This window comes from Bos javanicus, chromosome 17 (assembly GCF_032452875.1).
Source record: "Bos javanicus breed banteng chromosome 17, ARS-OSU_banteng_1.0, whole genome shotgun sequence".
In the NCBI taxonomy this organism is placed as follows: Eukaryota; Metazoa; Chordata; class Mammalia; order Artiodactyla; family Bovidae; genus Bos; species Bos javanicus.
In genome coordinates, this window is record NC_083884.1 from 45,777,578 (window position 1) to 45,921,756 (window position 144,179).

Here is a 144,179-nt window from a genome sequence, read left to right on the forward strand (position 1 = left end):
TTAAACACGCCTTAAAGGAATAAGGTAGGGACCGCCCTGGTGGTCCTGCGGTTAAGCCTCTGCCCTTCCACTGCAGGGGGTGCGGGTTTGATCCCTGGATGGGAAACTAAGATCCTGCGTGGCACAGCCAGGAAAAAAAATTTTTTTTTTTTTTTAAAAGGAACAACATAAATAAAGCAGGCTGGTGAGGCGTTGGAGGCACTGTCAGGTCTGTGCTCTGTCTGCTGGGCTTTGTCCTTTTTGGGCGAGGGGAAGGGGGAGGAAGCCTGCGCCTTCTGAAATAGTCCATGGAGGAGCCTAGCTCTCTTGGAATGCAGCTGAGAAGGGGAGGGTCTGATGCTTCCACTGCTCTTGACTCAGCCCTGCGTTCCTCAGAGCTAAAGCCTGCTCTTCCACAGTGTTTGGGGTTTCCTTCCAAGACTATGCATTGGGGTGAATGGTGTTTCCCCAGATCCATATCCACCCAGAACCTGGTGGATTGGGAATGGCAAGCCACTGCAGTAATCTTGCCTGAAGAATCCCATGGACAGAGGAGTCTGGTGGGCTACAGTCCATGGGCTCTCAGAGAGTCGGACACAACTGAGTAACTAAACAACACCAACAACAGCAAAATGGTGGTTTGGGCAGCTGCCCAGGACCCTGACACAGCTGCTAACTGTCCTCTGTGCCTACCCTGCCTTCCTGCTGTTCCCTAAGCTGGAGCCAGGGCCACCTTCCCTGCCCGGGAAGGGTTGGTGCTGCCTGTCTCACCGTCAGGGGCTTCCTTGTGGTCACCCTGGCCTGCCGGTCCTGTTCCCTCCGCCCTGCCCAGTCCCCCCTCCCCTCACACTCTCCTAATTCAGCCGGACCCATCTCCTGTCCCTCTAGGCACATTTCTGCCACGGGACCTTTGCCCCTGCTCTTCGCACCCCCAGCCCCCGTGTCCCTCCCGAACCTCACTACTTTCCGTAGGTCTCTGTCCTGTGTCACCTCCTTAGAGGCGGCTCCGTGCGGCAGCCTCTGCGAAGCAGCCCTTGCCCTTGCCCCTGCTCCCCGTTTGGTTTTTCCTCCATGCAGTTTTTACCACCTGCCCTCTGGTCCATTCTCATATGTTTACTCTGGGCTCCCCCCAAGGCCAGGCACTGCCGTCCTGCCCTCACGGTCTCCCAGCAGCACCACGATGGTCTCAGAAAGGGTCCTCTGCTTGGAGGGGGGGCTGCCCTAGCCCACCGTCAGGAGGCTGAGGGGACCAACCACTGTCGGGGTTCCAGATGTCCAGCGTCTCCTGGTCTCCCGGTCCCTCAGTGTGGGGTCCCCACTGACTGATCCTGGGTCCCTCTCTCCTGTTCAGCTGACCCTGGAGACTTCCGTGACCAGCCACACCCTGTGGGCACAAGGGTATGGCCTGTTTGACTCCTGTGGCTCCTGTTTGACAGCCTCCTCCTTGGACATTCCTGTGGGTGAGCCACGGCAGGCACCCCCACATGTCCCCAAACTCGGTGCCTCACCTCCCCCCACCCTGCACCCCTGACTCTGTGGAGGGTGCAGCCATGAACCTGGGCATGGTTGTTATTTCTGTAGAGTAGCTTACTCTTTATTTATTCACTTTGGCTGCGCTGGGTCTTTGTTGCTGCTCAGGCTTTCTCTAGTTGCAGTGAGCAGAGGTTCTCTGTCAAGGATCATGGGCTCTAGGTGTTTGGGCTTCAGGACTTGCAGCTCACTGGCTCAGTAGTTGCAACATGAAGGCTCAGTATTTGTGGCTTGTGGGCTTCATTGCTCTGTGGCATGTGGAATCTTCCCAGAGCAGGGATTAAACCCATGTCCTCTGTATTGGCAGGTGGATTCTTTTCCACTGTACCACCAGGGAAGTCTTTACTCTGTCTTTAACCAAAAGTGCCCATTCTGAGGGCTTCCCCAGTGGGTCAGCAGTAAAGAATCTGTTTGCAATGCAGGAGCTACAGGAGACATGGGTTTGATCCCTGGGTCGGGAAGATCCCCTGGAGGAGGGCATGGCAACCCACTCCAGTATTCTTGCCTGGAGAATCCCATGGACAGAGGAGCCTGGTGGGCTACAGTCCATAGGGTTGCAGAATCAGACACGACTGAATTGACTTAGCACATGCACGCATGCTCCTTCTGAACAAGCCTGTGACAGATAATGAGAACAGGCAATGTGTCTCTAAGCCTTGACTTTATTGAAGTCAACAGATATTCCTTTGTTAGTGTTCAGTCCCCTGGTTCCAGTGCTCTGTGGTGGAGGGAATACTCTCCTATCGGTTTACACAACGTCGTGGAAGATTAGCTCTGGAGCCCAGTCGTGGGGCACCTGTGTTTGGTGGCAGCCTCGGCAGTGGGAGATGGTGCCCCCCAGGCATTCTGCAGGCAGTGCCGCCCATGACTGAGGCCACTCCTCCTGTCTTCTCCCTGCTGGACTTCAGGCCCAGGGTTCCCAGTGAGCCCCTGTCAGTAGGTTCAATAGCTCATGTGCACTCATCCTTCAAGCTGCCACGCTTTCAAAACCAGGCATTCCTAGTCCCAGCTTTAGAAGGCAGAGTTTTTGTGTTTGAGTTTCTCTTTTCTTCTTGTCTTTTAAATAAACCTTGGGAATTCCCTGGTGGTCCAGTGGTTAGGATTCTGTGCTTCATTGCAGAGGGCATGGGTTCGATCCCTGGTTGGGGAACTAAGATGTTTCATGCTCAAAACAAACAAACAAACAAACAAAACACCCAAATAAATAAAACTTTAAAATTTGGAACAGTTTACATGTATAGAAAAACTGTGAAGACCATACAGAAGTGCGGATGACCCTGTACCTACTTTCCTCTGTTGTAAACACCGCATGTGCTGTGGTGCCTTGTCACCATCAGTGAACCGATAAAGACAGACAGGGCTAAGTTGTGTCCGACTCTGCGCCCCCATGGACTGGAGCCCACCAGGCTCCTCTGTCCATAGGATTCTCCAGGCAAGAATATTGGAGTGGGTAGCCATTTCCTTCTCCAGGGGATCTTCCCGACCCAGGGATCCAACCCGGGTCTCCCGCATTGCAGGCGGATTCTTTATAGCTGAGCCACCAGGGAAGCCCAAGGAGACCACAACTTCCTATTTCCCTGTAGTTGTAAAGAGCAACTTGGAAGGAGGCACCAGGATCATTCACATTTAACCATACGAATGATCACTTAATTCAACACAAATGAAACCGCAAACTCTGCTGAAAACCACCTGCTGGATTGAGATGTTTGGCTGTGGGGTTGAGTTTCCACGTCTTCTCGGCAGCAGTCCGGCCTCCCTGCCCCACCCGCCCACGCTTCCCCTTGGCCCCTTCCCACCCGCCCACCACTGCCTCCATGCTCTCTGCCACGGCAGTCTTGTCCTGGATGAAGCGCCTTCCCCAGCAGCCTTGTTTCTTTCTGGGAATGTGGCGAGAGTGGCTGGGCCCTGAGCTCTCACTGGCTCAGGGGAGTGGAATGGTCTGGCTGGGGGTGGGGGGTGGAGGGCAGGGCCTTCGGACCTGAGCCACACCCACCTCTGGGCTGTAGGGATGTTGAGACAAAGCATTACTGACAACAGGTGGGAGTGTGTTTTGAGCAATGTTACTGCATGTTAAGAGTCTTAGAGATGATCCGGATCCATACTGCACATGCATGATGAGGAGAGAAAGGTTTTTTTGGCTTGATATCCTGACATTTTCAGTTGTAGGATGCGAGAGAGTGCTGTTCATCGAGGGGATGGGGCCGGGGGCTGCCGCGGCTGCCTGGTCTTCCGACCGGGGGCAGCTGAGCCGGTGAGGGAGACCACAGCGGGGTTCCCGCCCAGACCCGTGCTGGACCGGGGCCTCTCCTCCCGTTCCCGCTGCGGTGATGGTGGTTGCCAGTCTCGTGGACCCCAGACAGAGAGTCCATGACAGGTGTCGTCTGGGGGACATCTGTGTAAAGACCGTATTTCCTCACCATACCACGATGCTCCCCTGACAGCTCGATGTCACCTGCCATGTTCCCGGAGCCTCTAGACGAGGCTGCGTGCCATTACCCGGAGCACTTGGTTGCAAACAGAAATGTCCAACGTGTTAGACGGGGCCTGACAGACGCCTGGACGAAGGCCCCAGCCCCAGCCCCGACATCGTCTGCCAGCGCTTTCCTGCGGCTGCCCTCACGGATGACTCTGGACATCAGAGGATGCGGGCCCACGACGGACACCCCACCCCACAGTGCTCAGTCAGTGGGTGTCCTGCTGGCGTTGGTCCAAGTCATCCTTTTCTTGCCAAGAATCTTTGTCTGGCTCATGCTCCCAGTTCCTTCACAGTGGAACAGCTAAACAGTGGCCCTGAACCCAGCAACAGAGGCGTACAAATAGCAGACAGAATGGAAGTCACGGTCGGTGCCCACAGGTCTAAGGACACAGAACCCAGATATTGTGAAGAAAATGAAGGACCATGTAAAAACAAAACAATTTTTGCAGGTTCAAAAAAACCTATAAAAGAGAGGTGACAAATTGGGAGAAAATTACTTACAAAGTAAATAATACAGAAAGGGGTGCTTATTGTGCAATAAGCAACTCAATAGCAATAAAGAGCCAAAGCACAGGGCTGGTTTGCAGAGGAGAAATACAAAGGGATTTATAAATACAGAAGTTGCTCAATCTTGCTCATAATTAAAGAAACGAGATGAAAATGTGAGAACTTTTCATCTCTCTGATTCAGCCAAGGTGACGTGTGAGTCACACTGCTTTGATGCGGATGCTGAAAAGACACTCATGTTTGACTGCAAAGAGCCCTTTCTGGAGGACAATTATTTGCATCAAAATCAAAAGGGTATGTACCCTGAGACTTCCACTGCAGACTCCGTGGTACCTGTGTGCTTAGGTGATGTCTGTTCCAGGATGTCCAGTGTGGCTGTCATGCGGGGACTGTTCAGACAGCAGGAAAAAAAGAGGACGCCCCGACGTGCAAGCCCCGGGTCTGTGCACCAGGCTTGTGTCTGCTGGATGGTGGTGGCCAAGGTGGGGCCTTAAATGCTGACAGGGCACCGTCACAAGGCAAGCCCGTAGGACAAAGTATAGAACTCCACAAAGCACAGCACGCCACTGCCATGCACAGGGACAGGTGTGTGAGACACGGGCGTGCATGCGTGTCCAACGGGCAGCAGGACCACAGCCGCAGCGGGAAGTGGCTCCGCGCCCTCAGTTCTGCGCGCACCCGGGCTCGGCGCCCCGGCCGCGTCCTCCTCCAACCTGGCCTTGGACAGTCGTTTCCCAGGGGTGTGTCGTTTTCTTCCTGACCATCCTCAGCAAGACCCCTGGAAAGGTGTCTGCTTTCTGAGAAGGAACATCTCAAGGATCCATTTTCTGGTTCTGGAAAGTTGGTAGAACCAGGATGAATTCCGATTTTGGCACAGGGGGGTGTGTGAGTGAACGGTGTGGAACCTTCTTACTGGGAGGATGAAGGTCAAACCATGGACAAGAGACAGCAGGCCCTCGCTGCTGGCACTTTAAATAAGGCACAGGCATCTGCGCACACCCGGGGCCGTGGGTACTCTGCAGAGAAAGGCCCACGTGACACAAGCAAGGTGGCCTCTCATGGCTGTGGCCAAAGCCTACAGTGGGGTGAAAATACGAGGTATGGGGGCCAAGCGAGCAGGGTTCAGTGAAAGGATAGCTGTGTTCGGCACCATCCATCTGAGCGAACGTGGAGGACACAGGTGCTAAAGATAGGAACCCACCCATACAGCGATGCCCTGCCTGGCAGAGGCAGGCTGCTTGCCTCTCCTGCTCTGCGGGGAGCGGAGACGGCGGTGGCCCTGCGCCCTGGTGCAGGGAGTGCTGAGCTCTGACCACAGTCGGGGGTGCAGGAGCCAGGGGTCGGGGGTAGTGGTGGTTGTATGCCTGGTAGGGGTGTTGTCAGACTGGCAAAACCAACAGCCATCCCCACGTCCCCTGATGCCCACGTAACAAGTGTTAGAGGCCAATGATAGACGACAAACAGTAAAAAAACTCACAAGCCAGACAAGGAAGAAACTGCCCACAGTTACTAGCTAAAAAAGGTGTTTTCCTCCCATTTTATTTGATAATACATTTTCACAGAAACATGATATTATTTACAAATATACAGGTAAGAGACTGCTGGTCAAAAATCTTAAACTGAAAATGTCATCAAAAAGTAATTTACAAAACCCGCCAACTGTCCAGGAGCCCCGGGGGGGATGGTCTGTGCAGGTCGGGGCTCTCTGCTCTGCCGGCTTTGGGAGCCCAGTCGCCCAGTTGCCCGAGGCCTGTGTCTCAGGAGGCGCTGGTCTGCATGTTTTTGGAAGCTGCTAGCATCGCTCTTACTTTGGCCATGAGGTCCTGTGTGAGAAGAGACAAGGTGAGGTGAAGACAGAGGAGACTGGGAGCAACGTGCTGGGGGCCGTGGATGTGCTCAGGGCAGGGCTCCGTCCCAGCCCCGCTGCTGGGACCCGAGGTAGGATCACAGGCTCAGGGCCCAGGAGTCGACCACACAGGTCACCCGGGAAGGAGGATGCAGGGCTGCCCGGAGAGGGAAGCTCAGGGCTCAGCCACCCTGGGACCTCCAGGCAAGCAGCCCAGGACCCCCATCAGCACCCACGAGAGGAGAAGGAAGTGAAGGCTAGCCCCTTCATAAAAAGAAGGGAGGGAAGAGAGACCCATTCCCACCTTACCTGAGTGATTTTGCTCTGCACTGAAGAAACGATGGCTGAGGAGATCTGACCGTCCTTTTCCTGAGAAACTCCCCTAATGCAAAGAGAAAGAGAAATCGGGGGCTTAAAAATACTTCAAGCCATTTTGTTTCCAGTATCTTTAAAAAATAAAGCAACCTTATAAATGTATGTATTTTACTTGTCTATTTTATGTAACAGAAATTTGAAATATTTCATAAAATGTAATCTAACTCAAAAGATATTTTCATATAAACATCATGTAAGACACATTTACAAAATGATGAAGAAAAGGAGGGCAGCACAGAGAGCTGGCGTGCATTCAGAACCTGACCCTAACCTGAGTGGGCACCTCCGGCCCATTTTTTGGACTTTTGGGGGCATGGATGTGACACACAAGTGATGATGGAGCCTGTACTCAGTTTCACCTTTGAAGAAGCCACAGCTTAGTTTTTGATTCACCCCAAGTGAGCTATGGAGAAGGCAATGGCAACCCACTCCAGTACTCTTGCCTGGAAAATCCCATGGATGGAGGAGCCTGGTAGGCTGCAGTCCATGAGGTTGCTAAGAGTCGGACACGACTGAAGCGACTTAGCAGTAGCAGCAGCAACTGAGCTATTGTCTCTGCCACTCACCCGCCAGTTTTGGGGGAGATGGGCCAAAATTCACATTCATGAAAACAGTGGGTCTACAAGCAGGAGGGGACATGATCCCAGCGCCCCTCTGGGTGGATGGGTGGGGGCGGCTTTATGAAGTGGTATTGTCTGGCAGATACCTCCCAACAGCCAGGGCAGCCAGTCCTTGGGGAGCCACCTCGTGGGCATGGGGAGACTGTGATGGTCAGTGTGGACTCCCACGGCCCTGAAGCCTGTGTGCTCAGCAAGTTTCACCCGTCTGCTCCGGCTCAGAATGAGCAGTGGGTTGACAGGGGTTCTGGGGCTCAGTCACCGTGCACTCCTGTGCCTGCTCCCTTCCCGTGGTCACAGAGGCTCTGCAGCAGGGGCGACTCCCACCTCACATGGCCCATGTGAGGACAGAGGTGCCATCATCAGGGAACGGCTGCTGCCACATTACATCTGATGCAGGCGCTTCCCCAGGACTCGCACCCAGGTCTGGGAGGGGAGGCCCCCCACCTGCTCACGGGGAGTGGGGGGTGGGGGCAGCCCAGGGTGCGGGGTGCAGGAGGCAGCCTAGGTTCTCTGACCTCTGTGTCCGCCTTAGGCTCATTTTGAGCCTGAGTGACACAGAGAGGAGGGCGTGGGAGCAGGGGTCTGGGGCTTTGCCAGCGAGCCTGCCCCGTCTCAGCTGCCCTGCGCGGCCCAGAGGTCGGGGCGGGTCACGGCGGGGCTACCTGGAGCGCTCCTGGCTGGAGCCCCGGCTCTCCACAGGAGAGATGCTGGCCGAGTGGCGGCGCGCGGGCTGCTTGCTCGGGGAGGCTGGCTGAGATCCGGCCTTGGACTTGGTCCGTGACCGTGAGCGTCTCTTCTTCTTCTTCTCGTGGGGGCTCCTGGAAGGAAAGCAGTGTTAGACAAAGGCACCGCGCTGGCTCTGAAGGAGTGCTGGGTGTATTCCAGGAGAATTCGGCAACTTCCCCCTTCTATACACATTAACTCTTTTTAAGAACTATGTACATTTAACTTGAAACCTGGATGGGTGTAACAATATAAAAGCCATGCAAGAAGTGAAATGTAGACCACCTTTGAGACAGAAGTCCTCAAGTCAGATGCCTGTGGGTTTATAACACACTCAGCGCTTTATCTGCATTTAAACACTCAAGATAAGCAACTGAGTGCTGTTTATGCTTCCTGTTCATTTATGCTGACTTAACGGGAATTTCCAGCCAGAAATGGAAAATGATTAAAACCAAGCTCTGCGAACACAAAAGCTCAGTGTGTCCTGGCCTGAGGTGGACAGTGCTCCAGGGCTGCCTGTGCTCCCGCTGGTCCCCACGGCCACGTCTCGCTGACTAGCCCACACGCTCCGAGTCACTAAGGCCTGCAATCCCACGTCAGAAATGTGCCCCCAGCTCCATCTCCCCTTTCCAGACCCTCCCCCGCCCAGAGAAGACATCCTTGAGCTTCCCGAAGGTCTCGTGCTACATTCTGCCCTGTGACCCTCCTTCTCGTGCCCCTAAAACGCCTGAAGAAAGAGGGAACGTGTGTAGATGGTGAAAGCGTGGAAGTGCACACGGGCACTGAGCCCCTCCTCTGGGCTTCCTCTCAAAGACCACCTGTTGCCAGTCCTTGAGAAGCCCACCCCGGCACACAGCACAGGGGCCTCCGCAGCCTGCCCTCTTGCTGTGACCAAGCATTTCTGGGAGACTCTTTGCAGACACAGGTCACTGTGAATTTCATGAGCCTGATGCCCAAACTGTGCAGGGTGCCAGCTGGAGGGTGGATGACAGGCTCCCAGTACTATAGTGACCCCTGAAAATATTTATTGCTCTAAACACGGACACCCCAGGTCACCGCCTGTACAGCTCAGACTCCTCCCGGCTCCTCAGGACTCAGGTAGCTTGCAGGCCCTCCCCAACCTGCAGACACCCCAGGGTCTGTCCTCACGTCCTCTCACCATTTCACCTGCCACCCGACCTGTCACTCACCAGGGTATTTCCCTGGTGCCCCTATCCGCCTTGGTAGCAGAGTGTGGGGTACAGGCAGGGCCACCCCAGGCACCTGAGGAGGCTCGTGCTTGAGTCCAGGCCCCGGTTCAGCTCCCATGGGCCCCTGGCGTAGCAGACTGCTGAGCCAGAGAAGCAAGCCGATCCTCCTGTCTGGCAGGGCACAGCTTTCTGGCTCTGCCTCAACCACAGCACCAGGGTCTGGCCCTGGGTGGTGACAGCCTGACGACTTCAGCTGTGGGAAGTGTCCCCCAGTGAGCTGGGCTGTGGGGAGGTGGCCTCTGTGCAGGCCTGGATGAAGAGAAGTGGTCGAGAAAGAAGAGGCTGTTCCTGGGGCTGGACACAGAGGTGGAAAGTGCATAATACCACAGGCCTACTTCTTATACTGCAGAGGTTTTTGCGAATTTTTGTTTATAAACAAATGTCTAGGATTTCAAAGGAAGCAGGGTTAAAAAAAAAAAAAAAAGTGACCTCAACCCCAAATCTAGTTAAGCTCCTGGGGCTGCTGATATGAAATAAAGGTAGGTTAGCAATCCTGACCTGTAAATCACTACAACTTGATCTTCATAACAAAACTTTCCAAGTGTTTGCTTAAGGAATTAAGTAATCTAATTATTAATAGTATTATTTTAAATTGAGGTGTGCTTTACATCCAGCAAAATGCAAATGTCTGAAGTGCTATTTGTTGATTCTGGCCAAGTTGCAGACATGGTGAAACCCAGAAACCTCTCACAATCAGGGACATTCCACCATCCAGAAGGTTCTTCCACTGATGCTCTGCCATCTGCACCCCCTTCCCCTCCCTCACAGGACCCACTGCTCTGATTTCTAGCATGTATTAGGTTGGTGCAAAAGTAATTGCAGTTTTGCACTGCTGAACTTTGCTGTTTGACACTGGAATACATTCTTAAAAAAATGCAGTTTTGTTATATACATCATTTTAACATACATTTCTTGCTTTATGTTTTTTTTTGCTAATGACTTATTACTTGCTATTTATATTTATTTTAGAAATGATGTGAGATAAAGAGCAAATTTGAGCGATTTTCTTATTAGAGTTCAAAATGGGTCATAAAGCGTCGGAGACAACTCACAACATCAACAATGCATTTAGCCCAGGAACTGCTAACCAAAGCACAGTGCAGTGGTAATTCAAGAAGTTTTGCAAAGGAGAGGAGAGCCTTGAAGATGAGGAGTGCAGTAGGCGGCCGTTGGAAGCTGGCAACGACCAACTGAGAGGATCACTGAAGCTGATCCTCTTACAACTACCCGAGAAGCTGCCAAAGAACTCAGTGTTGACCATTCTACAGTCTTCTGGCATTTGAAGCAAATTGGAAAGGTGATAAAGCTTGTTAAATGGGTGTCTCATGAGCTGACTGCAAGTCAAAAAAAATTGTCCTTTTGAAGTGTCATCTTCCCTTATTGTACACAACAACAACGAACCATTTCTTAATTGGACTGTGACATGCCACAAAAAGTGGATTTTATACAACAAGTGGCGACAACCAGCTCAGTGGCTGGACCAAGAAGAAGCTCCAAAGCACTTCTCAAAGCCAAACTTGCACCAAAAAAAAAGTCATAGTCACTGTTTGGTGGTCTGCTGCTAGTCTGATCCACTACAGCTTTTTGAATCCTGGTGAAAACCATGACATCTGAGAAGTATGCTCAGCAAATGGATGGGATGCACTGAAAACTGCAACACCTGCAGCCGGCACTGGTCAACAGAACGGGCCCAGTTCACCTGCACTACACCCGGCCGCACGCTGTGAACTAGCGCTTCAGAAGTTGAACGAACTGGGCTACGAAGTTCTGCCTCATCCGCCATATTCACCTGACCTCTTGCCAAGTGATTACTGCTTCTTCAAGCATCTCAACAACTTTTTGCAGGGAACATGCTTCTGCAACCAGCAGGACGCAGAAAATGCTTTCCAAGAGTTGGTTGAATCCCGAAGCACAGATTTTTATGCTATAAGAAGAGACAAACTTATTTCTCATTGGCAAAAGAATGTGTTGATTATAATGGTTCCTACTTTGATTATATACTGTATGAATCTGCCTTCATACAGTTTAGGCTTTCTCCTGTTAACCTATACCTGAGTTGTTGCCAATTTTGGCAATTACGAATCAAGTGGGCATTTGCGGGCAAATGTTTATGGGGAGTGGACACCTGGGACCAGCAGAGTCGGGCCCTGGAGCAGTACATGCGGAACTCTGTAAGAAACCGCCGAACTGTTTCCCAAGTGCTGTACCACCCTGCCCCCGCCTTGCAGCTACGTCTCAGGATTACGGCTGCTCACACGCTTGTCGACACTTACTACGTAATACCGGGCTTGCTTATTTCCGGCTATTCCTGTCAGTGTAAACAGCACTGCATTGTGGTTTTAATCTGCATTTCACTAACAGATGACTAATGAAGCTAAGCATCTTTTCATACCCTATCTTCACTGGCTATTTAAATATATTCTTTTTCTCATGCACAGTATTTATTAGTTGTTTATTTATCAAGAGAAACTATTCCGTAGCCCAGATATTCATGGTTCATACTTTAGGAACACAGATCAAGTGACTAACTACCACGGAACTCAACCCAAAGAAATCCTTTACATTCCCAAATCACTCTGCACTCTGAAAGACACCAGCCTTCCTCATCTCCTCCAGATCTTTTATGGAATCACAATTTGTGTAGGAAACCGTGTATGCCTTCTTTCCTGATTCACCCACAGCAAACTTAAGAGAAAAACTCAACTCCCAGGCACACAGTAAATGCTACAGCAATATCAAGTCGCAGATGCTTGACCAGAAGGCTGTGCAACCAAGCGCCCATCAGAGAACTGGAAGCCATGGTAGTTTTTCTCCCTGACAGCTCAACAACAACGTCCTTCCAGACTGATGGAGACGAGGCCCTTAAATATATTCTGTCATGAAACATCTTTCAGGCAGTCTGCCCCTTTTCTATGGGGTTGTCTTTTCAGGATTGACACAGGCCTTTGTCAAAGATACACACTGCAAATATTTCTCCCCATCTGGGGCCTGTCAATGCAGTTTAACTGTGCCTTTTGAATGAAATTTTTAATTTCAATGAAGTCAAATTTATAATCTTTTCTTCTTATGGTGGAATTGTCTATATCCTCAAGATTCTCTGGCACTTCATTAAATGTATTCTCCTTATTTTCTTAAAAAAAAAACAAACACACACACACACACACAGAATGGTTTCAGTTTTCACATTTAGGTCTGTGATACATCTTAAGTTAAACTTGGTATATGGGGTACAGGTCACTGTTCTTCCACTTTGGTATCCAGTTATTCAAGCAAATTTTGTTGAAAAGACTTTCCTCACTGCGCTATTTTGGCTCTTTACCTCTTAAAGGTGTACAGCACATACTGTCTGATTGATGAAGCTTTCTAGTAAGTCTTGAATTAGTAGTAAAAGTCCTCCAATTTAGTTTCAAAGTTTTTTTCTTTTCTTTCTTTTCTAATTTCCTTTTGTTTTTGGCTGCGCCGGGTCTTTGTTGCTACACGCGGGCCTTTCTCCACTTGGGCGAGCAGGGGCTGCTCTCTCGCTGAGGAGCAGGCTTGCGGCTTCTCTTGTGGAGCGTGGGCTCTAGAGCGTGAGCTTCAGCAGTTGTGGCTCGTGGGGTTAGTGGCTCTGTGGCATGTGGGATTTTCCTGGACCAGGGGTTGAACCCGTGACTCTGGCAATGGCAGTAGGACTCTCAACCACTGGACTACCAGGGAAGTCCTCAAGGTTGTTCTGACTGCTAGTCAGTTTGCCAATACCTACAAGAAGCCCATGAGAGCTTTGATTGGGACTGTATTGGATCTACAGATCAATTTGTGGAGAAGAGCATCTGACTAATACCAAGCCTTCCAATCCATGAATACGGAGTTTCTCTCCATTTCTTTAAGTTTCCTAAACATTTTCTCTGAAATGTTTTATGGTTTTTCATTGTAGAAAGATCTTACATGTTTCCTTACACTAATCCATATGTAGTTTGCTTTTCTGATACTGTTATGGATGGTATTGCTTTTAACTTCATTTTTTAATTGTTTTATGCTGCCGCTGCTAAGTTGCTTCAGTCACATCCGACCCTGTGCAACCCCATAGGTGGCATCCCAGGGACGGCAGCCCACCAGGCTCCCCCGTCCCTGGGATTCTTCAGGCAAGAACACTGGAGTGGGTTGCCATTTCTTTCTCCGATGCATGAAAGTGAAGTCGCTCAGTTGTGTCCGACTCTTAGCGACCCTATGGATTGCACGCCAACAGGCTCCTCCGTTCATGGGATTTTCCAGACAAGAGTACTGAAGTGGGGTGCCATTGCCTTCTCCGTGTTTTATGCTAGTATACAGAAATAAGAGGTTCCTTAAGATTTACCTAATTATGTAGAAGATAGTTTTACATTTTCCTTTGCAATCTTTATGCCTTCTATTTCTTTTTCTTGCCTTACTGTCATGGCTATGAATTCTATTACACAGCAGACACCCTGGCCTTGTCTCTCATCTCAGAGGAAGGCACTAGGAAGTGTGATGTTAGTTGCAGATTTTTCAAAGATGCCCTTCAGGAATTCCCTGGTGGTCCAGCGGTTAGGACACCACCTTTTCACTGCCGAGGGCCAGGGTTCAATCCTTGGTTAGGGAACTAAGTTCCCAAAAGCTGCTGGGTGCAGCAAAAAATAAAATTGGATGGAAAAGATTTCCTTCTATTCCTGCTTTTGCCAAAAATATCCCCCCCCTCCATTTTTCTTTTTAATGAATGGGTGATCAACTGTGTCAAATACTTTTTTCTGCATCCATTGAGATGTCATATGATTCTCTTCAATTTTTTTGTCAACACTGTGAATTACAACGACTGGTTTTTGAATGTTAAAGAACTCTGCACTTCTGAGACAAATCCCATTTGGTCCCGATGTATTGGTTATTATCCTTTTAGTAAACTGCTACACTCAAATCAGCTAACATTTTGTTAAGAATGTTTGCACTTCTTTTCCTGAGAATATTAGTTCATGACTACATCTACACCCCCTGACAAAACACACTCCACACCACACAGATGTGCACACACGTGGCCATCTGCTTCAGGGTGGGCTCATGAAGTGTTCTCTCTTCTGTTTCCTTCGAAGTGTCTATAAATATACTGGTGTTCTCCTTTTTCTTGAATGTTTGTTAGACTCTACTGATAGAAGTCATCTGGGCCTGAGTTTTTTGGAAGTTTTAAATTATAAATGAAATCCCTTTAGCAGGTATGGAACTATTTAGACTTTCCATTTCTTCTGTTGTCCGTTTGTAGTTTGTTTCTTTCAAGGAGATTTGTCCATTTCACCTAAATTGTTAAGTTTATTGGCATGGTATTTATTTCCTTATTATTCTTTTAATATCTATTGGGTCTTTCATTCTTGATTAATCTAAAAACAGATTAATCAATTAAAAAAATCATTTTCAAAGAACCATCATTTGGTTTTACTATTTTCCTCTGTGAGTCTGTTTTCTGTTTTGTTGATTTCTGATCTTACTTTTATTACTTCCTTGCTTCTACTTACTTTTGGTTTAATTTGTTCTTCTTTTTTCTAGCTTAAGACAGAAGATTAGATCACAGTTTTTAGACTTTGCTCTTTTTTTAATATAAACATTTAAAGCTAGTAACTTCTTTCTGAGCACAACTGCACCCCACAGACTTGAGTGTCACATTTTCATTATTATTCATTTCAAACTATCTTCTACTTTCTCTTGTGATTTCTTCTTTGACCTATGGGTAATTTTCAAATATGTTAATTTTCAAATATTTGGGATCTTTCCAGATATCCTTTTACAGATTTTTATACTTAAAGTCGGCCTTCCTAGGTGGTGCTAGTCGTAAAGAACCCGCCTGCCAATGCAGGGACATAAGAGACTCAGGTTCAATCCCTGGGTTGGGAAGATCCCCTGAAGGAGAACATGGAAACCCAATCCAGTATTCTTGGCTGGAGAATCCCATGGACAGAGGAGCCTGGCGGGTTGCAGTCCATGGGGTTGCACAGAGTCGGACACGACTGAGCAACTTAGCACGAACACACACTTAGTCATGTGGTCGGAAGACACACTCTGTGTTATGTGAACGTACTGGCACTAATTCAGTGGTACAGAGAATGGTCTAGCTTGGTGACTGGCCCGAGCACGCCACGACGCACACGCCATGAGAGTGCGTGCCTCACTGCAGGGCGTAGTGTTCAGGTGGTTGATGCTCTGCTCACGTTTGCTGCATCTGTACTGCTATACTGCCTGCCTTTTCCCCTTTAATTCTTTCAGTTTCTGTTTCAAGTATTTTAAAGCTTTTATTCAACACTCACATTTAAAACATTATGTGCTCATGAAGAACTGATCCCTTCATCATTATGAAAAGGCCTTCTTGATTTCTAGCACCACTGCTTCAAGTCTATGTGGTCTTCTATTAAAACAGCCATATTGCCTTTCTTCTTATTAGCCCTGTATGGTGTATCTTTTTTCAGTCTTTTAGATTTCAAAGTCTTTGTGTATTTCAGGTGTCCCTTAAGCAGCTTAGTATTAGGTTTTGCACTTTAATGTAGTCTAAATTTCTGCCTTTTAACTAGAGCTTTTAGTCTACTTACATTTAATGTAATTATTTGTACAGATGGTGTTAACAATCTCTTTTGCCTTCCAGTTGTCTATTTGTTCTTTTCCCTTCCCCTCCCCACTTTTCTGCTTTCTTTTGCATTAATAAAGCATTTTAATGTTCTTTTTAACAGTCTCTATTAGATTTTTAGCCTTTCTTAACTGGTTGCTCTACAACCTTTAACAGTCATAGTCTACAATGAATTAATAACATCTCATGTATGATGTAACCCACTCCAGTCTTCTTGCCTGGAGAATCCCAGGGACAGCGGGGCCTGGTGGGCTGCCGTCTATGGGGTTGCACAGAGTCGGACATGACTGAAGTGACTTAGCAGCAGCAGCATGTATGATGTAAGAACTGTAGAACAGCAGTATATTCCCACTTACTTGATAAACATTTACTGATGTGTTCAGAGCAGTGATGAGCTGGAGGAATTCAATGCTAACCACCCCCTCCCCAATCAGTCACTAACTATTTACTGTTATAAAGTAACGGGGACTTCCTGTTGGAGTATATGGTAATATGATTTGGCTAAACATTTTCATGAATTTTACTTTAAAAAATATTCACTCTACCCAAATTTAGATTTCTAAACACTCACTAAAAGGAACCATGATTCCTAGGAGAAATGACTGACCCCAGGTCCGAGGTAGGGGAAGCAACAGCTAAACCTAGAGTATCTTGGGTCAAAAGTGACAAAGTGCTCAAGGAACAACGGGGTCAAATGTGAGACGATGTCACCATCAAATGGAATATAATGGCAATGGATTATTATGCAACCAATATAAAACAAATTCCCCAAACCCCAAATCCACAATGATACTAAACAAAGGGTGGGGTGTCTTTAGAGAAAAAATGAGGAGAAAGTCGATGGCAGCAGACATTCACACTGTGCAGCGCCGCCCACAGACTACCTGCCAGTTCAAAGAGGAAAAGGCAAAAGCAAGTGCAACCTTAACCAAGCCATCAAACTCAGAGTCACTAGTAACGGGGCCAAGGGACACGCGTGCATCTGTGTGATACCATGGGAAGCCACACGGCAACATTTATACAGTATACAGTACTCTTGCCGCAGATACTTAACAGCAACACAGCCAAGAGGACGAAGTAAGACAAACCCAGAGTGTGGGGTCTTCAATGACCTGGACTGGCCTGGACTCGTGTAAGTCATGAAATACATACATAGAAAGGTGGGAGGGAGGGAGAGAGAGAGAGAGGAAAGCAAATGTGGGAAAAACATTAACAGTGAATTGAGCTACAAGCTTCACGCAGATGGCTGTTCACTGTACTATTTCTAAGTAAATTAAAAACTTTCTAGTAAGTTAAAATTAAAAAAAAAAAGTCAGCGAAAGAAGCATTGCATTCAATGATCAGCTTGTAGGAATAATCCTTCAAATCTGGGAGGAGGCACTTTCCCCTCAGTTGGGGGACCTGATGGGATTAGTCGCCCTGACTTGGTGCATAATTAGCTACCTGCTGCTGTACTGAAGCAGAGACCCCCTTCTCCGCCCCAGCAGCTACTCTGAGTAGAAGGACAGAGGGAACAGCCTGACTGTTGGGTTTATATAACTTGCCCTCTAAAAAAACATATTCTGGACCTAGAGACAACTCTAGGTTTGTCATAGCTTTTCTTCTAAGGAGCAAGCGTCTTTTAATTTCATGGCTGCAGTCACTATCTGCAGTGATTCTGGAGCCCAGGAAAAGAAAGTCTGTCACTGTTTCCATTGTTTCCCCATCTATTTGCCATGAGGTGATGACAAACCTAGATAGATTAAAAAGCAGAGACATTACTTTGCTGACAAAGATCTGTCTAGTCACAGCTATGGTTTTTCCAGTAGTCATGTATGGATGTGAGAGTTGGACGATAAAGAAAGCTGAGTGCCAAAGAATTGATGCTTTTGAACTGTGGTGTTGGAGAAGACTCTTCAGAGTCCCTTGGACTGCAAGGAGATCAAACCAGTCCATCCTAAAGCAAATCAGTCCTGAATATTCATTGGAAGGACTGATGCTGAAGCTTCAATACTTTGGCCACCTGATGAGAAGAACTGACTCATTAGAAAAGACCCTGATGCTGGGAAAGATTGAAGGCAGGAGGAGAAGGGGATGACAGAGAATGAGATGGTTGGATAGCATCACCAACTTGATGGACGTGAGTTTTAGCAAGGTCCAGGAGTCGGTGATGGACAGGGAAGCCTGGTGTGCTACAGTTCATGGGGTTGCAAAGAGTCAGACGTGACTGAGTGACTGAACTGAACTGGGAGACAACTCAGTTTATAATCACCACCATGAAATTGACCAGTAATCATGCACATGTTCAACTCTTCTGGGTTCCCCCTGAATCCACCACTGCCCACAGCCCCTCAGAGTCAGGTCACAGGATTAATCCCATCCACCAGGGCAGGGCAGCTGGGCCCTGTAGTGGGATGAATCTTGACTTCTCTTGTCTGACTTAAAGTTCCGATGATAACACAAGCTCTGATGAATCCTAACATAATTACCATAGTCTCAAGTGATAGCTCTTTTAATGCAATGGCTAATTTTGAGGGTAAAGCAAGAACTCTTCTGTTAGGAGAGATTTTCGGCTACAAGGAATTAATTTTAGACCATGCCCTTTACATATACCAAGGGTGATGATAAATTTCAAATGTCAATTACTTGAATAAGGAATAAAATTTAAAATGGACTTCACTTTTCATCATGTTATCCTGGAACAGTCACGTACGCTTAGTGAGGGATTTCTAAGGCACAAAATGAAATTTATAAACAGACGGAATGAGTCTGTACATGAAGCCTTTGCTGAAATATATTAGCTTCACAGCTCCTTTCTGATTTTTCTGTTTTTACTGTTTTAAGAAAATGAGATGACATTTTATCATTTAATGGAACGATCACATAACTAGCCAGACTGCAGGAACATTATTTGGCTAGCAATGCCTTTTAGAACTCTTCCTGTTAAGGGCAGTGCTGATGGAGGCGGGTCTCTGAGGCAGGTTTGGGTGATGGTTGGGTTCATTTGCCCAAGAATGGCAGACACCTGAAATTCAGATCTGTCCTCTGGAAGGCTCCAGAAGGTTCTGGAACTCTGGATGTCCTGACACACACAAACACTAAGCAGCATAGTCTCATGCAATCTGAGACTACGATGGGCAACAATGGCATCCTGCCTGTTTCTGGATGCCTCAGTCGCTGGGACAGCAATACTCCTGTCCACCTACAACAGCTGGGGCCTGCTTAATTCCAGAGCCAGGGCACAAAAAACAACAAGCCTCATTTCTGGGGCAAATGGAAATACAGAAGCCAAGTGACTTAAAGTATTCAGGTGGCACCTCCCACAATGGACGGGATGGTCTCCAGATGGCAATGCTTAGCTGAGAGGGAAACGCCCACTGGTCCACCAGCCACCAGCCCTGCTCCTGGCTTGGATTCTGTGTCTTCTCAAGTCAGTGGTGGTACTGGGGCCTCTGGTGGCAGAGGTCAGCCCTAGAGCTCTCTCCCAGGGAGCGAGAGCGGGGGCCCTGGCTTGCTGAGTGTCAGAGGCCCAGACCAGGGGCGGCGGTGATGTGGGAACCTGGCTCTCTCACCCTCCTCGACAGGTCTCTTCCAGTGGTCAAGGGGTCAGAGGACGGACCCTGTCCCTGCTCTCAGGCCCACTCCTGGGAGCCGAAGCTGGGGCCTGGTCCTGAGCAGCAGGGACCTACTTGAGACTTGAACTTCTGATTTTCCTTGACACTCATCCCTACTGTCCTTTCCCCTCTCGACAGGTAGAGGATAAGGTGCTGTGTGTGGGGGGTCCAGAGGAGCACCTAGACTTGGGGAAAATGGAGACCCCATGACCCACTGCAAAGACAGATGGTCCCTGGCTCTAGCATGGCAAGTTCCCCTCTGCCTGTGAGAGTTCCAGAGCAGTGGAAACGCTGCCAGGATGACTCAGGATCAGTCAAAGTAACTGCTTCCCTGGTTCCCGACAGCTCTGTGCTGTGGATGTGGAAGCCCCACCTTCCCAGTACAGGTCCCACGTCTGCGAAAGCTTGGTTGCCTACCTGGACCGGGTCCGCTTCCTGCTGACTCCAGGGCTGTTACTCATCCGGTAGGCGGTGGGGACACTCCTGTCCTCCCGTCGTCTCTCGGGGGAGTGCGCTCGTCTCCGAGGGGACCGGGACCGGGACCTGGGCAGAGGAAGGCGGGCCTTTCAGTTCTCTGTGTGTGGGGGCAGGGGAGCACCTCCACCACTGAGGTGGCGGCCAGCCCTGGCCTGTCCTCTGAGGCCCGCCCCCAACCTCCCTACTCTTGCCGACCCAGAATGGGATCCAGGCTCAGGGGCAGAGTGCTTGTCACGCCAGTGCTAAACTTCTAACCGGGGCACAACTAATGCTGAGGCTGGAGCCATGTGCTCTTGGCCGGCAGCGGCCAGCTCCCCGACTGGGCGTCTCCCTGCAGGTCTTGGTGGACGCGGGCCTGCTGCTGCTCTTCCTCCCTCTTGCCTTTGCCCTAAAAAGTTCAGCTCACTGATATTTCTATCAAAATTAGGGATGGAAAGGCATTGAGACTCTAGTGAGTTTTTCTACTTGTTCTGAATACTGGCAAGAGGAAGAAACTAAAAAGAATAAAGTTAGAAGGTGACTTGAAATTTCTCCTGTGTGCACTCATCTTATGGGCTCTTAGCATGAAGAACAGGCTGCAGGCCCACTGGCAGGAAGCCTAAACCTTCAATCCAATTCAGACCATGCCATTCCCGCGAAAATTTTGGCTAAATCATTTGTTTCTGAGATTTCTCATGTTTTACTCTCCCCTTTCCTGTGCCTGGAAAAGGACTATTCTATTCATGCAGTGTCCCACAGACACCAGCACATAGAGCTCCAACTCCAGACCCTCACCTGTGGGGTCAGGTCCTTAAGAAGAGACCTTTAATAATAGGGTTAGGACTCTTATTTAAGTTTTTTGTCCATTCAGTGAAAATACTATTTGGGGGAAATCTGAAATAAGCAGATATCTGAGCAAAAAAACAAACAAACAAAAAAACCCCCCAAAACCAAAACAATTTATTTCTGTTCTGTTTCTATGACAACACACTCAAAACCAATGTAAAGAAGAGATGTTTTGATTTTTGTCATCTAAAAATATTCTACACTGAATCATTCCAGTTACAACCAAACCTCCCAAACAACACACATGGTTGTTGCAAAGATCAGCCTGTAATCACATTCCACCCTCTGTGTCATGGAGAAAACCCTGAGTCATTCCTGAAAAAACACCACAACCACAGAATGAACCTGCTCCGGGATCAACTCCCCTCGACTCTGGGGCTCCTCCCACACAACTGCTTCTCAGCTTATACAGCGGTTTTGATTTTCCAGACCTTTCCTAAGATTTAAGTAACAGATTACAAAGGTGAGGTCAGTCAGACACCTTGACATTTTACCAGGTTTCCCCTCAAAAGAGCTCCAGGAGGCAAATCTGCTCGTGGTCGAAGCTGCCTGATAACTGTCCCGCTCTGCTGCTGCTGCCACTGCCGAGCTGCTCTGACAAGGCTCCGTGCTCAGCGTCCCTGGGGAGGCTGTGGGTCTGTGATATGGAGGTACACACTTCACATTCAGAATAAAATGTGCTGAGCTGGGCAGCACTAGAACCCTGAAAAAGGGCTCTGCTTAATCAAAACTATCGCACCTATGGAACGCTCAGACGCAGAATTCTACAATAAACTCAATAATCAGGAAAATGGATTAGTTTTTAATGTTTGCAAATTCGTAACTTTGAAATACAATACCATTTAGCGGTGGCTATGAGTATTAGATTTCTTTAAAGTGAAGAGGCTGTTACCAGTAGATTATCAAGTTATCTGGGAAAAAAGCCCATCTCAGAATTATGGGCCATGAGCTATGCCAGATAACACTTGGGTTTTATTTTGATTAAAGAAGCTCTAATGTTTTTATTCTATTAAGTAGGCTCTTAATATTGCTACCACGACACAGTTCAAGAAACAGGAATTCCATTCTTTCCTTAAATCATCTGTATAACGTGACCAGAGGCCTTCTTATAGAGATGCAATAGTCTGAATTCAAAAAACTTCAAGCATAATGCAACTTGGATATTTTTTTCTTAAATAATAATAACAGTTTGTTGTCAAATAAAAGCATAAGGAAACCTTTTGTCTGAATGATGAGACATTTATAAATAGCTGCTTCTACCAGTGTTTAACCACATCTGCGACCCACTTCTCCATTCCTGTTACTTCACTGCTCACAGGTCCTCATGGAACCCAACGAGTGTCACTGGTGCCCTGGCAGCAAGGATCCGGCACCAACTGGCTTGAATAACCAAGAGGATCCCAGGTTTTACTTCTTTTAACTTTTGAACTGTGGACCCAACTTCACTCACAAATCCTTCCTCCTCTCTTGAGGGGCTAGTGTCTCCACAGCTTTTCTCCCCAACACTATTATCAATGGCTGTGGCTCTGTCTGGGGTTACGACTCACTTCCTGGAAACCAGCATGTGAACTGTCTCCTCGTGGGAACATCAGTGTCCCACGTTCCTTCAAAGATCAGGATCAGGAGATAAACCACTCACTCACTGACTAGATATGCAGTTTATCAGTGGAAGAAGTGAGGAATTACAAATTTCAAACTAAAATATGACCCCAATTTGGCCCACCTGAGTTCTTTTTGAACATTAAATGTAACTGTTACAAAAGCCACGTTAACCTCCAGCCTCTCCTTGAGTGAAAGCCCTGAGGGAACTTTACTTCAGGAAGTGACACAAGGGCCCATTATCCTCCACAGAGAACACCCCAAAATGTGGGGGTGCAGAGTTCTACCTAGAAACCTCCCCTTAGACACAAACTAACCAATGAAATGACACCACAGGTGATCTTATTAAAAGCTTTACAAATAAATTGAATTTCAAGCTTTAGTCTCATTGAGTTTAGTTTTAAAATACCTAAACTATTAAAACTGGATTTTAATTTTAGGCAGTAAATTGCATGAATACATCTTTATCCCATTAAGATATAAAACCTAATGTGATATAAAAGCAGAAAACAACAGAGAAAGAAGTCTTATACTTTAATCAATGTTGATTTAAAAGACACTAAATACTGCCTTGCGGTAATCACTGTGCTTTCTGAGAAGCAACAGACTGATTTCCAAAACTAAAGATTCTTCTATGACTAATTCACCTTTGGAGAGCCCGAGTCATCAGTAATTTAGACATACTTGATAAATGGGACTTCAACCACACAAGCATTAATATATTAACATAAAAATTACTTATGATAGTAAAGCTTTTTAATCTTAACTTTCTACATTTTACATAGGACTTTAGTAATTTAATATACAAAAGAAAATATATTTCAACTGTAGCATCCTACCCCAAGCAGAAATATTAACAAAAGTCATTTTACTTGAAGCTGGCAGTAGTCTTTTTAAAACAATCGATTAAATTGTGTCAGGCCCAAGAAACAGTCTGATATATCCTATGTAGACATTATGTCTGTAATGGGTTATTCTATCTGAAAAGACAGTTAAAGAAATAATTATGATAGTTATCATTAGCAACCTCAATATTTTGGTTAAAATTTAATTTTTTTCTTTTACATTTCAAACAGTTCATATTACCAAGAACACCAACCTCCCTCATTTCATAACTGCTGCATTCGAAATTCAGTTGGGTCCCTAGAAATTATTAATGTGAGCTTGGATTAAGAAAGCAGGTCTATAACCAGCTTAGAAAAATATATAGTTTTATCAGATAAAACTCACTCTTCTCAGAAATAAGAGCTGAGGCAGGATCCTACTTGGTGAAGGTAACTTATGTCGCTGGGACCCAGAGACCAACCACAGGACAGGTGGGCTCCTCCATACATCCAACCAGATCTGAAACCCACTTCAGCGCCCTGAGTTCAGAGGTGGTCTGATTTCAAGCAGCATCACTGTCACATACAAGCTTTCAAGGCAAAACTTCCTGGACAAATACTTTGAAGGTTTTGTTTTCTAATAGTATTTTTAAAAAACAATTTATAATAAAGTTGCACTTTGCCTTGATACTTTATTTAAGCTGTAAAATCAAACACCAAAGATCTGCTGATTTAACTAAAGTCAGCTGATTTAACTAAAATTAACTGAAAGTATCACATAGATATTACTCTGTGTGTGTGTCTTAGTCGCTTAGTTATGTCCGACTCTTTGGAACCCCATGGACTGTAGCCTGCCAGGCTCTTTTGTCAATGGAATTCTCCAGGCAAGAATACTGGAGTGGGTCGCCATTTCTTTCCTCATAGATACTACTAAGATTTTTTTAAAAGTTTGAGAATTATGAGAATACTCAGCTCTCTACACATAAAATACTTTGTTGGTAAAATTAAGGTAAAATTGTCGGCCTGCCATCACAGAACTCATATTAACAATTTTTTAATCTTTTTCTTTAACTGAAAATTATACACTAAGGATTAGGATTTTGTTTCTTGCACTTATCAGCACTGAATATATGAAAACAATATTAAATACACTTGCATATAAAATATGTAAGTCTAAACAATATAAAATACACTTGCATATAAAATATGTAAGCCTATTCTAAAATAAAAGCTATTTTAAAAATACTAACATAATATACACAATGACTTACTCTACTATAGATAGTCAATAAAAACCATGGAAATCCTAGAGAGTTGAAATTCCAAGTGTTTCATGAACACTTCTAGTTCTGAACAGACCAACCTGGGGAAAAGTCTGTGGCCATCAGGTCTGACCAGATGGGTTCACCTAAGAACCAGGCACCTGCACCTACTGTTTGTCTCAGCATGCACCACGAAAACCAACTCATTTCTTACATAAGAAGCGACCTAAGGAGCCCTGAGCATTATCAGGCCCCTAGAAGGGGATTTAGGAGTAGATTATAATTTCTTCTCTTTGAGCCCTGAAATAAATGAAATCTACAAAGGATTTTACTGGGTATGGTTATTATTCATAGGGCTTGTACAGGTCTATTTACTTCCACTATATTATAAGAAATTTTTTCAAATAAGAAACCCTAGTTTTGATATATACATACAAGTTCCTGGGGACTTTCAAAAATTGGAAATATGTCAGCAAAGTTGTTCATTTAATTAAACAACAAGGTGTGTGTGTGTGAGAGAGAGAGAGAGAGAGGGAGGGAGGAGAGAGGGAGAGCAAGGGATAGAACATATAAAGAACTAGCAAAAATGCAGAGCCAAAGATCAAATTTATTTATCGTGGAGGTAAGCCTAATTTCATTGTAGACAAGGGTAAATACTTGTCAAGCCTTGAAGGTCTGGTCTAGGTAAAAACTGGGAAGCATGTTGTTTTAGGGTATATTCAAGAAAGGCTAATGTGTATACAGTACAGTTTTTTTAAACATAAAAAATAAAAAGTATAGGGCCATCTGCATTTTTCACATGGAAAGGAAAGAAAACATCAATTGTAGAAGAAGTAGATTAGTACAAGTGCTGTGCTAGAGAAACTAAGTCCAATTGACATTCAGTAAGAAATCAGAAGGCGTGAGGTAAGTTTTAAAACTAGAAACTTGCTTTTCTAAACCTCCTGTAAGTCAGATGCTTTAAAAATCAGAAAAGCACCTGCTTCACTAAGCACTCAATTCTGTGATCCTTACAGGTTTTCGTGTTTATTATTTCTGTTGCATAAAACCTTAAGCTGCTTCCTCAAAAGCTGGCTTTTGGTGGAACAGTGACTGTTAGTGGGAGGCTGGAGAAGCAGATTGATTGAGAAAGCAGATCTGTGCCCGTGTTTCCTCCTTTACGGGCACTTGCAGGTGTTGTGCCAGTGAAGCTGAACACAGCCACAGGGCACGTGTCTCTCGTGTTGGCAGATACACATTCAAAAGGAATTAGCTTGGGAAAGTCGACTCAGTCACCAAACAAAACGCCCCCGACCCTGTGAATTTTCCACACATTTTCAGCAAATACGCTAGGCTTGCTCCCAAGACCTGTTAAAAATTTAAATACCTCTCTTCTAAGAAAAACCTGGCAATAGTTGATGAATTTTGGAAAGTCAGGTTAAAAAATATTTTGAAAAGAGACTGCAGGACGCATCTCTGCGTAAAGACACGCAGGTGTGTGGGTCTGTGCTTGCGGCAAGCCGGGGGAGGGGAGCCCCGCGCCCCCTGCTGGCGAGCAGGAGCAGCGGGATCCGCCCCGCACCCGACGCCCGGCCGCGGCAGCGCCCTGCACACTCACCTCGAGCGCCGCGCTGTCCGATAGGCACTGGGAAGACAATGCTTTGCTTTTGAGTGAGACCTAGACCTGGACTTGGACGACGAATGATACTTGGGAGACCGCGATCTTGTTCGAGACCGTTTTTTGTGCTTTTTCTTTTTCCTCTCTCTTTCTTCTTCTCTCGGCGGGTCTTTGCTTCGGCTCGAGCGCCCTTCTGGAGGCTTCACGTCTAAAGTTGGCAGAGGTCTGCCTCCAGCCAGTAGAGGACAGGGCACGGTACCAGCCTCCTGGAAACAGAAGCACACGTCCGGATCTCAGCAAGGAAGATAGGCTGTTTCAAAATGTGTGTATAAGATTCCGACTTTGGCGCTCTCTCATCTGTTAGAGCAGCCCATGCCTCCGTCTGTGGCTCTAAATATACCCCCGGCATCTCTGGGAGAATGATGGCTCCTCAGAGGCCAAGAGCACGAATGCCTACCTCTCACGGCCGAGCCTTCCCGTGCAGGGTCCCGTCCCCAGCCTGCCAGGCTCTGGAGGCTGGATCTGAGAAAAGAAACGCGGCACATGGAGGGCTGTGTTAGGAAACGAGCCCCACCTGCTCTTTCCTAAATAATTGTGACTTTCCACTAAAAAGGAGATTCTTCAAATTGCTAGCACTAGGTTTTTATGCATCTCTGCTCTGCCTGAACCAAAAGAGGTTCCTTTTTGATTTAAAAAAAAAAATTATTTGTTACTAGAACACTTTCTTTCTTTGTATGAGGTAGTGGATATTAACTTACTGTGTCGATTACTGCGTATTTTATGTAAGTCAGATCATGCCATGCACCTTGAACACACAGTGCTACATGTCAACGGCTAACTGGAAAATGGTCCCTCACCATCTGGTGCTACAAGGATGAAGTCACCGGTCACTGGAGTTGCTGACCTTTGACACCCTGAAAGAAGTTCAGGGCAGAGATCAGGAAAGAGGCCCTCTGTGCTCTGGGAAAAACTGGCAGAACGTGCCTTCAGATAGTTAGACCTTTACAGGAGAAGATTCTAAGAGCGATTCTTGTACCTCCTCATGCCTGGAAAAGCACTAACATTACTAACAGAGACATCTGCTCCTCCTGATAAGCAGCCATCTTCCGCCAAAACGTGTTTCACTGCACATTCCGCTTCACCAAACTCACGTATACACGGACCCTGCCCCCCACCTCTCAAGAGCAGTTCCTCAGAGGTCTGACAGGCTGTCTCCCCAGGCTATCATCCTCATTTTTGTCCCAAATAAAACTTGATGTGCACCTTTTCTCAGGTGACACAATTATACCTCAGTAAAACTGAAAGTAAAAAAATAAAGCCACTAACAGGAACCACAGACAAGACAATCCCATCAACGCAACCCAGCCTTACTCCCCATGTATCAACTCAGCAAGGAATTTCACTTAATGGGTTATCAGTCTTCAGACCTCTGTATCCAAGTATGACAGACACATAGAGTGCACAGATCTTAGGGCTGCTGCCTACTGAACTTTCACGTCAAGACACCAGCGCATACATCCAGGAGCCACCACTCTCAGCAGTGTGCATCCAGAGCAGTCCCATTTCCAGAACTTGTTCACTACGGTCCAACCAGGAAGGCAATTACTACTCAACTTTAAAAATGATGTGGTAGTCCTATTTTATTGACATTAACATTGTCCATGTCACAATGTAAGATAAAAAAAAAAAAGAATTTACAAAAAACAAAAACAAAAAAGCCACACATAAGAAAACCACAAAAAACACCCCCAAACCGCATTTCATATTTGCAATTGCAGCCACCCCCTTCAGCCCCTTTCCCTCATCCTGAGCAAGGTCGTTTCCTTGATTCAGTTTACGTGAGTTTTAACTACAGCCAGTAAACACCATACACAGAGAGACACCGAAGAATCTGGAATTTATCATTTTGTGCCTCAGAACTTTCAAGCTGTTAAGGTTCATGAAAAAAAAAAAAAAAAAAAAAATCCCAGGCAGGGGCTGCAGCCCCGAGTGGGTGCAGCTGCTGGCAGGTGGTGGGCTCTAGCAGGCCTGGCTTCCCTTCTCCTTGGGTCCATTTGGATAAGGCCAACTGGATGAGGCAAAACAACACTTTGTGCAAATTATTCTTCTGAAGCTATGCTTCTTCCCCTGACTTGAGAGGAACCATGATGGTGGTCTTGTGGGACAGCCACCAAAGATATCGCCCCTCCAATACGGGCATGCCCAGAGAACAGGGCTGCCTTCCTGCCAGCCTCCTGTCGTTTACACTCACAACACACTGTCTTCACATCTTTCATTCACTGTGAGCTGAGAGGCAGTGGGGCTGAGAATCGCTCAAGAACAATATGCCCTGCTCCCAAAGCAGTTTATTCCCATGAAAATACTCTTAGTAACCAGGCCCCCTGTGGAAGGGCACATAGCCGCCTGGTGTTCCTGTCCGGCCTTCACTCTTCTCCATCGTGGCAATGCGGCCCAGGGCATTTTTAAGGTTTTGCTTAAACTGTCTCCAGGGAAACCATTTCATCATGAGACAGTTCTTCTTATCAAAAATGTCTTTCTTACTTCAAATTATTTTAGTGCAGTAATCTGTTTCTTCCTTTTTTTTTTTTTTTTTGGTGTCACTTGGCATGGCTTGAAGGATCTTAGTTCCTCAACTGGGGATCGAACCTGTGCCCCCTGCAGTGGAATCGAGGATTCTTAACCACTGGACCGCCAGGGAAGTCCTGCAATAATATTTTTTCAGGTTAAATTTTAAAATAATTGGTTGTTGTTAAACAATTCTAACATGTAGATACAAAACTTTATATATAAGAACACCTAATTCCCACTCTGGCACTTCTAAACACACATACAAAGTGATACAATAAATTTAGACTAATAAAATGTAGTGAGTTTTCTAACTTTAGAGGTTGGAGGAAGGGAAATGCTGCCCCCTTCACCCCCACATCCATCGGCTTGTAGAGAACTCTGCTGTTGCCAGGCTGGAAAACCAGCTTTTAGTGCATTAAAAAACCCCAATAACCATGGACTCTAAATTAGGAATATATGTAGGTCTTCTCAGGTGGCACTAGAGATAAAGAATTCACCTGCCAATGCAGCAGATGCAAGGGATGTAGGTTGGATCCCTGGGTCGGGAAGATACCATGGAGGAGGAAATGGCAACCTACTCCAGTATTCTTGCCTGGAGAATCCCATGGGCAGAGGAGCCTGGTGGGCTAGTCGATGGGACCGCAGAGAGTCAGACACGACTGAGCACACACACACACACACACCCCCCGCATGAAAAAGTGAGATGGAACTGGGGGTAATAAGTCACCACTAAGAATTTCCAGGCCAGCACACGTGAGGCCTCTAGGAATGCTGAAGGTAATGCTGAAGGTCCAGGGCCTCTAGGAATGCAGGGCAGTCGGGGCTGCTGTGGGGAATTTCCCTGGGAACCAGAGAGCCCGTTTTAGGAGAACTGAGACTCCATCTTTTATCTAAGTGATGGCTGAATGAAGAGAAACACAGGATGGCTTTCTCCTTCTCCAGCACAGGGGACAGAAGAATGGCACTGACGAGTGATAATGAGCGCTGCACTAGGAGGGGGAGAAGGGGAAAATATGTCCCCCTAAGGACGTCTGCAAAGAACAGGAACCAGGGGGACGGGGCGCTGCAGGCAGCCACACCAGGCCAGGAGGGGGAGAGGCAACTCATTAGATGAATCCCTATTTATACATTACTGCCAGCCTGATGATTTGTATCTCTGAGCTTCATTACTGCTTCTGCTGCCTTTGTCCTAATGCCCATCGTTAGTAACACTTATTTTACCACTGTGGTTATTGTTTATTTCATTTTGAGGCGAGGGAATAAGTAAATCAATATATTAAAAATATAACTTGCAATTAAGTCATAGATCCATTTATTCTAATAAAATGATCTATTACCCTTCACCATTAAAGTAAAAATCAGCAACTTGGGGGTGGGGGTGGGGGTGGCGCTTGGCTGGGCAGAATTAAGATGACGCATTCTGATGACCTCACTGTTTTTTCAGCTTAAAAATACAAAGAGGACATTAAAAACCAAGCAGTTAGACTTGAGAATAACAACAGAACGGGATAACCAATCCTACATGCCAAGTGGTAGCCCCCACAGTGGTGGCTCCAGGGGCAGGCTGTGTGCGCCAGCATGTCTCAGCAGTCTGGAGATGTACGTTCTCCGCAACATGCCAGTGCTTCTGAAACCCAGAAACTTCAAGATGCATCCTACAGCCCAGGGCAGTGGCTCTCGTGACCACACCTGAAGAAACAGACTCAGGTCATGCCTCACATGCAGGGTCACCAGCAGTCAAGGGAGAAGCCCAGTGTAGCCCACAGGGGTACCTATGCCCAGAATGCAAGTAAAAATGCAGAGTTTAAGAGACTTGCAGAGATGCAGGTGCTCTACCCAAACATAAGCAGGAGGACCTGGTCTCCCAGGGCCCCCATGACTGCTCCGGAGGTGGGCTTCTTGGCCTCCAGTGTTGGGGAGCATCCCAGCACGTGGCACACGACAGGGCAGGGGTGCATCCTGGCCTCTCCGACTACACCAAAGGCGTTCCTGTGTGCACAGGTGGCGGTGGGGTACACACTCCAGCAACACAGAGGAAGTAGTTCATGGATATTTATGACACAAGCCATGGAACTACTGGGTTGACCAAAAAGCTCCTTTGGTTTTTAAGTAAAAACAAAAGATACATTTTTCATTTTCCCCAAGAACTGCATTGAACAACATACTCATCATTCTGTTCTACTACCTTCTACTGTTTTCCAGGCAGTTTTGTAATCCCAGGGATTCCCTGGTGGCTCAGAGGGTAAAGAGTCTGCCTGCAATGTGGGAGGCCTGAGTTCGATCCCTGGGTCAGGACGATCCCCTGGAGAAAAAAATGGCAACCCACTCCAGTATTCTTGCCTGGAAAATCCCATGGATGGAGGGGGAGCCTGGTGGGCTACAGTCCATAGTGCTGCCAAGAGTCAGACATGACTAAGCGACTTCTCTCACTTTTGTAATTCCATCTTTCCAACACTTTTTATCTTTTTGAGCCAGGTGCCTTTTATAGTCTTTCAGGAAACTGAAATTTTTTCCACTAAGAGAACTTTGTAAAGACCGAAATACATGGACATCTGAAGGTGCAATATCTGGTGAATACAGCAGATGGATCAGAACTTCTCAGCCAAGGAAACAGCTGCCTCCTCAGCCAGGTGGTTTTTGCCTGATCATTAAGAAATGCGTGATCTTGTGTTACCCCAATGGAGGATTATTTGTTTTCTGTCGACTATTTCCAGATGCTTTTTGTTGAGTGCTGCTTTAAGTTTGTCTATTTGAAGCAGTACTTGTTGGAATTAATCCATCTGGTTTTCCGGAAGTAGCTCATAATAGAGGACTCACCTCCAATACTACTATATACACAATATCACTTTCTTTGAATGAAGACTGGCCTTTGGTGCATTTGGCCTGCCTCATGATCTCTTCTGTTCCACATTATTGTATCTACTTTCATCACCTGTCACAATTTGTTTTAAAAATGGACTGTTTCATTACATTTCAGTAAAGAATTGCATGGGGAAGTATGGTCAAGAAGGTTTTCTTGCTTAACTTACATGGAGTCCAGACATCAAAGTGATTAACCCAACCAAGCTGGTACAAATGATCCTCAGTGCCTGATTTGAATATTTTGAGTATGTCAGTTATCTCCCAGGTGGTATAACACTGATTGTTCTTAATTAATGTCTCAATTTGAAAGCTATCAACTGGTCTACCCAACTATGGAGCCTTGTCTAGTGAGAAATCTCCAGCACTAAACTTCAAAAACCACTTCTAACACATCTGATCTTCTGCAGCACCTTCTCTATACACTGCACACATTTTCTTTTTTGGCATTTCAGTTGTATTTTTTATCTTTCTTGAAATAATAAAGAATAATATGCCAAAAATGTTTTTCTTCCATCTTCAGTATTAAAATGGCTACACAGAAATTTATCAATTTTTATTTATTTATTTTTAATGCACACTGATTTTATGACAGCTGTCACAATACAGAGCTGGAGAGTGTGGCCAGCCAGGGGAGGCTGGGCCTGTGGATGCATCCTTGAGATGCCTTGTGACGTCCTGTGAGCTAGGCTACCCTCACAACTCAGAAAGCAAACCCAACTAGTTAGTGGTTTTGCTTAAGTCGTTTGGGGGCAGTAGGGTAGGTTTCTAGCATGTATAATATAGAGCCCTGACTGACGCAGCAATATGGATTTTTAAACTACTGGCAAAAAAGAATGAAAACCCAGCTAGCTCTGTAATGTAGACCGTGCTGTGGTGGTGGAAATGTTCTGTTTCTGCACCATCTGCTGCATTTAGCTACCAGCCACGTGTGGCTATGGAGCACCTGAAATATGGCTAGTGTGGTCAAGGACCTGAAGCCCAAATTTTAATTAAGTTTAACTGAAATTGTCAGGGAGTCCCCTGGTGGTCCAGTGGTTAAGACTCTGCCTTCCAATGCAGGGGGTGCAGGCTTGATCCCTGGTCTCTCCCACATGCCTCCTGGCCAAAAAAATCAAATCATTAAACAGAAGCAATACTGTAATAAATTCAATAAAGACTTTAAAAATGGTCTACATTAAAAAAAAAAAAAAAACTTTAACAGAAACAAAACTGAGATTGCCACATGTGGTTAGCAGCTACTATACTGTATAGTGTATATCCTGAAGGAGGCAAATGACCCGTTAATTTATACTATAAATTATATGAATAACCTGAGAGACTAAGCCACTGCTGAGTCAAGACCTTCCTTGCAGCCCCACATGTCCTGTGTCTGGTTTCTGAAGGTGTCTGGCTAAGGCCCTGCTCACAGTGACCTGTGAGAAGCTGCCCGTGATGCCCACAGGAGACACAGCAACAGAACCACATGGCAACCAGTGCCAAACAAGCAAAGCGGCCTCTCAGGGACGGAATGTTAATATTACAGCAAGGATGACTAAGGCACAAATCATCATGGGCAGTGGGGAGAGCATAGGCTGGTTTGAGTTGTGAGCGGGCAAAATCAAAAGGAACTTTAGAAAGATCAGATACTCATAGGCGTATTTAAAAACTGACATCCCTTTTGTTGGTAACACTGAAAAATATTAATCTGTCTTTGATCACAATGAAGTATTTGTCAACAAGTTAACACACAAACTAGCAACTACTATTTCCTGCTGTGGGAAAACAAATTGCTCAAAAGCAGACTAACACACATTTTAAAATAAAATCTTATTTCTGAAGTAACACTACATTAACTAGGAAATGGGATAATCATGCAAAAGACTCAAGGTAACGTTTGAAATCAGACTTTGAAATGCATCCTCTAGAACTGTATTTGCAAATTTCTACCCGTGCTGGGCATGCCCTGCAACCCTCCCAGCAGGGCAATGGCCCAGGTCTGACTGCTGAGGCCTCTGTCCAGATGACCCTGCATTTTCCACTCTGTTGGCACCCTCTCCTCCCCTCTCATCAGCTGTGTTTGCTTGGGCGTGCTGCTGCCAGCCTTGCCAATGCTACTCCATACATACCCTTCCCGTGGAAACACTGCTTTAGCTCGTCAGTGTCCCACTTGTACTGCAGCCAGTGGTCCAGCCTCTCCCAGACCTGCCTGTGTCACTGACTTGTTCTGCGCCTCCTCCACAGACCCTTCGATGCAGGGTTGCAGGCATTATCACTGCCTGCACAGGCTTCACCGGCCTCCCCCACAGGTGAGCCTCTGGGCCTCCTCGCTACTGTCACCTCTCCAAATGATCCAGGTTCCTCACAGTCCCGGTGCCCCCTCTGCTGTCCTGGGGGCCCGGGGCCCTCACCCACACACTCAGAGCTGCTCTGCACCTTACAGGGCCGGTGTGGTAGAAATGTTCACGTGTAGATGCCAACCACTCAAAAGTGACTGGTTATGAGAAACAGGTTTCTAATTCATACCCCAAAGCTCCCGGAATTATCACAGAGGCTCAGCAAACATGGGTTATTTTTGTTCCCCTTTTCTTTTCAAACTCTTGCTGGACCTTAAACCTGGCAGGATCATTAACCTGAAAAAAGTTACTGCATCTAAACAAAGTACTGAAGTCTGTTGTTACCACGGAAATGATGCCATGATTCAACAGAGACTTGATTCAAAACTTCTGATTTCTCTTCATTTTGAATTAACAGTGCACGTGTGCACAGACACACATACACAAAATGGGACGGTATATACACAGATTTCCAAGTGCTACTCATGAACAGGTTTGTATGTATTTTATACACCGCTTAAACATTTAACGTAACTAGTATCTGTCCATGTCAATAAATACACTTCAAGACATCCTTAAAAGTTATACCTAAACATAAAATCACCTCTCCTAACAAAGAGACCAATGGAACTAACAGACAAGAATGTAAAAATAGACCAAACACAAGCGGGAATTTAGTATACAATAAAGGGAGCCCTTTACACTAGTGGGAAAAGATGTGATTTAGTGGTTTGTATTGTGCCTAGCTATATGCTCCTCAAAGTGAAGTAAATTCCCAGTGGGGCAGATTAAAAGACAAAAAAGAAACTGTTGGTAATGCTGATGACACAGAGCTAACACAAAAACAGCAGAGACAGACAGTCAGCCAGGAGAAAAGCAAAGGCCATAGAGAGTGTTCTCAGCAGGAGAACAGAAAGGCCGTGAAACCTGTGAAAAGTTACTCAATGTCCCCTATAATTAGAATATGCAGTTAAACCAAAGAGATAACATATTTTCCCACCTGTCAGACTGAGAATTAAGGTGGATGATAACCAGCGCTGGCAGGGAGGCAACAAAGCTATGTTCATACACAAGGGAGACAAAAAAACAAAAACGTCCCACCCCAGTCCGGGACCGCAATAATCACTGTAGGGCCTAATTTAATGGTGAATTAAATTTAAAAATCGGAAATGTAATAACAATTCCACGGTCAGGGATTTACTCTGTGGGTACACTCACCTCAGTGAGTGCACAAGTCACAGGAGCCGTCATACAGTAAAACCCTGAGTAGGGCCCGTGCTTCCGAGAGCAGGGAGGAGTGAACAGCGCACAGCACATGCAGATTAGCTTGATATAAGGGCTGATGTGTGAAAGGACTGATGGTCATGCATCCAATGAACAGTTACCAAGTGTTTATTACATACCAAGCATCACTCCAGATGTGCAAGCTGGTTTTAGAAAAGGCAGAGGAACCAGAGATCAAATTGCCAACATCCACTGGATCATGGAAAAAGGAAGAGAGTTCCAGAAAAACATCTATTTCTGCTTTACTGACTATGCCAAAGCCTTTGACTGTGTGGATCACAATCAACTGTGGAAAATTCTGAAAGAGATGGGAATACCAGACCACCTGATCTGCCTCTTAAGAAATCTCTATGCAGGTCAGGAAGCAACAGTTAGAACTGGACATGGAACAACAGACTGGTTCCAAATAGGAAAAGGAGTCCGTCAAGGCCGTATATTGTCACCCTGCTTATTTAACTTATATGCATAGTACATCATGAGAAACGCTGGGCTGGAAGAAGCACAAGCTGGAACCAAAATTGACGCCACTGAACTCCAAGTCCCCTGGACACTGAAATAATACACCTGAGCAGTGGGGTCGGACATGTCAGCCTGGGAGTTAAGTGCACAGGAAATGGTCAACAGAGTCAGGGTCACCTGTCTCCAGAAGCTGCTTTAGACTGAAAATATTTTCAAGTGTGAATCTCATTTATGATAGCTGCCAATTCACGTATTTTGTTTCAAAGTCATTAAAGATATCACCACCTGCAAGTACTGTTAACATTTTTGTTGAAATAGTTTAGTAGCTATAATCTTTCCCACTAGATGTCCAGGAAGATCGACCCAATGATTTAAACATGAAGCATAAGCACTCATTTCTAAGGTACTACAGATTTAAAATACATGCTTGAAAAGAACACAGTGGGAGATGCCACAAAAAAGACAAACAGGGTACGAACCTAAGTCTCAGGCTATCTTGTGTTTATAGAGAAGCGATTCTGGTACCTGTGACAATACTGGCAGTACAGCAGACAGAAAAACTGGATTAAGGATGAATGACTCTGGTTGTGATTGAGTTTGCATTTAGACAATTTTATTAGAAAATATAGATGCACCCATGTAGAATAACTGGTTAAAGTATCTATGTATGTGGAAAACTTTTAATTACGTCCTTTATTCACTGCCCAAGTGACATCCAAACAATAAGGAAAATGAATATAGCCACTCACACCCCTCCCGTGGAGGCAGTTCCCTGTCTTCCTAAGTTCCCTGCCCTGGTGCTATATGCATAATTTTTACAGCTGCAACCATAAAAGTGGAGCTGCTCCATATCCTGCCTCTTCTTCCTTTTACATCTAACGCAGTCTTAGTGGCTGCCAGTTTCACCCCTGCACTGGTCCAGAGGTCCTCCCAAAGCTGGGCGATGACCGAGGGTGCCTTCCTGTTTTTGGCCCGGCTGGTGGCAGCGAGGCCCTCCCCAAGGGGGGACGGACGCATCTGAAGGTGCCATGTAAGCCAGCGCTCGCTGCTCCCCAGTCTGATCCAGCTATTATTTTTGAGGCCTCCTGCCAGATTTGAATTTCTGACTGACTCCTGAGGTGAGAAAGCCGATTTGACCTTCAACACAATGCTGAAAAATGCTGCTTTCCATGGAGAAACAAATAAACCTGTGGCTACATGTAGCAAAAATCAGTTGTGAATAATGGCTCTAAACTCTTAGAAATGTCAACGTAATTAAAGTAAAAGACGCACAGGGCCCGTTCTACATTACAGGGGAAAGAGCTGCAAAAGACATTTCGGGGACACTTGGTGAAGTGGCGTGAGCCCTGCTCTGAGTGGTCCAAGCCCCCCTCCACAGCCTTCTGAAGGGAGGAAATGGGCCAGGGGGCTAAGTTCTGGTCCTACAGCTTACGAAAGAGTTGTGAGGCTCTGACCTCACAACTTGTCTTAAGAGAAGATGACAGTGACCATATCTTATCTAACTTTTCTTTTAATTGAAGTGCTGATAGTAACCTAGATCCCTGAGTAAGACCATAAGCCTAAGTGTGAGCTCAGGGTTGCTGTGACGGCAGGAACATGAGTGCTCTGGTGGGTCTGTCCAGGCCTGAGGTGGGTGCGAGGTGAAGTTCCGTTGCTCCTGTGAGGTCACCACAAAGCACAGGCTCCCAACCTGGGCCCAGAGGCCTGGACTCTGACCCTGCACCCAGAATGTGGTGTGTGTATGTGAGTTATGAGAATTTTCATCAGACTCTTGCTGACGCCAGCTATACAGTACAGGCAGACCTCATTTTCACAGATACTATGGTTTGTTTTTTCCCAAATTGTTGGAATTCACAGATACTGTTTTTTTTTTTTTTTTTTTTTACAAATTGCAGGTTTGTGGCACCTCTGTGCCAAGTGAATCTATTAAGGCCATCCTCCCAACGACATATGCTTACTTCACATCTGTGTCACAGTCTGGTTAATTCTTGCATTATTTCAAACCTTTTTCATTATTTGATCTGTGATCAGCGAAGTTACTACTGCAAAAAGGTTACGACTTGCTAAAGGCTCAGATGATGGCCGGCATTTTTGGGCATCAAAGGATTTTTAAATTAAAGTATATATTTATCTTTCAGGCATATGTGCTTGCACACTTCAGAGACTACGGTATAGTGTAATAACTGTTACACACATGGGGAAACCAAGAAATGTGCGTGCCTCACTTTGCTGCCAGGTCTGGAACTGAACTCCATGGTCCCTCCACGGTCTGCCTGGACAGGCGCTCCATCCCACCGGGGAGAAGCGCAGGGGCTGCTCATAGCCTTCACGCAGCTCGAGAGCTGAGAGGCTGCAGGATTCACACGCAGGTACTTCTACCAATGGTGCTTAGTTCAGAGCACTGATGTGGACCCTTTTAAAACTCACCTCTATGCTGAAAGGACTCTCTTCAACTTTTCCGACTTCTGCTTCTGGCAGAGGATTTTTTAAGGTCTGTAAAAATAAAGCGGCTTTTCTTTTACGTTCTGCTTGGAGCTGTTTCTCCTTTGATTCCTTAGACGCTTGGGCCAGCTTTTCCCTGGCAGCAGCTGCCAGTCGATCCTCCAACTTTTGCTTTGCTTAAGGAATAAACAAAGAAAAAAGATGTTTAGAGCAAGCAGTATTGTATAAATACCTTGCTGTCTTAATTTTCACGGGCAGTAGCATGGCCATGAGATACAATGCAGTTACTTTAAAAACATGAACATGATACTGATTTCAGGAAAGGTCAACAAATCAGGCAAACAGATTTCTGAGAGAATTAGTTTATAATGCTTATTATTAGTACTTTTCATAAATTTACTTTCAAACTCAAAGTCAGAAAGCTGATGGGGTTCCATAGCAGTGAAACCTGGAATGATGAGACTCTTGGAATGGTTCTCATATACAAGTGCCCAAACAGCCATACCAGGCAATGAACACTCTGTGACAAGTGTTTTATGCCAAATGAACCGACACACAGTTGAGTTCACACGCAGTAAATGTAGATTTAGCAACACAGGCATGAACACATGTGTGCTGGGGAGAGGAACTACAGCATATCGCAAGTTCTAGGACCTCCTGTGGTTAAAGAGTTATCTTTTATCAATGCTATGTGATCTGTCTGTGTATACATAGAAAAAGCAATTCACAAAACCAGAAGAACAGTGCTTATTTTGAAAGAAGGGTAGAACACTGCTGGTCATGCATCAGAGGCGAGCGGCGGCCACACTGTGACCCATAAAGACGAGCCGCAGTCTGAAAACCAGCAGGGGCCCCGGCTCCTTCAAGGGTCCGATGGTTCTGTAGGGAGAGGCCTCACAGAAGGGCACCTGCTGGCTCAAAACATTAACCCGAGCTGGGAACATGGGCTGAGCATTTGCCCCAGGGCTGCTATTAAAGCACTCTTGGCCACTTTCAGCTCCTCCTCGGAAAACAAATCGCCGAGGGCACTGCATCTGAGCTTAATGAACAGCAGTGCTCCTCACTTGACTGAGCGCTTCTCAGCTGAACAAAAACATCACACAGCTCCCCAGTGGTCGGCTTCCAAAGGCTGGAGACTCTAGTCGGCAGTCCCGCACTTTTGGCTTAGTAGGTTAATCTTGTATGTACATACTTTTCTTTTAAGAAGTTTAAAACATTTGACAAACCTTGCTTTGCTTCTAGCTCCTCCTGGGTAAGTTGAGGCCGCTTCTCCTCAACAACTACACAGGGTGGGGCAACTGCCGGGTTAGTGTTTGTAGCACTACTAGAACTTTCTTGGCCTTCTTTGCTTTCTTCATCATCATCACTGTCATCATCTAGCTTAACACGATTTTTTTCCAGGGGAAGTAGATCATTTTCTTTGGCCTTGATTGCAAAGCTTATTGGAGCAAATGAAGCTATTGAGAAAAGGTGAAAATGGTAATACATTTTTAAGTAACTGGAAGCACAGAGCAAAAATCTCGGCCCCACCATTCACATGAGCATCAGTTGGTGGGAGCAACATCTGGAGTGGAGCCACATCTTACGCAGAGGGAGGGTCTAGGGGCCGTAGGTAGTGCCCAAGATGTCAGAGAGCCTTTAGAAGGATGTCACACACCCCAGGCCAGATGCAGGGCACTGCAAAGCACTGGCTCCAACTCGGGCCACGTCAGGACGCACACACCGAGTGCCAGCTGGGGTCACTTCAGGGCCAAATGGTCAATTTTTGTTGATATTTTCCTTCTTTTTCTGGGCTCAGCACATAGCTGAATTTCTGTAAGTAAGCATATGATGCGACTCCACTATTAAAAGTTACTTCTAAAAAAAAAAAATCCCAACTATATAAAATAAACTTTTTTTTTTTTTTTAAACAAAAGCAAGATAATCTCTTCCTTTATTCAGCAAACATTTGACTGGGTGCCTACTTTGTGCCAGGCATTATGTCAAACTATTCTCTGAACCTGTAAGACAATTTTAAACCAAAGGTAACAAAAATTTAGGTGGTTCAAATTTTTTCTCTCCTAGAATATTTGGAATTTTTAATTTAAGAGAAATACAAAGGCCCAAAAGGAAACAATCTTCTTCCCCTTCCCCCCATCCACTCATCACTCACTCACTGGGTCCCTTCTTCCTCAGACACTAGGTAAATGGCTCCTAAGGACACCTAATTGGTTGTAATAAGATACTTTGTTTTAAAAACCATGTGTTATTACTGATGAAGCTATTCAAGTAAACCTCAATGAAGGGTGATTTTAAGTGCAGCACAAATGGGCTGACTCTGAGAAGGAAGTGGATATGGGTTAATGAAGGCAGGTTCTGAAGTGGCTGGGTTGTGAGGGTGAGCTGACTCAGCTGACCCCCGAGGCATCCCCACTTTCAGCATTTTATGGTTCCAAATCCATGTGTGACTTGAAGCTGGCAAATAACCCATTCAGCAACATATAATCATCTCTTGTCAATAATCACCTCAAGCTACAAAGCACACTCTAAGATGTTCAATGTTGGTAAAGTGGGCTTCCCTGATGGCTCCGATGGTAAAGAATGTGCCTGCAATGCAGGACACCCGGGTTTGATCCCTGGGTCAGGAAGATCCCGTGGAGAAGGGAACGGCTACCCATTCCAGTATTCTTGCCTGGAGAATTCCATGGACAGAGGAGTCTAGCGGGCTACAGTCCATGGGGTGGCTAAGAGACACGACTGAGCGACTAAGGCACACACAAAGTGCTTTTTTATAGTCAGAATCAAAGGGGCAAAATCAGTCTCTGTGTGGAGTATGCAAAGCTATGCACTTGGACTGTGCAGGGTGGTGCACGTTCCTAATAAACCCCAGACAAAGAACACAGAAGGAAAAATACACTTTGTTGGGAGAGTCAATATTAATTGCTGTGGTTAAGAACAGCCCTTATCTTTTGGAGATACATGCACTCACACTGATGGATAAAACGCCAAGATGTTGGAATCTGCTTCAGAATATCCTAGGGGGGGGCTGGACTGAGTGTATAGATAAAATCAGTCCGTGCTGGCCACGGGAGCTGGATGCTCAGTGCTGCACGTGTGTGTGGTGACTATTCTGCCAGACTCTGTTTTTGCACTTGTTTGAAATTTTTCATAAGAAAAAAGTATCATAACATTAACCCTGTATTGCCTCTAGGTCTCTTTAATAAATCAAAGTCAAAGAAACATGTCACTATAAAAGAAAACTTCAGTTAACTGTTAATCAGAATTACTCAAGTTAACTTGGGGCTAAAGTACTATATCATAAAACAATTTTAAAACAATTACTCCCCATCTTCAGGCCTCCAAACTAAAATAAATTCAACCAACAAATACATTAAAAGGAAAACATCTGGAACACAGCTTAATGCACGCCAACACCATGCATATACTTTAAAGTGACTTAAAATAAGAGAACTGACTAATATGCAGTCTACACGCCTCACCTCACTTCACATTTGCGACCCCAGGAAGAGACAGAAATGAGCAGGCCTCCCCATTACAGATAAGGAAGCAGGTTAAAAAGGTGAAGTAACTTTCCCAATGTAGCTCAGCCAGAAAGCAGGCGATTAGGAATTACTTCCTTTGTAGAATTATTCAATTTACAACTATTGCTTCTACATGGAAGCTTATTTGCAAGTCACATCATAACATGTGAAGAGCACTTCTTACAGCCTTCAGTGTCCTGTTGTGTTAGGAGGCAGCCCAGGCTCCTGGCCACCTCTCCCACTGTGTTCCAGGCCAGCCCTGTCCTCCAACTGGAGCTGTCGCCCGCTTTTCCTCGCCTAGCTTTCTTCCTCGGCTCTCCTCAAATGAAACCTCTCCTCGGCAGGGCCTGCTGGCCTCTCCTCCTTCAGGCCACTCTTCACAGTTTGTACTGAGTGTGTGGTCTGCTCACCTGGAGCCTGGAACAGGCTAGGACTGCAGCACTAATGTGGCCCAGGTCTGCACCGACTCTCAGGAAACACTTGTGCGTGAACCCACAGTGTCTGGCCCTCCGCCTTCCACATCAGATATGCTTCCTTTCTTAAGGTCATTAATAACTTTTAACTTCTATGGTAAAATATGTTCTTGGTGGGAAATTGTGAAAACACAGGTGAACAAAATGAAAGACCAACTGCAATTTGGATATGGGAAAAAAACGATCTGAATATTATCAGTGGATGGTTCCGAGGCACAAACATGCGCATGTGCACTAATACAGGACAATGGGACCATGCTTTACAGGTTTTAGCCCGCTTATTATTTCCACTTAACAAGTGTAGACATCTTTCCATGTCAACATACATCATTTTAATAAATGGCAGTCGTATCCTTAGTGTGGACCTGCCAGTTTATTTCAATCTCCCACAGCTGTTCCCAATTTTTTATTTTTGAAAGCTCATGAGCCTTGTGATGAACACCTGGCCGAGACAGCCTGGGGAACCAGCCATTTCCAGGAGCGGGAGGGCGTCTGTGTTTAAGGTGGGTCTCCACCATCAGGCTTCCTCCTCTAGAGAGGTCTTATCAACAACACTCCACGGACGGTGTGTGAGGGCCCAGCCGCCCACACCCTCTCTTTTACTTTAACTTACCAAAGTGGAGGCAAAGAACAGTATCTTGTCAGTGAAGATATATTTTAAAAATCTGTTCACGTACCACCTATTTTTCTTTTGTGAACTATCTTTTCGTGCCCTTTGTTTTTCTACTGCAGTGACTTTTCTTATTGATTCACAAGAGCTCTTCATATAGCAAGGATTTTGACCTTTTATCTTCTGTTATTATTAGCAATCACTGCTGTCCTGACATTTGTCTTTCAACTCTATATGGGCCCAGCTCCCGTCAGACCTATTAATCTTTCTTTATCATTTATGGCTTAAATTCTTAGGCAGTCCTTTCCAACTCTAAAGACTAGGAAAGAACTATCTAATTTTCTTCTCCTTTCATGGTTTTAGTTTCTGCATTTAAACACTTTGTCTGGAATCATTATTTATTGTCAAGTGGGGTGTAATAGTCTAATTTTTTTCAAATGGAGAGCCTGTTTTTTCAACATCAGTTATTGTCATACTAGGGAAGCTGTCTCATAAGCATCTCGGGAACTGTGGGTGCTGTTCCGGCACCTGTCTGGTGCTAAGACTGGCTGTACTGGGAGATTTTGTGGCACGGTGCCACACTGGGACTTCTGCAAGGAACCCCACCTGCCCACACTTGCTCTTACTGCCCTTCCGAACCTGCTTCCATCTAAGAAGCTAACACCTGGGCTTCCCAGGGCTCCTGGCCTGCACATTGCTAGGCTTTGTGAGGCTAAGGTACTGGGGCTCATGAACTTTTAAACTTTCGATCTTTGGGCTCTGGAGGAGCTTAAATCACAATTACCCTGACCTTGACTTTGTCCTGGCCTGCCTGATTTTAGAGGTATTTCATTGACCAATGTTTTCTAAATTCTTTTAGGCCTATAGATCTATTTTACTGCCTCTCTGGAGATCATTTTAGCAATTCATACTTTCTTAGACAATTTTATCATTTATTTTCAAAATTTTCAAATTTAGTTATATACATTGTTTCTGTGTACTTAAAAATAAGTTTTTTTCTTCCTTTTTTTCCCATTATGTGTGCATTTGCTTTCTTTTCTACACTGTATTAAACTTGCACAATGATGAAAAGTTTTACTGGTCTTTTAGTATTTCCTCACTGATTTCTGCTTTTTTTAGTGATTTTCTTTTCTGCTTTCCTTACATGCATTGTATAGTTTCTTCCTAGGTTCTTGAGTTGAATGCTTGGTTTGTTTTCATTTTTTCTTTACCAACACAAGCATAAGAAGTTATAGGTTTTTCTTTTAAGTTTTCACTACATTTGATAATTTTTTGATAATAGTCGTTTTCACTTTCTTTGACTATTTTAGGGCATGCCACATCTGTAAACTCTGCTCCAGCGTTTAGAATACTTTGCATTCAGAATCTGATATACCTTAATTCCCTGGCATTTAATGCCACAGATACATGTCTAATGTGCCAGCCTGCTTTTTTCCCCCTGTGGAGAACAACCTATTTTTCTTTCTAGATGGCTTTTCTTCCATCTTTATCCTTTTCCTTGGAAATCTGAGGAAAATTCTGAACTTGTTTTCTCATCCAATCTGATTTTGAGTGCTTTATTATATTTTAAAAATTGGCAATCTTTTTCTAAATCTTTTCCAGATGTTGGATTATCAGTTACACTAATTTTACAGTACCTTTTAATTCTGTGAGAATAGAAATCAGAGAGTAAAAGAATTTTTCTATAACTTAGGAACTGCTTCCAAGGGCTCAGATGCATGTCCTTCTGAACTCTTGCTTCTCTGCAGGTGCAGTGACCTGTCTCGGGCAGGGTGGGTTCTGTTAGACACCTGCAGCTCTCAGGCGTCTCAGGCTCAGAGAGTGCAAGGAGGCGAGCATGGTTTCATGTGCTGAATTACCGGGCACTCACAGGAGAGTGGAGGGTGCCTCATGGAGGGCAGTAACCTTGGCTGAGGGGCTGACCCACTGCGTTGGATCACACTGACAGGGCCCAGCTGCCCTCAGATGCTCCTGGCTGTTCTGGTCTTTGGCCTGCTCCCTTCTTTGGTTGACAGTGGGTTCTCCTGGGGGTCACTGCCACTGACTCCCCAAAAGTCCAGATGGGCCGGCTTGTCTTTCTTAAGCATGTTCCCCCAGCTTTTGGAGCAGTAACCAACCCCACCCTCCTTTTATAATTTTTAATTGAAGAATAATTGCTTTACTAGTAACGGTTTTTACTCTCTACTTACTACATTCCTTTGGTTATTCCAAGGAGAGTCTGAAGACAGCTGGGAGGGGTGAGAGATGAAACACGCATGCTCAGGGAACCTCCTATGCTGAGAGGCTTACAGATGCTTTCCTACTCTCCTAAATCACTGGTTCCCTAGTTATTCGTTTGGGTCATTCTGGTCACTCTTGAGAACCTTGTCTTTGGTTGCTGGGAAAGGCCCTCCTGTGGTCCTGGCCCATCCTGCACCTCCTGCCTCTCCTCTCACCCCAGCACTAGCTCCAGTGCCCCTCCTCCACCTGAGGCCATCAGCTTCACTGCAAACCTCCCACGTGGTTTCTGCTTCACACACTCCCCACACGGGGCAAAGAGACTCCTCTGATCTAAGCTGTAAGGTGTTTTGCCCCTGTCGGGAGCCTCAGGACCCACCGGGAGGGCAGAGCCCCACAAGCTGGCTGAGGCTACCTTGGTGGGGATGCCCCACTTGACACCTGAGTCGCTCGGACCGCTTCCCATCTCTGAACCAGCCACGCGTTTCAGATGGCACCGCCCATGCCTGGGTGTGAGCCTGTTTCTGGGAGTCCCTTTCCCTCTGCACGCCCTTTCTTGTTCCCACTTGGTGGAATTCACTGCTTCTTCGCATGTTCTACCCACACAGGGTTCTCTGCTAATGTGCCTGTGTCAGCTTTTTTCTTTCTATATGTCTGTCCTGGTAGACGAAAAACTCCTCCCAAGAACATAAAGGGAAACTGGAATGGAGTGAATGGAATACTGCCTGGTGAAAGTGAAGTCGCTCAGTCGTGTCCGACTCTTTGCAACCCGGTGGACTGTAGCCTACAAGGCTCCTCTGTCCATGGGATTCTCCAGGCAAGAATACTGGAGTGGGTTGCCATTTCCTTCTCCAGGGGGTCTTCCTGACCCAGGAATCGAACCCAGGTCTCCCACATTGGGAATACCTGAATGGAATACTGCCTGGTAAAGACCCTCAAGGGAACTGCCTTAACAAATAAAGAAAACTAATTCCATCGGCACAATAGTCTGAATGTAGTTTCAGAAGTCCAAGGGGGTACAAAATATTATTTGAAAAATTCTAAACGCTTCCATTAGCCCTAACACAAGTACAGACTGTTAAAAACAAATGTATACCTAAGATGAGTTTGTATCCAAATGACCCCAAATTCAAAATCAAGAAAGTATTGGGTTGGCCAAAAAGCTTGTTCAGGTTTTTCCATAAGACAGTACAGAAAAACTTGAACAAACTTGTTGGCTAACCCATATGCTATGAAGTAAGCAAGTTTCATTACAGCAACTTAAAAGGGGCAGCCATTCCCTCCTGTCCTGTGGTTGAAGGCAGCTGACCGTGAGTGGTCTAGCACTCTTCCTTGTTAATTTAAAGTGACACCTACGAGGTACAAGATCAAGAATGGAACTCTCGGTAGTGAGGGCAGCGTACCTTTCACAAGCTTCCCGTCTGGGACAGCTCTGCTGGATGACGCCTCCTTCTTCCCCGAGGAGACACCTCTTCCCCCTGCGTCGGCTGCGTCTTCAGACACACTATCTTCCCCAGCGTCACTCGGCTTTTCAGGAGCAGGCTCTGCAGGAGTCTCTTCTGGCGCTGACACAGCCTGCAGAGGTTACAACATGACTCTGAACTGCTCACCGGAAATGACGCAGGATTTGTCAGGAAACAGACACAGTGTGTGTATATTTCATGGGACAATAGCACTGCTATGTTACTGCCTAAGTAACACTAAGGAGCATACTTTCTAACTCAGATTTACTATTTTCTGATAGAACAGACCGAAAAGAGGCGTTTAAGGAGGTATTTCCCCTCTAACACCATTTTGGGAACAAATGCCCACAACTTCTGTGGAAATGGATCACTGAGAACACATTTAGAACACCAAATTATGCCTGGAACCTGCAGATAAGTCGGTTTTCTTCAGTTTGAGGAGTCAGAGATAAAAACCTGAGGAAATCCACTGATATGTTTTCTACCAAAACAGGTTTTGAAAAACATCAGGGTGTCCATGTAAATAAGGAGAGGTGAGGAGAGGCAGAAGAAGGATTATAAGGACAGGAAGAAATGCTTCCAACAGGTACCTAAGAATCAAACGTGGGGCCGTTTGCAGGGAGGGAAGTTGTGAAGGGAGCTGCTAGCAGGCGGCCCTCAAGGACAATGGTGGGCAGCACCCTTGACTGGACAAATGATCATCAACGAACTGTGAATGTGGTCAAAGGTTTTAACAGGTATAAAACAGAGAGAGGGGAGAAAGTAAGTCAGTAAAAGCAAGACATCCATTACACCTAAAAGCAAGTGTAAAATGTATTAGCCCTATTAATACACATCTTGAGAATCAGACCATTCTTCCCACACATACCTGTGCGTTCTCACCCCCTTCTTTCTGGAGGAAGAACTGCTTCTTAAACTCATAATAGGCATTATACTGGTGCCAAGGCTGCAGGAACTCAAACCTAGCAACAGAGAAGGGTTGAGCCATTCAATAAGACACGCTCACTGCAACACCTCAGATCTGACCAACCACACCTGCTCCAACTTCACAGTGACTGACTCCTAGGATCTCAACAACCCCTTGTGGCAGCCACAACACCCCCCACTCAGTTTACAGACCCGGGAGACAGGGGCAGAGAGCTCATCCACGGTACAAAGATCATGCTGCAACCACAGCCTCCTGTTTTTACGTTAACAATCTGAGCATGGAACATTATTTGATTAAAAACACAAGGTGAAGTTGGGTCTAAACTTCAACAGCAGATTCTTGAAAAGCATGAATTACTGACTTTTATTTTAGGCAGGTCCAATATTTTTAAAAAATGAAGCAAAACAAACTGAATGAATAAAAAATTGTAACAATAAAGAAGACCACCACCCCAACTCAAAGTAATTGAACAAGATGTATTTATCTAAACATAGGATTAAATATATATGTATATATATAAAGAATTATGTAGCTAGGTTAAAAAAAGAAGCTAAACTAAACCTCAAATACCATCTACCTATCCCATATAAACTCTTTCACTCACCGTTGATCATTCTTGGCCCGCACGCTGGTCTCAAACTTAAGGCCGTTCCTGGCCACGTACTCTGCCAACTTGTCAATCACAGGCTGGATGTCGGGGGGTGGGGGGATGATGGTGGCCACAGGAGCAAGTGCACTGCAAAGATGAACAGAGTCACACCCACAGCACTAGGCCCTCCCCCAGATCACTGGTCGGGGCAGCCAGCACAGCGGCTGGAGGAGGACTTGCACTGTCTCAGTTCCCACCAATAGGTAAGTTACACAGAGACAGGGATGCGCTTATCTGAGATGACTGGGACTCCAGAAAACGAATCAAAGCCAACCCACTTGAAACAGGGACTGAAATATCATTGCTGATTGTGAAAATAGGGGTTTTACTCAAAGTGACACTTAAGGTCATGAAAATAGGATCATCTCCTCCCGTTTCCCTCCAATTGCTAATTCTCAGAAGTAACCAAGAATAAACCAAGTGTGGATTTTTTTATCTTAAAAATGCTGGCTAGCATAATTCATCACCCATAGTTTCATCTTTGACTTTCTAGCACATTCAGAAAGTGGGTCATTTCTACAAAAATACCCAAGTGTTCTGTCAAGTTTCCTGAGCATATTTTCAGCACGTTCCAGTGCCTCTTACAAAGTGCCTGGTCAACTGAGACACTCAGAGTCCCCTCCACACCACCCCTGACAAGGGCTGGGGGTTTAGTCCCTGCCGTGCTAGCTCTGTGAGTCAATGGTTTGCTGGGCTGACGGCCAGGTTCCCGTTTCCCACTTGCATCAACTTTACGAAATCCGGGTTTTTGGCAAATAACTGGACTCCATACTGACTATGCCCTATACTGTCTACCTGAGATGGTGACACAAAGAACAGATGCTGGGGCTCAGGGGAGGGGTGTGGGATGCTAACAGTGAGGGAATTTTCTCAGTTGGTTAAAGCTCACTGCTCTAAGTGCCTCATGATCAACCCTGTAACGTGGGGACTTAGATAATAAATACTCAGATAACAGAGACCCTCTGTGTGACCCACATTATAAAGAAGCCCAATCCAAGAACACACATGCTCCAGGTGGTCAGCAGGAGAGCATACCTTGTGGTGATGGTGGTGGAGGTCACCCCACTGCTCGTCTCCGCCGTGGTTGGTGGGGGAGGTGGCGTGGTCCCTGGAGGGGGTGGGGCAGTGGCAGTCACTCCAGTGGAGCTGGACACGGCCACCCCGGCAGGCAGGGTGCTGTAGTAAGTGGCAACGTCAACCCCTGGAGGGGGAGGTGCCAGGCAGTAGGTGCCGTCTGGCAGCATGTAGTAGCTGTAGTACATGGCTGCCACCGTTGCTGTGAAGAGACACATTTTGAGGGCATGAGAGTGGCAAATGATGGGCCAGTTGGCTAGAATACACAATGCAGGGAGAAAGGGACACTTGCTCAAATGCAGTGTCCCTTCTGTCCAATGTCAATCATGTATTTTCTTTATTTTTCTGATATAAGAAAGGATGCCCAGGGGGCAACACAATTTGGAAGAACTGGACAATGTCCAGACACACACCCAGGAACAATGGAATCTGAACATGCATGGGGACATTCAGAGAAGCTCACTGCCTACACAGACTGCAGAATGGCAGATTAGGACAAACTTCCCCGTCCAGTACACCAGCTCTCCTCCTTGTGTGTCTTGTGAGACGACCATCTGAGGACTAAACCCCTCCACTGGCTTCCCTGTTTGACAACAACTCTCCACTCTTTACACTTGTTACTTTCCTCTTTTAAAAATTTGTCTTGGCATAAATCCTTTTCTTAGGTCTCCCAAGGCAACAGACACAAAAGCAAAAACAAACAAATGTGACCCAATAAAACTTAATAAGCTTTTACACAGCAAAGGAAACTATAAATGAAATGAAAAGACAACTCACAGAACGGGAGAAAGTATGATGATGTGACCAACAAGGGCTTAATTTCCAAAATATACAAAAACTTCATATACCTCAATAACAAGAAAACAAACAACCCAATCAAAAAATGGGTAGAAGACCCAAATACATTTCTCCATGGAAAACACACAATGGCCAATAAGCATACAAAAAAGATGGTCAACACTGCTAATTATTAGGGCAATGCATTAAAAATACAAGGTATCACCTCTCACTAGTCAGAATGGCCATCATGAAAAAGTCTAAATAGTAAATGATGAAGAGGGTATGAGAACAGGGAATCCTCCTACACTGCTGGTGGGAATGTAAACTGATGCTGCCACTATGGAGAACAGTATGGAGATTCCTTATTCCTTAAAAAACTAGAGCCACCCTATGATCCAGCAATTTCGCTCCTGGGCCTACATCCAGAGAAAACCCTAATTCTAAAAGACATGCACCCCAATGTTCAAAGCAGCACTATTTACAATAGCCAAGATATGGAAGCAGCCTAAATGTCCATCAATAGATGAATGGATAAAAAAGATGTGATATATATGTACAATGGAATACTATTGTTGTTAAGTCGTGCCTGACTCTTTTTGTGATCCCATGGACTGTAGCCTGCCAAGACTCCTCTGTCCATGAGATTTCCTAGGCAAGAATACTGGAGCGGTTGCCATTTCCTGCTCCAGGGGATCTTTCTGACTCAGGGATCAAACCTGTGTCTCCTGCATTGTGGGTGGATTCTTAAAACCCAACAGAATATTACTCATCCACAAAAAAGAATGAAATAATGCCATCTGTAGCAACATGAACGGACCTGAAATTATTACTTAGTGAACTAAGTCAGAAAGAGAGACAAATATATTTGATATCATTTACATGCAGAATGTAAATGGGCTTCCCTCATAGCTCAGTTGGTAAAGAATCTGCCTGCAATGCAGGAGACCCCAGTTTGATTCCTGGGTCAGGACGATCCGCTGGAGAAGGGATAGGCTACCCACTCCAGTATTCCTGGGCTTCCCTTGTGGCTCAGCTGGTAAAGAATCCGCCTGCAATGAGGGAGACCTGGGTTCGATCCCTGGGTTGAGATCCCCTGGAGAAGGGAAAGGCTACCCACTCTAGTATTCTGGCCTGAAGAATTCCATGGATACAGTCCATGGGGTCGCAAAGTGTTGGACATGACTGAGTGACTTTCACACACAGAATCCAAAATATGATACAAATGAACTTATTTACAATAGAGAAACAGTCTCACAGTCATAGAAAAGAATATCAAAGAGGGAAGGAGGAGACATAAATTAGGTGTTTGGGATTATCAGATACATACTGCTATATATAAAATAGATAAAACAACAAGGTCCTACTGTATAGCACAGAGAACTATCCAGTATCTTTTAATAAACTATAATAGAACTGAATCTGAAAAAGAACATCTATTATATATAATAGATATAATAAACAAATCTGATACATATCTCATATACATACATGTATATACACGTATGTGTGTGTTTAGTCGTTCAGTTGTGTACGACTCTGCAATCCCATAGACTGTAGCCCACACGCTCCTCTGTCCATGGGGATTCTCCAGGTAAGAATACTGGAGTGGGTTGCCATGCCCTTCTCCAGATCTTCCCAACCCAGGGATCAAACCTAAGTCTCCCACACTACAGGCAGATTCTTTACTATCTGAGCCACCAGGGAAGCCCATATACATCTGTGTGTGTGTATGTGTGTGTGTGTGTGTGTGTGCGTGTGTAGATATAAAAAACTGAATCACTTTGATGTACAGCAGGAACTAACACAACACTGTAAATTAACTACACTTCAAAAATAAACAAACATACATTCGTCTTGGAAGTACGTCATCTCGTCTACAAAGCCGTGCTGCTCTGTAACGACTGCACGTCCCCACCTCAGCGCAGAGATGCACTGCAATTTACTTAAGAAGTCCTAATGGACACTGAGATCACTTTGGGGCTTTATTATTACAAACAATGACGTACAATAACTTCTTACATATTTAGCCCACACAGGCTAGTATCTGTAAGACAGAGCCTATTTAAAAACAAACAGCAAAAACAAAACAAAACAAACAAACAAAAAAACCCAATACAAATTCCTGTATGTTTATTCTTTTTTTTTTTTGGTGAGGGAAAAAAATTCAAAACCAGCAAACCACAGAAGACCCAATGATACAATTAAGCATTTAAATTTCTAATCCTGTTGTAGATAAGCAACTGGTTCTGACTACAGAGATTTAATTTCCTGTTCATTAGAGGATGGTGAAAGATTTTTCTAAGTAAGGAATTATATTTTGATTTTCAATTAACTTACTTTAAGACAAAAACACAAATAGCAAGACCTATTCACTGCCCGTGGTGTCCAACACTGGAGGCCATGCAGGGAAGATGCGGGAGGTGCAGCAGCTCCCTACATTTCCTAACAGCTGGATCAGAGCCCTGCCGCCCTCGGCGGGAACGACTGCATAGTTCACATGCGCTGCGGGTGTATCCGCAGATGCTAATGACCTACTCTCTGTTAATTATACACGTCTCAATTCCTAGGTTGTGACTCTGGCTTGATGCTGTGCACCAACCACCGTTCACGTTGACAACAATATTCCACATTTTCAGAGCAGTGTGTGTGGCCTCAACATCCTCTCTACGTGATCTTCAGCATGGAGACATTCAGACCACACCTCTGAAGGCAGGCGCAGGCAGAGATGAGACCACAAAGGGCTGGGCATTGAGGGAGGAAAGGGAGGTTAGCTCTCTAAGCCCAGCACTCAGCACACAGAGTTTGATGGGTGGACAAGCTGATAGGACGTTCACATACAAGCTTTTCCTAACCAAAGGAGGTATCTGAATATGAAGAGAAACCTCTGTGAGATAAACCATAACCTTGAAAAAATGGAATTATGTTTCCCTTCATCCCCTTCAGATAATCAAGCTACCAGGGTCTTTCTTCTCACCCCTTGGGCAGAGCCACCATCAGAGGAGGAATGAGGTAGCATCAGCAAGATCAGAGTATGCCCTGCCCCCTACCCCCCGACAGAGCACGCCCCTGTGTATACTAGGGAGAGGGGACAGCAAGTGCTGTCCAAAATGTCACACCTCAAGGAAAGGACACTCCACGTCCTGTTCCAGACAGTTAGCCTCTTGCCTGAAAACAAGTCAAAATACATTTAAAAAATGTAGCCATAACCAATGAAACAAATATGAAATAAAAAAAGTCTGTAATTAAGTTCTGATTATATATTATGCAATTATAATTTAATGCATCCTTTATGTAATAGAAGTGAATAAATTATTTTAAAAACTGAGTAACATCCTTTTGAAAGTTTGATATGAATATGCAGATTAACCATCAGTCTATACCTGAGCTACCCATCATATTAAATTAAAACAAAGACTAAAAATAGGCCTGCCAGAGAAATGGCAGATGAACTCAAGAACTCATCCATTACAAACGTCTAAAAACGTGTGCTAAAATAAAGGAGAAATTTAAAATGCATAGCTGAGCTCAGAAAGAAGAAAAGAATCCATCTCCAGGTGTGAAAATCAAACAAAGCTTCCAAACCCGAAGGCATCTCTTAAGCCTTGGGCTTACTCAGGATGTGGGGATTCCCAGGCTGCAAACGGGGCTCAGGCTGCAAACCCTAGGGCCACCCCAGGACCCACTCTGGGGAGTCCTGCAGAGGACAGACTGGAATCAGAAACCCAGGGACAACATGTCCAGGATGCCCTCTCACTTCTTACACAAGAACTCTGTGAGTCCCTTCCAATAAATTCTAATTATACCTTGCAAAGGTGAACAGGAATTTGAAAATCCCTGTACATCCAAAAATAACCCTGATGGCAATGAAACATCGGAGGCGTGGTGAACTGAGAATGCAGACTTGCTTGCTGCGAGGTGCCTGCTGGGGCAATGCCACAGCTGAGGACTCAACACTGTGGCCAATTATGAGGCCGTTTCTCCAAGATTCTCTGTGCATGGAATGTCACAGATGAAAAGATTTTAGGGAGAAAGTTGTTTCTCTTCTTTTCACCACAGACACTGAGGTCTGGGTGGATGTGACAGGGCCAATCTCAGCAAAGACCCATGCCTGTCCTGTCTTGCCCCCCAGTTTATGGTGAACAGCACTGCCCCTCGTTTCTGACCCTGGCACCTCTAAACTGTGTCTTCTGCCTGCTATGAAGTCCTTCCTAGTTTTTTTTTTACATCCAACAAATAATAAACCCTGATGAGGATGTATAGAAAAGGGACCCCTTATACACTGTTGGTAGGAATGTAAATTAGTGTAGCCACTGTAGCAAACAGCATGGAGGTTTCTCAAAAAACTAAAAATCAAATAAACATATATTGGAAAAATAAGAAAATACTAACCTGAAAAGATACATGCACCCTAATTTTCACAGCATTGTTTACAATAGCCAAGATATGGAAGGAACCTAAGTGTCCATCAGCAGATGAATAATAAGGAAAATGTAGTATATATACACAGTGGACTACAACTCAGTCATAAAAAAGAATGGAATCCTGCCACCCGCAGCAACATGGGTGGAACTGGAGGGCATTATGTTATAAGTGAAATAAGTTAGACAGAGAAAGACCAATACCATATGACATCACTTACATGTGGAATTTTAAAAACTACAACAGATTAGTGAATATAAAAAAGAAGTAGACTCACAGAGAGAACAGACTAGTGGTTACCAGTGGGGAGAGGGAAGGGGGGAGGGGCAAGACAAGGATAGGAGATTAATAAGAGGTACAAACTATAATGTGTAAAACAAATAAGTGCGACTTCCCTGGTGGTCCTGTGCTTAAGAATCCACCTGCCAATGCTGGGGATGCGGGTTCGATCCCTGGTCTGGGAAGATCCCACAAACCGTGGGGCAACTAAGACCACGTGCCAGAGAGCCTGTGCTCTCTAACAAGAGAAGCCACTACAATGAGAAGCCTGAGCACCACAACTAGAGTAGTCTCTGCTCACTGCAACTTGAGAACGTCCATGTGCAGCAACAAAGACCCAGTGCAGCCAAAAATAAATAAAAATTTAAAAAATTATTTAAAAAATTTACTAAAAAAATAAGCTACAAGGACATACTGCACAGCACAGGGAACTCAGCTAATATTTTATAATAACTATTAATGGAATATAACCTTTAAAAATTGTGAATCACTATGTTGAACACCTGCAACTTACACCTCTGCCCCAGGAGGCTCTGCTCTGCCTTCCTGAACACACATTGCTGGGGTTGTTCTCTGCAATCTGGGCTATTGGCACAGAGGGCCGTGCCAGACCACCTGCACAGCTCCCAGGACAGAGCAAGCACCAGAGACATGTTTAGAGTGAAGCCTGCTGACTGCAGGGCGCATGCGCCTCCTAAAGACCCTTGGGCTGAGACATTCTGCAAGAGCGAGAAGCTGGGCACCCGACACCACCCCACAACACTCGCTCAAGACGTGCACTTGCCCTGTGGGGCTTCACAGCTCTTTAAGTCCTTGAAACCCTTTAAAATGACCACCAACTAGAGCACAAATGTTTTTGTGTATAGCTCCCAAGTCAGAAGTTCTTCTAAGTTTTGACAATGCCTGGACCAGATAGAGCAAAGAACAGACAGAGGTCTGGTTCCTGGGAACTTACCACCGTGTCCCAGACTAAACTGGGGCGGGCGGCAGGGGCAGAGGGAAGGTGCAGGGTTCCAAAGGGCCCCTGCAGTTCCGTTTCCCCCTGAGCTTCCATGACAGACTCCTCCTTACTAGGTCTGCTGTTGATCTCAGGATTTTCTGTGAATTTTCCAAGAGGGGATTGGATTTCACCCCAAGTTAAATATTGATGTGATTTTAATAAAAATCACTGAGTACCACAAACACCTACTCCAAATAAACCCAAGAGAGATATTTCAGTGAGGGTCTACACTTTCCAAAGGCAGGTATAGTTGTATGGAAAAAATCAAGTGGCTTAAAAGCACCAGGCACATCCTTAAGCACTTCCTCCTCGATACTGTGTGTGCTTAGACAGCTGTGGAACCCAGGGTCACAGAGACCTGCCTAATTACTTCAAAGCCCTTCTATTCAGTTAGCTTCTTGCAAAAATCAGAGCTAATTTACTGATATCTGTATGCAACCTTAAATCTCATATAAATAAATCTAACTCTCAGAAGAGAACGTCAGCACTGGAAGGGTTCTTGGAGATTAGAGACCTGGTGAGCAATACTTGCTGTCAATTCTGGAAGATAAACATGTGTTTGTATTAAAAATAAAAATAGCTTTCCCGAGTTCTGTGGAGAAATGAGTATATTCTTAAAAAATCGATCTACTCTATTCACATGAGAATGTGAAGCAGCAGCACTGTGTTACCAGCTGAGTGGGCCTGGGCAGCAGCAGCTGCGCCCCCTCAAGGTCAGTGCCTGGCCCCTAGCCTGCATCCCAGGACTTTTCTAATAAGTTCAATGACTTTAAATCCTGTTTATACTTGCTGATTCCAGAACTGCCATCTCCAGCCCTGAGCTGAACTAGTACATTAAGTGCCTACTCAACACTTGCACTGGGACGTCTCATAAACCTCACAGGTGGACTGTGTCCAGAACAGGGTTGTCCCCACACATGGACATCTCCTGCTTCCTGCAGCTGCGTCAAGCCTCCTCCCACTGGGTCATCCTGGCTTCCGTGGTCTCTCAGACCCATATCCGACTCCCCAGGATCAGATCTCTTTTGACTGCTGCCCCGGAAGCTCCAGGGTCCCCTCCCTCAACTAGACAGAGCCCTCCCTGCCCACCCAGCCAGATTACTCCTCTGCTGGAAACCCTCCCCAACAGGTCCCCAGCCATGCTCCCCTTCTGTGAGGCACCTGCCTTCAGGCCTCGGGTCCCTGAAAGCCTTGGCTCAAGGGCTTCCCTGGCTCCATCCGCCAGCATTGTGCACTCACTCCCCCAGGGCTCTTGTTGATTCTGTGATGCTCCGCGATGGAGGAAACGCTGTTACGGCTATCCCCAGCATCGGTTGCCTACGATGCCAGCTTGTTCAATGACCGTATAAATCACAAGAGGAAGAGCAGAAACTGGAATGACACAGAGCAAAGACTTCTAGGAGACAGAACTCTGGAACCTTCTGAACTCTGAGGGGCAATATTCAACCCACAATTCTGGGTCCATCCAAATGACCTATCATGTTTGAGAGCAGTATCCAGACATTTTCAGACATTCAAGGATTAAAAAAATAAAAAAATCGGTCTTCTTGTGTACCCTTTCTTTCTTGGCAAACTACCGGAGGATGTACTCTAGTAAAATACAGGAGTAAACAAACCAACCAGGAGAAAACAGCCCTAACACAGGAAAGCAATGCCTGGAAGTCACCAGAACATCCTGGGCTGCAGGCTGGGAACAGGGCCTGTCTAGACTGGTACCCAAGGCATACAGCTCAGAAACACAGTTGTCAGTCACCACAATGCGGACCGTGAATGCAACCACCAATATCACAGAGAAGTTGCCGCAGAAGCAAACACGAAGCATCCAGCATCAAGACTCGCTTAAAAAGATGGCACCATTAGCAAGTGCCCACATCACTCACTGTCTCTGCAAACTGGAGGCGAGGAAGTCAAAGCAGTGACCTGGCTGACTGTCCTGGCACCTGATAGCTGGGGCTCCTCTGACAGAGATCAGGACAGAGAGACAGGTCCAAAACTTTGTAGAGGAATCGAATTGGTGCACAGGATTCATGAATAAACTATTTCTGAATTGCTCCCTTTTGAATTTTGATTAGGAAACAGAGGTTGAAATATATTAAAGTTACAAAGTAGCCAAAACCAAAACTAAACGAGTAATATGAGCAAAATTTAGGGTATTAGAGCAGACTTCATAGGGGCACAAGTGAGCCGAATCATCATTTGTCATAGCAAGAGAGATGTCAGAGAAAATCTAGAGCTGATAAATCCAGAGACGGTGCTATAAATGCATTATTCAGAGATATGGAGGAATCCTCAAAAACTTGCAACAGTTAAAGCATTTATTATTTGACTTGAAAATATGTTTTACTTTGGGACACTTTTAAAAATTATTTTAATCAAAGAGATAAGTAATTTATCCTATTTACCATAGTCTGAGCTCAGGCCAAAGAGTTCAGAGTTCAACATTATTCACTCTCCTCTTCAATGTATTACTTCATGGTTAGTCTTTCCTTTCTTCGGTCCATCCAGCCAATATTTGCGTCAGAGAGGCACCTGAAGCTGGGGATCCAGCAGTACCCACGACAGACAAACCCCACCCTCTGGGAACTTCTGTATGGCAAGTCAGAGTATGAAAGTAAACCAGGGAATAAACAAAGTAAGCTCCAGTTCTGACAAGGGTTATGGAAACATAGAACAGGGTATGTGAGAAGAGGATGAACTAGAGGAAAGGACACTGTGCAAGGCCAGGGAGACCTGACCTGAGCAGCGACAGGTCTGAGCAGCAGCATTGCAGGCTGATGAGGAGCCAGTGCAGGAGCCCTGTGGTCAGAACCCACCGCACAGGAAGCACAGTGTGACGGTGCAGGGCAAGGCGAGAGTGGAGGCAAGTTTCCGGGATTTAAATGGCATGGGAAATCAAGAGAACGGTTTGCGTAGGGAGGTGACAGGGCAGCTTCCACTGACCACCACAGGAAGCACAGGCTACGGGAAGGCTCCCCAAGACTGACAGGGGCTGCAACAGATGACAAGGCCAGAGAGACAGTAGTGTTATGTGGTGAGGAGTATCAGATTCGAGAGAGGCCCTGAACGTGATCCCCAAGGATGTGCAGCAAGATGTGGGAATCGGGAAGAGAAAACTGAGGTGACGCCTGATGCTCTAGCCTGAATGACAAAGTGAAGGTTGGTGCTGTGCCCTCAAACAGGGGCATGGGGGGGCCAAGACGAGAGTCCTGCTCTGGATGCACTCAAGTTAGGGGGTGATGGTGAGAAGGCAGATGCGGCGGGGGCTGGAAACACACAGACACTTCCTACCACAACAATACACTATAAATGCTGGAGTCTTAACGAAACAGGTCTTTGCTATAATGTTAAAGTTTGTAGGGCTACCATACTAATAAAAAAGGAGTAAATAAAATAAGAATACTCATATTCAGGTAAAGTCTCTTAAGTAATTTTGGGATAGACCAAAGGTTGGTAAATTTTCCCTATAGAAACTCAGGTAGTAATTATGTTAGGGTCATGGATCAAGCAGCAATACCGAGGATATCATACAAGCACTTAATAGTGAGTAAAAACAAAATTCCCACATATTTTTAAATTGCTGAAATTCAAAATACAGTAAAAATAATTGAGTGCAAGTTTTTTTGGGGGGGAGGGGCAGAGGTCCATTAGTGGGAAGAATACAATTCCTTTTACACAGTAAAACTTTCACTGAATTGGGGTTCATAGTGTCCCCATCACCAAGATGACTGTAAAGCTGTCTTAGTTCATGGTCACACACACAGGTGGTGGGCTGGATTCTGTCTGCGGGTTGTGGTATGTCACCTGGGAGAGTGTCACACACCTAGCATTTTCTATTTACTCTGAAGCTAAAACGCTTTCCCCTCCACAAGTGGAATTTTTGTTTTAAAAAAGTCAACTGCAGATCTTACTTCCCTGACCAGGGATGGAACCCTCAGCCCCTGCAGTGGAAGCATGGAGTCTTAACCACTGGACTGCCAGGAAACTTCCCAGCCCAGTGTTCAAGGGAAAAAAAAAATCCCGAACAAAAGGAGACCTGTTCTGCTGTCATCAAACTGGAAGAGGAAAATCTGAAGACTTCTGTAGTGACGCTGAGAATATCTCACTTGTAAAGCCGAGAAACCACTCAAGGGGATCAGTTTTAGACATGTGAACATGTGACTCTGGAACTTTAAGGCCAGTGTTAAAAAGTAATCGCTCTATTTTTTGCAAATACAAGTTATTTCTCAGGATGCCCTGTCTCCAACCATTACTTAAAGTCTTCATCAGTGACCCTCAAGCAAAATGATCTGAATATTTTATACTGTGTTTCGGTTCTGGAGACAAGTTACATAAGAATGGATTCTGGAGAGTCTGGGTGGAGAAGGCAGGAGGCTCAAGTGTGTGACCAGGAGCCCAGGTGAGGCGAGGCTGCGGGGGTATGGGGGGCGACCTGGGGAAGGACATCTGCTCCAGGGCATTGTTAGGATCCCAGGAGAGAGGAGAATGGAGTCTCCAGAGGAGCTGCACTTGTGAGGGCAGACAAAGCATCTCAGAGCAGGTGTGAATGGTGTAGAGGAGGGGCGCCCGGTTCTGGGACTAGAGGTCTGGACAGAGCTGCCAAAGTAAGCAGGGTGAGGGGTGAAGGGGAAGGTGAAAAGGAAGAGGGCCCGCAAAAGGAATCCAGCAAGGAACATGACAGGTAGACAGCAAGGAACTGAGTCTGGAAGGAAACAGAACCCAAGCAACCTTTTGAGTTTTTGGGCCACAGAAGAATCTGGAGAGACAGGAATTCAATCGAGCACAAAGAAAGGAAGTAAAGCAAGCAATGAGATGGAAGGGATCATGCTGAGCAGGGTCAGGAACCAGCCCTGTGTGTCTGCTTCAGCACAGCCTGGGAGAGCTCGGGATGGCTTCACAGTTTCAAATGGTTCAAAAACAACCCAATAAAACAACATTTCACGATGCAAATATTCTACGAAATTCAAATTTCAGTGTCCATAAATCAAGCTCTATCAGGCACCGTTACATGCCTCTGTTCCCAACAGTCAGTGCAGCTTTCACACTCCACCAGCAGCGGTCACAGAGTGCACTCAGTCACCACACTAGAAACACTTATGCCTGGACCTTTACAGGAAAGGTTTGCAAACCTTGCTGAAGAGCTTAGAAAATAAACCGAGGACCCAAACACCACTGCTATCAAGCTGGTACATTTTAAACTGTAAGGAACAGAACAGTCACAGCTGAAAAAAATCAAAGTAAGGAGAAGATGGGACAGGAGGTGGACGTGATCATGCTGAATGCCAAAGAGAAACTGAGATTAAAACAAAAAAGAGAAAATTACAGACATGGAAGAAAAAGATGATCCAAAATAAGGAAGGTGGCATCTTTTAAAAGACATTCAGAGGTACAAAATAATTTCCCTGAAATGAGAACAGAATCTTCAACTGAAAAGGGTATGCAATAAATTCCAGGAAAACTGAGGACTTCATTGAAAGTTATTAAAATTTAAGAACAAAGAAAGAATTCTTAAGGTATTCAGTCAGAAAAAGCAGTCTCTTAAGGGGGGAGATGGAGCTGGCCACTCTCTCCCTTTTCACAGCAACACTCAGCAATTCTCCCAAGTTCCAAGCAAGTGTGAGTAAGTGAACTATTCTCAGCCAAGTTGCTATTTATGTCAAAGGGCAACACAGACAACACGAATATGCGATCTCAGAGAACAGCAACCAGGAGCAACTAATGAAAACCAAACAACTTACCTACACAACTAGTCAGTGGCAAAAGTCAGCCAACCTAGGTTTCACTGAGAGGAAGAACCATGTGAAATTCCAGTTTACAAAGATCTCAAAGAAAGAATACGCAACCCAAGAATTTTATACCCAGACAATTTTTCCTTTCTACACCAGGGTCAAAGGCAGGTATTTTTAAAGTATGTATGAAATAGAAACCTTGCAAAAAAACTACTTATTTATGAAATTCTAATGACCAAGAAATGAATCAGATAAAGAACTCAAACAGAGATGCTCTGACAAAAAATCTAACCCAAAGAACTCAGAATAATCAACCAGGGAATTATGGTTACAAAACTGAACATAAACCCTACTTTTAACTCTCACAATCTAAGAATATTTCTTTAAAAAGACAAAAACAAAAAATGAGTTAGTGAAGGGGTGAAGGGAAGGTATTTTAATGAGGACTTAATTTTCTCTACTTAGTTGATTAATAATGTCTAAGATAAAAAATAAAAAGCTTAAGAAAAAAAACCCACACCCTACAATTCCAACCACTCTAATGTTCTCTTAAGCTTTAGAACTGAATTCTTGGAAGAAACTTTTATCTGACATTCAGGAATTACTTCACTTTGATTTTGATTATAGGTTCTTCAGTCAAATTCAAGTAAAATTATAAAGCTTATGTCCACTTTAACACAAATATTTCTATCTACACATAAGTTTTTAAAAACAACTTTTCATAAAAATTATCTTTGTATCCTAAAGATGTGAGCTTTCTTTTTTCCCCCTTTGTCCCCATGATTACCTCAGTCTTTTCCACTGTCAATGATGTTCACCTAGTGTTAAAAACGGCTATTTCTGGATGGTGGCATCTTTTACTTTTCCCCTTTTCCCCTTCTACTTCTCTTGAATTATAATAAAGCTATTTCTAAATGAGAGTTTGGAAGGTAAGTAAAGCATTTCAAGGTCATGACTTTGCAGGGAAAAAAATGCTAAAAGAAACAGCAAAATCACATTTTAAAAACTGGGAAGAAGCAAGAAAATATCTACTGCAGCCACGTGATGTGGTTTAATTTCACTTAAGCTATTTATAGAACATTAAAAAAACTGAGTTGGCATTTTAGTTTAAAAAAACCACATGCTATAATAGTGGGTAGTATTTCAGCATTACTGCTTCCTGCATAATTAATTTTATTTATTATGCTCTTTGGTAAGGATTTATAGCTAAACAGCATAGGACAGCCAAATAAGAACAGCTAACAACATGAATGACAGCTCACTGTCAGACTAATAAGTGAAAGAGATTGAGTTTCATGTATCTATATTTAAGGAACTTCGAGAAAAAATTCTTTTAAAATAAAAACAGATGCTTTTCTTCCTAGACTGCCAAATCTAGGGAAATCTCTGATCAGCAGAAAGTAAATAACAAAGGACAACTGAGTACATTCTAAGGTTATTAAACACCAAGTCATGTAAAAAGACAGAAAAACTTAGAGACTCCAGCTACCTAGACAGGCCCCAGCAGGTGGGCACCACAGCATTTGTTTTCTGGGATAAAAGCTGCCACCGGGACTGCTTCAGCCTCAACAGAATACAGGGAGAGCTGACAAAACAGTCCTGTCATTAAATCACAGAACTGCAAAGAATTAACTCAGGATACCAGTGTTTCAAAATAAGCCTCACCCAAATCTGTATTTTTTCTGAGAAGGTTTAAAGCAGTACAAACGGCCAAGGAAGGAGTCACTCTCCTTGCCCTGCACTTTATTCTTCCAGGTCCTCTTCTGAGGGCACCGTGAGTACCAGTTTCTAACCTGTCTTTCCACTTCTGAACTGAATGCTGATGGTCTCACACCAAAACCTAGTCCTGGGCCTTCTGCCCTCACCCACGCCAAGTGCCCCAGGCAGGGCCTCCGGCTCCTCTCTAACTCCAGCAGCCCGCCACACACATGCATGTCCTGATGCTTATTCCATTAGTCTTCCCTGAAGGACACAGAGGGCAGCTCAGCCTTGTGCTACTAATAAAAATCTTTTTTACAATGAACATTCTTTTTTTTTCTTTTAAACTATTTATTTGGTTGCTCTGGGTCTTAGCTGCAGCATGTGGGATCTAGCTCCCTGACCAGGGATCAAACCCAGGCCCCCTGCTTTGGGAGCACAGAGTCCTAGCCACTGGGCCACCAGGTGCTGGTGACGGTTTAGCCACTCAGTCGTGTCCGACTCTTGTGACCCCATGGACTGCAGCTTGCCAGGTGCCTCTGTCCATGGGATGCTCCAGGCAAGAGCACTGGAGTGGGTTGCCATTTCCTTCTCCAGGGGATCTTCCTGACCCAGGAATCAAACCCAGATCTCCTGAATTGCAGGCAGACTCTTTACCAACTGAGCTATAAGGGAAGTCCCACAGTGAACATTCTTGTAGCTCAATCTTTACACATATATTTGTAGAAATATAGGAGAAATAAAGGAGAAATTCTGGGTCAAAGGCAGGTGCATTTTAGTTCTGGTCTACACTGTCCACTTGCCCCCCACTCTGCTGGATATAAGCCTACACTCTCACCAGCAACAAGTGAGTGCTGTCAGCCTTGTCCTTTGCTTATGTGACAGCTGAAAACCGGCATGTCACTGCAGGGTCATTTGCATCTCTTTTAATTAATCTGTGATTACTAAGCAATTAAAAAAGGTATACTCAAAAGAACATTTTCCATAGCCCAGAAACTTCTATTTTATCTTAAGATATATAATTTCAAAGTATTCTCATGTGCTTGAAAATGGATATTTTTTTATCATAATGAAGTCTCAGATTCTTCATATATTTGCTGCAGCCTGATTTAAAAGAAATGTTGGATTTTATTTACTGTGGAGGTTAGTTAGGTTCTAAAGTCAGCAGATACAATGCCATTTGCGTGAGCAGCAAGGGTAAACCTTTAAAAAATCAAATTGTATGGTCATTTTAACCTTTGTGAATTATTCATACTACAGTTCATTTTTTCTACTGGACTGTTTTTTTTCCTACTTGACTGTAAAAGCTGTTTGTGTATTATTAGTTTTCTCTGCTTTCTTGATGGCTTTATTTTTTCCTATTAGTTAAATATCATGTCTGTTGGTTTAAATAGATGATTCTTTATCTGTTAAAGTATACTTACTTTCCTGAGACTCTCACATCTGGCACTTAAACCTGGAAGCGATTCTATTAGATAAAAGGCGAGGTTTTAATGGGATCTTTTCTGAATAGCTTTTTCCTGACACCATGCTTTTCATAAGCCAGCCCTTCCTCATTTGAACCTGTCTCTGGGGGGCTCATTCATCCTCTCCCTCTGAAGAGTGTCCTAGGATTTGTGCTGGGGAGGCCCCAGGAGGCACTAACACACCAGGCCAGGACATTCCTCCTTAGAAGGCTGAGCCTTTCTGCTTTTACCAGCAGAGTTTTTAACTTTTAAACATTTTCCAGTTAAATGTACTGGAATGTAGGTATTTAATTAAAATGTATGCAAACAGATGAAATCTGGGTGGGAAAAGAGAATGGCTGTTTCTGTGAAAATGAAACTGAATCCTTTAAAAGATGGGTTAAAACACCAATTGCTTAAAATACAACAACAAAAAACTGCTGTGGAACCTAAGGAGGGAGAAAGAACTGTGAAAGTGCAGAAGGAAGATACCGCAAGCCTGCGGTTCTGCTCTTGACGTGCACCTCACCTCACCTCAACTCACAGAACCCAGGCTGGCTGTGGTGAGTACGCCCGTGAGAGGCAAGGGTGTGGCCCATACCAAAAGTCAGTCAACAGGGGCACACGTTCAGGTAGGCATGCACGGAGCATTTTTAGACCTGTTTTAATCACACGCTTTCCTTAAATCACCAATTAATTCAGACTTATATTATAACATGTCACTTGATTATCTTATCAGATCAGATCAGTCACTTAGTCGTGTCCAACTCTTTGCGACCCCATGAATCGCAGCACGCCAGGCCTCCCTGTCCATCACCAACTCCCGGAGTTCACTCAGACTCACGCCCATCGAGTCAGTGATGCCATCCAGCCATCTCATCCTCTCTTGTCCCCTTCTCCTCCCGCCCCCAATCCCTCCCAGCATCAGAGTCTTTTCCAATGAGTCAACTCTTCGCATGAGGTGGCCAAAGTACTGGAGTTTTAGCTTCAGCATCATTCCTTCCAAAGAAATCCCAGGGCTGATCTCCTTCAGAATGGACTGGTTGGATCTCCTTGCAGTCCAAGGGACTCTCAAGAGTCTTCTCCAACACTACAGTTCAAAAGCATCAATTCTTCGGCACACAGTCCAACTCTCACATCCATACATGACCACAGGAAAAACCACAGCCTTGACTAGACGAACCTTTGTGGGCAAAGTAATGTCTCTGCTTTTGAATATGCTATCTAGGTTGGTCATAGCTTTCCTTCCAAGGAGGAAGCGTCTTTTAATTTCATGGCTGCAGTCACCATCTGTAGTGATTTTGGAGCCCAGAAAAATAAAAGTCTGACACTGTTTCCACTGTTTCCCCATCTATTTCCCATGAAGTGGTGGGACCGGATGCCATGATCTTCGTTTTCTGAATGTTGAGCTTTAAGCCAACTTTTTCACTCTCCACTTTTACTTTCATCAAGAGGCTTCTGAGTTCCTCTTCACTTTCTGCCATAAGGGTGGTGTCATCTGCATATCTGAGGTGATTGATATTTCTCCCGGCAATCTTATGGGCCACATCAGATGTGGCCCTTTGTTGTGCCTCTAATTTTTCATATTCTTGCTCGCTAATTTTTAAGAATCTAACCACAAATAAAAACAAACTTGAGAACCCAAGTACAGCTATCTGTATTTACTTCTTCTAAGCATTTTTCTGATCCAGAGCCAAATTCCAGCCCAGGGCTCTTCCTGGGAATACCCAGGCCACCTCTCCCACCCTAAGACTCTTGGATGCTAGATGGGCTGTTGTCATGGGAAACCAAGGGTCTGATCCTGGAGGGAGGGCTCTCAGGGCATGTTTCCTTCACTACCTGCTGTCCCCGCATGGCAAGTTCCAAGAAGGGGCCAAGGGGTCGTGCACACCACCCATTCACTTCCTACCAGGAAGGAATCTGGTTTTTGTCCTCCTCATTTCAATAAAACTGGTCTCGCTCCTCGAACATTACATTTAAATCTGTGTGAAATCTAAAGGATGTTCAGAGCCTGCTCCCCAGCCTCTAGGCAGAGCTGACTACTGCTGAGCAGTCTCCACAGAGGAGCTCTGTGACCTCCCTCTGACCCACAGCTTATGATCCCTCCTGCACCCACAGCAGAGGTTTGATACAGGCACCTGTGAGTAGCATCTGGCTTGCTGCATGTTTTGCTGGCCTGCCTTATATTTTTACAAGGTATGAATTCACTGCCAACATCTGTGAGTTGAGATGTTTTACCCAAACATGCTAGATTCCTTGCTTCTCTGGAATACCTAGAAGTTGGTCCCTGCCCTTGCCATGTCTAATCACCCACACGTTCTGTCAGCACCAACTCCTTCATCTCTGCGGGCCTGGGCAGATGTGAGGCTGCCCTTGATGCAGGGTGTGCCCAGGCAAGACCCCCCAAAGGCCCTCTCCTACTCATGTCTGTCACTCTTGCACATGTGTAGGAGATGAAGTGAAGTGAAAGTCGCTTAGTCGTGTCTGACTCTTTGTGACCCAATGGACTATACAGTCCATAGCCTCTCCCTTCTCCAAGCGATCTTCCCAACCCAGAGGTTGAACCCAGGTCTCCTGCATTGCAGGTGGATTCTTTGCCAGCTGGGCCACCAGAGAATGATGACCATCAAAACAACTATTTCGTTGAGGGGAAGAGCCAGTTACTAATGGTGCCCCCTGACTGGAGTATCTCCATCTGGGGTCATGTGTCAGGCAGGGAACCAAGACTTCTCACCTATGAACTGGTTCACAGAAGTTGCAGAGAGCAAGGGTGAGATTATACTGGGGGAAGAGGCTGCCATGAGTCACCCTGGCCTCTGGGGCCCCTGGTGGGTGGCAGAAGGGACTGAAGTCATGGGCTCCCTGGGACCTGCCCACACCTTTCACCTGCCATTACTTGGCCCAGACCACGGGACCTTGCAGTGAAATCCTGAGTCACTGAGCAGCTTCTCTCGCTCAGCTACTCCCCTGCCCAGTCCTACAGGGTCTCTAGACACACTGAGCCATTACCGATATCACAGTTAACTGCATGTACACTAGTGATAAGCAGTGAGAATAACCAGGTAACTGCCACTCAATCCCGAATTTCTATTCCTTCCCAATTTAAAGAAGTCTGATAGTTCTAGGAATCTAGTGGAGGTGCAGGGACAGCACACTGAACTTAAGGAAATTCAAGGACGGGTCTGAAAAGAGACAGCAAGGAAGAAGGAAACTGGAGACGTCCGCTCAGCGGGCTTGCACCTTGGGCTGAGGCAGCAGTAGATTCGCCTGTGCGGGCTGTCTACACAGAAAGCCCCTGGGGAGTGATTTACAAAGTGCTGCAGGCATTTCTGCTTATTAGGACAGGTCCACCACACCCCAAGCCCAAACCCTAACCAGCAGGTGAGATGAAACAGGGCCAGATCTGCTCTTTGATTTGAACATTTAAAGAAATTTCATTTGACTTGATTTAAGCATTAAAGATGTTACCTGAGTTCTCTAAGAGTTTTTTTTTAATAAGGACATATGCATTAAGTTCACTAAAGCAACTGATTTCTGAAGTCTAAAAATGTTAATTTAGCACATCAAAATTACACATTATTGCATGCCAGTGCCAGACAGGAAGTGCATAAGGACACAGTTATCATTTTTAACAAAAGCTTCATTCCCCCAAAACAAGCACTTTATACATTATAAAATGGAATTAACCTCAGGCTGACCCTCTAATCGCTGAGAGTGACAAGCTTTATAGATGGATTCATTGTATCAGATACCAGATGTAGGCTGAACAGAATTCCTGTGGCTTTGCTAAAGGTTCTTCTCTCATTCAATATTTAACCTCTGAATAAAATAATTTTAAAAAGACCTGGTAGTAAGACCAAGGTTAAATACTTTCAAATAATTTCCTGAATAAAACTTGAAGATTTGCATTCTATTAGTAATCTTAAGATTAAGAAGAGTAGCAATCAGAGAGAATAAGTAGGAACCGAAAACAATTCCAAGGTGTACATTAGACACTGTTTTAAGCCCCGTTTTAAGCCCTTTTTCAGCAAAGTGACCATGGCAGACAACACTACACGTCCACCAATGTCTGTTCTCCCTGCTCTTCTTAACAGGACTGATTTTATTTAGGTCAGCAATGTGTCCAAATGAAAGTCCATTCCCCAGCCTATGCTGTAGGATAAGACCATATGACACTGCTTTCTGCTCTTGCCCTTCCTCTTCATCTGTCCTGGAATGCAGGGCTGATGCTGGGAATAGGGCAGCCATCTTGCCAAAATGAAGCAACCAGCAAGAGGATAAGGCCACACGCTAAGGATGCTCAACATAAAGGTTCCTCATGGCACCTCTACCAGACCTGCCCGCCAGCTTTCAGATTTGTTTGACACCCTGCTGGGAAGCGCACAACAAAATACTCACAGTCAGTGGTGTACTCCACCTGGGAGGGCTGCACGGCTGCACCATCCGCCGTGGGTGGGGTGGGGGCAGGGCTGTCGGCCTGGGCCTTACGGACCAGTGCTGCAAGGGGGTGATCAGGGTCTACCACCTTCAAAGGCTGCAGAGAGAGAAGATGCCAGGTCACACCATTTCCTGCATTCTGAATCACGCAGAACCCGTCTGTGGCAAGGTTCATCTCAACTTTAGAACAGTATCTACGCTTCAGAAAAACCTCAGCACATGCATGTAAACATGCGTGCACACAAGGAGGTCCTGACTAATTTTGGCTGAGAGCTCTAGCCGGTCGTGAGATCCAGAGGAACTGAATAAATGAATCACTTCACTCTTCCTAATGACATGAGGGAAAGTAAGGACGGGAGATAGGACTAGACTGCTGCTGAGAAAAGTGTCAGCCTCCAAATTCACTCAAAATCTCAAACTGTGTCCCTCCTCAAAGCAATTTCTCATTTTTAATCACCAACAGCTTTTAAGGTCCAATCGATCAGCCGCACTGCGTGACTGCTGAAAAGATAAGCTTAGGTCTGAGAGACCTGTTTTCTCACATCACAAATGGCAGCATGAGGGCTGTGGATTAACTCCTAATGATAAGGATGAAAAAATAAATTTAGGTTTTTAGGTAACACATTATGTTTCCTGTGACAGATGGTTTCAAGCAGCACATACTCTGTGCACCTATGAAATCCTCTCATAATAAAATCTGTATGAAAAACCCATTTTCTAAGTCTTAACCAACATTTTACTCATTCTAAATATCCCAAATAGTAAAAATAATCCCAAATATAATAAAATGAAAATAATCTGCTTGTGATTATATAAAACAGGACATGTAAGAAATAAAGGGACCAAATCCTTTACTGCCAAGTCAAACAAAACGGTGAAATATACCTCAATGATCATAAAATGAAATAGAGCTATTACACAAAAACATGCTTAACAACTTCCCAAGGTTAAATTAGCAGTTTTGTTCTGTAAGGAGACCAGCACCTTCATGAGCTCCTCCAGGCGGTTGCACTTCTTCGAGGCGAAGAGGGACGGGTGCAGGTAACTGCCGTCCTCCTCATCGTCATCATCTTCATTGTCAGAGCTGACGCCCGACTCTGAAAGCAAAGCACATTTCAAGACTTTAAGGCACAAGTATATTGTGTGGGAATGTAGGAACAGACAGAGGCAGAACTATGTGCTGCCATTCCTTGGTTATCTGTCCAAATAATCCCTCTGGGAAATACTCCCCATCTCACTGCCCCCCAAGTCACTCAACAGCAAGGCAAGTGGTGAGAAAGGTGTGGCCCAGTGGCAACTCCCCTCTGGCATTTACCAGTCGGGGGCCACTGAATATTCACATTTTTTACAAAAGAGGCAAAAATCTTACTGATTTATGAAGATAAAATAACAGCAACAGGTATTTTAGAAACCTGCAGGAGACCAATATGGAGAAGGTAAGGTCTGTAGTAAGACTGACACAGCTGATTTTGAAAACCATGTTTCAGCTGAAAGAAAAATTCAATGGCAGACAGATATACTGCTGTCTCAGGATGCTATTCGAAATACTTAATTAGCCTTTGCAGTAAGAACTCCACCTTTAGACACTCAACCCTATGCCCTAACCGGGCGTGTACCCTAGAACCATCCACAAAGCATGAGCCTGCTGCTTTCTCTGTGACACGTTCAACAGCCCAAAGGAAGGAATTATTTCCAACCTACATGGATATGCTCTGATGGCATCAATATTTAATTCTACATCACCAATCTATAAAAATATTAATTAAGAATCTAACATATTTTCAGACTTATCAGGAAGAGTGTCACACTAGACTACGGAGCACCAGCAGGTTTAATCCTCGGGCCTTGGCAGCAGGACTTCATAAACGTTCTGGAGGTTCTGCAGTGCAGACTTCAAGCTTGTATCTGTGAGGATGACTCTCCCTACACTTCTCCAGGGTCCCCCCTTACCCCTGCCCCACTCCACCCCAACCAACGCAGGACAGAAACGGTCTCACATACTCTTCTTCTCTTCACTTTTGTTTTCTGCCAGTACCGTATACCGTCCTTCTTTCATCGCTTTCTGGATGAATTTGTAGTAAGGGTTGAGGTAGTGATCGAAGCGTAGAAAGTCAAATTGAGAGTTTCGGGCCTGCTTGGCTTTCAGCATTATCTCGAACTGTGCACCTTGTTTGCACACGAAGTTGGCCGTGCGCTCAATGATGGCGTGCATTTTGGCTGTTGGTGGCTATGAGAAAACACACACATTCATGTCATTTTGTTCTCTTGTTCACTGACTACATGACTCAAAACATAGAAATGACCCTGGTTTTTATTGCCAGCTATAAGAAATTATACACATTTCAATGGTAAGAGCCCAGTTTGAACAGAGTGACACTGGCCCCTGTCACAAGACACCCAGTTTCTGAATTTTGTGAGGAGAAAACTCCCATGCTGAGGCAGGACATTCTAGCTTTGTACTGAATTGACAGGGGGAAGATTTCTGTAAAAAAAATCAACAGGTTTCCGTATATTGGGCAGCCTTAAACACGGTTCCAAGACAGGCTTCAGAGGGTTATGAATCTTCTGGGAAGTTGTACGTAAACTCGGCACATACACATGCATATTTCTAGGAGAGGGTGAATGTTTCAACAAGCTTTTCAAGGACCTAAGAATCACTTCTCTTTGGGCTCTAGAATCACTGCAGATGGTGACTGCAGCCATCAAATTATAAGACACCTGCTCCTTGGAAGAAAAGCTATGACAAACCTAGACAGCGTATTAAAAAGCAGAGACATCACTTTGCCAAGAAAGGTTCATATGGTCAAAATCAGTTTTTTCCAGCAGTCATGTACAGATGTGAGAGCTGGACCATCAAGAAGGCTGAGCACCGAAGAATTGATGCCTTTGAACTGTGGTACTAGAGAAGATTCCTGAGAGTCCCTTGGACAGCAAGGAGATCTAACTAATCAATCCTAAAGGAAATCAACCCTGAATATTCACTGGAAGGACTAATGCTGAAGCTGAAGCTCTAATACTTTGGTCATGTAACAGAAAGAGTGAACTCACTGGAAAAGACCCTGATGCTGGGAAAGATTGAAGGCAGGAGGAGAAGAGGGTGACAGAGGATGAGACAGTTGGATGGTATCACTGACTCAATGGACATGGGTTTGAGCAAACTCAGGGAGATAGTGAAGACATGGAAGCCTGGCGTGCTGCAGTTCATGGGGTTGCAAAGAACTGGACATGACTTAGCAGCTGAACAGCAAGGTATGGTCTGGCCAGAACAGGGAGGGTTTCACCCACATTTACTGGGTGAATCATCTTGTTGCCTCAGAGTGAGTTTACTACTAGGAATCAGACCCCGCCTCTCTCCTGCACCTGCTGCTAAGTTACCTCTACTACATCCCGAGCTGAGCAATTCCTACCCACACAGACAGCCCCTCAGACCAGAAGCTGGAAGCCACACATCTGAAATACTTTTATTAATATCAATGAAAAGATTAACACTAGAAAATTACATGCAAATAAAGTGGGAAATGACCTCTCATTAATGACACACAGTCAAGATGCTTATTGTCACTTGAGGCCTGAATCCTTCACAAAGTACCAATGCCTTAATTCTCAAATGTGACTCCTGAACTAATGACGTCCTTCACTCTTGAACAGCATAAATGTCTACAATTAAAGCTATTTACTGATCCTAAAATAAACCAGAGGCCATGTTAAAGGCCCACTGGGCACTTAAGTCTGGATGCTGATGCATGTTTTCAGTGGCTTTGCCTCAACAGGAAGATTAATTTTTGAGTCAGTGCATATATAATCATTTATGATTACTTCAGAATAACGACTCTTATAGGAAAATATAACCCCATCTGCCCCCACATGTAGAGATATTCTCTCATGACCCACCCATGTGTTGGGCAGTATTATGGCTACAGTGGTTACAGAGAAACAGGTACTTTCACAAAGCGATGATGAGTATAGAGAAACAAAGTACTTTATGAACGTCCTTTCAAGATCTGCTACTGAAGCAAGTATATATAAGACAAATGCTTGGTCTGGAGAAAGACATTCTTTGCTCTATCATGTAAGTTTTAGAAAAAGCCTTTTCCATTTAAGAATATAATCATTCCCACTAAAAGATGAGATTTTAAGGATATGCTCAATGTTTAATACGCATGTTACAAAGACTGATACGGGGGAAAATGATTTTCTAATTTAAGAAAGTGACTGAGCCCAAGAGGGGGGCTAACACCTCCCAGATCCCCCAAAATTAATGTGGTTCTAAGAACTCCAGAGTAGAAATTGAAAATGGGACAACAGTATGTGAGTTCAGAAAACCTGCACCAGTATGAGATTTCCGAAAAGCTCTGAAGACTGGAGCTCAGATCCAGGAGCCAGGGGAGAATGAGGGGTAAGACTGGGTGGCACATGGGGTGAATAAGTGAGGAACCCCAGGGGTAGCTGGGCTGGCCCTTTCCTCCTCTGTGATCATGAAAGTGAAAGTCACTCAGTTGTGTCCAACTGTTTGCGACCCTGTGGACTATACAGTCCATCAAATTCTCCAGGCAGGAATACTGGAGTAGGTAGCCATTTCCTTCTCCAGGGGATCTTCCCAACCCAGGGATCGAACCCAGGTCTCCTGCATTGTAGGAGAATTCTTTACCAGCTGAGCCAAAAGGGAAGCCCAAGAATACTGGAGTGGGTAGCCTATCCCTTCTCTAGCAGACCTTCCTGACCCAGGAATCGAACTGGGGTCTCCTGCATTTGCAGGTGGATTCTTTACCAACTGAACTATTAGGGAAGTCCTCTGTGATCACAGCCCCAAATAAATATCAGATTGAGTCATGAACTGCACTGTAAAAACAAAACTATGGATGTAACAGCAGGGAATATAGGGCTGTCAGGGGGGAAAGGTCTACTGAAACCAGATTCAAAATCCTGAAGCCAGAAAGGAACATGGTGACATATGTGTTTTTGCAAATACATTTAAGTTCTGCATGGAAAGAGGGACAAACAGTTAAGAGACAAAGCACAGAAGAACAAATATGCACAACATGTGCTGGACCACGGGTTAGTCAGCGCTTATATACGGACAGTCCTCACAATCTCCTGAGAAAACACATGAACTCCACACGGACATGGGTAAATGAAATTTTCCCCCACCTCCATCCCATGGCAACACACCAGCTGAACATGGTGAGAATTAACGCTCTAATCAGAACAACCTTCAGCAAAGCGTAACCATGTGGCCCCAAGTTCTGCAATGGCTCTGGGCTGCAAGTGCAGGCCTGACCCACAAGATGACCTGGGGCGGCTGCTCTTGACAGCTCTAGCCTGTGTCCCCATCACAGATACACTGGTGTCAGGGGGACTGAGCAGCCGAGCTGCACAGTGCCTGGCTCACAGCACCTGCTTAATGAACACTCCTTAGCTGCTGTTGCTATTAACCTACTGGACGGAAACCCAGCCCATGATGGGAACTGTGCACTGAATCCTTCCCCCTTTCCCTTCTGTCCATAAAGTAAGTTAAACAAGCACATTTCATTGGAAGGACTGATACTGAAGCTGAAGCTCCAATACTTTGGCCACCTGATGCAAAGAGCTGATTCATTGGAAAAGACCCTGATGCTGGGAAAGATTGAAGGCAAGAGGAGAAGGGGATGACAGAAGATGAGATGGTTGGATGGCATCACGATTCAATGGACATGAGTCTGAGCAAACTCTGGGAGATTGTGAAGGACAAGGAAGCCTGGCATGCTGCAGTCCACGGGGTCGCAAAGAGTCAGACATGACTGGGCGACTGAACAACAAAGCGCATTTCCCATGTGAACACACTCAAATGGGTGTGCTGAGCAGCAGCACTTCTGGTCCCATGGCTTGAAGGAAACGCAAGAAAGTACAGAACAGACAGGCCCAGAAGGTCCATGGCATCTCAGGTGGGTGAGAGAGCAGGTTGAGACACGCCCTCTACCTTCCCTGCAGTGCAAGACAACACAACCACAAACGGGCCTGGGCGTGTGCAGAACTTGGGAGGTGACAAAGCCTGGGAAAGGAATAGGTAACTGAAAACACCATTAAGCATTGGGCTACACATTCTGGCAAAAACTAGGTCCTTAATTCCCAAGAAACATACAAGTAGCCCCACAGAGGCAGTATAAAAAGCTAAAATAGAGCTGTGAGGCCACCTGAGGGCTTGAGTCTAGTCTAGGGGCTGGACCGGAAACAAGTGGCCAGCCTTGAGCCTGCAGCAGCATGCGTCCCCAGGGTGCCGTGACCTCTTAACTGCTCCCAACCCTTCACACGAAACCCCAGAGCCCCTGCAGCCATTGGGTTCTAAACCAAAAGCTTAATTTAGAAACCAAGCACCTGCTCTCTTTACCATCCCCAGCCCCGCATGGCCAGGAGCTAGAGAAGCCCCTGCCCACCCAGGCAGCATGCGTCCATATAAACACATGCCAGCAGTTTCAACATTTAGTAACCGAGATGGAATATATGACACAGACATCTGTCTACTAGAGCTCCTCCACTAACGTGGACACGACAGTGTATAATGCACACAGCGGATCACTGTTCCAATTCACAGTGATTATGAAAAATCCACTACTGACATCACCATAAAGGAAAAGCAAGCTGTCCACTGGAGACCCAGTGAGCACTCACAACTGGTTTCTACACAGAGCAATTTCCTGCTCAAGAGACCATTATATAATAACATCAGAAGAGAGCAGACTTCCAGTTCAAGACGGTGGAGCAGAAGGACATGTGTTCATCTCCTGCGAGAGCACCAAAATCACAACTAGCTGTTAAACAACCATTGACAGGACACTGGAACCCCCCCAAAAGATACCTCATATCTAAAGACAAAGAAGAAGCTGCAGCAAGACTGCAGGAGAGGCACAATCACGATAAAATCAAATCCTATACCCACTGAGTGGGTGACCCGCAAACTGGAGAATAATAATACCAAAGAAGTTCTCCCACTGTTGTGAAGGTTCTTAACCCCACGTCAGGCTTTCCAGGCTGGGGATCTGACAAAAGGACTGGGCATCCCCAGGGAATCTGACCTTGAAGGCCAGTGGGATTTGATTATAGGATTTCCACAGGACTAGGGGAAACAGAGACTTTGGTCTTAGAGGGCACAAAATCTTGTGAACACCAAGACCCAGAGGAAAGGAGCAGTGACCCCAGAGGAGACTGAACCAAAACTACCTGCTGGTGCTGGGGGGCCTCCTGTGGAGGCGTGGGTTGGCAGGGGCTCACTGTGGGGCCCAGGGCACTGGCAGCATCAGGTTGGGAGGGTACCAGTTGGCGTAAGCCCTCTTGGAAGTCACCATTAACCCTACCATAGAGCTAGCAGATCCCAGAGCTGAGTTGCCTCAGGCCAAAAAACTAGCAGGGAGGGAGTGCAACCGCACCCATCAGCAGATAATTGGATTAAAGCTTTACTAAGCAAGGCCCTTTCACTTTTCACTTTCATGCACTGGAGAAGGAACTGGCAACCCACTTGGGTTTTCTTGCCTGGAGAATCCCAGGGACGGGGGAGCCTGGTGGGCTGCCATCTATGGGGTCACACAGAGTCGGACCCGACTGACATGACTTAGCAGCAGCAGCAGCAGCAGCAGCAGCAAGCCAGGCCAAGGCCACCAGACCAAGATCCAGTTTTTCCCATGCCAGTCCCTCCCATCAGGAAGCTTACACAAGCCTCTTAGCCTCCTCCATCAGAGGACAGACAGAATAAGCAAGAGGCACAGTCCCAAAGCGGCTAAAACAAAAACCATATTACAGAAAGTTAATCAAAATGAAAAAGCAGAGTTATATCCCAGATGAAGGGACATCATAAAACCTTAGAAAACCGACTAAATGAAGTGGAGAAGGAACCTGCCAGAAAAAGAATTCAGAATAATGATAGTGAAGATGATCCAGGATCTTGGGAAAACAATGGAGAAGATGCAAGAAATGTTTACCAAACACCTATGAGAACAAACTAACAGATGAATAATACACTAGAAGGAATCAATAGCAGAATAACTGAGGTAACTGAGGCAGAAGAACAGATAAATGACCTGGAGGACAGAATGGTGGAAATCACTGCCTCAGAACAGAATACACAAAAAAGAATGGAAAAAAAAAAAAAAAAGAAGACAGCCTAAGAGATCTCTGGGACACTATTAAACGTACCAACATTCACATTATAGGGGTCCCAGAAGGAGAAGAGAGAGAAAAAACCTGAGAAAATATCTGAAGAGAAAATAGCTGAAAACTTCCCTAACAAGGGAAAAGAAACAATCAACCAAGTTCAGGAAGCAGAGAGTCCCAGACAGGATATACCCAAGGAGGAACACACTGAGACACACAGTAATCAAACTGACAAAAATTAAAGAGAAAGATAAAAATATAAAAAGCAGAAAGGGAAAAACAACAAATAACATACAAGGAAACTCCCATCAGGTTTATCAGCTGATTTCTCAACAGAAACTCCACAAGCCAGAAGGGAGTGGCAAGATATATTTAAAGCAATGAAAGGGAAGAACCTACAACCAAGATTTCCCTACCCAGCAAGACTCTCATACAGATTTGATGCAAAAATCAAAAGCTTTCCAGGCAAGCAAAAGTTAAAAGAATTCAGCAACACCAAACCAGCTTTACAACAAATACTAAAGGAACTTCTTTAGGCAGGAAACACAAGAGATGCAAAAGACCTACAGAAGATAAACCAAAAATAATTAAGACTATGGTAATCGGATCATATGTATCTATAACTACCCTAAACGTAAATGGATTAAACGCACCAACCAAAAGACAGAGACTGACTGGGCAGCTGAAAACATGTGCACGTATGCACTTCCACTGACCACATCACTCTGCTTGACACCCCCAAACTGTATGTAATTTTTTTATACTGTGAAGTTAATCATGTTCCCATTATGGCTTGTGACTGTAATCATCTTTTAGTTTTTGTCTGATCATTGATTGATAAACATCTTTTTCTATTGTGATTATGTAACAATTATTCAATACCATTGTATCATGACTGGTCAACAGAAAAATAGTAAAACTCTGTATTACCAAAACTGAAGAGGAAGAATCATCAAACCTATGCTGCACTAAATATGGGAGGTGTCATGCACACGTGAGCAGAATGCAAAAGACTAGAATTTTCAGTGTCCACTGTTTATTCAGTGATGGTACAGAGGGACACACAGAAGTTCCTGGAATACCCACATCCATGGTAGGAAGATGCCAAAGAAAAATCTTTACAGTGAGCACAAATAGCCCTTTTCTGGGTATGTACATGCAACAAAAATGTTTTAAACATCCCTAATAAACATGTAGGGATGCTACAAAGCATAGCAATTTATGACGGCCCGACAGTTAAAAGACTGTGAGTTAGAGTTCCTGCCTGCTGTGTGTGACCCAACTTCTTCACTTCTCTTTATCTGTGAAAGAGAGACAAAACAGGAAGCTACTTCATAGGACCACCAGCATTAAATGAGGTAATAGGTGGAAAACCCTTGATGAGGCCTGTTACAATGTAACCTTAACCAAATGTAGCTGAAATAGCCAGGTGAGCTGAGATTAATCCAACTCTGCCAGTAACCAGCTGCAGGGCACTAAGGTGGACAGGATGCCACCCAGATGTTCCTCCTGAGTGCAGGGGCTGCCTGGAGATACCACAGGGTCTTGACATACTAGAGAGGAAAACCAGGTGGAAGTGTGCCAAGGGAATGTCAAGGTGAAGACACTTATCTTGCCGCTGCTGCCGCTCAGTTGTGTTCGACTCTGTGCGACCCCAAAGATGGCAGCCCACCAGGCTCCGCCGTCCCTGGGATTCTCCAGGCAAGAGCACTGGAGTGGGTTGCCATCGCCTTCTCTGGACACTTATCTTAAGTGCCCACAAAAACTACAGTAGAGAAAGATAGGGCAAAGCAACTTTACTGAAGCCAAGCTGCTTAGAGTAAGAGGGTTTTTACACCTAAACGTGGCTAACAGTCCCCTCACCAGGAATTCTGACTAGTTTTCCACACTGGTAAAACCTGGGGATTCAACCACATGGTCTCTGAGAGTGAGCCAGCTCCCCCAGCCCCCGATGCTCTGGTCTAGTGACTCTACTGTAATGTTTCTTTTTTTCTTTAGAGAAAAGTAGGTGGTGTTTGATGATTTTTCCTCCATTAACTCAAAATAAGTGTAAAGCATCACACAAACTGTAAGGCGGCTGTGACTGTGGTGAGGCTCTCACACGAGTACTTCCCGGTAAGTGCTAACAGCGGTGAATAGCATTGTGAAGGACAAAGAGACCTACCAGCTCCACATCAGGCGGCACGTTCAGTCCTAATGGGGCAATGAAAGGCTCCTCGTTTTCCTCCAAATTTTCAGCCTCATTTTTTTCTGCATAAAAAGAAAATGTAAAACGTCAGAATCACAACCTGAAAAGAGGGCGCCACCATCAGTAAGCAACAGTGGAGGGGACAGCAGCAGGAGCATCACCTGGCCCCTCGTGGTCTTGTTGTACATCAGCTCCCAGAAACACTTCCACTCTATTCTGTGTTCACTGTACCACCTGTGGGCAAAAGCACCTCACCAGATCCCAGAGGGGCTGGGGTGGCTCATGCTTCCCTTGTTCTTGTTTGTTTCCTCCTAGTACAGACATGGTGGCAGCGTGGACTCCAGGGCCATGGCGCGGGTGCAGGGAGACAACGCATGAGACTGTTTCCACCCCAAGGCTCTGCACGTAGCAGGCGTGTGACACACTTTCAGCTCTCCTCCTTCCCAGCCCCTCTGATCTGCTAAGCCCACCCCCCAAACTATCTGGGTGGGTTCCCCAGAGGGCCAGGCACAGCACAGGGTGCTCTATTGCAAGACGACCGTTTTCATCACTGAACCATAAAATCCCTGCGTGTAACTGCCAAGACCTCTCCACCCAAGCAAACCACCTCTCTCTTCACAAATAATCAGATGTATGTCTACTTTCATTTCTTGTTTAACGGTTCACTTAACAAACATCTGTCTACTAGAAGTCAGACAAGACACTACACACTGCAACTTTCTGAATTCTAAGGTACCTATATACATCTCAATTTAATGAACAATTTAAGAGGATATAGTGAAATGTATGAAAACATACTAGAAAACCAAGCTAACATTTTTAAGAATTTCACATCTACTTATTTCTTCAAAAAAGATGATGTGAAATAAACAGTAAGTCTTCATCAAAACAAGTATCTCCATTGTACATAATGGATTCTATTGAAGAGACAACAATTTCAAACTTAATTCTGCGAAGCCAAGAAGGAATTTTATATAGGCTTCACAGTACACAAAGACCTGCTGACTGCAGTCTGACGAGACACAGAGTGATCTGCAGGAGTAGTCACCGCTGTCCCACAAGCTCACATACCCTTCCTCTCTGCCAAGAACTGAAGACGTGCTATGGCCTGAAAGCTCCCTGTAATCAGCAACCCCTCTATTCAGCTCCAATAACCAAATGACACAGCAGAACTGGTTAGTATTAGAAACACTGGTTTGCAACATGCCAAGTAACAGCTTAAAACCCCCAAATTTCTTTGGGAATGAGGCCAAAGGTGTGAATATATAAAAGTATAACTTTACCATATCTCCCTAAAATGACAAAGTGGTATAAACTTTGTTCAAATAGCCTTTCCTTAGTGCTAAGCTGTTCTCAAAAATAAAGGAGCTTGGAGCAAAAGAGCTATTTGGAACAGGTAGGTTACAGATTTGCTCTGTTCTTACACATACTTTTCTTCACAGAAAAATGGTTTTAGTAGCACAAAATAAAAACCAACTTTTGTAATGCTCATTCAGATTCAAATAAATTTAAATATTTTGTTAAAAAAAGGGATAGATGATGATGAAAACCTGTGAAAATAAAGGATGGAACTGGGCTGGCAACAGTAAGCTGCAGAAAGGGAAGAGAAAAGTTACACAGAACTAAAGGCACCGTCAAAGGCTTCTGGTTAATATCACAAGGGTTTACAGCAGTCGAACACCAGGACAGTGCAGTCGCCCCTCAGTGTCTGCAGGGGCACCAAAATCCGGGGATGCTCAAGTCCCAGAGCTGGTCCTCTGTATCTGTGGCTCCACTTCTGTGGATTTGACCAACAGCACAGTACTGCTTTTTATCGAAAGAAGAAAAAAAATCTGAAAATAAGCAGACCTCTCCAGTTCACACCTGTGTTGCTCAATGGTCAACTGTATGGCATTTTTGGAAATCAAGGAATATTGAGACATGTTGGTGATTCAGAAAAAGAAACCAAAATTAAAATTTTAGACTGTAAGATAATGCAGCAGTAAAGTACAATCTGGTTGGCAGTGGTACAGGGTACCAAACTATTCTACTTAAAAAGTGTGTGTATGCATAGGTACACATACAAGTATGTGTGTATGTGTGCATGTGCGTGCGTACACGTTATTTGTATATGTGGCATTTTATTTATACTAGTGTAAAGTAAAAGCTGAGCTGTAAGTTTTACAGGGCCCCAACTTCCATTAAAAAAATTAATCAGCACACAAAGCAAAGTTCTGAGAATGTGGTTACAGAAACAAGATTTTAAATATGGAGAATTTACATTAAAGAGAAAACACAGTAAAACTTGGAAGAGAAACTAAGCCACATTGAAGTTCTTAAAATCCAGAGTTGTTATTTAGTTGTTAAGCTGTGTCCAAATCTTTTGCAACCCCATGGACTGTAGCCCACCAGGCTCCTCTGCCCATGGGATTTCCCAGGCAAGAATACTGAAGTGTTTTCAATAATCTAACCATATTTGCCATCAGGTAGCCAAACAATTACACTGAGACAGGTGCCCAACACCTAGAACAGGCGTTTGCGACATCTTTCTGCAAAAAGCCTGACAGTAAATATTCCTGGCTCTTTGGCCAGGTGGCATCTGTCTCAACTACTCCACTTTGTCAATGAAGTGCAAAGCCACATAGACAAAACAGGGACAAATGAGCATGGCTCTTCCAATATAACTTCACAGAAATGCGCCAACTGGGTCTTCAGTCATAGTTTGCTGATCCCCAATCTAAAATGTTAAGAAAATATTACTGTAGATTTTCCCAAAATAGTCGATTGACCTTGCAAAAGACATCTGGGTTCTATGAATCTCAGTTCTTCCATTGTGAAATGGAGATAGTGTGCATTCCTTCCTTCTGATCAAACACTGCATATTTAAAGCACACGGAATGTACAAGGCTCAGAGACAACAAAATTGGAACTGTCCGGAATCCTAAAATGGACGACTTATTCTAGATTAAGGAATGAGTGTATACTTCTCAAACCTGCAAGAACATGTCCACCGCACCCTAACTTCTGAGGTCTGCTCAGATTCAAAAGTCAATGCTAGGAGGTGTTTAATACCTTAACTAGGCTTTAACTCAGTATGATTAAAATTACATCTGGGAAAACTCTTGAGAAGCTTGCAGAACAGAGGTGTGTAACAGTGATTCTTGTGCCCATAAAGTAATGAGCAGAATGAAAGCAAGGGCCATGAGGCAAGTGTCTGTATGAGCTGGCCCTCACATCTTGCTGTCATGCCCCGTGGTGAAGAAGCTGGGAGAACCCTAGAGAGGCTGCAGGGCAGACGGCATTTTAATATTAACTGCCACAGTCACTTCATACTTGCCAGAAGATTTGTTACTTGAGGAGAAAACAATTAAGTAAGTCCCTATCACAGGTTCAGCTAGCTCCAGAATTCCATCTCTCTATGATGTGATTCCAGTTCATTACTCCGAACATTTGAATAGGTTTCTGAAGTTCTTCTTCTCTTTAAACAGAATATCCTGAATAAAGTGATCCACTCTTAATGTTTCAAGTGTGTTATCATTATTGATGATTCATGACTGATCATGAATGCAGGGCTGTAATAAAGGTGCTCTCAGGGCTTACCAAAGTGAATATGGACTTTATTTTTGAACTGCACAGCTCCAGTTTTTTTTAGTAGCACTATCGCTTATTTAAAAAAATATTCAGAGTTAATCCAAAAAGGCACAAATTTAGAATCTTTATTTCTAGGTAAATATTACTTACTTTAAAATACTGTGGTAAGTCTATGTCCTAGGGCCTATCGAGCCTAACCAGGACACCCTGTGCTATCTTCTGCTTGATAATAACTGACTCCACAGGTGTCCTTCCACTGGACACCTGTCATTATTTCACTCATGGAGTGGCTATGAAGAAGCAGGTTAGCAGGAGGGTGGTTAACGCCTGTCCCTTCAATGCCCTGTGAATGAGTTACTGTGCATTTCAACACATACACTGTCCATCTGGAAACACAGAATCCAGAGTAACTTCCTGCTCCATAAATCCAAAAGAAAGAAAGGAAAAGGCAACCAGATCCTTGGAAGATAACTGAACTCTGAATTCATTCCCCACTTCCAACAACAATTCCTTTCCTACTTCTTAGCTTTGTTTTACCCTAACATCAATCATGTTTCCTCTCTGTCCCACGGTGACACTGCGGCTGTTTAGTGCCCATAATCGTGCTCTGAAGACTCTATGGTTACACGCAGTGCCTGCCCAACATCATCACCCGGGCAGCCCCGTCACCTCACCTCTCTGTTTGGAAGGTTCCTCTTCCTCCGTGGGCTCGGATGGGTCATAGTAATCACTGCCGTACGTGAATCCCACTGCATTATAGCTCCCGTCCTCTGCCAGTGCTTCACTCAACCGCTTGTATTCTTCCTCTTGAACAAAAATGAGAATTATGTTAACAGAAGCAGAAATTTACTGAGAAACATTTTATATATTTCTAAAGTTGTGGCTATCAGTAAAGCATACAACACACTTTTTCCAACCTCTTTTCGAGGCAATAATGTTTTTTAAAATTTCACACTTCACATCTATCAATATGTACTTTTGCCAGTACATGTTTACCACAGACAGCGGATTACACGTCTTTTGTGGAAAATTTCTTCCTGGTGAGAAACTTGGGGAGTAAGAACTGTATTAAAGATTGTTATGGCAAAGACAAGAACATCAATTTTAATTTATACGATACTGTTAAAGAAGAACAGTTAAAGAGTTTGGTTTTTGTTTTTTCAAATCCCAGTCTGCCCTCAAAAGCTGGGAAAATTCTCTGTGGCTCTATATATAAACTATCCTGAGGTCCTCTCAGAACGCAAAGACTGCTGTTTTTCCAATCCACTGGGTACTGTCAAGATAATATCAGAAAGAGTGAGTATAAAAAAATGAATGGGAGTAAACTTTTAAATACTTAAAATTTTTTTTAAAAAGTTTGTTGCTTAAGTAAGTTTTTCTTGAGCAGTACCTTGCCTTGCCTCCTCCTCAAGCAAGTCCGTATGCAAGGCTAAATACCTCTCTTCATCACACAGGGTCTCTATTCGTGCCTCCTCTTCGGAGAGCTGGTAATCTCTGTTCCATGTGGAATACTCAGCATCGTACTCAGAAAGGTCATGCAGGTGACCGCGCCCATCATATCTGTAATATGAACATGCTGGTCAATGGGAAGAAATTAACGTTTGGGTTGGTTCGTGTGTGACGTTTTCTATGTATACTTACCAATTAAAATAAATAAAAATATTAAAGCAAACATAAAAATGCTTCTCATTATATTTAATTTGGCTAGTCATATCTCACCTACTTTTAAACTCAAGTTATCTTAACAAAGTCTAAATTCCTTTCTAACATATGATAAAACTTATAATTAAAGGTAAACAATCCTTTAATAGCTTAAATGGTATCCACGTCAGTGGCAGTTCTTACCCTTTATGGTTTGGTTAACCATTCAATGCCATTTGTAAGAAAAAAAAAAGAAAAAAAACTTTTTTTTCTGAAAAGTCAAATATCATAGCTTACATTCACACAAACCGAATACATAAATACCTATCCGTAAGAACCAAACGGTCGAAATTTCCTCGCTTCTTTCTGCTAGTCCCGAACTCTCAGGAGAGATCTTCACCAAAGAAACTTGCGTCCATTGGAGGTAAAATCTTGGCTAGGCTCGCCCCCTAGCCACTTGGCTGAGGAAATAAGTGCTGGGTTATGTGATAGAGAGACACACATACATAGGAACAGTGACATATACGTGCAGTTTAAGGAGGTTCACTAGAAACAGAGCAAAACTATTAGAAGACGCAGCATAAAATATGTGCTTCTAAACTTTACGCCCCCAGGATACAACATACATGAACACACATCCATGTGCACTTGCGCGGACCCATAGGTGTGTTAGCCAGATGAAGACTAAGCAAGCACTTTCTGCTATGCTTAAAATATAAAAAGTTCAATGAAGATGCTGTCAAAGTGCAACTCTCAGATAATGAGTGAATTAGGGAATTTTACTTAAAACACTCAAGATTTAGGGTTGCAGAAACAGATGTAGAGAGACAAAAGTCTGCTTAATTTTTTAGTGCTGACTTTTGTAATGAGGACTAGAAAATACAGGGGGGAAAAAGACATTTACAGGAAAAACGGCCAAATATTTCAGGGTAGCCAAGTTATTGCATATTATTAAATTTAAAAATTATTTTTACTACGCTGTAAACCTCCTTAACTTACAAATGTAGATCATTATCTTAAAATATTACACATCTACATGTGTAGCGTTTGCTCCCCACTGGTTTTGGAAGACCTAACTCACATCATGTACAGAATGATATGGAAAACTGTAAAAAAGCTCAGACTTACTCGCTTATCAAACTTTAACAATACCACAAGTAACACTTTTCAAAAGGAAGCCGCCTGACAACTCAGGCAGCATCATTCAATAGAAACCATGGTTTGAAGGTACAGCATGCTTGAACAGAGTGCTGGGGCCCTCAGGTCCAGACCTGAGCTGGCGACCCTCCCTCCACGAGTTCTTCTTGTCTAGATCTAACTCCAAGTGGAAACGTCGGGGATGGAAAAGGCGTTTGGTCATTAATGTGTCCATTCTGGCCAGCTCAGAGGTCATCCCTATAGTCAGGTTCCAGGGCTTTGTAGAATCCAGTTTTAATTGTCTCAAACGATGGGCTTCCTTCACTCGGAGAGACTATTCCACAGTTTAATGGTTGGTCACGGTTACTTTTCAGTCTGGGCCCCAGAAGCAGAGTTGCCAAATTGGCAAAAACCAAACCCACAAACAAAAATCCCAAGGAGAAAGAGGGATTGAAAACACGGGAGGGGAGGGGAGCAAACAACCTACATCATGTAAGGTCACCCTTTTCAAATCAAACATCTTTAGAAATTCCAGTCCCAGGACCCCTCCATCCAAAGTGGCCAAACACCCTCCAGAGTGACTACCTAAAAGCATGTTTGATTTGAAAAGAACATACCTCTGTCTCAGCTCCATCCTTCAGTTTTAAGAGACAGTGAAACCAGCCCTAAGAACAGTACCTCTAAGAGCAAGGCCAGTGTCTGCAAAAAGTCAACTGGCCTTCAATGATTGGCAACTTCAGCCTCAATCTGTGAAACTCATCAGATCAACACAGGAAGGGGGAGGAATGGGTTGGGGCGGGGGGGAGATCAAATATCATGACGGCAAAATACCGGCGCTCCACAGAGAGCCTTGGGGATAGAGAGGTTCAAAGCCAACTCTTGGGGTCCAAGAGGTCTCTAATCGCGACATCAGCTTGCGGCGTTTCTGGTTGCCCTCCCACCACACGGAGCTGTGGGCGCACGGAGGGCCCCAGAGCGCCGGTCAGGAGAGGCCCAGGGCCCGGGCAGCTTCCACTGCCCGGAGTGGCAACTGCAACCCAGCGACAAGAGTGAGGGGTCGTGAGGGGCTGCGGGAGCAGAGACGATCCCTCCGGCGACAGACGCGGCACGCAGCTCCAGCCAGTGCCTTAGGGCAGGTTTCACCATCCCCTCCCCCCCCAAAACCAGGGGGATGTGGGGACAGGGAAGGGGTGTCCCCCAGATCCCCGATGACTCCAGAAAACCCCCTTTCAGTCCTGGCCATCAAGTCAACATCAGACGAAATCAAGCGGGCGAGGGAAGGGGAGGACCGGCGGGTGGGGGGAGGAACCGACCTGTCGATGAGGATCTTGTGGTCCCCCATCCAGGGGATGAGATGTTGTCCCTGTTCCTGGGCCAGGGCCCTCTCATCGTCTCGGAACAGCTTGCAGGCATAGCCGAAGACCAGCAGCTCCACTCGGTTCCCCCCACCGCCGGCACCGCCGGGCCCGGTCTCCTCCTTCGCGCCGCTTTTCCTCTCGGTTTTGGTGCGGCCTCCGCTCGCGCCGTACATGACAGCGTCCTCGGCGTCCAGGCTGGTTTTCTTCTGCGCCGCGGCCGATGTCCCTGAAGCCTCCGCTTGGCCTACCCGCTCAGTCAAGAGCGCCGCATCCCGGCCCCAAACTAGACACTGCCGCCATTGCGGGCAATAAAATGGAGGAGCGCAACTTCCGGCGAGGTGCAGCCCTACTTCCGGCGAGCAGATTCCACTGATTAGTTAATCCACTCGCGTCGTTTGAGCCTCTAGAAAATATTTGACTCTAGCTTTTCGCATTCGGAGGTGCCGCCACCTTAGGAACTTCCGTTATTAGAGGAAAGCGCGTTTTTGGTGTGGATTTTCTGCAGCGGCAGTCCAGAGCTGTGGCGAAAGCGCGGCTTCGGATCGTGCGTTACCTACACCCGGGCGCGTCCCGGCCCTGCGGAAGGAGGGCGGGTGCTTCGTGGGCTGCGTACGCGGCTTGGTGGGGCGGGTGCCCTTGGTTCCTGGGAGAGGCTTTTCTGTCAGCTGGGCCCTGGACCATGCACTCTGGGGCCAGGGACCGTCGGGTCGGGTGCTTGGGGGCCGTGGGGCCATGAGGTCGTGGGGTTGAGTGTTCTGGGGTCGGGAGCCCTGGGACCGAAGCACCGTGGAGTCGGTTACTCGGGGGCGTGGGTTGTGGAGTCGGCTGTTTGGGGTCGGGTGCTCTGGGCTCGGGGACCGTGGAGTCGAGTGCTCGGGGGTCTTGGGGTCGTGAGGCAGGGGGGCCATGGGTCGTTGCGTCGAGTGCTTTGGGCCGGGGATTCTGGGGCCCGGGAGGTTGACAAGGGAGTGCCTTGTGAGCAGGTGCCTTGGGAGCAGGTCGCATGGCTTTTCTGAAGCTCTTGGTCCTGGGGGTCATGACCCTGGTCTCGCCTACCTCGGAAGGTTTCCTCAGCAATTGTCAGAGATCTTAGTAAGATGCGAAGGCTCTTGCCTTGACGGATTTTTTGGTCCTGGGGACCCGTGTGGGAGGAAAGTGGTGGGAACTCCGTTTGTAGAGACCTGTTTTTGCGGGGTGATTTTGCTTTGGTTTGTTTCGTCTCTTACTCTTATTTGTTTAGTTTACTGGTACAACTACTTTTGGAGACTGTCACTCCGATGAAGTTGAACGTGTTTATCTGTACCCTGCAGTTCCATTTGTCCGTGGATACCCTGATGGGTACCCTCCGTGTGATGCGCGGAAAGCTGTAGGAGAGGTGGACGCAAGTGTTTATAGCATCCTTCTTGAATGGCCCCAGACTGGAAGCAGCCCAAGTGTCCATCGACAACAGAATGCTCAAATAAATTGTAGTGTAGTTATATACACGGTGGAATATACAATGAAACTGAATGAGCTGCAGTTACAAGCAAGAGACTGGATGAATGGAAAACAATTTTGAGCAAAGGAAGCAAGACCGAAACGTGCAAATAGTACCTTTGTGATTCCAATCCTAAAATTCAGTCAAAATTAGGCTAAAATGGAGCACGCTGGTGGTTCAGTGGTTAAGAATCCGGGTTCAGTTAAGAAAACAAAGGTGGTTCTGCAGAGGGAAATTAATACCCTGAGCTAGTATAAAGGTCCACTGCTGTTGCTGCTAAGTCGCTTCAGTCGTGTCCGACTTTGTGCGACCCCATAGACGGCAGCCCACCAGGCTCCTCTGTCCACAGGATTCTCTAGACAAGAATACTGGAGTGGATTGCCATTTCCTTCTCCAATAAAGGTCTAGAAAGAGCTGAAAACAGGTAGGTGGGGGTAACCCTGAGCCCAACAAGCCAGCACCCCTACTACCGTGGAGGCTGGAGTTGGTTGCTTCCTCAGAGCTGGGGTGGGGTACCTGCTTTGCTTGTGAAAGAAGGGCTGAGTGGAGACCTAGAATCAGGAAGAAAATACAGGTAAAACAGAGAAGCAGACAAATACACCGGCCTCTGCCCTCCAGCACCCAAATAGCATTTGTTGTCCGGAGGTGAAGCCAGTGGGCTTGGAAGCCTGTATGCTCAGCCTGCAGGCCAAGCCTCTTGTGACACTGGATGGAAGGGCATCAGTGGTCATGAGGGCAGATAGGTGCCTTCCCGAGCACATGTAGGACCCATTTGGTCCTCATGAGACCCGGTGAGAAACAAGACAACGTCCCCAAATGGGGTTGATGATGCTAAGTCATCAGACTAAGACTTGATTTAATTATAGTTTTGGCTCTCCTAGAAATGGAATCTTAAATCAGCAAATCAGGATTCACCTGATAAACACTAGTTAGCACTAGTTAGGTGACTTGCTTTTTAGACCCTTGCCACCTCCTCCAGGAGAGTAATCTTGTAATAACCAACCTGTCTGGGGGCTAGTATGACTTCTTGTTCTTGCTCCCTTCTACCTATGAAAGGTTATATATATTTGGCTGTGCTGGGTCTTAAGGTGTGGCATGCAGGGATCTAGTTCCCTGACAAGGGATTGAACCCGAATCCCCTGCATTGGGAGCGTGGAGTCTTAACCGCTGGACCACCAAGGAAGTCCCCTATAAAAGTTGTTTTGTACAGCTTCTTGGTGCTTCTTTCTGTATGTTAATTTGGATGCTACCTGATATATGAATCATTGAATAAACCAGTGAGATCTTTAAGGTTTGCTCAGTTGAATTCTATTCTTCGATAGAAGTCCTGTGATCTCAGTCTTACCTGGAGATGTTCGTTAACTTGTCCAAGGTCACACATCTCTGGCTGCATGCCCCCAGGGCCTGTGCTCCTACCCATCAAGGCAACTGTCTTGCCAGGCCGAATGTGCTCAGCACTGGAAATAAGAGAGTTGATGTTCCCTGTCTTTGAAAGGCTCATGATCAAGGTGGGGAGACAGACATGTAAAGATAAATCTGTTCTGTTGGAATATTTTGTAAGTGGATATTTCTTATGGGGATGCTTTCTCATGCTATACACTGAATGTTGGAATGCCCTTCCAGTCCACCTCTGCTATTACGTTCTCAACATGAAGGCGTCTTGTCTACAGTGTGAGCCGGGCTTGTCTCCTTCAACTGGATATTTTATAACCTAGTTTGAAGATGGAAAAAAATATAGTGTTGTGGCAGTACAGTAGTGTGTGGGTTGGTGACGGAATCTTGTTTTTATTTAAAGACTAAAGATACCATATATTTAACCGTTCACAAGTGAATTTCTTCCCCGTCCCTTCCATTTTGTTATTTTCAGAAGCTTTGGAACCTCAGGAAGAGAAGCATTTCTTAGCAAAAAATAACAACAAAAACTTGGACTACAAACAAACATCTCTTATTTTTTTAATCTCTCTTCACCAGTACTATTAAAAATTTTTTTTAATGTAAAGAGTTCTCTTTATTTTTTAGTTAGGCAAAAATTCAGAAGTTTTCTAGGCATATATGTTATACATACTATTTATATATATGTATTCAAAAGCTTTTCTACTACAATTGATAAAAACTTGAGAAAGAACATAGAAGAGATAGAGAAATTGGAAAACAAACTAAATGAAGTGAGAGCACTGAATATGAAGTAGAAAAAGTGAAACAAACTAGGTAAAATTACAAGATCCTCATATAGTCCAGTTGTTTTTAAACATGGCTGCTCATCAGAAACATATCTGAAGCTTTGGAGGAAAAAACCAATACTTGGGCATTTGTATTTTTCAAAAAACTCCAAGATAATTCTGATTATCTGATAATTCTGATTATGCATCTGGATTTTAAAAAGTGATTACAGATTAAACTATGATAGTTTGGTGGTATAGAATTCTATTATTTTTCTGTTGACCAATCATGATATAACATGATTAGGTAATAGTTAACATTATCACAGTAGCAAAAGATGGTTATCAAATTTCACAATCAGTAGCCAGACAAAAAATAAAATGATTACAGTTGAAAGCCATAATGGGAACATGATTAACCTATAACAATATAAAATAATTACATACAATTTGGGGGCGTAAGCAGAGTGATGCAGTAAGTGGAAGTTCGTACATGCTATTGATTCCTTCTAGTGTATTTATTTCAGTTAGTTAGTTCTTTAGTTCTTGTAGGTCTTTGGTAAACATTTCTTACATCTTCTCCATTGTTTTCCCAAGATCCTGGATCATCACTATCATTATTCTGAATTCTTTTTCTGAAGGATTGCTTCTCTCCATTTAGGTTTTTGGGTTTTTTTTTTCCCCCCTGGGGATTTATCTTGTCCCTTTATCTGGGACATAACTTTCTACCTTTTTCTTGTGATTAACTTTGTGTAATGTGTAGCCACTGTGGGATTATGATCCTTCTTGCTTCTGTCTGCTCTCTGATGGAGGAGGCTAAGAGGCTGGTGATGGGAAAAACTGGATTTTGCTCACTAAAGCTTTAATCCAATTATCTGCTGATTGGTGGTGGTGTGCTCCCTCCCTGGTAGTTGTTTGGCCTGAGGTTACCCAGCCCTGGGTTTAAGGGCTCTATGATAGGGTTAATGGTGACCTCCAAGAGGGCTTAGGCCAATGGGGACTTTCCAGGACAGCTGCTGCCAGTGCCCCCATCCCTGTGGTGAGTCCGGCTGACCCACGCCTCCACAGGAGCCCTCCATACCAGCAGGTAGTTTTGGTTCGGTCTCCTGTTGAGTGGCTGCTCCTTTCCTTGGTCTTGGTGTGCACAAGATTTTGTTTGTGCCCTCCAAGGCTGGAATCTCTGTTTCCCCCAATCCTATGGAAGTCCTGTAATCAAATCCCACTGGTCTTCAAGGTCAGATTCCCTGGGGATTCCCAGTCCTTTTGTCAGATCCTCAGCCTGGGAGGCCTGACATAGGGTTCACAACCTTCACAACAGTGGAAGAACTTCTTTGGTATTATTATTCTCCAGTTTGTGGGCCACCCACCCGGCAGGTATGGGATTTGATTTTATCATGATTGTTCCCCTCCTACTGTCTCGCTGCAGCTTCTTTTTTGTCTTTAGACGTGGGGTATCTTTTTTTTTTTTTTGGTGGTCCCAGTGTCCTCCTGTTGATGGTTGTTCAACAGCTAGTTGTGATTTGGTGCTCTCGCAGGAGATGAGCTCATGTGCTTCTACTCCATCATCTTGAACTGTAACTCCCTAGTATATTTCTTGATTTAGCCTTTCTCCTAAATTTCTTTGAAATCTAATTTTCAGAGTGAAAGCCTCTACGCAGTTACAGTGAAGCACTTTTGTAAACAGCTTCATATTTCTTTCCTACTTGGGCCGCTGCTTGGCTCAGATGTGTAAGGGGAGATCTCTATTCCTGCTGTCAACACGCTGGACGGATAGATCTTTGTTCCTTGCTGTGTGACTTGGTCATATCACACCTGAGGCTGTGGTCACCTTCATTTATGAATGGCACAGATCCACCACTTACTGGAAATGGAATTGTTAAACCTCTTGTCTGAACAGTATACTCTGTTCTTTTTCATTGGGTTGAGGGAGGTGGGAGGGAAGATTGCAAAAGATGTGTACTAGAACATTTCAGTTTAACGTTTATGTTAAATGTATTTCCTTTAACTTTGATGTATATATACTGGAGAAATGGGTCCCAATTTTATAATATCTAGTTTCTAGATATTAAAGAGATTGCCAGTGAATGACAAAAATAGGGTTAGTAAACTAACACATTTTGTACACTTTGTGTTAAAATTCATTGAAAGGCTGTCTTCTGAAAAGGACCTTTGGAAGTGAAATTGTAAACCACATCTAAGTAACATATGTGCCTGTGTTTACCGCCCACTGTTGGCTGGATGGTGAAAAGGAGGAATTGGGAGAAATGAAAGATTCTAGACTAGAATATTCCTTTGTAGAGGACACTTTTGAATATAGCCATTGTTACCTGTGTCTAGTTTATTCAACACTACTGTGTGTATAGTGGATAAACTTAAGTTTGAAACATCTAGTCTTACTTGAAACATCTTATTTGAAACATCTAGTCTTTCTAGATGTTTAAAAGTGCACAAAGTATGTTAAAAATAGAGGTCATGAAATAATATATTTTGTAGATATATCCTTTTTAAAAAATTCATATGAATTACTGTCTTTTAAGAAATGGAATGATTTAACCACCTCTCTGAGCAATACACATTATTTTATTTGTGCTGGTTCAGGGAAAAAGAAAGTACCAGGGCGTTTATACCAGTATGTTTATAGTGAAGCAAGATTAACCATTGTCCCTTATGTGTCTCTGCATTTTGTTTTACATACCTGTGTATATAGTATACATGAGCACCGAAGAATTGATGCTTTTGAACTGTGGTGTTGGAGAAGACTCTTGAGAGTCCCTTGGACTGCAAGGAGATCCAACCAGTCCATTCTGAAGGAGATCAGCCCTGGGATTTCTTTGGAAGGAATGATGCTAAAGCTGAAACTCCAGTACTTTGGCCACCTCATGTGAAGAGTTGACTCATTGGAAAAGACCCTGATGCTGGGCAGGATTGGGGGCAGGATGAGAAGGGGACGACAGAGGATGAGATGGCTGGATGGCATCACTGACTCCATGGACGTGAGTCTCAGTGAACTCTGGGAGTTGGTGATGGACAGGGAGGCCTGGCGTGCTGCGATTCATGGGGTTGCAAAGAGTCGGACACAACTGAGCGACTGAACTGAACTGAAGTATTGTTGCTCAGTTGTGTCCAACTCTTTGCAACCCCATGGACTGCAGCACACCAGGCTTCCCTGTCCTTCACCATCTCCTGGAGCTTGCTCAAACTCATGTCCACTGAGTCGGTGCCATCCAACTGTCTCATCCTCTGTCGTCTCCTCCTGCCTTCAGCCTTTCCCAACATCAGGGTCTTTTCCAATGAGTCAGCTTTTCGCATCAGGTAGCCAAAGTATTGGAGCTTCAGCTTCATCATCAGTCCTTCCAAGGGTTGATTTCCTTTAGGATTGACTAGTTTGATCTCATTGCTGTACATAAGGCATAAATGTCCAAGTTTACAACATCTATAAAGAGATTGCCAGTGTGTGACAAAAAATAGCAAATAAATACATTGGGTACATTTTATATTAAAATTCATAGGAAAGATTCCGTAAACAACTGGTGGAAGTGAAGTTGTTAAAATCCCTTCTAAGCATTACAGATGCTTATTAGATTTGTCCACTGGGTTGCTAGAGATGAGAAGGGGTGTGGTTCTTGGCTAGAGTGGTTCTATTTAGATGACACTTTGGACTAGATAGCCTTTGTGTGCAGGGTACTCATTGCTGCTACGTGTATGTATACTGGACAAACTTAAGTCCTTATTTGAAACATCTAGCCTTTCTAGATGTGTAAAAGTACACAGCCTATTTTGGAAGTAGAGAGTTAAAGTAGCATCTTTTAAGTATGTATTTTGTTAATTCACAGGAATGGTTATGTTTGGGGAGTGGACTTGTTAAGCGAGTCTTGGAGAGTAAGCTGGCTGTTCACTGGGGGTGAGGGTGGGAGTGGGGGACAGGGAAGGAAGTGCAGAGAGAAGCTCTCAGGGCCCATTAGCCTTTAGACAAGTTCAGATTGTCTAGCCATTGTTCTGTTTGTGCATTTTAGTTCATATTGCTGTGTATTAAAGAATAAGCAAGTCCTAATGCCCAAAGTTGAACATTAAGGAAATGTATTTTAATCATAACTCTTGCCAATATCTTTATCTAGAGGCCTGTTGCCGATTCGTTGCAACCCCATGGGCTGTAGCCTGCTGTTTCCTCTGTCAATGGAATTCTCCAGGCAAGAACACTAGAGTGGGTTCCATTCCCTTCTCCAGGGGATCTTCCCAACCTAGGGTTCCAACGTTGGTCTCCTGTATTGCAGGCAGATTCTTTACTGTCTGAGCCACCAGAGAAGCCCTTTCCCACTTTTCTTTTCAATGCCCAAAGTGCATTAAAAGCAGAGATAGTAAAATAACCCCTTTAGAGATGTCCTTTTGTTGTTAGGAAGGGCTGTGTCTCCTGGGAGTGTCTTGGAGCTGGATGTTGTCTGGTACATTGCTGAAATGCTGGAGGAGGGGTAAGAGGAACACTGAGGGAAAGGGCTCTTGGCTAATATGTCCATATCTAGAAGACAGTTTTAGGTCTTACCTGCATTTTTGTAAAGTACCTAGTTTATTGTGGACAAGGTTCATTCTTTATTTTGCAACATCTTGGCTTGTTAGAAGTCCTGAGGTGACAATGTATGATAAGTTGAGCTAGTAAATTAACCAATTTGTAAATGTATTTGTTGTGAATGTGTGCTACATTGCCTCAAGTGTGTCCGACCATTTGTGACCCTATGGACTATAACCCACCAGGCTCCTCTGACTATGGGATTCTCCAGGCAAGAATACTAGAGTGGGTTGCCATGCCCTCTTCCAGGGGATTTTCCCAGCCCAGGGATTGAACTTGCATCTCGTGTCTCTTATGGCAGGCAGGTTCTTTACCATTAGAGCCACCTGGAAGCCCAACTGTCTTTGTTGTAATTGATTAAAAAAAAAAAAAAAAAACAACATCTTGGACATGGAATTCTTAAACTGTCTCTGAGAAATGTATGTCAGGACTTGTTTATTAGGTTAGCGGCAGAGGGCAGAAGGAAGTATAAGGGAGGGGTGTGTGTGGATGTGTTCATGTTTATATTTTGATGATGACCAAATGGGAACCCACTCCAGTACTCTTGCCTGGAAAATCCCATGGATGGAGGAACCTGGTAGGTTACAGTCCATGGGGTCGCAAAGAGTCAGACATGACTGAGGGACTTTACTTTATGGATGTGTGCACATCTCTTGGCTGTGCTACAAGTTCATTGTTCAGTAATTCAATGGAAACATACCTTTTTGCTAACATTTTAACAGTTTAGATCAGATAATGAATCCTCTTGGAGGCATTATTCTTTTTGTACTCTGTTGCTTTATGTCTCATTTTTAATTGAACGTTAAGGGGATGTAATATTTTAGTCATAACTCTGCTAGTATCTTTAGAGGCCTGTTGCCATTTTTGTGTTTTCTGAAATTTTTGTCACCAAGAAAGGCAGGATTGCTTTTTTTTTTTTCCTTCCAGATTGAGTTGATATAGTATATTCTTGGTTATCAGAATATTCATAGCTTTGGGACTTTGAAATGGTAAATATTCATGATGTGTGGGACAGCCTGATACATAACTGTGTGATCTTAGTTGCATAAAAATGGATTCTTAGTTTCAAAAATACGCAAATGACACCTAGAAGGATACATCAGACGGTCAACTGCCTGTGATATGAATGCCTTTGTTTTTTGGTTTCCTGTTATGCACATATTAGCTTTTAAGAAAAAAATGTTACTTTAAAAATCTTAAAGAAAATGAGGATATCCGTTTTACCCTCGACCAAATTGTTACCTGTCATCATTTTATCCATTGAAGTTGTATTCCAGTTTCACTGTTTGGTATCATTCATGGACTGTTTCATCTGAATCGAGCCATTGTGATAAATTTGGGGTCAGAGCTTGAGGTGCTCTGTGAGAGTCGGGAAGAAGGGAAGTGGTTTCCTATGTGAAATCCGTCGGTAGTTGACCCTGAGCTGTCTCGTGCCTCCCAGCCATTATCTGGAATACCCATTTCACCTTTCCTGTTAGATGTGTCTCAGCGTCAGTACCCACACATTCACTGTGAATGTGGCCTAGCGTGGCCAGAGAGGCTTTGCAGATGGGATTAAGTTAAGGATCTTGAGGTAGATTATCCCGGATCATCCGCTTGGGCTCAGTGTGGTCACAAGGGTCCACATAAGAGGGAGTTGGGAGTCAGGGGGGCCAGCCTTGAACATGGAAGCAGATTGGATGCCAACGCCTCTAGAAGAGAAGAAGGCAAGAAACAGAGTCTCCCCTGGAGACTTCAGGTGGAACCAGCCCTGCTGGCACCTGGGCTTCAGCCTCTAAGACTCCTGACCTCCAGAGGTGTAAGACAATACATTTGTGTTGTTTCAAGCCACTGAATTTGTGGTCATTTGTTACAGCAGCAGTGGGAAATGAAGACATGTGTAACTCTGTATTTAACTTTTGGGGAACTGCCAAACTGTTTTCCAAATAGCTGCATCATTTTCCATAGTCCATCGTTTTGATTTCACAGCCATTCTAGGGGGTGTGTAGCTCATTATGGCTTTAGTTTGCTTTTCCCTAATGATGAATAATATTGAGTGTCTTTTCATGTACTTAGCCATTCAGATATATTCTTTGGTGAAGTGCCTATTAAAATCTTTCGCTCATATAAAAATCATGGCCTTTTCCATATATTGTGATATACTGACATAGTTCCTTTTTTTTTAAAAAAATTTTTATTTATGTATTTATTTTTGACTGTGCTGGATCTCCCTGACTGCACAGGCTTCTCTCTGGTTGCAGAGATTGGGGGCTACTCTCTAGTTGTGGTGCTCAGGCTTCTCATTGTGGAAGCTTGTTTTGTTGTGGAGCATGGGTAGTTGTAGCCCTTGGGCTTAGTTGCTCCATGGCACTCTGAGTCCAGGACACTGCAGGCAGCATTCAGCCCCTCACGGTGGTGGTGGTGGTGGGGTTAATTTTGGGGCATGCATAATGTACAAGCCGGCTTCCCCTGTGGCTCACTACTAAAGTATCCACCTATAATGTGGGAGCTGCAGGAGATGGGGTTTGATCCCTGGGTCGGGAAGATCCCCTGGAGGAGGGCATGGCAATTCACTCCAGTATTCTTGCCTGGAGAATCTCATGGACAGAGAAGCCTGGTAGGCTACAGTCCATAGGGTCGCAAAGAGTCAGACATGAAGCGACTTAGCACAGCAGAGCATGGCATGACATAATGTATAAAGTGTTTGCAGGCTCACTGGTGATTTGTGAAACAGGCATGAGAACATTTAGTATGCTGTTGTCAAGTAACATTCTTTGCCACCTGTCAAATGAGCCCTGAAAGAATGAAAATGGTGGCACTAAACTGCCCTCATGCAGGGTCATTCTTGAAAGACCCTGTCTTTCACTCAAGACTCTGCTCCAAATCAGTGGCAGAAGCAAAGTGGGAAAATGTTTTTTTCCCCTGAGACACTGAGACCAATTCTTAGTGGATTTCCTTCCACAAGGAGCAGGTGGTCTTGGCAAATCAGCTATCCACTCACTGATCTATCCCATATTAAATCTTTTCTAAGCCTCAAAACCTTAAAACCCCCAAAACAACCTGGTTCTTTAAGAGTCCGCCAAGTGTCCACTGACAGATGAAGTGATAAAGAAAATCAGGTACATATATACAACAGAATATTACTCAGCCATAACAAGGAGCAAAATTAGGTCATTTGTAATGATGTGGATAGACCTACAGTCTATGATTCAGAGCGAAGTAAGTCAGAAACAGACAAATAATCATATATTAATACATATATGTGAAATCTAGGAAAAAGGTACAGATGAGCCTATGTGCAAAACAGAAATAGAGACGCAGACATGGAGAATGGACACATGGACATGGGAAGAATGGGAGGATGGGACAAGTTGGAGGTTAGGATTGACATATACACTACCATGTGTGAGAGACAGCCAGGGGGAAGCTGCTGAAGAGCACAGGCAGCTCAGCTCAGTGCTCTGTGATGACATAGAGGGGTGGGATGGCAGGGTGGGAGGGAGGTCCAAGAGGGAGGGGATATATGTATACATAGAGCTGATTCACACTGTTATACAGCAGAAACGTTGGAAAGCAATTATACTCCAATACAAATTTTATTTAAAAAAGCAATCTCCAAATAGTCTTGGCCTCTGCATCTGGAATATGAAACATGTCAGGCATATGACGCCAATGAGGATGCCACAGTGCTGAAGAGGACCTTAGCCCAGGGCTGCTGACGAGCAGGTGAAAAGTCTGGGGTGTTATGTGAACCTCTTTTGCTGCTTTTTAAAGTCGGAAGAAGCTGGCCAAACAAACATCTCTCCTTCAGGTCACCACTTTGCAATCTCTGTTTTACATGCTTTTAAATGTGATTTGAGCCAGCCAAATCATGCTTTAATGAAGGGGCTCTGGCAGGGGGACCCTGAGGGGGTCAGTGCTTCTCAGACCCCTGGAACAGCCCGAGCGTCTGCCCCATAATTGTCCCCTTGGATTGCCCTGTAGGGATGTGCTTCCTCAGGGAGTGGGACTGTTTCACCCCCACCATGGCTGCCTCCTCTGGGGGCTCCAGGAAGAGAAATGTCCTCCCAGTGGGCCTCCTTGCTGGATGATGCATCTGATCTCAGAGAGACAGCAGTGGGCGTGGTTTGAAGTGAGATCTTAGTTCCCTGCCTAGGATTCAAACCTGCGTCTCCTGCATTGGCAGGTGGATTTGTTGCCCCCGCACTACCAGCGCTGTGTAGTTTTGCCATTAGGAGGATCTGTTAGGGAGGTATTCACCCAGTAAAGGCCAGTGAGGCCAGCACGTGCACGGACAGTCTTCGTAATCTGAGCCCAATCCACAGAGAGCTGGCCTCTGCCTTCTGATTCCCAGGGCCTGGGGTCAGGGGGGGTCAGTGGGAACCATCTACCTCCTGCCTAAGAGGCTGGCAGCCGGGGCACCCAACCTGGCAGACTCTGAGGTGGTAACAAGCAGTGGGGTGTGGGCTAAACCCGGAAGTTCTGATTTAAGAAGCCCCGAGGTGTGACTTCAGTGCTGGGACCAGACACAGAAATGGAGGCAAGTAATACCTGGTGTCCAACAGGCTTGAGAGGCTGATTAGCATATAAATGATGGTTGGTGAGTGAATAGCATAGAAATGATGGTGACAAACAGTGTTTCCTGTATCTGGGGCACTGTTGTGTTCCCAGAGTTAAATCTCAGGGATCACATTCACTCTGTCAAGGTGCTGAGTAAACCTGTCTGGGCTTTTCACAGCCCTGCCCATGGCCCTGGGAGCCCAATCAGGGTCTTCTGAATGAGTGGGGGAGGGGATTGTCAAAGGGAGAAAACCCACCTGAGCACCCCCTGGGCAATGTCCCCAAATGCCCTGGCTCCACTGGGCTTCCAAGTCTGAATCCCCATGTAAATGAAAATTGGTGGGTTTAGGGGTCCTGAAGCTCTGCAGAATTTAGGGGGTGTAGATGGCTCAACCCCTTGTCTGGAAAATCCCATGGACGGAGGAGCCTGATAGGCTGCAGTCCATGGGGTCACTAAGAGTCAGACTTGACTGAGCGAGTTCACTTTCACTTTTCCCTTTCATGCATTGGAGAAGGAAATGGCAACCCACTCCAGTGTTCTTGCCTGGAGAATCCCAGGGACGGCGGAGCCTGGTGGGCTACCGTCTATGGGGGTCACACAGAGTTGGACACAACTGAAGTGACTTAGCAGCAGCAGCAGCAGCAGCAGACGGCTCAACATTCAGAAAACTAAGATCATGGCATCTGGTACCATCACTTCATGACCCATAGATGGGGAAACAGTGGAAACAGTGGCTGACTTTATTTTTCTGCAGTGATTTTCCAAAATCACTGCAGATGGTGATTGCAGCCATGAAATTAAAAGATGCTTACTCCTTGGAAGGAAAATTATGACCAACCTAGACAACATATTAAAAAGCAGAGACATTACTTTGCCAACAAAGGTCCGTCTAGTCAAGGCTATGGTTTTTCCAGTGGTCATGTATGGATGTGAGAGTTGGACTATAAAGAAAGCTGAGTGCAGATGCTTTTAAACTGTGGTGTTGGAGAAGGCTCTTGAGAGTCCCTTGGACTGCAAAGAGATCCAACCAGTCCATCCTAAAGGAGATCAGTCCTGGGTGATCATTGGAAGGACTAAGTTGAAGTGGAAACTCCAATACTTTGGCCACCTGATGCGAAGAGCTAACTCATTGGAAAAGACCCTGATGCTGGGAAAGATTGAGGACAGGAGAAGGGGATGACAGAGGATGAGATGGTTGGATGGCATCACCAACTCAATGGACATGGGTTTGGGTGGACTTCGGGAGTTGGTGATGGCCAGGGAGGCCTGGTGTGCTGTGGTTCATGGGGTCGTAAAGAGTCAGACACGACTGAGCGACTGAACTGAAATGAACTGAAGACATAGGTGGGTTTTGGACCAAAAAGCTCTCCCTGCTGCCTATGGTCTGCATTCAGTCTGGAATGGGTCAAGTTTGATCCACAGAGGGTTTTTTTTTTTAAATCTGGGAACTTCCTGATGGTCCAGTGCTTACAACTCTGCCTTCCACTGCTGGGGGCCGGCGGGTGGGGTGGGCATGGGTTTCACCCTGGTCGGGGAGCTAAGATTCTGCATGCCTTATAGTTTGGCCAAAAAAAAAAAAAAAAAAAAGTACATAAAAGTCTGAAGCAATATTTACATATTTGGAAACTACTCTCAAAGAACTGGAATGTTTGGCCACATTCTGGTGATTCTGGTGATTCTGGTGTGGAAACACTGTTGTGGGGCTGGGGAGTAGCTTTCCCTGGGGACTCAGTGTGTCCCTCCCCAAACCCTCCCTGACTCAGTCTCGCCAGGCATTAACCCCTTAGTCACTGGGTCCTGAGGGATCTATGTGGGAGCCTGGCAGAAGGCTGGGCACTTAGGGAACTTGGGGCAGTACCTGTTCACCACATTTAGAGACTCATTCATGTTATTTCAACACTAACAATTGTCAGGGGCCAGGTGAGCTCAAAGCCACAGGGCGGGGAGGGTTGGGAGGTGGTGGCAGCTGACTGTGTCATGAGCACCACCCTTCCAGCTGCCCAGCTGCCCTGCTCTCTCCCTGATCCGGTCTGACACCATCAGGGGTACCCGTGGACGTGCCCACTGGGATCAGTGCTTCCCGACCCCGGAGCAGACATGAGATGTTTCTCTTCCTCTCTCCGCCCCCATCCTCTGGCTCTCGTTCCTCCTCTCTTTGCAAAGGAAGGAAAAAGGAGAATGCCAAATTTCTCCCCTGCCCAGACTCCACCTCACAGGACTAGAGACTAGGGTCCTGGCAGGGCCGCCCTGCACCTCCCAGAAGACAGTCCTGATGCCATTTCTTCTCTCTCCCTCTCTCTGTCCCTGTCTCTGTTTCTCTCTCTCTCTCTCTCTCTCGTAAATTTAGTCACAGAGCTGACAAGGTCAAGGGTGATCATTAAAAGCCCATCGTCTCCGAAGAGCCGCTTTTGCACCAAGCAGGGGTTTGAAATCGAACAAGGTCAGTGCATTAACTGCAATCAAAGGCTGCTGGAAGCCCCCGAACTCTCGCTGCTGCCTCTGCGGTGAATATGGTCCTGACTCTCCCATCACAGGGTCGCCTGGAAGGGCTGCTTCCATTCAGACCCTGCAAACCTGTCTGGAACATCGTCATAGAAGAGGTTACTCTAAGTGTATTTTCATCCACTTAGATCCACTCTATTGCTCCTAGGTGACTGCTGTTATTTGCTGTGGATGGAGGCTGCCTCTCTGCCAGGATTTTACCAGAAAGTATAATCATGACAACCTTGGGAGAGTTCAGCTGAGACACCCACCCTCATGGCAGAGGTGCTGGGTGACCCCCAGCAGGCCCCTGGAGACAGAGGTGGCTCCCCAGCCCGGGGACTGGGTTTTCACAAAACAGTGTCTGTCTGCATCTCCCTACTACCCTGATTTCCCTTCTATAGCTTGCTATCGGGACTCTGACACCTCACACTGTGCTGGGCATGACCAGGGGCCCCACAGCTCAGCAGCACCCCCAGCCCCATCCATCCAACCCCCGTGTCAGGGGCAGGGACTTCCCCACTGCCCCCAGCACCATCGCTCTGCTGCCCAGGCCCTGCCCTCCATTCTGGGGTCCACAGGCTCTCAGGACCACAGGACATGGACAGTCCACGTGGGGTGATTTATGGGGATGGGCAAGCCCTCAGCACCCAGGGAAGCATCGCTCAGCTGGGGACCAGTGGGGGACTCCGTGCCTGCTGCTGGTAACAGGCCCAGGGCTGTTGATAGAAGGGAGATCTCACTGCCCCTCACCCCAGGTGATGCGCAGGGCCACCTAAATGAGACCAGTTGCTGGCACTGACCCCACTCCCTGGGGCTCTGGCGCCCAGGCAGGTGGTTCCACTCAGAAGGCTCCTCTGACCTCAAACTCTGACAATTCAGCTAGAGCCCTGCTAGCATCTGCAGTGGCTTTGTGCAGATGAGAAAAAGCTCTCTGCTCCAGGGGACACCTGGATACCTGAGGAGTGGACCAGGGGCTCCTTCCTGCTCCTTCTGAGACCTCCCAGCAGTGTGCAGCCTGCACCACCAGACAAAGCAGGCCTGACTCAGCTCTTGTGAAATGAACTTGAAGCAGCTTTAAGGTTAAAACCTGTTCACTCAGCACCTCCTTCTAGAAATTCATCCCAGGGAAATATTCCGGGGTGTGTATGAAGATTTATGATCATAGCAATGCTATTTATAATGGTGGAAAAATTGGAGGCAATCTAAATGTTTAAAAACAGGGATCCATTATATAAATGATCATGCAATATTCCCGCAGCTCTCTGAGCAGGCATTAAAAATAGTGCTGTGATGCGCACAAGGACGTCAGTGCCAGGATGTTCACTGCAGGCTTGTCTGTTGTAACAAAAGACAGAGATAAATGTCTGCAGAGAGGAAATCACTTCAGTGAATCGTGGGCGTCTGAACCATGGATGCCCTGCAGGCTTGGACCATAGTGATGGCCAGGTAGTTCTAATGCAGAAGAATCTTTGAGATTTTTGTTCATTGAGAAAAGGAAGGTTGTATACTGTACAAATATATATGTGTTACCATTTGTAGACAAACCGTATGTATAGATACACATGTATGTGTGTTAGTTGCTCAAATCGTGTCTGAATCTTTGCAACCCCATGGACTGTAGCCCACCAGGCTTTTCTGTCCTTGGGATCCTCCTGGCAAGGATACTGTAGTGAGTGGCCATTCTCTTCTCCAGGGGATCTTCATAGCTCAGGGATTGAACCTGGGTCTCCTGCATTCAAAGTGGATTCTTTACCATCTGAGCCAGCAGGAAAGCCCTATAGATATACATCCATATATATGTATAAACTTGTTTACATCCTGACTATCTCCAATGAGGCTATCAGGAGGCTTTGTGGCCAAAGTAACAAAGAAGAAAGTCCCCCTACTGAATCCCTTTATATACTCCATGCTTTCAAGCATCACATACCTCATTTGGGGTGGAAGTAAACGAAGCATAACCACACATACAAGTATAATGTGCTGAGAGTGCTTTGGTTGCCTTGGGGAGATGAGCAGATCTTTCAGGACTGGGGTTCTCATGGCAACATCCAACTTCATGCTGGAAATGAACTTCAAGGGTCATGGATCTTCACCCTTTTTTCCACAACCCCAGTGCCCACTGTATGTATTCATATAATTTTAATACACTTTACACTTTAGAACACTTTTGGATTTACAGAATTATTGCAAAGATGGTACAGATGGTTTCCATCTACTGCAAGCCAGCTTCTGCAGTGATTGACATTGTACATTTGTCACTATCAATGAATGAACATTGATGCATTTTTTGGTGCAACTGATATTGTTATTAATTTCTAAAATAGTTTTTTGTTGGAGTATAGTTGACTTCACATGGATACATTTTTAACTGAATTCCACACTTCATCAGATTTCCTCACTTGCCCCGAATGTCCCTTTTCTGTTCCCAGATCCCTTCCAGGGACCACACTACATTTAAATATGTGTCTCCTAGGTTTATTTTGGCTCAGAGTTTCTCCCTTTCCTTGTTTTGATTACCTGGACAGTTTTGATGACCTGGATAGTTTCGAGGAGCGCTGGTCAGGTGCTTTGTGGGACATCTCATGCTGGGATTTGTCTGGTGTTTTTCTCATGATTACCCTGGGGTGATGGGTGTACGGAGATGAAGTGCCCTCCCATCCCATCAGCCAGAACACCTCCCATCAGCATGACTCATCACTTGATGTTGACCTTGATTGCCTGGCCAGGCAGTGTCTGAGGGTTTCTCCTGTACAGTTACCATTCCCTCCTTTCCACACTGTCCTCCTTGGAAGGAAGTCACTGACTCAGCCCACACTTAAAAGTCCACCTGCTTGAGGAGGGAGATCTACTTACTTTATTGGGGATTTTTCTGCACTGGAGATTTGAATATCCTTCACCATTTATTTACTCAATATCAGTATAAATTCATGGTGTTTATTTCATACTTTGAGTTACAAGGCAATATAAGTTTACGTTCCTTGTTCAAATTCTGCCAGTTTGGCCATGGGAGCTCTTTCCAGTGGACCGTTTGTGCTGTCCTGTGATTATGTACATGGGCCTATGTGTGTGTGCACATGTGCTCACACTTCCTTCATCTCTGACACCACCAGAGGCTACCCGCTCACCTGTGTGTTTCCTGCTCCAGCCCCAGAGTTAGCTATTTCCCCAGGAGCCCTGGACCCTTGTCCTCATAGACCAATGGACCCACTATGTCCAGTCCCTGCTTCCCCACCGGGGCGGGGAAGTGGTTCATCAGTGACTTTAGGGTCAGAGAGACTGAAACCATGCCTGCTCCATCCCCTGTGAGCTGTGGGCTTCGGTTTGTGGCATGTGAGGTCACATGATGCAGGAGGAGAAGCAGGACACAGAGGACGCTGGACCAGTGAGTGTCCCTTGCTGCTTGGAGCTAAGAGATAAATTTAATCAGTTGATAGAAAATGTGCATTAGATCTCACCCTCACCCCCTGAGCTTGGGGTGGGGAGCTCACCCTCCCAGGAGTTCCCTCTATGACTCCACTCCCTTGTCTCTGCTACCAGTCACCTCCTGGGGTCCAGGCTCACCACCTCCTCCCTCTCCTGTCCTCTTGTAATAGGGAAGAACGCTTTGTATTCTATTACAGGATAATCACTGAGGGGATGTTGCCAATAAGCTTAAATTTTACATAATGGCTCATCTCTGGGCACCCCAGCTCCCACGCAATGAGCATTAAGCTAAAGTACTTATGTTTGGCTCACAAGAAATAGCCTGATCAGGTCCACCTGTGAGTGACTGCAGGGAGGACGTAATTAACACAGCCCATCCAGAGGCTGATGGGAACCATGAAGTGTTTGACCTTATTTCCTCCACTTTTAGTATAAAAGGAGCCTGAATTCTAACTCAGGCAAGATGGTTCTTTGGGGCATGAGCCTACCATCTTCTCCCTCCGTTAGCTGGCTTTCCCAATAAAGTCACTATTCCTTGTCCCAATAACTCCTCTCTCAATTATTGGCCTGTTGTGTGGCAAGGAGTACGAGCTTAGACTTGGTAACCCTCTCTAGCCAGGTCAATCCACAGCAGCTGCCCCTGGGGTCTTGGGAGATCTTCATATAATCTTGGTCCTGCCTCCATCCCTACTGGAGGCATCTCAGATCTCATTCACCTTTACATCTCTTCTGACTGTGGTACTGATAGGGGCAGAGTAAAGTGACAAAGTAGGTGATTAAATAGTTAACCCCCCTAGGGGATTGTAAGTAGAAAAAATGTGGGAGACCCCTGTTAAGGTAATAATTACTCAAGAAAGCAGGCTTGATTAGCAACAAAATCATACAGTAGAAGCATGCTGCTGCTGCTGCTAAGTTGCTTCAGTCGTGTCTGACTCTGTGTGACCCCATAGATGGCAGCCCACCAGCTCCCCCGTCCCTGGGATTCTCCAGGCAAGACTACTGGTGTGGGGGTGCCATCGCCTTCTCCAGTAGAAGCATGAGATATACCCCAAAACAATAAAACAGTGGTGGTATGAAACCCACATCCTGCCCAGTAAGCTCAGTAAGTGATGATCCCGTCCCTAAGACATGCTCTCTGCACACATGAAAAACAGTTGTTTGTGGACCTAACATGACCATGTAGGGACAAGAAAACTCCCATGCCCAAACTCCCATGCCAGCTTCCTCCTGGAAGAGGAGCTGATGATGGAAGCATGACATCTCAAAAGAGACAAAGAAAAATTTTCCCTCTTCTCACTTTTCCTTTGATTCTAAAACTGTAACCCAGTAAGTTATTGGGCATGCCTTCTCTTGCCCACCCACTTGTAAGCCTCACAATCATCCTATTCCAATAAATTACTTCTTATCTATCATTTTGCCTCTTGCTGAATTCTTTCCTGTGCTGAGACATAAAGGACTGTGGTACCGGAGCTCTTTGGGAGGCCCCAGAAATGACACTAATCAGTTTCAGGACCAACAAGAGCTGCCCCATGTCCTTTAGACACAGAGAGGATGTGCTGGCCAGCTTGCTACCAGAAGTGGACAATTCCATGGGCATAGACTAGGTGTTTGGTGTCACGAGCAAGCGCAGTGGGAAGCTATGGTTCCATGATGCCTGACATGTCTTGGAGAGGATGTAGAGTTTTTTTGTGTGCAGACTCCATTACTGGGCACAGGCAGAAGGGAAAGCTTCCTCCTTGAGAAGTAACAGGACGTGGAGTAGCCTCTGTGCCCATCCCCGTCATCGCCCCTTGCCCTCACCTGTGGGGCACCTGAGAGGACACCTGCCCAGCCTGTGTTTGGTCCTAAGGGTCACTGCACACCTTCTGGGCATTCAGGGGAATGGGGGGGCATTTCAGGAAGGACCTGTGGCCACGTCTCCCACTACCCTTTCTCTCTTTGATGGCTCAGCAGGTATTCCACACAGAGGAAGGAAGCACATCCTGAGGACATGGCTCCAGAGGCAGGGAAGGGAAAGGTGCAGGATGAAGTCTCTGCAGTGGCCTCATCACGCAGGGCCTGCACTCCTATCTGGATTCCTTCCAAGAACAGGGCCATTTCCTGCAGTTGAACCTTTTTTTCTGTCACATTTCCTTGATCATGTGTAAATATTTCCTCAATTGGGCACATTTCAAGCTCTATTTAAAGCATAATATAGGTGAATATAACTTCCATGTTCACAGGGCAGAAATGAGCACAAGGATGCACCCACTGGGAGTGAACTCCATGCTCCCCTGTCTGGGGAGGGGAGGAGACCCCCATCTGAATGACCCTTAGATGATGTGACTTATGGTGTTGTTTAAGCCAGAATGATAGGGACAAAATAAAGGGATAAAGTAGATGATTAAATAGTTACTCTCATTAGGGGATTGTAAGTAGAAAAAATATGGGAGACCCTTGTAAGGTAATGATTACTCCAAAAGCATGTTTATTTAAACACAAAACCAAGCAAGCAGGCTTGCTTAGCAACAAAACTGTGCAACAGAAGCATGAGATGTGCACTCCAAACAGTAAAACAATGGTGGCAGGAGACCCACATCCTGCTCAGTAAGTTAGTGATCCCTAGGACATGTTGTTTGTACACAGACCTAGCATGACCATGCAGGGAAAAGAAAACTCAGCTCAACCTGGAGGAGGAGCTGATGTTGGAAGCATGATGTCTACACAAGAAAGACAATGAAGTTCTTTTTCTCCCCACTTTTCCCATGATCATAAAACTGTAGCCCAGTAAGTTCTTGGATCAAGGCACCTCCTCACCTGCCCACTTGTAAGCCTCACAAGTGTCCTCTTCTAGTAAATCACTTCTTATCTATCACTTTGCCTCTGGCTGAAATCTTTTCTGTGCTGAGACATTAAGGACTGTGGTACTGGAGCTCTTCAGAGCCCCCCAAATACCACCCAAAGGCTTCAAGAGGACGTAACAGTTGCTGTTCCTGCAGTTTCATGCGCTCACCCAACGACCCTCCTGCTTCCCACTCAAGAAGCCTCTGCAGGCACCATGGGGCTCATCTCCCATGTGATTAAACCCAGGTGTGCTGGTTTAGACACTTTGGTGGGAAGCACCACAAATGGGTGTGGCTTACTGCAGCCATGAAATTAAAAGATGCTTTGCTCCTTGGAAGAAAAGCTATGATTAACCTAGACAGCATATTAAAAAGCAGAGACATTACTTTGCTGACAAGGGTCCATATAGTCAAATCTATGGTTTTTCCAGTAGTCACATACAGATATGAGAGTTGGACCATAAAGAAAGCTGAGAGCCGAAGAATTGATGCTTTTGAACTGTGGTGTTCTTGAGAGTCCCTTAACTGCAAGGAGATCAAACCAGTCCATCCTAAAGGAAATCAGTCCTGAATATTCATTGGAAGGACTGATGCTGAAGCTGAAGCTCCAATACTTTGGCCACTTGATGCAAAGAACTGACTCATTGGAAAAGACCCTGATGCTGGGAAAGATTGAAGTGGGGGGGAGATGGGGACGACAGAGGATGAGATGGTTGGATGGCATTACTGACTCTATGGACATGAGTTTGAGCAAGCTCTGGAAGTTGGCAATGGCTTGGGAAGCCTGCTGCCGTCCATGGGGTCACAGAAAGTCAAACACGACTGAGTGACTGAACTGAGCTGAACAACCCCATCAATCAGCTGATAATTGGATTTAAGTTTTACTGAGCAAGGCCCTGCCCACCAGAGAGAAAGCCAGTGTTTCCCATTGCCAGGCACTCCCATCAGGAAGCTTACACAAGGCTCTTAGCATCTAAGAAGGAGGCTAAATTAATCATGATGAAAGTTAATCAGGATGAAAAAGTAGAAAGTTAAGTCCCAGATAAAGGAACAAGAGAAAACCCCAGAAAAACAAATAAATGAAGTGGAGACAGGCAACCTTCCAGAAAAATAAATCAGAATAATGATAGTGAAGATGATCCAGGATCTCAGGAAAACAATGGAGAAGATGCAAGAAATGTTCACCAAAGACCTGCAAAGAACAGGTCAAACTGTTTTTTGTAAAGAACAGTTGTAAAGAACAAACAAAGATGAAAATACACTAGAAGGAATCAATAGCAGAATAACTGAGGCATTAGAATGGATCAATGACCTGGAGGACAGAATAGTAGAAATCACTGCTTCAGAAAAGAATGAAAAAAAAAAAAAAAAAAAAGACAGCCTAAGAGACCTCTGGGACAATATGAAACACACCATTGGTATTACAGGCATTATAGGGGTCCCAGAAGGAGAAGAGAGAGAGAAAGGACCTGAGAAAATATTTGAAGAGATAATAGTTGAAAACTTTCCTAACATGGGAAAGGAAATAGTCAACAAAGTCCAGAAAGCACAGAGAGTCCCAGGCAGGATAAACCCAAGTAGGAACACACTGAGACACAGTAATCAAGCCAGGGTTCTCCTGCAGGGAAGCAGGGGACAAGGATGGTTGAAGCAGGAGGACACAGCTCACAGCAGCGTCAGACTCTACTAGTAGAACTGGTTCTGTTCATTTTTTAAAATTGTTTTTTATATGGCTGTGCTAGGTCTTTATTGCTTTGCTCAGGCTTTCTCTAGTTTCAGTGAGAGGAGACTACTCCTTGTTGTGGTGCACGGGCCTCTCATTGTGGTGGCTTCTCGTTGCAGAGCACAGGTTCTAGGGCACACAGACCTTAGTAGTTGCAGCTCAAGGGCTCATTAGGTGTGGCTCTTGGGGCCCTGGAACGCTGATTCAGTAGCTGCGGTGCATGGGCTTAGTTGCCTCTCGGCATGTGCAATTTTCCCGGACTAGTGATTGAACCCATGTCTTCTGCATTGGCAGGTGGATTTTAACCACCGGACCACTAGGCAAGTCCCATGTTCAGTTGTTCTTATCCCACCTCTAAAACACACCACTGTGTCACTATCCAAGTCCCATGTTCAATTGTTCTTATCCCACCTCTAAAACACACCACTGTGTCACTATCTTTTTTGTGCAGTCTTAAAAGCAACTTTTTATATATAGCAAGGCATCAAGATTGGGAATTTTTTTTAGTTTTTAACGAATAAAAGGATTTACTAGAGTAACTGACTTTTGGTCACTTGGCTCTCACTAGCTGCACACTCATCTGCAGTCTTGTGGGGTGGGGGAAGGTTAAGGTTCCAGCCAGTGTGACATCTGCTCACCACCCTGAGGTTAGTTGTCCATGGCTGTGGAGAGGGCACTTTCTGTGGAAGGCACCAGAAACCCTGACTCTAGTCAGTAGCTAGAGGGCTCATGTAATAGAGGAATCTATGTATTTTACTTGGACTTAGGTGTGACTGCATTGGTGTCTCTGAAGATACCATATGGAAGTCATCTGTCTATCCTCTGAGCTCTGCCTTCTGTGTGGGTTTCAACCTCAGGTCCCCCAGTGTCCCCTGATGGCCCTTAGACCCCCTCTGGCTGTAGCCTCATCAATGCTGCAGGTCCTCCAACCTCATCTGCTCTCCAGAGAAAGCAACTGACTTCCCCAAATAGCTCCTGCAACAGCCCTGATAAGACTCTGATTGGTCCAGGTTGGGTCACATGCCCAAACCCCAAATAATGCTGTGAGAAGGGATGCTGTTAATTTATTACCTGGACTCAAGTCATACGATTCACAGGTAGGAAAACATAAAGGGCCTCCCTAGACCACAAGCACTGACATACGGGTCGATATGGCAGAAAGTGAAGAGGAACTAAAAAGCCTCTTGATGAAAGTGAAAGTGGAGAGTGAAAAAGTTGGCTTAAAACCCAACATTCAGAAAACGAAGATCATGGCATCCGGTCCCATCACTTCATGGGAAACAGATGGGGAAACAGTGGAAACAGTGTCAGACTTTATTTTTCTGGGCTCCAAAATCACTGCAGATGGTGACTGCAGCCATGAAATTAAAAGATGCTTACTCCTTGGAAGGAAAGTTATGACCAACCTAGACAGCATATTGAAAAGCAGAGACATTACTTTGCCAACAAAGGTCCGTCTAGTCAAGGCTATGGTTTTTCCAGTGGTCATGTGTGGATGTGAGAGTTGGACTGTGAAGGAGGCTGAGCGCCGAAGAATTGATGCTTTTGAACTGTGGTTATTGGAGAAGACTCTTGAGAGTCCCTTGGACTGCAAGGAGATCCAACCAGTCCATTCTGAAGGAGATCAGCCCTGGGATTTCTTTGGAAGGAATGATGCTGAAGCTGAAACTCCAGTACTTTGGCCACCTCATGCGAAGAGTTGACTCATTGGAAAAGACCCTGATGCTGGGCAGGATTGGGGGCAGAATAAGAAGGGGACGCCAGAGGATGAGATGGCTGGATGGCATCACTGACTCGATGGACATGAGTCTGAGTGAACTCCAGGAGTTGGTGATGGACAGGGAGGCCTGGCGTGCTGCAATTCATGGGGTCGCAAAGAGTCGGACACGACTGAGCGACTGAACTGAACTGAACTGATGGGGGGTATATGGGGGTCAACCCCTAAAGGAAAGCCATTCACAAAAGAGGTGGAGGGGTGGTGGGAGGAAAAGCTCAGAGCCAGTGGTGGAGAGTAACCTTTTTTTTTTTCTTTTAGATTTTAACTTAAGAGTTGCTTATAGGCTCTTGTATGGGCTTTCCCAGTCGCTCAGTGGTAAAGAATTTGCCTACAATGCAGGAGAGGCAAGAGACACAGGTTCGATCCCTCAGTTGGGAAGATCCCCTGGAGGAGGGCATGGCAACCCACTCCAGTATTCTTGCCTGGAGAATCCCATGGACAGAGGAGCCTGGTGGGCTACAGTCTATGGGGTTGCAAAGAGTCAGACACGACTGAAGTGACTGAGCACAGCACACATGGGATCTTGTGTTTGGCTCGTACATGCACAAACACAGACCAACTTCAAAACCAGCAGTGGTACTATGAGTTCCCCAAACTAAGGAAAATAATATTTTCAAATTTTTCGGCCTTTTAAAAGTAACTTATTTGACTTTTGAAAGCAATACATGGATAATTTGAGGGCAAAAAGTTTAACTCTGTGATAATGTTTGACTTTTAGAATTTTGATTCAATTAAGCAAACATTAAATGTGGTTTGTAGGTTTTTTTTTTTTTTTGGAGTATAATTGCTTTACAGTGTTGTTAGTTTCTATGAGAATGACTTTCATTGAAGGTCGTCGTGTGGGGTTCAAGAACTGCTGTGTCCACTCACCCTCTGTACAAGCTCTCTGGGCTTGTCAGACTTTAGTTAAGCCCTGGGGAAAGTGATGTGCATTCAAACATCATCCATCATGCCCACACCATGGAAAAAGGGCTGAAAGCCCTGCCTATTTCACACCTGAGTGACAAATTAAGTCTTCAGCCCATGAGAACTGGATTGCAGACTGATGACTTGGGATGCTGGGCTCCTGATAAAGCTTCATCTGCTCTGTCACTCAGGTTCACATCCCTGGAGCCATAGCTGTGCCCTTACTTCCTGGTAGTGAGCTTACTGCAGTTTACTGCCCCAGGATTCCCACCAAAGTTTATCTGCTGGTGATGTAGAGTCTGTGGAGACTGAGTCAGAAAGGTCCTGACCAGGTGCCATCCAAGGTGGCTTTCCCCTGACATTATGAATTGCTGCCCCCAGGTCTGCATCTGTGCTGGTGGGAGAGGGGGAGGAAAGAAAAGCCAGAACCTCAGCTGTAGTGGGTGGGGAAGAACCTGGGATTCAGGATAGGAGGCCCCATGGTCTCCATATGCCAAGGACTCCAGGAGGTGCCAGCAGAACACCCACCTCTGGGGCAGAAGGACGTGAAAAGCACAGGTGGAGAGGTTGCCCAAACCTGAGCCAGAATCTACCTCACAGCCTTGAGACATGAGACAATGATGGCACTGCCCAGACTCTCAGTTTGCCCATCTGTGAAATGGGGACCGCCATCATGTTGGCATCACTGAGTTGTGGGGAGTAGACAGATAACCTCGTTAAAGCAACACAGGCACAACCCCAGCCTCCTTCAGCAGGAGTGCTCTTTCCCTCTCTCATCTTGAGTCCTGCTGCTCCCAGTGAAGCAGAGCAGGACTCTATGGTTCTCCCCCCAACATCCACCATGCCCTCTGCCTGCCTTTTGTCTCTGGAAAACTTTGGCTAAAGAATAAATTTAACCAGAGAAGTGAGAAAATACAGAAACAAAGGAAAACAGTCAAAGGAGACCAAGTAATAACACTCCAGTCATTAAGCAACACAGAGGACTTTTAGTTCCTTCTCAAGGGCTGTAGTGGAGAAGGCAATGGCACCCCACTCCAGTACTCTTGCCTGGAAAATCCCATGGACGGAGGAGCCTGGTAGGCTGCAATCCATGGGGTCGCTAGGAGTTGGACACGACTGAGCGACTTCACTTTGACTTTTCACTTTCATGCATTGGAGGAGGAAATGGCAACCCACTCCAGTGTTCTTGCCTGGAGAATCCCACGGACAGAGGAGCCTGGGGGGCTGCCATCTATGGGGTCGCACAGAGTCAGACACGACTGAAGCGACTTAGCAGCAGCAGCAGCAGCATCAAGGGCTGTAGACAATATTCTGAGCCATCTCGTGTGAGCTGGCTTATAGATTCTGAAACCCCTACCAGGTGGAAGAAATTAACTACATGATGACCAGACTGTAGCCATGACATAAGCTTCCACAGTTCTGAGAACTGGCCTCCAAGAAATGGGAACAAACTGACCCTGAAACTGAAGATTAACTACTTAAAACAATCAATGCTGGTCAGACCACTGATGATCAGTTTCAAGATGACCGGCAGAGCTGACCATGCTGTTTCTGCATGTAGCCCCCTCCCTCAGCCTAGAAAAGCTCTTGCCCGCTGGTGGTCAGTGGAAGTCCTTTGGACAGGAGTCTGCTCTCACCCCTAGCATCCAAAATAAAGCAAACTTTCCTTTCCACCAACCTGGCCTCTTGATTGGCTTTCACACAGTGAACAGCTGGACCCCAATTTTGGTTACAGTGGGAACTCCTCTTTCTGGGTTGATCTCAGTGCCGGCTTCTCCTGCCTGCTCATTGGCCCCTTGGACCCTATCCCAGCAGGGCCCCACCTCCCAGGGGAGACCTGTGAGTCCTGCCACATCCTGCTGGTATGTTGACTACGTACCATGTGTCCACGGTGCCCTGAGCAGTGGGTTTACATCTGTGAGGAAAACAGGAAAAGACCACTTTGTGGAGAATATCCTGCAATGAGCTCGCTCATAAACAAATCACTCATCCCCAGACTCCTCCCCTCCCCCAGACCTTCTAGGGAACTTGGGCAGGGGCTCTGGCTTCTGGGGTGGAGACCGAAGCAGGATGGAGGTCAGGAGATGCTACCTCGGGTCAGCTTCACTCTGGAGCAGTGTGTTTGGATCTTTACGTTCTCAGAGGTCGTTGGACCACCCGGCTGCGGCCCCCAGACTTGTGGGAATGAGTCTGGGGCCCCATGCTGAGGTCAGCAAGCCATCTCACTACTGATTCCCCGTGGGATGAGGTGTGCTGGTGTGTCTCCACAGAGCCCTCAGATTCCCCTAGTGGTGGACAGCTGGTAAACCTCTGACACCTCATGCCTGTGGATCCCAGCTCTCTGGTCTGGGGAAATCTCACCTCCCTCTAGCCCTAGAAAACCTCTCCTAGCCTCTCCTTTTCACCCCTTCCCCTAGGCCAGAGCCCTGCACCTCTGTCTGTCCAGAGAGCCTGGCTGGACTTGCTTGGGGTCTATTTCCCTGTGTAGCTGTCACAGGTCAGAGATGAGACTGATGGGGGTGGGGCCACATTCTCCACATCAGTCCACGGTGTCTTTTGATAACATCCAGCCATGGAGTGTATGCTTGTGTGAGGGTGAATGTGAGTGTGTGAATTAGTGTACCTGTGTATTCACATGCCACGGCTAACAATGCCCAATTCAGGCACTGTCTCTGATCCTACAGCGAGGGATGGTAATGACACACCTGTGGCTCCTTCTGTCTGCCAGGCACGGCACTCAGTGTAGGTAGACAGAAAGATGGATGGATACATAAGATAGATGAATTTAATCTTCTCGACAAGCTACATGGAAGCATTGTTCACAGAACAAAGCAATAAATGTGCGGAATGAATAGCCATCGAATGGATAATAAATTGTGGTACAAATAATTGTATACAGCTTTGAGAATGCATGTTCAATAGGCCCTTTAACACAGAGATGCTCAAAAACTCAAGTTGAACACAATAAGCAAGTCACAGGGGATCAGGGCTGTATGATTACATCCCGTAAATGTGCAGAGTGCTCACAGTCACTTCTGTGTGTGAAGGATGCATGAAGGGGGTTAAGACAAAAACAAGTGCACGCTGAAGTGGGAGGCAGGATCGAGGAGATGGTACCTGGGAGGAAGTGGGAGGGAGCCTGGGAGGGACTCGGTTGCTATGGTCCTGATGATGTCCCAAGTGTGAACCACCCAACGTGCAAGCTGCCAGCCACAGGGACCATGTAAACATACCCCACACCTTCAGCCCTGGCCCCTCCTTCTTCTTCCCCTGCCCACAGCCACAGAGGCAGCGGTGATGGCAGACAGGAGTCGTGGAGCTCTGGCTCCTTCTTGATCCCACCTGTGATCTCGTCTTCTCTCTGTCCTCTCATGGTGGGTCCTGGATGGCCAGAGCCTAGCATCCAAAGTGGCTTTAGACTCTGACTCCCCAGGTCAATTACTTTACTAAATGAATCTAAACTCATTAATTCCACCTGCACTGGTGTGGAGACTGCAGGGGTGGGGGTTGCTATGGCACCGTCACCATGGTACCCAGGTGCCCAGTGACCTACATCAACTGTGTGTCTGTGGAGGGGAGTACCCAGCATCAGTCAGCTGTGCAGGATGCCTGAGGAATGTGACCCTCTGCCTCACCTCTGTCCCCTGATCCCACTTCCTGGGGACACCCAGGGCCCTGACCTCCTCTCTACATGTGCCCAGGGCCATGGGGCCAGGTGTGCACTGCAGGGTCTCACTCATCTCCTCTCCATGGACCCTACCTGGGGGGCTCCTATCTCTGTGTGTCCACACAGGAAAGCTGTGTGTGCCCCTAGTACCCCAGAGAGCTTCCCTGGGGGATCAGAGAGCAGAGGAAACCTCTTATGGCTTCCTGCCAGTCCTCCTGAGCCTCACTCGCTGGAGGCTAGTCTGGTCCACTCAGTATCCACAGCCCCTGCCTCTGTCCCCCTGAGGCCCCATCCCTCCCTCCAAGTCCTCCCTGGACAGGAAGCTGGTGTGGCTCTTCACTAGTGGGGAGGATGGGAAGGGTGGGTGGATGCTGACCTAGAAGCCATGTGGTCACATTCCTGCACCCTGCTCCCCATTTGCTTAACTAGAATGGACCATCCACTTGCCCTTCACCCTCTGCCTGACCTGTCCTGTCCTGATCTTGCTCCCACCTGGTTAGAGTCCACACTCACCACACCCTGATAAACAGGTGGGCGGTGAGCATCCCCCAGAAAGTGCCGGCCTGGGGTTCCCCATCAGAAAGGGAGCTCTCAGTTCCCAGTCCAGGGCTTTCTCTGTTCCGTCTGGAATAGGTGTGTGTGTACATATGTGTGCATGGCATTTGTGAGTGCAGATGAGCGTGTGTACACATGCACCCGCCCAGCATCTCCTCGGGAACCACAACCATGTTCTCAGTCCCTCACTCGAGGGGGCAGAACCCAGCTATACACTCAGCAGGAGGCATGTCATTCAAGTCTGGTGACTGGGGACAGTCCATTTCTTGGGCACAGGGAACACTCTGTGGTCCACAGGGAAATTGGACCATGGTGTCCCCTTCTCTGCCCTCAGGAGAGAGAGAGATCTGGGAAGTATAAGCCTGAAGGTGCTAGGTGCCCCCCGGTGTGACCACAGGGAGACAACTGCCTGGTAATGTCAGGAGAGACACAAAGACAGACAGAGAACACAAAGACATACAGCAGGGGCAAATTCAAGGTCCAGCTGTGCCCAGAGCCTTCATCCCATGAATTGCCCTTATACATAAGCCAACAAATTTCTTTGCCCTTCCCCCTTTATAAAAAAATTTTTTTTGGCTACCTTGCATGGCATGTGGGATCTTAGCTCCCAGACCAGGATCAAACTCTTGCCTCCTTCAGTGGAATGGTGGAGTCTTAACCACTGCATTGTCAGGAAAGTCCTTGATTCCTCTCTTTTAATACTTAGTGAAGTTGTTACTCAAACACCTCCAAGCAGTATCAGATTAACCGCATAAAAGACTAGTGAATCTTGTTCTCGCATAAGCGGCTCTGGCTTAGGTGACGCAAACGGGAAAAGCCTTCTGCTCCTCCGCCCCATCCCACCTCCCATTCTGTGCCCCAGATTCCATCTCATTTTCCTGAATCTCCCAAAACTACCAGCTCTGACCGGGAAGGACCAGAACTGGCTTCAACCAAGTCCTCCTGAGGCAGATGCCCCTTTCCTGGGGTCTCTCTGATTTCCTGACCTTTCTGTTGTCTTTTTTAAGGACACACGTGGTTTTCTCCCCAAGGATGCAGGACCAGGGTCTGAGCAATAACACTAATAACCAGTCTGTAGAAGCCCCTGCAGGGAACACACCCCACCCCATCCCAATGGCACTTTGTTTGGAGCCTCTCTCTCAGGTGGGGCCACAGCTGGTCCCCCTGGGAGCCTGTCCCTCCTCTGAGCTTGCAAACCTGTGAGAAGGCTGACTTGCTGTGTCCAGAGGGTGGGGAGGCATGACTCCAGGGCCAGCTGAGGGGTGACGGAAACAGGATCTGGAGGAAGAGGCGTCTCTTGTCCCCGCTGTCCCTGCAGGAAGAGTGACATCAGAGGGGAGGGGCCCGCGGGGGTGTGGGGACAGGGAGGGCTTTTCTTCCTTGCTTTGGCCTCAGTTCCTCCTTCTCAGCTCAGATAAAACTGTGTTATTGTTCAATGTTAACAACGGTCAAGTGTCCAGAGGTTTTGGTCACAAGTCACAGGATCTCATCACACACTAGGTGAGCGCAGAGAGCGAGCGCCGTCTTCTGTAACTGACAGTCCCGGGCAGAGCATCCTTGGGGTGACCAAGCTCGGACAGCAGCCTGAGGCCGCCCCTCCCATCTCTGCGCACAGACTGTCTCCCTGGACCTGAGCGGGCGCGGTTACTGAGCGCGGGCAGGCGTCCTGCAGCTTCCAGCCCCGGAGAAAGCAGGCCCTCCACGTGATCAGAGTCCTGGCAGACGTCTGCGACAGCGTCTCACCTCTCTGACTCGGGGCCTGTGTCCAGCCCTGAACCGAAGGCGGCGGCCAGGGTATGAGATGTGCACGTGGCCAGGCCTGGGCCCCTGAGAGCAGGTGAGGGTCACGAGGTGTCCGAGGAGTCTCCTGGAGGTCAGCCGGGAGAGCGAGTGCAGCCAGGAGCAGCCTCGGAGCCCAGCCTTCCTATGGGCTCTCTGCTCCCATGAGCTGGCTGGGTGTCAGGAGCTGTGTCACCTGTGGAGCAGTCCTGGGTCCCTGAGTCATGGTCTACCTGAAGGGTGGGGCAGAGAGGAGCTGGGGCAGCTGGGCAGAGGGGCTAGGGAGGTCCCGGCATCCAGAACCACCTTTGAAGCAGCCCCTTGGGTACCCACGTGGGGATTTTAAGTTCCAGAAATGGCGCATCCACCAGGGGGTGAGCCTCCCCATGGAGGGAGCCCAGGCACAGCGGGCCCTTCCCTGAGGCTGCTCCATTCACTCACGGAACGACTCCTCCAGGACCTGCTCACATGAGCTCTGTTCTTTATGACTTTAATCCAACATAGCTCGTTAATTGTGGGTGATCATTACCAGGGAAAAGCAGGGCAGGGAAATTACTGGATGGGGAGTTTCTGCAGAGTGATTTGCAAACCAAGAATGGACACGGTCGTAAGAGAAATACGTGTTCTAATTTCAAAGTGAGTGTGAGAATGAGCAGCAGAGGCAGGTGCTGATGGGATCTTGCAATCTGGTAGTTTCTCCATCAAAGAGGGAGAATCTGAAGGGGAGAGGGGTGCATGTATGAATGGCGCCCCCTACAGGTGTGAGGGCGCAGTGGCTGTGCTGCCCCTGGGGAAGGATGGGCAGGGTTCCAGCTCTTTAAGGCCCTGGTGACAGCCCGCCTGGGACGGCAGACTCCATCTGGGCTCTTAGTGCAACTGGACCACCCAGGACCTGGCTGTGAGGGGACATGGCCCTGCCCAGACCCTTGTGCTAAAAAAGCTATTTAGGGACATCAAACACCATCAACACCACCACTGGCCTCAGTATCTTAGTCTAAATGGTCAGGCCAGTTCCATACTGTTGACTGTTTAGCATCACTGCGTGACCTCCTGGCAATGGAAGAACAAAGTCCTTGCCAGGTGTGAGGGCTCGCCTGTCTCCAAGTGACAGTGGACAGAGGATATGTCCACTAGCTCTGCTGCCCTGGGCTGAGGGCCCAGCAAGTGAAGGGAGAGCTAGAAGTTCAGACCTGATCATGGCCTGGACCAGAGGAACAAGGGAGGCTAAGGAGCTCTTGCAGCTGGGCCAGGCTCCTGAAAGGCAGATGGGAAAGGTCTGTGGGAGGAGGCAAGGGAAACGGAGGGAAGCCTCCTGGGTCAGAGCTCAGGAAGGGAACTTCCAAGGATGACCCTGAGAAGTCCCAGGAACCTCAGAGATGGAGCTGCCCAGATCCGTGAGCAGACAGAGCAATACATGTGTAGGGGAGTGAACAGAAATGCATGGGGAAAGGGAGCAAGGTGACTGGGCAGTGGGTGTGCAGGGCAGGGCCTGGGTCAGGACAGAGCTCCTGAGGGGCGGTGCTTTGCAGATGACTGGGAGAAGATAGGGAGAGAGTCGGTAAGGATGGTAGAAGGGCTGTCCTGGGAGTGGGCATGGCAGGTGCAAAGTCCTGAAGTGGGAGCTGCACAGAGAGAAGGGAGGGGAGTGGGGAAGTAAACTGAGGGCATCAGAGGGGCCTTGAAGATCAAGCTTGAAACTGTGTTGCTCCAGGATGTCAAGAAACCACTGGAGGGTGTGGAGCAGGGAAGCTATACAATCTGTTTGTCTTTAAAACCACCTCTCCCCCAGCCCAGACCTTTTCATACCAAATCCAGCGCCAGTGGACTTGGGCACTTCTGCTGGCCTCTCGGCTCTGGGAGTCGGGATGGGAGGAGGACACTCACCTCTGTCTGTCTCAGGATATGTACTTAATCACATCTGAGGTGTCCCTGGAGGCTGGGGTGGGGTGGAGTCTCCCACTCGCTCCCTCCCACGATGTAGTGGGGTGGTTTTGGCAATTGTCCCTTTGATTATCAGCTGATAATTCATTGAGATGGGGTCCATGGGGTGCAGGCTCGTTAGGCCAGCTAATGAGAAGGCAGGTACCCCTCCAACCTGGCCCCTCATCAGCTCCATTGGAGTCTTCGTTGCAGCATGATTGCCTGACCAGCATCAGATGCTGCTGGCTTCTTGTCCAAACAGAGGGCTCCCGGGGTCCCATGAGGCCAGGGAAGCGGGGTGGATGGGAAGGAGGTGGGTCCCAGCCATCTCATTTCTAGCCTCTCTCCAGGGGTTCTGGAGGATCTTAGGGCCTGCTGGGATTTCTGCATCAATATTTACCAGGGATATTGGTTTAGTTCTCTATACTATCTCTGTCTGATTTGGATTTAACAACATAACATGGACCTCATGGAATGGGTTTGAAAGTGTCCTCTCCTCTTGAACTCTCTGGAAGAGTTTAAGAAGGATTGGTGTTAATTCTCAGATGCTTGGTAGAATTCACCACTGAAGCCACCTGGTCCTGGGCTTTTCTCTGTTGGGATGTTGGACTAATGATTCAACCTCCTTATTCATTGGAAGTCTGATTTTCTATTTCTTCCTGATTCAGTCTTGGTAGGTTGTATGTTTCTAGGAATTTATCCATTTCTTCTCAGTTGTCCAAGTTGTGGATGTGATTGTTTAAGAAAGTCTCATGATTGTGTGTATTTCCATGGCATCAGTTATAATGTCTCTGTTTCATTTCTGATTTTTAAGTCTTTTCTCTGTTTTTCTTCTAGCTAAGCATTTGCCAATTTTATTGATCCTTAAGAAACAAATTTACTTTCATTGATTTTTTCTATTCTTATTTTATTTATTCCTGGAGTAATCTTAAATATTTCATCTGCTAACTTTTAGTTTAATTTGCTCTCCTTTTTCTAGTTCCTTGAGGTGTAATGTTAGGTTGCTCATTTGAGAGCTTTCTTCTCCTTAAATGTAGGCATTTACTATAACCTTCCCTCTTAGCACTGCTTTTGCTGGATCAAATAAGTTTTGGTATGAGGAGTTCCATTTTCATTCATCTCGAGATATTTTCTAATTTCCCTTGTGATTCCCTCTTTCCCCATGGATTGTTAAAGAGACTGTGTCTTAATTTCCAAATGTTTGTGAGTTCTTGGCTTTTCTTTGTTGCCAATTTCTAGTTTCATTCCACTTTGGTCAGGAAAGATACTTGTATGATCTCAATTTTCTTAAAGTGGATAAGGCTCATTTTGTGCCCTAGTGTGTGGTCTCTGCTGGGGGATGCGCTATGTGAACTGGGGGAGGGTGTGTATCTGCCACTATTGGGTGCAATGCTCTGCGTGTGCCTGCGGTGTTGCTTTAGCCTGTGTTTCTCTATTGAACTTCTGTCCAGCTGATCCATCACTCACTGGAAGTGAGCTGCATCTCCTGCTGTCACTGCATCACTATCTATGCCTTGCCTCAGTTCTACCAATGCTGCTTCCTGTGATTTGGAACTATGTGTTGCGTGGATATATTTTTACAATTGTTCTGTCTTCCTGAATTGACCGTTCATCATCATACAATGTTCTTTGTTTCTTGTGACTGTATTTACTTAAAGTCTATAATGTGAGATCAGGTATAAGTATAGCTCCCCCTGCTCACTTCTGGTCACTGTTTGGTGGAGGATCTGTTTCCATCTTTTTACTTTAAGCCTGTGTCTGTCCCTGAGTCTAATTTGGTTTTTTTTTTTTTTTGGCTACATCGCATGACACATGCGAACTCAGTTCTCTGACCAGGGATCAAACCCATGTCCTCTGCACTGGAACCTCAGAGTCTTATCCACTGGACCACCAGGGAAGTCCCCATCCTCGTGTATTAAGGTGAGACTCTTGTAGGCAGCATATACTTGGATCTTGTTTGTTTATTCATCAGCCACTCAATACGTTTTGACTGGGGAGTTTAACCCGTTTACATGTAATTAAATTACATGTAAATTACTGATGGGGAAGGGCTTTCTATTGCCATTATACATTGTTTTCTGTATGTCTTTAGTGACTTTCGTCTCTTACTGCCTTCCATTGTGTTTTGTTTTTCATATGTTTGATTTCTTTCTCATTTTTTGGGTACATTCTCCATAGGTATTTTCTGAGTGGTTACCAGTGGGATTACAGAAGACATCTTATAGACATAACCGTGTATTTTAAACTGATAACACCTTACCTCCAGTTACCTACAAAACCCCTATTTCTTTTTTTAAATTTTATTTCATTTAACTTTACAATATTGTATTGGTTTTGCCATATATCAAAATGAATCTGTCACAGGTATACATGTGTTCCCCATCCTGAACCCTCCTCCCTCCTCCCTCCCCATACTATCCCTCTGGGTCATCCCAGTGTACCAGCCCCAAGCATCCAGTATCGTGCATCGAACCTGGACTGGAGACTCATAAAACCCCTACTTCTTTACAAACCCCCCTGCTGCTTTATCTCATCCATGTCACAATGACATTTCCATATGTTTCGTGTCTATTCACCCAGTTGTAACCATCTCATGAAGGTTGTGGACCGTGTGTTGTTTTCAAGCTGACTTTTCTGTGGGGAGTCAGGTGCAGTCTTCCTCTTTCTCCCTCCTGTCCTCATCTCTGGATGCACTAACTCTCTGCAGGGTCCCCTTGTGGGAATGGCCTGTGAACTCTCTGGACCTCCATCTTGTTCCTTGAACAGCCCTGTTGAGAAAATGTACAGAAAAGAGTTAACCTGGCACATGAACCACGATTCTTAGAAAGGCTGCTGGCAAAGTTGTTTTGGGTAAGGGCCTGTGAGCAGGACCATGGAGAGTTCCCGATATGGATGGGAATTTTTTCTCATTGCTAAAGAGGACTTCCCCCATGCCCATCCTCCCATCTAAACCATTGTGAAGACAACATGGTTGATGCTGGGCACCTGCTTCCCTCCTGGGTCTGGGATTTGAGGACATGTCAGGCAGAGGGTGGCTACTTGGCCAGCCCCCAGTGCAACTCTGGGCACTGAGTGTCTGATGAGCTTCCATGGTGACACCATGTCACAGGTGCTGGCATGACCTGCTGGCATGATCTCTTGGGTGGCTTCTCGGGGAGAGGACTCTGGACACCTGTGCCTGACCCTCTGGACTTGATGGAGACCCAGCCCCTGGTCTGCTCACCCCTCCCAGTAATCACTCTCCAGCCCTCTTGTGGCAGTAGTTTCCTCTGTGGCCAAACTCAGGGTGCCCTCCCCTGACTCTCAGCTCTCGCCTTTATAATCAGGGTGCTTACTGAATTTCTGTTTCCAAGTCCCTGCTGTGCCTTCCACTTCCCTCTCTGCCTGCACAGCAGTCAATCAGGAGCTGCCATTTCTCTACCAGAAAGATGTACCCATCGGAGCCTTGCACCCCAGGAGATGGGGGGGGCGGCGAGTCCATCTGGGACAGAGGGCTTCGGGTCAGCAAGTTCCTGCATTGACCCAGGAGCCGTGTATCTGTTTCACTCTGTGGCCACATGTCATTCCATCATCTCTGAGGAGCAGACTGCCCAGCTCCTCCTGAGTCCCTGTCATCATTTCCCTTCACATACACAGAACATCCACATGACATCTTACCTCCAACTCAGGGAGCAGGAGAGATGCTCGAGTGGGAGTGGCCACTGCACACACAGCCTGGGGGGGGGATTGGTGAGGACAGGGCCCCGCAGGCACACAAACAGACAGATGGAAGCCCCTGGGACCCCAGTTTTGCTTCCTGCCAGCCGTGTGGCCCAGCAGCTCAGTCACCTGTTGGGAGCCCTGTTTGCTCACCTGGGTCCTGGGTGCTGGCATCTCCTGGTTTGTGAGCACGGTCCACTTCCACCATCCCTGGAGGCAGTCCCCCTCCTGTCTGGTGTGTGGACCTAGGGTGGCACTGTTACCCCCGTGTCTGCTGCCAGGCTCCAGAGTGGCCCCAGGGCCCAGGTCACAGGGAGGGGCTCAGGATGAGGAACCATTGCATTGGGCATGTGATGTGGGACCCCAGGGTCTGGAACAATGGAAAGGAGGGTCAGCAGAGAGCATATGAGTCCTAAGCTGGGAGTGGACGGTGTACTCCAGGAGGGGAGAGGCTCCCTGGATGAGGACTCACTGGAGACAGAGACAGTGTCTGATTCAGGGAGACCCGGTAACAACGTCCCTTGAACCCCAGGACCTGCCGACTGGAATCTGGCCCCCACCTGCTCCTGCAGCTTCAGTAATGTGAGTAGAACTCCTGGGATTAAAGTCAGTTTGGGTGTGATTGTCCCTCAACGACTGTCTGAGCACCAACAACTGCTGGATTAACACCCCTATCCTGTGTGTGCAAAAGCCTCAGGATAAACCTGGGAGGAGGTGACAGACCCCTGAGCTCACTGACCCTTCACTGGAGCAGAAGTGGGATGTTTTATACATTTTATCATCTTTAAAGCAATGAAAATAAACTGCTTCTTTCTCTGGAGGTTCACAGAGTCGCCAGGTCATGGGGTGGAGATTATGTTATTAGAATAGGATCCCACGAGATGGAATCAGCTTCCCTCCATCTAATTAGGAAGTGATCTCCTCCCTCAGGCACCACCACTCCCAGCCCACCTCCACTGCTCAGGAATTTAATATTGAATGTAAACATTTAATTCTACAGAAGTCAAAACTTCTGTCAAAGCTTGACTTTTCACTAGTGGCTCCTCGGCAGCTGTGCAGTCATTCAAACCTAATAAACTAACTTGGTTCATTTTCTTTGTCTTCACTTAACAGCATAATTGAGTCCCTGGCAGCTGTGCCCAGATGCAGCTTCTACAAACAGGAATTTGCCCCAAATTTGCTCTGAGCATCTCCCCTGGATCAAGCCCAAGATCCCTGAGGCTGGTCAGGGCAGCACATAACTCAGTGACCTCTGCTCACTGTCTCTGCTGGTGACAACGGAAGATGCAGAGGGGAAAGAAGGAGAACTTACTCCTGCATTCATTTGTTCATTTATTCAACACATATTTGTTGAGTCCCTACTTTATGTTAGACAGTTTTATTCTCTGGAACGCAATCTTGAATAAAACAGACCGAACTCTCAGCCCTCATGGAGAATATATTCAAAAGGTGAAACAGACATTTATTAGATAAAATATACAAGGTCGGCTGGTGATTGGCACCCTGGGGAAGGATGAAGGAGCAGGGGGCACGGCAGAGGAGGAGGCAGGGCTGACAGGCGCTGTTGTTCAGGTTGCGTGCTGTGTCACTCAAACAGCACAGCTCACACCACAGTCATGTAGGAGTCACACACACTGGGATGGTTTCCCGGCAGATGGCAGTGACAAGTGTGAGGAAGGGTCCATTTCTAATTTACCCAAAACCATCTAGGAGGCTCAGAGCCCTGGGAAGAGGGGGGTCTTGCCAGGATGACACAAAGTGTGGGACCCTCACTTCCAGGCAGCTCAGCCCCTCATGTCCAGCTCCAGCCCACAGCTCCCCACAATGATTGAGGGCAAGGCCATGAACTCACGTGTCCTTGGGACACACAGGAATGTGAGGAGTGCAGGTGCCTGGAGGTGAGTCATGGGGGTGGGTGGAGACTGCGGAGAACAGAAGAGCATCCGCCCCTCCTAAAGGCAGTGCTTCTTGTTCCCCAGACCAATCTGCACCAGCTGCGCTCACCTTCCCCGGGGCTACCCAGCCCTGGCCCTGGTGCACCCCTGGGAGAGGCAGGGTGGCTCAGAGCTGCAGGAGCCCAGAGCCCGCACAGCTGGTCTGGAGGGAGGGGGTCTCGGCTTCAACATTCCTGCTGAGAAAAGTGAGGGTGCAGGGTGATTCCAGGCGCAGGGCATTTATTTGAGGAAATAATGGCTCTCTTGGCAGCTGGTGGGTGGAGGGTCCCTTTCGGTCAAGAGGCACAGCGGGAAGTTGGGTCTGATGCTGGAGTGGAGCCCACTTGCCTGGAAGGAAGGGCTGTCGGTGCCAGACGTGGGTTCATTGGAGGCAAGGAGGCTGTGTCAAGAAAAGAGGGTCGGCGGCAGGCGGGTCCCGCCGAGCGAAGAGCGCCCGTGCGGCCCCTCTGGAGGGCGGCGGCGGCGGCGGCGGCGGCCGGGCCCCGAGGCTCTGCGCTGCAGGCGGGCCGCGGGCGCCGGAGGTGGAGGAAGACGGGTGCCCCTTCGGCTCGAGGACAGACTCGCGTAGTCGTCAGTCATTTAAGCCGAGTGCATTGTGATTTCCAATAATTGAGGCAGTGGTTCTAAAAGCTGTCTACATTGATGAAAAGAGCAATGTGGCCAGCTTGACTAAGCCGCCAGCGTGCACAGCGCGGGCAGGACGCACCCGGGTCTCGACGGACTTGTGCATGTTAGCTGTCTACAGTTATGTCAGGGATTTTAAAAGAAAAAAAAAAAAAAGAAAAGAAAAGAGGGTCAAAGAAGGACAGGTGTGTGCTCACTCAGTCGTGTCTGACTCTTTGTGACCCTATGGACTGTAGCCCGTCAGGCTTCTCTGTCCATGGAATTTTCCAGGCAAGAACACTGGAGCAGGTTGCCATTTCCAACCTGCGTCTCTTGTGTCCTGCTTTGGCAGGTGGATTCTTTACCGCTAGCGCCACCCGAAGGGAAGCCCGAAGGACAGGTGCATGTGGGCCCAGCTGGGCTGTGCGGTTCCCGCAGGGTTCTCACACCACAGCTCTGGGGTGGTGATCACGATGCGGCAGGAACTGTTCTCATGAGTCCAGGAGGGCGGGCGCACATCTGTGTCTGAGAAGTCCTGGTCCCACCTGTTGTCTTGTGTGCGGTGCTCAGATCCCAGGTGGACAAAAGCAGGAGCTCAGAACTGGGGGTGGAGGTCAGAGCGACAGGAACGTGATGGGGGATGGAGCTTTCACTTGCTCTCGGGAGCTGTCTTGAGAATGCAATTTACAGAAGGATAGGTGACTGCAAAGCCTGATTTCTGGCTTTGCCTAAAGGTAAATGAGTTTGATAGAGTTTAATAATTAATATCCTGCTGTTTGTGATATGCTGTAAATGTCAGCTGAAACAGTCTTTCTGGGTCCACCTGTGAATCCATGACCTTAGACTCTCCTCCTCTGCTCGCCTTGGTATCTAAGTTGGACCTGGTAACTGACCTCTCACAGCCCACCGTCACCTTGAACAAGGCCCACGTTCACTCGCTCAACACACACTGGTTGCGGCACCTGCTGCGTGCCGGGTGCTGGTTTACTCCAGGACAGGTAGAGGGACCCTGTGGAAATGAGTACATGGAGACGTTAGACAGGGTTTCCAGGTGGCTCAGTGGGTGAAGAATTGTTGCAATGCGGATTCAATATCAGGGTCAGGAGGATTCCCTGGAGGACGGCATGCAATCCATTCTAGTATTCTTGCCTGGAAATTCCTATGGACAGAGGAGCCTGTCAGGCTATAGTTCATAGGTTCACAAAGAGTTGGATATGACTGAAGCGGCTGAGCATGCACACAGACATCAGATAAATCCACAGTGCTAGGGCTGAGAAGTGAAAGACGACAAGGCTCTAGGGGGCTGGGCAGGGGCAGGACGGGGTCTCTGTCCTGGCTGGTCTGAGGCTCCTCTGAGGGAGACCTGCACTGTGAGGAGGAGCCAGCGGACCACAGGCAGGAAGAGTGCTCAGGCAGAGGGAAGAGCATGTGCAAAGGCCCTGAGGCCAGGGACCCAGGGGCTCAGAGACAGAAGGCCAGTGTGGCTGGGAGGGGGCGGGAGGAGGAAGATGTGGGAGGTGGGGAAGGCAGTGTGTTCTGACTCAGTCACGGGGAGGAGTTTGGATTTTATCCTCAGTGCGTTCCAGAGCTATGGATTTAATGAAGACTTCAGTGCTGCTATGGGGGCAGCTGATGGGAGGGAGCAGGAAGTAGCTCATTTCTCCACTTGTTTTACCTACTTAGCTTGTTATTAAAATTACTCCAAGGCAAGCGATGCAGAGCGAGCTGATGTTATTTAATGCACACTTAGCAGGTCACTCTGAGAGCAGCATAAACACTTCTATGCTCACCCTGTCTACACCATGAGGTGGACGAGCGGCTCGTGACAGTGACCTTGTAAATTCTCAGGCAGAGGCCACAGAGGTCTCCTCGGCAGCCAGTTACCAGTTGGGGGGTGTTCTTTCTGGAGCAGGAATGGCCACAGCTGGAAATAAGCGATGCTCTTGGCACAGTGCAATTCTCACATCATTATGATATTTGTTTATACACTCTTGGTTATTACAGAAAGTCTAAACTGTCATCTTTTCCTCTCTACAATGGAACATTGACTCTATTCCACTTTTATAATGGGCCTTAATGTTTGTTGCTATTATAAAAGAAAACACGATTTACTTGTTCAAAGCTTGTTAATGAGTTTGAAAAATCTCCAAGGTGATGAGGTGGTGGCAGCAGCTCCAGCCACAACCTTCTAGGGTCCTGGGTAGTGGGATGAGAGCTCCCTGGGTTCCCCAGGTTCTAACTCAGATATGGCCTGTCTCTAATGGGCTCCTATGGGTGACCTGCCTGCTCCACAAGCTTCCCTCATGGTAGGTAGATGAACCCTCACCTCTCAGGGGTTGAGTGGACACAAAGAATCATACCCCCATGAACCAAGGGGAGGGTAGAGAGTTGCACCTGGGAAGGGGCCCCTCTGCTGGGCCCGAAGGAGCTGACATCCACTAGGGCTCCCCATCCGTGAGCTCCACCCCATGTCTGCCCCTGCCCTCTTCACTGGCCTGTTCACCCCCGACCTCCCTGTGGACCTCCAGCAGGACACTGCTTTGCTGTAATGTTGCTTTGCTCACACCTTGAGGTCAGGAACAACACTACCCTCCACCCTCTGCACACCTGCATCCTTCCTACCCCTGGTCCTGAGTTCACATCAGGATGGTTTCCCCAGTAGAGACATCAGACATGGATGGCCTGGGCACATGTGAGAGAGGGGCTGTGAGGTGTGGTTTGTGTGTCAGCCTGGCAGGGCTATGGTGCCCAGGCAGTTGGTCAGTGTTCTGTGAGGGTGTTTCTAGATGAGATCGACATTTGAATCAGGGGACGCTGAGTAGTAAAGCAGATTGTCCTCCCTAGTGTGGGTGGGCCTCATCCAATCAGGTGATGGCCTGAATACAACAAAAGATTGACCACCCTAAGGTCAAGGGGGAGTTTTGCAGCAGATGGCTTTTGGACTGGGACTTCACCATCAGCTCTCCTGGGTCTCCAGCCTACCCTGCAGATTTTGGATGCACAGACCTCCACAAGTATCTGTTCCAACTCCTCACAATAAATCTTTCTATAGACACACAGGACAGCTGGCATGTACATGGCGGTGGGAAGAACTCACACAGGGAAGACTGGGCAAGACCCATCTTCCTGATGCTCCAGAGTGTGACACCCTTTGTCACCTGTCGGCACCCCATTTTCCTGCTGTTTCACCTCTGGCTTCTCCACGATCAACAAGCTTGTCTATGAATTCTGGCATTCCAGGGATCCTCTTAAATTCAATCCATCCCAGCTCTGGGACCATCCAAGCCCTCAATGCTGAGGATCCCACGTGGTTCCATGGGTGAAGGTCCCTGGGCATCTCCAGGGACTGAGGGGAGTCTCTCCTGGTTGGAGGAGGCTGTGATCTTGTGTCATAGCTGTGAGAGCATAGAATGTTTCTGATTCTTTGACAAAAATACCTTTCCAAAAATTTATGAGCCTGAGCAGCACATTCATTTTTGTGGTGCAGAATGAAGTAAGGCCTGCATTTTTCAAGATTTTCTTTTCAATTCGTTGGGCACCATGTGCATGACTCACAGCTTGTCGAATGTTTTAATTCATGCATTTCTTTCTAAACTGTGTGTGATTGACAGGAGCTTGGGAGAGTGCTCCCTGCGGAGAACAACTCTGGGTGATGATTCCAATTTGTCCTTGAGCATCCATCCTGGGGACAGGACAGCATGAACCCCAGGATGGATGCTCCCAGCTTCTCTGCTCACCTATGTCCATAGACCTGGGCTAAGTGCTACCCTTGGCTCAAACAGCCCTTGGGAATGTGAGTGTACTCAGCAGGGGGAGGGGCAGCCCTGCCCCCTTGCAGGGCTCTGCAAGGGCCTCCCCACACTTCCTGCAGGATCACCCTGTCTTCTAGGGACCTGCAATCCTGGGGCCCCACAGAGGCCTCAGCACAAGGGGTGGGGATTGGAGGGGCCTCCAAGTTGTCCCTGGGCCTCCTGTTTCAAGACCCCCCAGGACCCCTTGTCCTCAGTCCCCCAGCCCCTTCTGAGGGTCACACGTGCCCCAAACAGCAGAGCTTTTCCCCAGCAGCCTAGACAATCCCCCAAGCCCCAGAGCCAGCAGAGCTGACCTCAGAGAAGTGGGGTCTCCAGGGACACAGTTCAGGCATGGACTGGCGCCTCCCCCGCCACCCCACCGAGAGCCTGGTGCAGGCCTGGGGGTGAGGGTGAGCCTGGGGACATGGCAACCCCCCAGGGGCTCTCAGGAGTAGTCAGGGGCAAGATTTGTGGGCCCAAAGCAAGATGAACTGCAGAGCCCCTTGTTCTAGAATCAGGAAGAATCACTGTTACTGGGACTGAAATGTGAGCTCTTTCTTTCTTCCATGGTCGCTCTAGACTTGCCATGGGCTTTTTCATCTGCTATTTTATGTATGTAAATAAAATTAAAATTTTAGGTTGTTAGCATAAATTTTGCTACTCATTTTTATATTTACAATAGTTTAGATGCAAATATGAACATTTGAGTCATACAGGAAGCCACCTGAATGAGGACGGTCATATCTGAGGCTACTCTGGAAGCTGACTTCGGGGGTTGTGGCCCGAGAGAGGTGGAGGGGGGCCCCCAGGCATGGAACCAGGAGGTGCAGGGGCACAGGGACCCCTGGGGGCGAGGGCAGCCTTCAGGTGACATGCACATTGGCTCCGATGGCCACCAGCCCCCCTGCTCTGTGTTGTCCCTGGGGCTCCTGGTTCTCCCCTCCCCACCCCACCCCCAAGCTCCCACAGGAGGCCCAGCTCGCAGCTCTCAGTCAGGTTCTCTCATGAGCACGCAGGGCAGCAAATCCGCTCACAGCCCAGGGCAAATGCTCTGCCCTCACCATTCATCACAAGCTTTAGAGAAATGCATTATTCATCCTACAGAGATGGGGTCCAGGCAGGAAGGGGAAGGACTGCTGCTCTCCCAGTCCTTAGGAGAGACCTGAACGCTGAGACAGCCCCAGATCCACAAGTCCAGGGGCGCTCCTCCAGACCTGGACCCCGACAGCAGGATGCTCAGTGAGGGGCAGCCTGGAGCAGGGAGGTCAGGGCCCAGGAAACAGCTGGGGTCTGCGGGCTCCCCCTAAATGCCACAGCTCTGACCCCAGAGCCTGTGTTCCTGGGGGTCTTCAAAGATTCCCCCAAGCTCCACCTCCGGCCTTTCACCTCCACTGGGAGGGGCTCCAGGGACGCCTGCAGGGACGGGTGCCTCCCAGTCTCCAGGCAAAGATCAGCCTGGTCACAAATGCCTCCAGCTTGAATCCATCTCCTGGGGAAATGTGTCAAAACAGAAACTGCCAGGAAAATTGTGTTATTAGACTTTCTTCCTCCTGATGGCTTGAGTTCTCCAAAGCCTTGCCCTGAATTCAATTTAGTTGAGAAACGTCCACTGGTTGCTGTAGAGAGCAGAGTGGAGGGGCAGGTGAGAAAACTCATTTCACAGAGCTTGTGATTAACTGTAGACCCTCAAGGGAGAACGCCACCCCCCACACAAGGGCAAAGACACAGGGCAGACGCGGAAGGACATTCGTCATGTTTAACAGACAAAGGTTTGGCACAGAACCATCTAAGGGGCTTCCACCAATCAATAATAAGCAGAGAAAACCTGACAAAGAAGTGGGCGGATGCTAGGAATAGGCATTCACAGAGAAGGACTGGAGAGTGCAATTAAACACGAGGCAAGATGCTCAGGCAGGTCTGTGACACTTCTGCCTCCAGATCCAGGCTAATGTGCTTTGGAATGTAGACAGCAGCCGGGGGACCCCCAGCCCACCTCCTTGCAGGGATGGCTCTGATGCATCCCCTGGAAACTCCCCAGGAGGTGGGCACATCAACCCCATTAGCATAGTGTCCCAGCACCTGCCGCTGATGTCCATTCCTGATTCCCCTCAGCCACGCATGACGGGAACCACTGATCTTGTGCAGGCAATGGGGTTTGCTATGTCAGTGAACCTTCCAGGACCCCAGGCTCAATGAGGCCTGTAATACAGGGTTGGGGAACCCACATGCATCTCCTGCCCCAAGCTGTGCCATTCCCTCATCACAGCTCCTCATCTCCCTGGCAAAAGGCACCATCTTCATCACCATCACCATCACCACCACCATCATCACCCCTATGTCACAGCTTTGGAAGCCCCGCCACAGGGGTCTAATTGATCACCACGTGAAGCAGGTCACATTTCTCCAAAGTTCACAAAATCTCCTTTTCCCTTGGGTCCTCCTGGGCCTGGATAATAAGCTGACCCAAGCTGACTGGGCCTCATTCAGCCATTGAATGGGTTGAATGGGAGAGAGGAGGGCTCCCCTCCATCCTCTCAGGGTATCCCACAAGTTGTTCCTGTGACCTCTGCTCATAGTGCATTGGTCAGAACTCAAATCCATTGGTCAGACGGCCTCTGAGGCTGCAACGGAGGCTGGGAAGTGTGGTCTTTACCCTGGGCAGCCATGTGTCCTGAGCATGCTCAGGGTTCTTTTCCAACCATAGGGCAGATGTGGAGGGGAGAGCCTGGGAATCTGCATTTATAACAAGCTGCTGGTGATGCAGATGCTGCTGGTCCACAGACCCCAGTCTGAGTAGCAAAACTTTAGGGGCTCAGCAACCCCTGTGTCTTCCCCTGTGGGTCGGGGCCCATGCTCAGAACCCTGGGGGGTTCCCATGTAACCCATCATGTCCCGGGTCCTTTCCACAAAGCCTCCTGAGGGACCCCTGAGGACAGACCATTGTGGTTTCCTCTGCTAATTAGTGCAGCATTTCCTGCCATGGATTCTCCCCCAGGATGGGTCCCCAGGATGCCTGGTGCCTGTGTTTGTTTTCCCAGTATCGATCCAATGTGTATGAAAGCACAGAGCTGGCTTAGCAGAGGGGTAATTTCTTCTGTACGCATCACACAATACCCCATGCATCACTAATCTTGCTCATTACAATTTCACCTGCATTCACAGAGAGGAATCTAAATATACTCAACAATCTCTCTCGGTTGCAAACTTCAGAGGTTGATGTGTTTGAGGCCCAGGACCAGCAAGGGGAGAGGACCCCTGCAGCCTCCTGGGTCAGGAGGCATGTTTCAATGTGCTGGTGATAAGGGAGGAACGGGGTCTACACTGAACCAGGCTGCAGTGCCCTGTGGGCAGGATGCACTCTCATCATGGACCTGGTAGCCATGTCTCCACAGCCTCCATCCTGTGTCTCTGAAGTCCAACACCAGCTAATCCTTGTGAAAGGTGAGAGAGCCCCATAAACCTAATACCACAAGGATCGCTATGGTGCAAACACTGACAAGTCAGGGCGCTGCCCACTGGGCGGGTCTGGCCCAGCCAGGGAAGCACAGGCACTACTTTGCTGAGATTCGCTGTCCATCCTGCAGTGATGACCACCTTGTGAGACTTACAGACCCCCAACCCAGCCTCACTGCGTCATAGTTCGGGGGTGGGCAGCTGCACGCCCCTCCCTGACAACCACACTATCTTACATATCCTTTTACAGCAAACCTTCCCCCAGGCTTCCGAGGCTCTGTGAACAGTAACCACCAGATTCCTCTACACTGATTCTGCTGCAAAACATTTAATTTTTTCTCCGAGCTCTGACTCCTTCAGGGAACGTCGTGGGGAATGCTCTGTCTCTCACCCACTTTGCACACGTATGGGCATGTCTCCAGGTTAGATCTGGGAGGTGGAGAAGCCAGGGTGTGTGAGGTCTTTGTGCCAATAGATGTGCCCAGATTCCTCTCCACAAAAACCCATTCAAACTACATTCTCACCAGCAGCATGTGAGAATCCTGTTTCACACATTCTATTGTCTGTCCTGCACAGGTTTGCCAATCAAATAGGTGAGAAAGGATATCTTGTTTTAACGTGTTTTCCCCTCATTCCTACTGAGCTGAGAATTTTTCATGTCTGTTGGTCATTTGTAATTTCTCTCTCACAAATTGTGTGTTTATATCCTTTGCCTGAATTTCTACCAGTTGCTTATCTTATCTTTTTCATATTACTATTTGAAAGGGATGACATGTTCTATTTGTGATCCTTTGTTTTGTATTGTGTGAGTGTTTTCTCCAAGTCTGTGGGTAATTCTTAACTGTATCTTGAGTCGTATAGGGATTTTAAATTTTGAAGTAGTCAAGCTTATGTGTTCTGTATTTTAGCCTTTGCATCTTCTGTGTCTTGTTTGAGGTCTTTTGTCTCTCCAAGTTATACTTTCTTATATTTTGCCCAATGCTTTTATAGTTTTGTTTTACATTTAGGTCTGCAATTCACCTGAAATCACTTTGGGAAATGGTGTGAGGCTGAAGATTAACTTTATTTTTCTTTCGTAATAGTAGACAAGTGTCTCAACACCATTTAATGCCATTGATGCCTGAGGATTCGATACATATCTTTTTTTGTATATTAATATCACGTATGTTAATGAATCTGTTTCTGGACTTCTCATTATGCCTGCTTGATCTGTTTGCTCTACTCAGTCAGCTCCACCACTCCTTCTTATGTACTTTTGTTATGTGCCCAACCTGGAGAGAGAATCACCACTTCCCCCCTCTTCCTCTCCATCCTCCCCCTTCTCCCTCTCCCCTACCTTCCTCTTTTTCTTCTTCCTTTCTTATCTTTGGGGGGCTTCCGTCTGGTGGCTCAGATGGTAAAGAATCCACCTGCAATGCAGGAGTGCTGTGCTGTGCTTAGTCATTCAGTCGTGTCTGACTCTTTGCGACCCTATGGACTGTACTCTGCCAGGCTCCTTTGTCCAAGGGGATTCTCCAGGCAAGAATACTGGAGTGGGTAGACTATTCTTCCTCCAGGGGATCTTCCTGACCCAGGAATCAACCTGGTGTCTCCCACATTGCAGGTGGATTCTTTACCAGCTGAGCTACCAGGGAAGCCCAAGAATATTGGAGTCCATAGCCTATCCCCTCTCCAGGGGAACTTCCTGACTCAGGAATTGAATCAGGGTCTCCTGCATTGCAGGTGGATTCTTTACTAGGTGAGCTACCAGGAAAGGCCCACAATGCAGGAGACCTGGGTTCAATCCCTGGGTCAGAAGATCCTCTGCAGAAAGCAATGGCTACCCACTCCAGTATTCCTCTCTGGAGAATTCCATGGACAGAGGAGCCTGGTAAGCTACAGTCTACAGGGTCACAAAGGGTCAGACACGACTGAGCGACTAACACTACTTATCTTTACTGTTCTTGCCATTTCTCTTCAAGATGAATTTTGTCAATATCTCTAAAAATCTATGTTGAGCTTTTGGTTGGTATTGTACTGAACATGTAGATGAAAATGGAAGAAAGTCAGCCACGTAATGTTGAGGCTTCCTATTTAGGGATGCAGCAAATTGCTGCTCCCTCCTGTCAGGGAGTTTCGGTGTCTTGCAGGCATGTGCCATCATCTTTGTAAAGATCTCGCACATTAGTTAGGTTCACTCATGTATGTTAAAATCTCACTGCTATTGTAATTTGAAAATTACTTTTGCATTGAGTCTTCTAATTGATTATTGCTAATAATGAGGACAATCTTGATTTTTTATATTGAATTTTTCTTTATGTCCTTATGATTTGTGATATTCGTTATTGGGTTTTCTTTTTTTTTTCTTTTTTTACCATTTTATATTGTAGTTTATTGAAGTAATAAAAATTAAAGTGGTTTGGAATCGTGGGTATACAATACGTTATTGGGTTTTCTGTGTAGGCAGTTGGGCTTCTCAGTTGGCGCTAGTGATAAAGAACATGCCTGCTAATGCTAGGACAAGTAAGAGACATGGGTTCAATCCCCAGGTTGGGAAGATCCCCTGGAGGAGGGCACAGCAACTCACTCCAGTATTCTTGCCTGGAGAATCCCATGGACAGAGAGGCCTGGCAGGCTACAGTCCACAGGGTCACACAGAGTCAGACATAACTGAAGCGTCTTGGCATGCATGCATATAGACAACTGTCTATTCTGCACATGTGAATGGTTGCATCTCTTCCTTTGCAGTATTCTACCACTTTTTTTCTTGTGCCACTCATTACCCAGATCCTTCAACAAAAGTCCATGTCAGTGACATTATATGTTTTCCTGACTTCAGCGGGAAAACACTGATGTTTCACCATGAAACATGACAGTAAATGGGTTTCTCTCAGTTCTTGGAACTTTGCACGGGTATAGTGTCCTGTATAGGACTCCTCCTTAATCTCCAAAAATGTTTCAAAAACCATGCACCTAAATCCTAGCCAGGTGAAAAGCATGTAAGAAAAAAACCAACTGCTGCCCAAGAATCCCAGCCAGGTTCCTGACCCCAGGCAGGTAAAGTTGGTCTTGTCTCCTGAGGAAATGGACAAAAAGAGACTCTGGATCACCTCTGGGCTTCCACAGCCTCCACGCCTCTCAGGCCAGAGCCACAGGTAACGTTACTGAAAGCAGGGGTTTGGCTGCTTGCCACTCAAAAGCCGATGAAGAGGCAAGGTTGGTGGAAAGGAAAGTTTGCTTTATTTTGGATGCTGGCAACTGGGGTGGGGGCGGGTAGTATGAATTCATGTCCAAAGGCCAACCCCTTCCAGCCCCTTGATGACAATCAGTGGGCAAGAGCTTTTATAGACAAAGGGAGAAGGCTACATGCAGAAACAGCACAGTCAGCTCTGACTGTCATCTTGAAATTGGTCATCAGTGTTCTGAGCAGTGTTTTCTTGATTGTTTTAAGTACAGTTAATCTTCAGTTCTAGGATCAGTTTGTTCCCATTTCTTTGAGGCCAGTTCTTGGAATTGTGGCAGTTAATGTCTTGGCTACAGTCTGGTCTTCATGCAGTTAATTTATTCCACCTGGTGGGGGGTTTCAGTATCTATAAGACAGCTCACAGGGTATGGCTCAGAATATTATCTTTAGCCCTTGAGAAGGAACTAAAAGTTCTTGACTATGCTTAATGGCTAAACTATTATTATTTCGTCCTGTTTTATTTTGCTTCTGCATTTTCTCACTTCTCTAATTAAACTTATTTTTTGACTGAAGTTTTTCCACAGGCAAAAGGCAGGCAGAGGACATGGAGGGGCAAGGACCATAGGGTCCTGCTCTTTTTCAGGAAGAAGAATGGAAATCCACCCCACACTCCCATCCTTGCTAACCCTCCCCACAGCCGCAAGGGCTAAGCGTTATGATGTCATTGATCAGAGGAGAACCCTGAATCTCGACAGATATTAGATGGCTTGACCAAGACTCGGGGGCAAGTGCAGTTTGTAGATGGAACCTATATGTATCTGGACCATGGTTCTTCCAACCATGGTGTGGAAGGTAAAAGAAGAGTATAGGGACTTCCCTGGTGGTCCAGTGGTTAAGAGTCTGCCTTCCAATGCAGGGGTGTGGGTTTGACTCCTTGTTGGGGAACTAAGAACCCACATGCTGCAGAGCAACTAAGCCCATGAGCTACAGTCATAGAGCCCTTACACTCTGAAGCCCGCATGCCACAACTAGAGAGAAGCCCTTGTGCCACAATGAAGATGGTGCATGTGGCAACTGAGACCCAATATAGCCAAAAATAAATTAATATTAAAAAAAGAAGAGTATAAACCACTGACATGATTTATATAAAATAAATGGGTATTATGAACACAGTTCAGTTTCGTCCGACTCTTTGCGACCCCATGAACCACAGCACACCAGGCCTCCCTGTCCATCACCAGCTCCCGGAGTTTACCCAAACTCATGTCCATTGAGTCGGTGATGCCATCCAACCATCCCATCCTCTGTCATCCCCTTCTCCTTCTGCCCTCAATCTTTCCCAGCATCAGGGTCTTTTCAAATGAGTCAGCTGTTTGCATCAGGTGGCCAAAATATTGGAGTTTCAGCTTCAGCATCAGTCCTTCCAATGAACACTCAGGACTGATCTCCTTCAGAATGGACTGGTTGAATCTCCTTGCAGTCCAAGGGACTCTCAAGAGTCTTCTCCAACACCACAGTTCAAAAGCACCAAGTCTTAGGTGCTCAGCTTTCTTTGTAGTGCAACTCTCACATCCATACATGACCACTGGAAAAACCATAGCCTTGACTAGACGGACTTTTGTTGACAAAGTAATGTCTCTGCTTTTTAATATGGTGTCTAGGTTGGTCATAACTTTCCTTCCAAGGAGTAAGCGTCTTTTAATTTCATGGCTGCAATCACCATCTGCAGTGATTTTGGAGCCCCGAAAACTGAAGTCATAAAGTAATTAACCCTAAACAGTGTGGACAAGGACTTATGCTTTTCACACGTGTATCCTGTACAAGATTGGCCAAAGCCATTGTTCAGCCAAGAGGGAATATCTTCCAGAGATAATGGGCTTGGCATCTCCTGTGCTGCCTTCCATGGAAGGAGAGCCCACACCTGTGAACCAAAAACCTCAACCAAAATACTGGAGAGCATTAGGACATAAAATCCCATGATGTTCAGTCTCAAGTCCACCTCCCTTTATATGGAATAGAAAGTGACATATTTTTTTTTTTAAACTAGTGCTCTAGAGAAACATAAAAGCGAGTATTGTGATGTGAACTAAAAAATGTGACACTTGCAAATTTTTCAGATTTACAAATTCATCTCCTTCCTCGCAGATGAATTGCCTGCCTTAAGGAAAGTCCATAGTCATTGGAAGATTGTTCCATATATATGGTCATCCTAGTCACCCGATAGCACCTGTCCTCCAGTAAGAAGTAGTTTCTCAGGAGCATCTTAGGAAATCCTGTACCACAAGAGTGGGTGGTGGGGCATTGCTAAAGTTTCCATCACAAGTGAGTGACTCATTATCTATAGATCATCAGTAAGGATTTGTTATCTAGTCCTTACAGGATGGTGGATACAGGGAAGTAGCAATGTCAAGTCTCATTCTCCATAGAAAGGTCCCTAGGACAAAACTACAGGTGAATAAAGATGCTCCATGTCCTAAACTCCAGGTCTGAGCCAGAAGCAAGCCTTGGAAAAGTTGGAGGGCAAAACCACGATAAAAGAGACAGTCCCAATGTGATGTCACAGTGATGTTCACCATGTATATCTGCTCATCACCCTTCTGCAAACAAGGAGACTGCACTTCAAATGAGTTTTGAATGAAAATGACACATGCCCGTCCAATCAAAGCATTTAATTGCCAGTGTGAAACTCTCAAGGACTCTCTTTCTTCTTGGCAACTGCCAGCATTTATGTTGCTGGCTGGTCCACCTGCAATGACTCATGATGAACATGTAGCATGAGTGATGAACAAATCTTTAATATTCTAAACTAATGAAAATTTGATCTTGTTCATGCAGCACAGTTCAGCCTGTTATGACTACTGTGCCTCTAATTCTTCTCCTCTTATTTGCTTACCTAAAAATGTAGCATTTCCTTGCACATATTAGGAGCTTGGTTAATATGGATGGATGGATGGATGGTGTAATGATGCCATAGCCCTCCAGGGACTTAGCCATGTGTAATCTCATGGTCCTGGAAAGCTGAACACCAGCTGAACTTGGAAATTCCTCTTCACCCACATCATACACATGGATGGTAGGTTGCCCTTCAGGTGTCATTGTCACATATTCAGGACCAGCTTTGCATAGGGCATATAAGTCGTAATCCAAGTAGTGTGATGCTGTGCAGAAGGAAGATCTAGCTCCTGATCAAAATGATCTCCTTGTCCATCTGGTAGCTTTCCACTACTAGGATGCCATTCTTCTGAGTGAAGCAGTGACTTGTTCAGGCTCCGTAATGAAATATGCAGTTGTGTTCAGCTCAATGTGCACAAGTGCCCTGACTTCTTTCCTCTGGGCAGAACTGACATAGTGCCTAGACCCAGGCTCCATGAGATGTGGGGAGAGGAAGATGCATGTCAAAGAGCATATTGGGGTGACTTCTCAAAGGTGACTATGTGTTCATACATGTGTCTTTGTGAGTGTGTATATGTATATTTGAGTGTGATTATATGTGAGCGTGTTATGTGTGTATGCATTTGGTGAAAGCTCACCTTTCCTTCCAAAGTCAGGAGTCACATGCTTGTCTCCTCCTGTGACAGAAGCATATGATGAGCAGTGGTCCATTAGATGTGGTTGACAGTGTAATTCTCTGCAGCCCATGAAAATGTTTCAAATAAGCCATCAATGTACATGCTAAGGGAAGATGAGAAATCTTAGAAGAGACCTTTGATTGAACCTAGGAAACATCATTATGGGGAAAAATAACTTTCAAGTGTCCTAGAAAGACTATTGAAAGCAGAAGTTTAGTAACTGTTCTTGTCATCAGTGGCACAGAAAGCAGGTGGCACTAAGAGTCAGATGTGTTTTAGAATCTCAGCCCCACCACCCAGTGGGTTAATCAGTATGGAAAATTAATTTTTCTCTCAGAATGTTAATTTATTCACCTGCAAAATTGAAGTAGTTGGCAGTGAGGTTTTGAGAATGAAATAGGATATCATGTGAAAAACTCTTGGGAAAGGGGTGCATGTGGGTGTCACTCATGCATTTATCATCCGCATACACGATGCAGTAAGATATCACACCACCTCATTCTGGAAGGTGCTTCTCTTAAACATAATTTCAGCCTTCTTAATTGACTCCCTTTCCTAGCTGTGGTAACTGGTCTAAAGCTGGGCTGCTGACACCCACTGGAACATGTAGAGACCTCTGAATCAGAATCATGGAGGGAAGGATCTTATCTGTTATATATCGAGGGATTATATTGAAAGTGTGAGTCTCTATAGCAGTTTAGGTGGTCTGTGGGGAAGAGTCAATATGAGGCAAAGGAAATCAAAGTTTGCACATAGACAGAAAGAGAATTTGGAGAGAGAAGAATATGGCTACTTGAAAGTAAAACTGAGTGTTGACTAACACAATTTCCTTATTTTCCTGAGATTTCTTATTATTTTTTAATTGAAGTATAATTGACATAATATTATACTAGTTTTGGGTGTACAACATAGTGATTTGATACTTTTATGCATTATAAACTGTTCACCTTGTAAAGTCTATCTACAATCTGTCACTGTACCAGTAATTACAGTGTTACTGAGTATATTCTTATGCTGTACATCATGTCATCGTGATTTTTCTACTTTATGGCTGGAAGTTAATACCTCTTAATCTCCCTCACTATTTCACTTATCCCCACATCACCCTACCCTCTGGCAACCACAGCTTTGTTTTCTGTGTCTGTGCTTCTGTTTCGTTGTGTTCATTCTTATCTGAGCTTTTAGGTTCCACATACAGTTGAAATCATATGATTGTCTTTCTTTGTCTGACTTATTTCACTTGGCACAATACCCTCCAGGTCCATCCACACTGTTGCAGATGGCAAAATTTCACTCTTTTTATGGCCAAGTAATATTCCATTGCACATACATATCACATCTTTCTTATCCATTCATCAGGCGATGGACACTTGGGTTGTTTCCATATTTAGGCTATTATAAACAATGTTGCTGTTAACATTGGGGTGCATGTATCTTTTGAACTAGACTTTTTGTTTCTTTGAAAAAATAACCAGAAGTGGAATTGGTGAATTATATGTTAGTTCTATTTTTAAGTTTTTGAGAAACTTCCATACTGTTTTCCATAGTGGCTATACCAATTTTACATTCTTATCAACAGTGCATGAGGGTTCCCTTTTCTCTGAATCCTTGCCAAGATTTATTTGTTGTTTTTTTGATAACAGCCATTCTGACAAGTCTAAGGTGATATCTCATTGTGGTTTTGACTTATATTTCCCTGATGTTGAGCATCTTTTCATGTGTCTGTTGACCATCTAAATGTCTTCTTTGACAAAATATCTATTCAGGACCTTTGCCCAATTTTAAATTGTTTTTTTCAAATGCTGAGTTATACAAGTTCTTTGTATATTTTGGATATTAACCCCTTATTTGATGTGTTATTTCCTGGTGGCTCAGTTGGTAAAGAATTAGCCTGCAATGTGGGAGACCTAGGTTTGATCCTGGGTTGAGAAGATTCCCTGGAGGAGGGAATGGCAACCCACTCCAGTATTCTTGCCTGGAGAATCCCCAGGGACAGAGGAGCTTAGCGGGCTACAGTCCAAGGGGTCACAAAGAGTGGGACACAACTTAGCAACTCAGGACATTTGCAAATGTCTTCTCCTATTCAGTAGACTGCCTTTTTGTCTTGTTGGTTTTCTTCACTGTGCAAAAGCTTTATAGTTTGATGTAGTCCAATTTATTTTGCTTTATCTCTCTTGTCTGAAAGTGAAAATGAAAGTGGCTCAGTTGGGTTGAACTCTTTGTGACGCCACAGACTATATACAGTTCATGGAATTCTCCAGGCCAGATACTAGAATGAATAGCCTTTCCCTTCTCCAGGGGATCTTCCCAACCCAGGGATCAAACCCGGGTCTTCTGCATTACAGGTGGATTCTTTACCAGCTGAGCTATCAGGGAAGCCCCTCTTGTCTGCAGGTACATATAAACAAATACTGCTAAGACCAATGTTGAAGAGCAGACTGTCTGCTTTCTTCTAGGAGTTTTATGGTTTAAGATCATTTTAACATTTAAATCTTTAATTCATTTAGAGGATTTTTTTTTTTTTTTTGCAAATAGTGTAGGAAAGTAGTCCAGTTTGATTCTTTCACATGCAGTTGTCCAGTTTTCCCAACACCATTTATGAAAAGCCTATTTTTTCCCTATTGTATATTCTTGCCTCCTGTGTCATAGATCAATTGACCATATGTGCTTTACTTTTGGGATTTCTATTGGGTTCCATTCATCTATGTATCTGTTTTGGTGCCAGCACTATACTTTTTGGTTATTGTAACTTTGTAGTATAGTTTGAAACCAGGGAACATGATACCTCCAACTTTGTTTCTCTTTCTCAAGATTTGTTTTGGCTATTCAGGGTATTTGTGTTTCCATTCAAACTGTAGAATGATTGGTTCTGGTTCTGTGAAAAATGCTATTGGTATTTTTATAATGATTGTGTTGAATCTGCAGGTTGCCTTCAGTAGTATAGTCATTTTTACAATATAAAATTTTCCAATACATAGTCATGGTATAGTTTTTCATTTGTTTGTGTTGTCTTCATTTTTTAAATCAATATCTTACAGTTCTCTGAGTATAGGTTTTTTCCCCCTCTTTGGTTAGATTTATTCCTAGGTATTTTATTCTCTTTGATGCAGTTGTAAATTAGATTATTTTCTTAATTTCTCTGATAGTTCATTTATAGTGTATAGAAACACAACAGATTTCTGTAAGTTGATTTTGCATCCTACAACTTCAGTGAATTAGTTTATTAGTTCTAACAGATTTTTGGTGACATCGTTAGGATTTTCTCTAAATAATATCATTATCTGCAAACAGTGATAGTCACTTCTTTCTTTCAAATTTGGATTCTTTTTAGTCTTTTTCTTTTCTGATTTCTGTGGCCAGGGTTTCCAATACTATGCTCAATAAAAGTGGTAATGGTAGGCATCCTTGCCTTGC

General features: G+C 46.0%; 1 protein-coding gene and 1 long non-coding RNA gene across 9 annotated transcripts; one reads left to right on the top strand and one right to left on the bottom strand.

Moving 5' to 3' along the window:
- Nucleotides 1-5,998: 5,998 nt before the first annotated feature.
- Nucleotides 5,999-87,058, bottom strand: SFSWAP (splicing factor SWAP). 8 transcript variants are annotated; one of them, XM_061384489.1, is made up of 19 exons: nt 86,695-87,048; nt 83,994-84,163; nt 83,278-83,409; nt 79,010-79,095; nt 70,726-70,951; nt 69,709-69,821; nt 68,686-68,821; nt 48,902-49,142; nt 47,822-47,953; nt 47,158-47,251; nt 46,230-46,401; nt 39,232-39,462; nt 37,991-38,181; nt 26,079-26,344; nt 21,278-21,433; nt 19,912-20,037; nt 7,996-8,151; nt 6,648-6,720; nt 5,999-6,315 (listed from the first exon to the last, which is right to left on the bottom strand). In XM_061384489.1, the coding sequence occupies exons 1-19, from the start codon at nt 86,910-86,912 to the stop codon at nt 6,250-6,252; spliced, it is 2,985 nt and encodes a 994-aa protein (XP_061240473.1). In that variant the 5' UTR covers nt 86,913-87,048; the 3' UTR covers nt 5,999-6,249. The 8 variants fall into 8 exon arrangements, with proteins under 8 accessions (XP_061240473.1, XP_061240477.1, XP_061240474.1 ...); XM_061384493.1 differs by lacking the exon at nt 86,695-87,048 and adding an exon at nt 84,569-86,237 and having other exon boundaries at nt 84,041-84,163; XM_061384490.1 differs by lacking the exon at nt 21,278-21,433 and having other exon boundaries at nt 86,695-87,058.
- A 30,807-nt stretch (nt 87,059-117,865) lies between these two features.
- On the top strand, nt 117,866-125,654 carry LOC133228722 (uncharacterized). Its single transcript, XR_009730344.1, has 2 exons — nt 117,866-118,670; nt 122,357-125,654. It is a non-coding gene; the product is annotated as an uncharacterized LOC133228722 (long non-coding RNA).
- The last annotated feature ends 18,525 nt before the right edge of the window (nt 125,655-144,179 follow it).

Excerpts from the sequence above, each read along its gene's own strand:
- SFSWAP (XM_061384489.1), bottom strand. The coding sequence starts at position 86,912 with ATGTACGGCGCGAGCGGAGGCCGCACCAAAACCGAGAGGAAAAGCGGC. Across the intron at positions 47,252-47,821 it reads CGGGCCAAGAATGATCAACG|GTTTGAGTTCCTGCAGCCTT; the intron begins GTGAGTGAAAGA and ends CTCTGTTGCTAG. Across the intron at positions 6,316-6,647 it reads TGCAGAGCAAAATCACTCAG|GACCTCATGGCCAAAGTAAG; the intron begins GTAAGGTGGGAA and ends CTTCTCACACAG.